At 39.6% G+C, this 144,179-nt stretch overlaps 2 protein-coding genes and 1 long non-coding RNA gene across 4 annotated transcripts; 2 read left to right on the top strand and 1 right to left on the bottom strand.

Moving 5' to 3' along the window:
* Positions 1–27,899: 27,899 nt before the first annotated feature.
* Positions 27,900–124,439, bottom strand: RYK (receptor like tyrosine kinase). Of its 2 annotated transcripts, none has more exons than XM_047736633.1 (15): positions 124,054–124,439; positions 91,290–91,411; positions 79,237–79,336; positions 77,520–77,654; positions 74,998–75,051; positions 71,967–72,111; positions 68,753–68,853; positions 65,185–65,319; positions 63,830–63,916; positions 59,947–60,016; positions 55,475–55,607; positions 54,156–54,265; positions 53,832–53,991; positions 29,992–30,128; positions 27,900–29,065 (listed from the first exon to the last, which is right to left on the bottom strand). In XM_047736633.1, exons 1-15 carry the CDS (start codon positions 124,280–124,282, stop codon positions 28,954–28,956), a joined length of 1,830 nt encoding a protein of 609 aa, XP_047592589.1. In that variant the 5' UTR covers positions 124,283–124,439; the 3' UTR covers positions 27,900–28,953. The 2 variants fall into 2 exon arrangements, with proteins under 2 accessions (XP_047592589.1, XP_047592598.1); XM_047736642.1 differs by having other exon boundaries at positions 65,185–65,310.
* Positions 95,872–97,856, top strand: LOC125104181 (importin subunit alpha-1-like). Its single transcript, XM_047736651.1, has one exon. The coding sequence runs from the start codon at positions 95,998–96,000 to the stop codon at positions 97,585–97,587; it is 1,590 nt and encodes a 529-aa protein (XP_047592607.1). The 5' UTR covers positions 95,872–95,997; the 3' UTR covers positions 97,588–97,856.
* Positions 124,440–124,540: 101 nt separating the features above from the next.
* LOC125104187 (uncharacterized) lies at positions 124,541–126,766 on the top strand. The gene is made up of 3 exons (XR_007128607.1): positions 124,541–124,919; positions 125,085–125,130; positions 125,590–126,766. It is a non-coding gene; the product is annotated as an uncharacterized LOC125104187 (long non-coding RNA).
* The last annotated feature ends 17,413 nt before the right edge of the window (positions 126,767–144,179 follow it).

Here is a 144,179-nt window from a genome sequence, read left to right as displayed (position 1 = left end):
TACCATAAAAAAGAATAAAATATCTAGTAATAAATTTAACCACGGAGGTGAAAGACTTGTACGTCATAAACTACAAAACACTGGTGAAAAAATTAAACATGATATGAACAAATGGAAAGATATCCCATGCTCATGAATTAGAAAACTTAATCTTGTTAAGATGTTCATATTACTGGGCGCCTGAGTGGCTCAGTTGGTTAAGCAACTGCCTTCGGCTCAGGTCATGATTCTGGAGTCCCAGAATCTAGATCCACATCAGGCCCCCTACTCGGCAGGGGGTCTGCTTCTCCCTTGGACCTCTCCCCTCTCATACTCTCTCCTCTCATTCTATCTCTCAAATAAATAGGTAAAATCTTAAAAAAAAAAAAAAAAAAGATGTTCATATTACCCAAAGCAATCTATAGATTCAATGTATTCCTTATCAAAATCCCAGCAGCATTTTTGAAGAAATAGAAAAATACATCCTAAAACTCATATGTAATCTTAAGAGACCATGAATAACTTACCAATTCTGAAAAAGAAAAAGTTGGAGCATTCACACTTCCTGATTTCAAAACATATAACAAAACTACATTAATCAAAGGTGTGATACTGGCATGAAGTCAGATACATAAAGTAATGAATAGAATAGAGATCCCAGAAATAAATGCTCATATATATAGTCAAGTGATCTTAGACAAGTCTGCCAAGACCAGAGAGTGGGGAAGGGAATAGTTTATTCAAGAAATGGTGGTGGAAAAGCTGAATCTCCACATGCAAATAAAATAAAATTGAACACTTACCTTATGTCAGATAAAAAATTAACTCAAAATGGAGTAAAGACCTAAATGTAATACCTAAAACTATAAAAATTCTAGAAGGAAATATTATGGAAAAGTTTTATGACATTGGACTTGGCAATGATTTCTTAAATATGACATCTAAAGAATAGGTAACAAAAGGAAAAATAGACAAATGGGATTACCTCCAAGTTTAAAATTTTGTGCATCAAAGGACATAATCAACAGAATGAAAAAGACAATCTACAAAATGGAAGAAAATATCTGCAAATCATAATATCTGATAAGGGTCTAGTATCTAGAATATACAAAGAACTCTATAACTCAATACAAAAAAAATCAAATAACTCAATTAAAAAATTGAATAGATATTTCTCTAGAGATAGTGCACAATGGCTAACAAGCATATGAAAAGATGTTCAACATCATTAATCATCAGAGAAATGCAAATCAAAACCACAGTGAGATATCACCTCATAGCCATTAGAATGGTGACTATCAAAAAAAGAGAAAAAAAAAAAAACAAAATAACAAGTATTGGTGAGGATGAAGAACTATAACCTAACACCCCAGAAACAATCTAATCAAAAAATAGGCAGAAGACATGAAAGAACATTTCTCCAAAGAAGACGTATAGATGGCCGACAGACATGAAAAGATGTTCAATATCACTCATCATGAGGGAAATGCAAATCAAAACAACCTAACACCTGTCAGAATGCCTAAAATCAGAAGCGTAAGTGTTGGCAAGGATGAGGAGAAAAAGGAATCCTCATGCACTGTTGGTGGGAATGCAAACTGGTGCAGCCACCATGGATAACAGTATAGTGGTTGTTCAAAAAACTAAAAATTGAATTATCACATGATCCACTAATTCCACTACTGGGTATTTACCCAAAGAATATGAAAACATTAATTCAAAAAGATGTATGCACTCCTGTGTTTATTGCAGCATTGCCAAATTATGGGAATAGCCCAAGTGTCCACTGATGGATGAATAGATAAAGAAGGTGTGGTATATATAGATACAGATCTATCTATATACACTATTGCACACACAATGAAATATTACTCAGCCATTAAAAGAATGAGATCTTGCCATTTCTAACAACATGGATGGATCTAGAGAGTATAATGCTAAGCAAAATAAGTCAATCAGAGAAAAACAAAGACCATATGATTTTACTCATAAGTGAAAATTTAAGAGACAAAACAAATGAACAAAGAAAAAAAGAAACAAAGCAAAACAAAAACAAAAACAGTCTATTAACTATAGAGAACAAACTGATAGTTACCAGAGGGGAGGTGGGTGGGAGGATGGGGTGAAATAGGTGAAGGGGATTAAGAATACACTTCTCAGGGCGCCAGGGTGGCTCAGTTGGTTGGGCGACTGCCTTCGGCTGAGGTCATGATCCCAGAGATCCAGGATCGAGTCCTGCATCTGGCTCCCAGCTCCATGGGGAGTCTGCTTCTCTCTCTGACCTTCTCCCCTCTCATGCTCTCTCACTCTCTCTCTCAAATAAATAAACAAAGTTACAAAAAAAAAAAAGAATACACTTCTCATGATGAGCACTAAGTAATGTATAGAATTGATAAATCACTATATTGTATACCTCAAATGAACATAATACTGTATGTTAACTAAACTGGAATTAAAATTTTTTAAGTAAAATGAATAAAATTTAAAAAATAAAGTAATGGCAAAAAGAAAGATAATAACAAGGATGTGAAGAAACTAGAACCCTCATACATTGCTAGTGGGAAAGTAACATGATGGAGTCACTTTGGAAAATGGTTTGGAAGTTCTCCAAAATGCTGAACAAAGAGTTACCATATAACCCAGCAATTCTACTCCTTGTGTATTTACTCAAGAGAAATAAAATGTCCATAGAAAAACTTGTACAGAAATGGTTGTGGCAACACTATTTACAATATCCAAAAGTGCAAATAACCCAAATGTCTACCAAAAGATGACTGAATAAACCAAATGTGATATATCCATACAATGAAATATTATTCAGTTATAAAAAGGAATGAAATAATGATACTGACACATGATATAACATGTATGAACCTTAAAAATATGTTACGAGACAGAAGCCAGTCACAAAAGACCACATGTTGTATGATCCCATATATATGAAATGTCAAGAAGAGACAAATCCTTAGAGACAAAAGTAAATGAGTGGTTGCTGATATGGGCAGGAAAGAGAATGGGGAATGACTGGTAATATGGGAATATGGTAATGGGACTATGGGATATGTTCTAAAATTAGATTATGGTAATAGCTGCACAAAATCACTGAACTGTTAAAATGTTCATTATTTAAATAGATGGATATTATGTATATAAATATCTCAATAAAGTTTATATTTCTCTATACCAGCAATAGTTAAAAAATTAAATTAAAAAAATTTTTAATCAACATATAATGTATTATTTGCCCCAGGGGTACAGGTCTGTGAATAGTCATGCTTACACACAGAAAATTAAATTTTAAGAGAAGATACATTTACAATAACATGAACAAATATCAAGTGCCTAGGAATAAATCCAACAGAGTATTTGTAAGACCTCTCTATAAAAAAATGACAAAAGTTTGTTAAGAGAATATCAAAAGACCTAAAAAGAAACGTCATGATCACTGGCTAAAAAATTCTATTGAAAGAATGGACTTCCAGTTTCTGGTTTGGCATGCAGGAAGTTTAGAAGTCATCACCCCCATCTTCACACAAGAAAAAGGCTGAACAAGCTGAAAATCAACAATTGGTTTTAGATCCACAGAGAATTGAGGTCATAGGGCAAACGGCTGCCCTGAAAAATGGAGAAACAGATATAGAGAACCATAGCTTACCAGAAGAATTCCAGCAGCAAAAGTCCACTGCTGGAGCCAGTATTGGTAGGAACACTTAAACAATAATTGACCAATTGCTAGAAGCTTAGCATAGACAAGCTGGAGAGTTAAGAACTCTGAAGGGGGCAGTCTCCAGATCCCCACACATCACTTTCATGAGCTTTACTCCTAGAAGCTTATCAGGCTCTCAGTATGAATATTGGAGAAGGGTCCTGCTGTGTTTCTGGCAGTGGGGAGGGGGGGAAAGTAACCATTCTGGAATACGCCCAGAATTCTCTGTTCTTCTTAAAACGGTCTGCACTCAAGGGAAACTATTTTGCTAGAGCCCAATGCTTTGAGTTTTGCCAAAGCCTAACTGACATAAGGAAAGAGAAATACCCAAAGCCAGTCCCTCTACCCTTCCAATCTCACTTCGGGTGTAAGGGAGCTAAGATGCACTTGTGAAGCCCAGGACCACAGACTCACTAAAAGACTGAGAGCTAATCATAGGAGACTACAAAGCGTTCTCCCTTTCCTCACATCTTACTACCACATCAACATACAATAACAGGATTACAGCTAAAATGCTGCAAGCCAGGGCACCTGGGTAGCTCATTTGGTTGAGTGTCTGTCCTTGGCTCAGGTCATGATCTCAGGATCCTAGGATCAAGCCCCACATTGGGCTCCTTGCTCAACGGGGAGTCTGCTTCTCTCTTAGCCTCTGCCCCTCCACCTTGCTTGTGCTTTCTCTCTCAAATAAAATCTTAAAAAAAAAAAAAAAAAAAAAAAAAGACCACAAGCCTCAGATCCTCTCGAAGAAATCTCGAGGGAAACCCAAAGACAACAGAGGAGACAAAAACAAGAACACTAGAAGAAATTTCAGCCTCTGACTCCACGAGTACAGCAGGAAGTAAATACAGCCTAACTCTTGGCCAGATAAACATAACACCTCACGCCCTATCAGTTCCTTTTACACAATGTATCATGTCTGGCTTTCAAAAACAATTCCAAGTCATGGTACAAGGCAAAAAACACAGTCTGAAAAGACAAAGAAAACATCAGAACCAGACTCAGATATGGTAGAGATTTTGAGATTATCAGACTGGAAATTTAAAATAACAATGATTATAATGCCGAAGGCTCTAATGGAAAAAAAGGACAACACATAAGAAAAGATGGGTAATGTAAGCAGAGAGATGGAAACTAAGATAGAATCAAAAGGAAATGCAAGAAATCAAAAACATTCTAACAGAAATGAAGAATGCCTTTGATGGGCTCATCAGTAGACTGGACATGACCAAGGAAAGAATCAGTGAGCTTGAAAATATGTTAATAGGGGCGCCTGGGTGGCTCAGTGGGTTAAAGCCTCTGCCTTCGGCTCAGGTCATGATCCCGGGGTCCTGGGATTGAGTCCCGCACCAGGCTCTCTGTGAAGCAGGGAGCCTGCTTCCCTTCCTCTCTCTCTGCCTGCCTCTCTGCCTACTTGTGATCTCTGTCTGTCAAAGAAATACATAAAATATTAAAAAAAAGAAAATATGTTAATAGACACTTCCTAAACTGAAAAGCAGAAAATAAAAAGAATAAAAAAAAACCACTTAGAATATCCAAGAATTGTGGGGCAATCATGAAGGGTGTAACATACATGTGATGAGAATACCAGAAGGAGAAGAAACGGAAGAAACATCCGAAGTAAAAGGATGTCCATTCTCTCTAATTTGATCCCTAGATTCATTTATTCCCAATCAAAATGTACAGTATGTCTTTCTTTGAATTTTCCTTGTGGAACTTGATAAGCTGGTTCTAAAATATAAAGAGAAATACAAAAGTCTAAGAGCCAAGATCTCTTAAAGTGGGAAAGCTTGCCCCATCAGGTATTAAGACACTGAAAAAGCAATTGTAGTATAGACAGTGTGAACACAGAACTCATTAATGCTTATAAGACAACAGTCGCCCTGAAGAACAATGAGATTGAGTGGCCTTTTAAATAAATTATTGTGGAACTATAAAATACCCATATGAAATTGAACTCCTATATCAAAGCATGCACAAAAGTCAATTCCAGGTGGACTATGGACCTAAATGTTAAACTCGAAACAATGAAGATTTTAGAAGATTATATAGAAGAATATATTTTAACTGAAGGATAAAGATTTTATTTTAAAATAAGGCATAAAGGGGCAACTGAGTGCCTCAGTCAGTTAAGCATCTGCCTTTGGCTCAGGTTGTGACCTCAGGGTCCTGGCATCCAGCCCCACACTGGGCTTCCTGCTCTCTCTCTCTCTCTCTCACACATGTAAATAAACAAAATCTTAAAAAAAAAAAAATAAGGCATAAAACCACTACCACAAAAGCAAAGATTGATACATTTGACTACATTAAGGAAAATCAAAAGAGGCCATCAAGGCAGTGAAGAGGCAAGCACAGAGCACGAGAAACTATTTGTAAGATAGGTAACTCACAAAGAGCTATGTACCTGATATATAAAGAATTCCTAAAATTCATAAAGAAAAAGGCAGGTAAATAATAGAAAAATGAGCAGAAGTGTTCAAAAGGTGTTTAGAAGAGGATACCCAAACGACTGATAGTTAGAAAGCTGTACAAGTAATCACCACCATGAGATACCGCTATACTCCCATCTGGCTGTTGAAATGTGTAAGTTTCACAAGACCAGTGAGAAAGAAAGATCACCAGAGCTCAGCAGAATATGAAAAGGTCAAGCTGCAGAACAGAATACATATTAAACAAATAAACAGTGATAACCTATGATGGGAAATATCGAGGCCATGCCGGAATAACTCACTGGCTTACAGCCAGTCTGCCTGACTGCAGAGAGCCAGTTATCCCACGTGCATGCAAGTTCAAGCATAAACAGCACTTCAAGGAACTGGTCTAGTTCTGGGGAACAACATCTGAAGGCTAAGGTGGAGAGCCTGAACTTCCCTCCCATTGATTCAGCCTCCATGAAGAGTGTCAAAAGTGATCTTGACATGGGATCCAAAGAAGTTTTCCTCCTTTGCTCCAGGCACTGAGATGGGCCTTTTATAGGGGAAGGCAAATAGGACAAGGTAGCCTTTTATGAACTGTGGAAACCAGTTAATAAAGACTACTGCTCAATATGTGTGATGAGGGGCGCCTGGGTGGCTCAGTGGGTTGGGGCCTCTGCCTTCGGCTCGGGTCATGGTCCTGGAGTCATGGGATCGAGCCCTGCGTCAGGCTCTCTGCTCAGCAGGGAGCCTGCTTCTTCCTGTCTCTCTCTCTGCCTGCCTCTCTGCCTACTTGTGATCTCTCTGTCAAATAAATAAATAAAATCTTAAAAAAAAAATGTGTGATGAATTAATGATTGTTGCTAATTGAAATATAAGAGAAGGGCTGGCTATGGTTCTTTTAGTTATGCCAAGGCAATTTGTAAAGAAACTAGTGGAACCAGTTGTTCAGCATTTTAATCCAGTCAGATAAGCAACTTGTCATGCATCTGGAACATTCTTATCTTTTCCTAAAAGTGGGGGAAACAAACACTCTTAGAGGTTTCCTACTTTTGGAAGAGACAAATGCAGGTTTCTTGGCAGGGATTTGGACCAATAGGAGGCCCAGAATTCTAAAACAGGTAAAAGAACAGAGAAATGCCAACTGAGGAGTTGGTTAGAAAGGGCTTCCTACAGCATGGGGTGTAATGAGATGATGGTGCCGTGGTCCTGAGGATGGGGGTGGCATGGTGGTTGGTGGTAGAACTGAAAATGGTGATGGTTAGTGGTGCTAGTGGAGGAGACAACATTGATGACAACGATGGTGGGAGAGTAGAGCAGGTCAGGGGAGAGGAGTCCAGTGAGGGTACGTGGTTGGTGATGGTGATAGTAGTAGCACTGATGGTGATGAAAAGTCCTTGATCCTCTATGGAAAGAATGTAGCTGGGCCCATCAAGGCTATGACAGCTGGGACAAAGAAGCCCAGAAAGACCTATAATACCCCGCCACAGCCAGGAAACCAAGCATAGGATAGGAAGTTTGGTTCCAAGTAAAGGCACAAATTGTATACTGCAAGGTTAATTATTCTCATTAAAGAACATGAAAGTGGATTAATGTGCAATGTCCTCAGAATTACTATGAAAACCCTCTGGGCAAGAGTGGCTGAATAAGGGGCGCCTGGGTGGCAGTGGGTTAAAGCTCTGCCTTCGGCTCAGGTCATGATCCCAGGGTCCTGGGATCGAGCCCCGCATCAGGCTCTCTGCTCAGCAGGGAGCCTGCTTCCTCCTCTCTCTCTCTGCCTGCCTCTCTACTTGTGAACTCTGTCAAATAAATAAATAAAATCTTAAAAAAAAAAAAGAGTGGCTGAATAAGAGAGGTTTTCCAACACTAGCCCTCTTTACTCCCTCATCCAATCTATCCCACACCTCGCAGATGCTCCCTCCTCATGCCAACTCTCTGTCTCACTTAGGCTCCATCATCACCTAAACTGGTACGTGTTCCCTGTGGCACCCTCCACTTACATGGTCTAGTGTCTTCCATCTGCAGTTTTCTGCAGCTAAAAACCCAGCTCTCTTAGCCAGAAGGCTTACAGAAAGATCTGGAGAGGGAAAGGAACTCTTTGCACTGAGATCATTGGTACTGCTTGGGGAAGAAACATGAATACCTCATGCCTCTTCTGTGTCCCACTGCAAGTCACAGACCTCATAATCCACAGTGCTTGGATAGAAGCTGGTGGAGACTCGAGGGTCTGACTAGGCCCTGCCCCATATTGCCATTACTCCTTGGGGCAAATATACTTTATGGTAACTCAAATCAGCCTCCATCCATGGCTTCCAGGAACCTCACTCAGCCTTCCTAGGCCACACAGAGCCAGCCTGCCTTTCTCACATGAGGACACTACTGCAGCTGAAAGGAGCAGCATGAGTTTGGTCCCAGGGCTTGGTGGCTGGCAGATGTGACAACATTCTCATCACCAGAAGTGAAACTGCCAAGTTGCTCTGCAGGCCCAGCACAGGGAGGCCATGTCAGCCCTGGAGGGGCTGAGATTCCTGGGTGGGCAGAAAAGGAGATCTGCCCTATCCCCTAAAGTCTGGGCATACCTCTCTAGGAAGCTTAACTGATCCACCCAAATGGGGCACCCGTTCTACTTTCTCAGGGAACCCTGGTAAGTCTTTCATTCTCACACCTTCTCTCTTCTGGGTTGTAGCAATAAACCAGTTGGCAACATGCATTTAGTGTTTTGTGCCTTACTAAGCAAGGCACTCCCATCACTTGGCTTCCTAGACTGAGCTGCCCACCCCCCAGGGCCCTGTGCCCCTGCTCCATCTCTGTGCCCAAGGCATTCTGACATCAGTTTTTGCTCAAAGATTTGGGAGGAGGCAAAATTAGGTAATATAATATATATTTTTTTTAATGTTAAACACAGATGTAATATAAAGCAAAAGCAAACTTCCTTGAATTTAGATAGAGCAGGGGACTGAGAATTCCCATGCTTTCTAGGTCCCTCGCTCCACCGTACTCGGGTACTCCCATTAAAGAGTACAAGAGTGTTGTTAGACATCATCACACTGAAGCCTATCAAAACCCTAGACCTACTATATAAGCCCACTATACCCACTCTCAGGGAAGACACTTGAGGGTGGCCATGGAATTTGCCCAGGGTCCCAGAGCTATCAGGAATCATGAGTGTGTATGACTCCCAGCCCAGCCAGCCTCCTTCCAGCAGGGCAGGCCCCAGTGCCACCCACAGTCAGGTCCCACAACTTGCTCATGAGCTGACACATCTGCTGGCATCTGCTTTCCCAGTCACGGATGAGCCAAGGCAGTACTGAGGGTACACAGAAGGCCTCAAGTTCCTCACATCTACAAACCATCCCAGTCTACCCCAACAGGGGAGGTTTTCTCAGTATTTTGTATAATAGGACTCCAAATGCCTTTAGAAAACTTGGCTAAGGTGAACCATGAGAGACTATGGACTCTGAAAAACGATCTGAGAATTTTGAAGGGGTGGGGGGTGGGAGGTTGGGGGCACCAGGTGGTGGGTATTGTAGAGGGCACGGATTGCATGGAGCACTGGGTGTGGTGCAAAAATAATGAATACTGTTATGCTGAAAAAATAAAAAATTAATTAAAAAAACAACAACAACAAAAAAAAACCAAAAACAAACAAACAAAAAAAAACTTGGCTATTTTGTGGACCTGTGAGATCAAAGAAAAGAGCACCTATGTGAACCCAGCTTCACAGCAAGTGCCTCGGTGCCCTCCACCCAGAATGTAGCCCCCAGCCATTCTGGCACTGACACAGGTGGATCATTCCATTTTTTATCCTCAGAACGTTGTATACATTTCAGTGGATTTTTTTAAAAAAAGATTTTATTTATTTATTTGACAGAGAGATAGAGAAAGAGCACAAGTAGGCAGAGCGACAGGCAGAGGGAGAGGGAGAAGCAGGCTGTCTGCTGAGTGGGGAGCCCGACACGGGGCTCAATCCCAGGACCTGAGGATCGTGACCTAAGCCGAAGGTAGACGTTTAACCTCACTGGATATTTTTTTATCCACTGTAATGAATTTCTCCTTTACTTTTAACAAATGGGACTACAGAGTATTCAAGCAGGAAACGCCTTATTCCTGCCCCTCCATGAAACTTCAAACAGGCCCTATGGCTTTCTGACCACTCTTGGAGAGCAGAAAACTTCTAGTCTCAAGAATCCTATAATCAGTATGACCAATCTAGTGCAATAATCCCATCCTTCTCTTTACTGTCAGCTTCTCCTGCACAGTGTGGCTGACAATGGTGTTCTAAAAGTGCTCCTGGAATGGATTATCTGAGCCTTGATGTACTGATCTTAAAACAGAGGTATTTTACACTGCAGTGCTCATCTCACGGGGTTGAGATTTAAAATAAGGGGGACAAAGTGACAGAGCTTGTCACTCCCGAACGTGTGGCCCTGTAGTGTGTCTCTAAACTTTGCATATGATGCTCTCTCTGGCCTGAAAACTCCTCCCAAATCCCCTTCCCCTGACCAACTCTGCTCTTCCTCACAACTTAGCTCCTGGGAAGCCCTCCGGGCACCTCTGTGCTAAATCTGGAGTCCATCCTTCACGCCGTTCCTTCTGGCCGCTTGACCACACTGTTTGTGCTTATGTGTTCTTACTGTCCCCTGAGATCCACCATCACATTCTGCAGTGCTGTTTGTTGAAAAAAGTGGGAAGAGAAAGGAATGTAACGGTCCTTTATAAATGGCCATGAGAATTTACCAACGTGAGGTTGGCATTATCTGCAGTAATTAAGAGAGGGGAAAGGCAAGGAATGCAAGTGGGAAATGGAAGAGGTGGAGTGGGAAAGAGAGGGAGAGTGGAGACCAGAGACAGAGCAGGTGTGGAGGATAGAAGGTAAAGGGCAAGCTCCCCAGATCCATAACCATCCCAAGAGCAAATACAAAGCAGAGTGGCTGAGGGGCAGCTGCTTCCTGGGCTCCTACTGACAGTAGGAAGAAAAAAGAGGGAGTAGGGTTAGAAGGCTGCTCAGTTTCTCTTTCTCCACTCCTCACTCTTCCTCTTGGACACTGTGGCCCCAGTCTTTCTAGTGCTGGCCTGTAGGCAAGTGGGTTAGGATTCTGAATAAGATTATCTCCAAAGAAACTCTCTCAAATGCTTTCTTCCTTTTTCTTCCCTCACATTCTTGAAATGGAACACTCCCTACACATTTTCTTTATAAACTCCTCATTCCTAGTTTTGCTAGAAATCTGTCTACCACAGCAATGATTTGTTCAACTGAGCAAGAGAAGCCTCATTTTAACACTGACCACACTAGTTTAAAAATGGCAAAAGGAAATAAAAATCACAGCAATAAGCATGGGAGAGGGGGCCACTGGAAGAGTTTGAATAAAATCAGATGGAACTATCCTGATGGGCCAAGAAGAACAGAGGAAGTAGCCATGGAAGTAAATGCCTAGGAGGTGAGAGCCACTGCTCAGGGGGGGGTCTGGGGAGACTTTGTGATCAGAAAATACAGGCACAGAGGGCAAGAGATGGTAGAGAGGAGAAATGAGGGAGAGTCCTAGGTCTTTCTAGAAAGAGCTGTGTCCAAGAGCACAACTACCATATGCTTGCCTGCTTTGTATAGGCAGAACAATAGGCTAAGATGGTTTCTACCCAAGGCTGAATCAGAGGGTACTCTTGAAAAGAAATTAGACAGGATCTCTGGGAAGGCTGAGGCTCCTAGTGCCTTTGTTGGCATCACAAGAAAAGGCTTTCTCATTTTACCGGGGCAAGGGGTAGACGGTATCCCGGCCATGACCCCTAAATGGCATCCTGCCTAAGGCTCCCGCCTGTAGGAGAGGGTTGTTGAAGAAACAGAGCCACAAGATGGTACTGAAGACTAGCACCAAACACTTCTGTTAAACTACAAATCCTTCACAGATATAAACGGGTAGCCAATGATTCCTAGATCTTTAAATAAAACACCACACAAAGGAATCAAGATAAACAGAACAATAAACCCAGGAGAGAGAGTTTCAAGAGTAGGAAATAACTTTAAAAAAAAAATCTACTTAGTATCCTCAGAGAGATTCTAGGAAGTTTTTCTTCTATAGACAATAAAAGAAAAAAAGTCACTGGAAAAGAGAAAATAGAAAATATTCTTGGAAATTAAGAAATGTAAATGTCAAACAAAAAAGATGCATACAAATGAAAGAAGTAGCTGAGAACTCAAAATGTAATCCCCAACCAGCAACATTAGCATTCCTGGGAACTTTTTTTTTTTATAGTTTTTTTTTTCTTTTCTTTTTTTTTTTTTTAAAGATTCTACCTATCCACCTGACAGAGAGAGATCACAAGCAGGCAGAGAGGCAGGCAGAGAGAGAGGAGGAAGCAGGCTCCCTGCTGAGCAGAGAGCCCGATGCGGGGCTCGATCCCAGGACCCCGAGACCATGACCTGAGCCAAAGGCAGCGGCTTAACCCACTGAGCCACCCAGGCGCCCCCCTGGGAACTTTTTAAAGTGAGAATTTCTGGGTTCCAGCCTGAAATTACTAAATCTTAAATTGGGGGTGGGGCCCAGCAACCTGCATTTTCAGGAACCTTTGATTTGGATGCACCTCAAGTGTGAGAACCACTGACTTAAACTAAAACAGAAATACAAAGAGGTAACAAACATGAGAGAAAAATTTAAGGACCTAGAGAACCAGTTGAGGAAGAGCTATGAAAAAGGAAGGCAGAGACTTCTGGGGAGTACACAATCAAATATGTCATTTCAGAAAAATGTCCTTCAACTTAAGAAACTTTTAGACTGAGGAGCCTGTTTTACCGCCTCGGAAGTGCCAGGCAGATTCAAGTTAATAGATGTAAAAAATCTGTAACCTCTCATAGCCCAAGGCAAATACACAGTAACTGTTATTACCCTCATTACTGTTCTGTGTTTGGCATGTATCCTTCCAGACCTTTCTCTACACCTGGATAAACATAGTCTTGTGGTTTTCTTTTTTTTCATAAAGTTCATCTAACTGTACACAGTATTATGCAACTTAGTTTTTGTATTTAACAGGAAGTTCTCATCATTTCCTCTAGATTTGCTTTAATTACTACATAGTATCTGTACGTCACCTGCCTCTTGTTCATAGCTTTTTTAAAGTTATAAATAATGCTATACTAAGTTGCAGTCCTACCAACAATGTGTGAAGATACCAATTTCCCTCATCAACACTTGATATTGTAATGAGTTTAATTCTCGATAAATGTTAATAAAAATAAAAGAGACTTTTTGCTACATTTCACTGCATCTGACTTCAGACAGGGCGACTTCTTTTTTGTTTGTTGACCATTTATATGTTCTCTTCTGTAAGTTTTCTGTTTATATCTTTGGACATTTTGGTTATTATTAGCTTATTGGAAGGCTAGTGATTTTGGTGTTTTCCTATACTAGGCCTCTTTCCTTTCTTTTTAGTTGTTTTTGCTTTTTAATTAATTCTAAGTTTGTCTATGAGTTTTATTAATTATGTCATTGAATCTCCTGTACTTTCTAGGTACATTATGATATCATCTGTAAACAATTATAATCTTGACCCCCCAATATTATTTCTTGTTCATGTCTTACTATCCCATGGGATTTTGACAAAGAAGGCCAAGCAGAACATGAGGTCACAACCCAAACTTACAGACCATATGAAAATAGAAGACATGGTAAATGAGTCAGTAAAGGACCAGCAGCTTTAGACTGCCAAGAACTTCAAGAAATGGAACTAATAGTCTAGATTACTAAAAAGACATGTGTACAATGGCTAAAGAAACAAAAGATACAATAAAAATATAAGCAACTACTTAAGTTAAAAGAGATATATTATTTTTATAAGAAAAAAGATTTTAGAAATAAAAAAAATATATCCATTTAACTTTAAAACCCAAATCCATTAAACAACAGAACCACAACTAAAAAAAGGGTTAGTGAATCAGAAGGGAGGTTAAAAAATTACCCGGAATGCAGTACAGAAAATTAAAATAAGTGAAAAAAGTAAAAGAGATTGAGACATGGAAGATGGAATAGGAAGAGGCAACATTAGCCTTCAAAAAGACCATTTTTCAGCGTGCCTGGTGGTGCAGTTGGCTAAGTGTCTGACTCTTGATTTTGGCTCAGGTCATGATCTCAGGGTCATGAGATCAAGTTCCCTGTCAGGCTTCATGCTCAGTAGAGTCTGCTTAGGACTCTCTCCCTTTCCCTCTGTGCTCCCTCACCTCACACACTCTCTCTCAAATAAATAAATAAATCTCCCCCCCCAAAAAAGGACTTTTTCTCCCTCTTATCTTAGGGTTTAATTAATCCAACTACAAACCCTAGTCCTACACCTATCACTTGGCATTTCTCTCCCAGACAACAGGAAGCTAATCAAATGCTTACTATATAGCAAGTATACTTTTTATAAAAAATACATTTTTCCTTAGATTTCCAAAAATAATTTCAAGGCCACGTGCTAGTATCCTGTGCCTAAATGAGAAAGTATATTTGTAACAAAAGTACTGTGTACTTTCTAATTCCACTGCATAATAATGAAAAAACAGACCAAGGAACTGAATTCCTGGGGCAGGAGGGAGTGAGGGAAGGTCATTTGTCATGAAGTCACCTGGGCAGTTGCCAGGGCCTCCCTTTCATGGTAGGTTGGCCAACGGTGTCAGCTCTTCAGAATGAGATTCTAGGTGATGTTTGTGCTGGTGAATTAGAGCAGAGAGTTGGTGATGTCTAGGTCATAGGTCATTTACTTAGTGGCTCGTAGGCACAGATTGCAGCTCAACCCCAGGAGGCACCCTATGGTCTCAGGTCTGGGTCTAGCGGTCAGGTCCATTGGGCCAAAGTTGTTACCACTGCTGAAAGCAACTCTAGGGACTTTAGCTGAATCATGTACATGCATAAATGTAGGCTGACTATATAGAGGAACATATGAGCTAGACACCAAATAATATCATAGGGACATAGCTGTGGAAAAGGCAGCCCATCAGTGAGGTCCATGTAAAAACTCCCTACACATGGCCATTTTACCCTAAAGACCGACATGAAAACAATTAAGTCCACCTCTCTCTGTTTCTTTCAGGAATGTGTCTTAGAAAGTAACCTTGTCTATGACATAACTTTCTCCAAGCCTTTTTCTGAATATATTTAGGTTTTTTCTGCCAGGAGGAACTCTTAGAATAATGAATTCCATATGTGTACATTTTTCAGTGGGATATGGAAGGATTACCTTTTTCAGTAAAATTATTCTTTGCCCTAAGAAATCAATATATTTAATAAACCCTAAGTGCTATAAGAAGTTGCAAAAGAAGGGGTAGAAGGTCCTTCTTTGCTTGGGGGGCTTAAAATGGAACAGATTAAAAAAAATATGCATCTTTCATAGTCACATGATTCTGTGCTTCCAAACATGTTGAAGGAAAGCATTTCTCCTAACAATTCTTCAGTGTCTGGCAATAAAAACTTGAGTGATTTTCAAAAAACGTATCTCTGGCAGTCAGGGTTATCACTAGGAAGAAAACTGGGGCAGGAGGCCCAAATAGGATGTTATTGCCAAAGTCTGCGGGACAGCATAGAGGGGATAGAAGTCTGGTCCAGCCTACCCTGCAGACACTCTCAGGATGGGGGACTGGAGAAGACTTATCAGACAACTAAATTTCTTCCCCTAGATAACTCAGTAAGAATCACAACAGGAGGAGTGAAGGTGGCTCCCTGGGGAGGCCCTGGAAGAAGGCTGAGAAGTGATGAGTTTTGTGTTGGCTATGTTGGGGTTGAGATGGCTATATGTTGGTGGGGATATCCAGAAATTATTCAAAAAGGCCTGGACCAGAGATCTAGGTGTGTGGGTGCCGGGCACAGATCAGTTATCTGAGCATAGTTTGAATCACTGAGGGGCAAGATGGAGAAAAAAGACTGGGACAGGAACCTTAGGAGCCCCCCCCATATTTGGGGGAATGGGAGATAGATGTACGCCTGTGTACAAGGTAAGAGCAAGAAAAGGCCCAGGAGAGAAGTGTTGGTAGAAGAGCCTTTCAAGCAGGGTGATGTGACTGGTATGGTCAGGAGAATAAGGACTCAGAAAAGGCCACTGAATCTGGCTGCCATGGGAGTCTTAGAACCTGCAGAGGGAGCAGCCCCAGAAAGTAAACACATTAAGTACAGAAAGAACACTGGTCCAAGGCTGGGGGCTGCTAACACCCTGGGCAAGCCAAGAGATGGACCAGGGAAGGTCGAACCATCAGCTCTTCTGGACAGTATGATGGCACCAGGCAGGGGAGAAAGTGAATGGAGAGAAAGTCCAGGTCACATAGACAGAGGAGGAAGCCACCAAAGATGGGAAAATCAGGGGGAGGGCCATAAATAGAACACAGCCTAGGGGATCCAGGGTGGGAAGGGACAGTAGTGTTGGCAAGAGGGCAAGTAGGATGAGAAAGCTCCTCTGAAAGAGGGGAGGATTGTTCCAAGAGCCCAGAATGCACTTGAGAAAGAAAGAAGAGCTGCTGAATAGGGCTGAATCAGGAGAGGGCTAAAGACAAAGACGAAGGGGACAGGCAGGTCAGAGTGAGAGCAAGGACAATGAAGACAGTCTGTGGGATACCAACTGGCCAGGCCACAGCACAGAGTCAACCTGGGACAAGCAAACAGTATTGCTTCTGAGAGGGTCCCTGGCCTAGTCTGCTGCAGAAAAAATAAGCCCAAGGTTATGTTGGGGTCGGCCCTCCTTTTTCCTGAGCCCCAGGGATCTCAAGGTCTATAGGTGACCACCCCACAGTGATGGCTTCTCTTCTGGGAACATTTTCCACACCCCTAGCCTAGGAAGTCCTTCTGTCTGGTATAACCACCATGGCCTTGGTCTGTTTCTAGAGGTCCTTCCCCTCACCCACATCTTCCATGGGAGGAAAGTGATGTTTCCAGCGCAATTCCTTCTGAAATTCCTGTCCAGGATTATAGGGTTTCCAGCTGTTCTGGAGAATCAATTCGTGCCATACTTGCCACTATGAGGATGCAGACAGGCCCTTGGTTGGGAGGATTTCCCCGTCACAGGATGGCTCAGGCAGCTGTAAGAATGGACTGGGAAGGCTAGAAGGCAGCCCCATTAGGAAGGGGTCACAGTTATCCAGGAGGAATCATGGGGGCCTGGACCAGAGGGGCAGTGATGGGAGGAAAGTGAAGTTGGGGGTGGGGTGCAGGGACACATTTAGAAGGAGTGGGTGGAATATGGGGGTGAGAACAGAGAAACCAAGGATGGTCTCATATTGAGCAGCACTGAATGTTCTCATCTGAACAGCAGGTTTCCAAGTATACCATTTCCTGAGAAGAAGTGTACCCCATTTTCCTGAGAGGGGGTGGAGGGTGGGCAGAGCCTCTGGATGGGAGCATGAGAGGGCCACTTCTCATGGCCTGCATCTACAGTGACTTTCCTGAAAGATCCAGGGCCGAAGACTCTGAGCCAGCTCTGGGAAGGAGTGGGAGGTCCAGTCTGGTAGGACCACCTCAGATCTGAACCCCCAACCTCTCTCACCTCCTAGCCTGGGTACAATCATGGCAGTCTGGGCTGGTACAATCATGGCAGTCTCTGGCCAGACTCTTCAAAAACCTGAGAAGAGGAACTGGTACTTGGATATATAATGATGTAGCTTTCCACAAGATGGGCACTTTTGTTTTTTACCTCTGGGAAATGGAGTATTTGTTTTACAAAAAACAGATTATTGGGTAGAAAGAAGGTGTGTGGGGGAGAGAGACCTAGGGTCCAGATGGTGAAGGGTACCATGTGCTAAGATGGGAAGTCTGAGTACTGTGCAGGGACATACTCTGTGAACCCTCCATCTCACCCTGTCAATCTCCCAAACCCCTGGCCTTTAGACCCAAACCCAGATCCCATTCTAACCAGACCACGAACTCCTATTTTTTAGTTTCACTCTTTTAGTTTCACATCTATCCTGCAACCTCCTAGACTCAAGGACTCCAGGTCCTCGATATACTGGTCTAACTACAACCTCGTCAGTTAGAGCTCAAATGACCACCCAAACTACATCTCATCAACACCCTAAAGTCTCTTGCACTGCTGTTTTCCCGCCTATCCAGAAAAACTCCAATCTCTTATCAAACTCCCATTCAGCCATCTCTTATCTAGGGCCCTAAATCTGTCCTCTTCTTCCATAGTAACTGAGTTTTAGTTGGGAACATGGCTACCCAGCTAGACCCACTTCCCAGACTTCCTTGCAGTGCCTAAGTTCTCACCAATAAAATGAGAGCAAAAGTAATGTGTACAACTTCTCTTTCACTTACCTAAAAAGAAATTACTGCTTTCCACTTCTGCTCTTCAGGAGCTGGAACACTGAAGTGACAAAGACCTAGCCTTGGCCATGCAGCCATATGAGCACAGCCTACTGAATGGCAGAACAAGGGCGCCTGGGTGGCTCAGTTGGTGAAGTGACTGCCTTCGGCTCACTGGGATCAAGTCCTGCATCAGGCTCCCAGCTTTGCAGGGAGTCTGCTTCTCCTTCTGACCTTCTCCCTCTCATGCGCTCTCTCAAATAAATAAATAAAATCTTAAAAAGAAAAGAAAAAGAAAAAAAAAGGAATGTCAGAACAAGGGGCACCTGGGTGACTCAGCCAGTTAAGCATCTGCCTTCTGCTTAGGTCATGATCCTAAGATCCTGGGATCAAGTCCCGCATCCGGCTCCTTGCTCAGCAGGGAGACTGCTTCTCCCTTTGCCTGCTGCTCCTCCTGCTTGTGCTCTCTCTCTCTCTCTGATTTAAAAAAAAAAAAAAAAAAAGAATGGCAGAACAAGATAGAAGGGATCTAGAACACTGAGTGGATCTAGAAAATGAGCCACCACTCCACTAGCCTAGGCCACTTCCTTCCCTTTGGACTGTAATGTAAGAGAGAAACAAACATTTATTTAATCCATTCCTTGTTACAGCAGATTCTATTACAGTCAAATATGTGAAGAAAAATGCCATCACCAATCACGACAGTACCACCATAAATCCTTTGTCTCCCAACCTCAGCGGAATTCTACTTTCACTTGTTATTGGTCAGCAAACTTGCAAATTCACCCAGTGAAGGCTACAAACTCTCATGATATTTACCAGGGCTCTGGCCAACCTCTCACTTTCAATCAATAATACTGTCTCTTAGGGCATTATAGACACTAAGACCACCAAACAGGGTCTCCCACCATCTCCCAGCCAACCCTGCAATCCTCTACTGTTACCCAAAGGTAGAGGTGTCCTCTCTGTGCTCTGGTCAGACTCCCTGGATTAAAATCACAGCTCCATTATATACTATCTGTGCAACCTAGCTCAGTTTCCCTTTCCTCAGCAGTAAAATGGAGATGATGACAACACTACCTGACAGGATGGTGAAGAGCAAATTAAATAATGCATATAAAGGAACTAGTACAATACCTGGTATACAGTAAGCAATGGCCACCTGCTACTAATACTGCTAAAAAAAGGTGATCACATCACTACCTCAGGGAAGCCATTCACTCAAAACAAAATCCAAACCTCTCAATGTGAGGCCCTTCCTGCAACATCAGCCATCTACCCCTTGAATATTCCCTCTTGCCTCTCTCTTTTTTGTATTTCAGAGAGTGAGCGAGCAGGGGGTGGGGAAACGGCGGAAAGAGAGAATCTCAAGCAGATGTCACATCCAGCATGAAGCCCAATGCAGGGTTCGATCTCAAGACCCAGAGATCATGACCTGAGCTGAAATCAAGAGCCAGACACTCAACCAACTGAGCCACCCAGGTGCCCCTACTCTCTCTTGAACACTGTGCTACAGTACCAAACTGCCCACAGGTCTAAAAAATAAATAAAATAAAATAAAATAAATGTTTACTCTTTGACAGATATCTATATTAAAATGCCCACCTTTGCAGTATTAATGACTACTCTAATAAAGTAAATCCCCTTCCTGAAAAAGAACATTCACATCCCTAAAAATCACCAACATGAAAAAGAGTCTATTTTTCCATCTTGTGGCTGGGAAATGATACTGAATTCAGTTTTCTTCCTTGTAAAATAATATAGTTAGGTTACCTCTTTTTAGCTCTAAAATGTGATGCTATCCTAAAATGGCTGTGGGGAAAAAAGCAATCTTTGTATCTATTTTTAAATCTTATATTGTTTAAAGGCACTTGAAATGTTGCATCCTGTGGAAAGGGAATGAGGCTCTTTTGAGAGGGACAAATGGTACATGAGCCAGATGGTGAGGCTGGCAACAAAGGGATGCTGAAAATGGAAAAGGTCCAAACTGTCCAGAAAGGACAGTGGAGACAGGGGAAGGTCCTCAGGGAGGAGCCAGTCCCAGGTTTGCACAAAGCCTGGCAGCACCAGGTTGCAGCCTCCTGTCTTTTCCTTTTCCTGCCTTCCCAGAAGAACAAGAAGAACTCTAGGGAATACTTATCACAAGGCAGGAGTCTGCTTAGCTGACCAAGAATGCTTGTGAGGTCAAATAAAGCTGCCCTTCCTTCAGCTAACTCATCTGTAGGTATTTCTGGGGGAATAGAAAGAGCAAAGGCCAGAGGGGCACTGCCTAGAGATTCCAACACAAAACCTAAAACACAGCTCTATCAAGACACTGCATTTCCTTGTGAAGAGATTATGGTCAAGTCAAGCCCATTCCGAGCAAAGTCAGAGTTAAAGGAACTTTATTCAAAATACTAATTCTGGAGCTCTTCTGCAGCCAAGACCCAAGACCAATTTCTTAAGTCCATCAGAGTATCCAGAGTATCCTGTTCCCGGACTTATACAGACAACTTCTAAGGCATTCTTTAGGTGTACTAAGTAATGCCGTGGACAAGTAGTTTAACTTCAAAAATTAACAAGCCTTATATGGATGCAAATACGCTAAATAAAGGCATATATAATACAGTTCAATAGATTCAGGTGATATAGCATTAAATAAATAAATGCTTATTTAAGCTCTTATAGTAATAATTTTTTGGAAACATATAGCCAATCTCTGGCTTATTTCCAAAGGTCCTAGGTAATCAGACCACGAAACTAGAGGAAAGGCACTTGGTAGGAGATACTGCAGGCCAAATACTGAGAAGAAATAAATATCCTTGCAAGCTCAAATCTGTAAAGCGGTGGCAGAATTATGGACTAGTGGAAAACAGCAGGGTCAGAGACCAAAGTAACAGCAAACACCAGGGAACAGTAGGTTTTCGGGACAAAGACTTACAGGCTGAAAGTTTAGGTATTAAGTCCTATGAGGCTTTCTCCTCAAACATGGCAGTCCTCGCCAATCTTAAAAGAAGCTGACTGGGCATTCCCTCCATTCATTAAAACTTCACAATCACTGCACTTCCTCTCATACTTGAAAACTTCTGAAGCATTAACTATATTGCTACTGGAGACCAGATTCCAGTCCATTACTCCATTTCTGTGCAGAGAGAGACATTGCTAGCTGCCCATCAACAAACAGCTAGATGATACTTCCTTAGTAACCTTAAACCCAGTTTTACTCAGGGTAAGAAAATGCTCAACTAAAAAAACAATGCCCTCAAATGTGCATATACTCACAAATGAATAGTATATATCCATACAATGATGAATAGAAAATATCCATACAATGGAATATTATTTGGCAATAAAAAGGATACATGCTGAGACATAAATCTCAAAAACACTATGTTAAGTAAAAGCTGCTACACACAAAAGGCCACATATTTTAAGATTCCATTTGGATAAGAGGTTGAGAATAGGCAAATGTAGAGACAAAAGTAAATTAGTAGTTGCCTAGGGCTGAGAGTGGGAAATGCTAATAGAATCGGGGTTTCTGTTTGGAATGGTAAAAAATAGGTGACATGTGAATTTTATCTCAATAAAGCTGTTGATAAAAAAACCAATAAAATCTAATTTCCCACAATGCCTAACAGCTGTCCATGTGCTCTGGCCAGTAAGATGTTGGTGGAAATACACTATGGGAAAGTTAAGAGTCTCATAAAAAGGACTCAGCTAACTCATGCCTTTTGTCTTTCATCCTTTTCCCCTATTCCTAGGTCTAGGCCTTGGGGTCAGGGATGAGGGGAGGGGGGTAACAGTCGCTGAGAGCAAAAAGGTGCTAAAAATGGCAGAGCAGCAAAAATGGAGGAAGCCAGGTAATGGATGATACCCTGGAATCACTGTATCAACCCCAGTTTACCTCTCTCTGGATTTGTAATGGGAAAGAAAGAAACCTGTTATTCGGTTAAGTGATTAAAGCTAGATTTCTATCAGTTCTAGCCAAATGCTATCCCTCATGATGCATGCCCATCTAATATTAGCCTGTGCTTATCTTGAAGCCAAGAAGGCAAAAGGCAAAAAAGTAGACTCAGAAAGATGCAAAAAAGTTGATTCTAAATATAACATTCAGGCACCAGGAAGTCAGCTTGCTTTCTTTCTTATTTTTAAAGGTAAATAGTTACTTATTTTAGAACTATACATGTTTTCCTCAAGCTTGATATATCCCCGCAGGAGTACTTATCCCTCTCTAAAAAGAAATCATTAAGAAATGCTTTAGTTTTGAAATGTGGGATAAACCAAGTATGAACAAATGGCATACTATTATTTGTTCAAAGAATAATTTCAAATATCAATTCTCATTTCTTTTTTTGAAAAATAAGTAACAAGAGGTGTTGGTGAGGATGCAGAGAAAGGGGAAACCTCCTACATTGTTGGTGGGAATGCAAGCTGGTGCAGCCATTCTGGAAAAACAGTATGGAGGCTCCTCAAAAAGATGAAAATAGAGCTACCCTCTGACCCACCTAGTAATTGCACTACTGGGTATTTACCCCAAAAATACAAATGTAGTGATCTGAAGGGGCACGTGCACACAAATGTTATAGCACCAATGTCCACAATAGCCAAACTATGGAAAGAGCCTAGATATCCATCAATAGATGAATGGATAAAGAAGATGTGGTAAATATATACAAAGGAATACTCGGCAGCCATCAAAAAAACCCAAGAAAACCCCAAAAACGAAATCTTGCCATTTGCAACGACATGGATGGAACAAGAGGGTATTATGCTAAGCAAAATAAGTCAATCAGAGAAAGACAATTATCATATGATCTCACTGTTACGAGGAATTTGAGAAACAAGACAGAAGATCATAGGAGAAGGGAGGGAAAAAAGAAACAAGATGTAACTGGTGAGGGAGACAGACTATAAGAGACTCTTTTTTTTTTTTTTAAAGATTTTATTTATTTATTTCACAGAGAGAGATCACAAGTAGGCAGAGAGGCAGGCAGAGAGATAGATAGAGGAGGAAGCAGGTTCTCCGCTGAGCAGAGAGCCCGATGCGGGACTCGATCCCAGGACCCTTCCGCTGAGCCGAAGGCAGAGGCTTAACCCACTGAGCCACCCAGGTGCCCCGACTATAAGAGACTCTTAATCTCAGGACACAAACTGAGGGTTGCTGGAGGGGAGGGGGGTGAGGAATGGTGTGGTTGGGTGATGGACATTGGGGAAGGTATGTGCTATGGCGAGTGCTGTAAATTGTGTAACACTGATGATTCACAGACCTGTACCCCTGAAGCAAATAATACATTGTATGTTAATAAAAATAAGAGTATTTGGGGAAAAATTTTTTTTCTAACATCTGTTCTTTGAAGGGTTAAGAGACATTTCCCATTAGGCCCTTAAAGAATAGCACTCAGAGAGCAAAGGGGTCTGTAGATTTGGTTTACTTATATATAAAATGTATATATTCAATACATTGATGTAGGATGTTCTCTTGTCCCAAAAAATAAAGTTCAATGTTATTCTAAAATGTTATTCTAAGCATAAAAATGAATGTAGAAAAAAAATATTAACTTAATAAGCAACTGTCTGTATTTTTCCTTTCTAGCCCCATAAATAATATCACCTCCTTTTTATTGTATGAGGTGGTAAGGGGCAGACCTGGAAAACATTCACCCACTAAACTCAATGAATTACTTCATTTGGGGTAATTATTCATATACAACTCCAAATAAAGCTGACCTTGTGGAAGCATGAAACAATATTCCATTGGGCTAATTATCCCTGTAACCAAAGAAAAAGCAGGGAAAATGAAGAGAAAAGGTGGCCAAGGGATTGGGGAGGATGGTGCTTTTAAGACACCACTGGGGTGGGATATAGTCTTCCCTACTAATCTGCTTCTTTATTTTATGCTGTATTGGTTTATATTACACAAAACTTGATCTCTTCAAAGTTGAATATAAACATCACACTGATAACATAACAATATTTTAAATAAGAGATAATGCTTTCCAAGAACTAGCAGACTTTTAAGCCAAATCGCTCTCATGCAAATAGATCATTTTTACTTAATTCATTCAATATTCAACCCTGCCATGTATCAAGCACTAATTAAGCAAATGAGATTCAGATGTGCGTGACATACAAATTGCTATCCTCAAGAATGCACAGCCAAGTGGTAAAAATTAGCCTGCATCTTACCTCTATCAGAGTGCAAACCCGGGAACAAGGCTGAAAAGCAACTACAAAGCCTGAAGAAACAGGGTTAAGGTGTCACAGCCGTCTCCTGGGTGCCTGGGTGATCTGGAATGGAGTGTGGCACTCTAAGAGGAGCAGCATATGCAAAGGAAAGGCCGCATGAAATGACACAATGCATGCAGACTGGAAGCAGTGAGTTGGTGAAGAAGCAAGAGGTGAACTGCAGAGAAGAGTGGTTGACTGTGTACCTGGGACTTGGGAACTCTATCCCAAAGGCTTTGGGAAAGTGCTGAAGGGTTTAAGCAGGGATAGCAGCTCTATGCTAGGAAGCACTACTCTAGCAGAGACTGACCGGCTGGGTGGGTTAAAGGCCAAGGCCAGTCCAGAAGTTATGGAGGCGATGGGGCAAAAGATGATGGCAACAAGCAAGATGACCAAGTTGGGTCTGAAGTCCTAAGGAAGTGAACTCAACAGAAGCTGATTTTCATATAATAGAAACATTTCAAGTTCTGTTTTCAAGTTCATTTCAAGTTCAAGTTTCAAAACATTTCAAGTGCTACTTCCCCACCCCTTCACATTTTTTCCCCAATAAAAACACAGCCTTTACCACAACCAAAGGGACTGGGGGCTGGACTAGTCTTTCAGGCTTATAGACCAAATGACAAGAAAAAAGTGTCCCATACCCCAGAGGGATTTCTTCCCTTTATTGGATCATTCCCATTAGCCTGTGGAACATCTCGCAGTACTGTATCTTCACCTGGAAAAAGACATGCTCTCCTCCCAGTCCTCCAACCTGCACCCCAAACACTTCTTTGGTCTCTTGTAGTTAACTGCTCCATTTCCCTTCACAGCAGAACTCTCCAAGAGTGTTGACTACAGCAGGGTCTCCACTGTATTCTTACTTCAGCTTGCTCTAATCTCTACTGCTTTTGTCAATAACCTCCATAATGCCAAATCCCATAGAGGCTTCTTTCTCCATTTTGAAATACTTACTTTCCTGGGCTTCCATGACACCTCATTTTCCTGTTATTGTTGCTGCTGTTTTCAACTACAGTGGCTTCTGCTTAGTTCTTTTTTTGGTATCTCTTCTTCCCTCACTAAAGTGTTAAATGTTCAGAGAGTGTAAGAGTCAGTCCTAAAACCTCCTTCCATCTAAACTCTCTCCAGAGGTTAAGTTTATCCAGTACCATGACTCTAAATAAAGTCTACATGTCACACTCCTAAATTAGTATGTTCAATGAGAACTCTTCCTTGAGCTGCAGACTCTCATCTGTCTACTTAGATAACCAATTGGCACCTCAAACATGGCCTACAACAGATAACTGATTCATTCCATCTGCCAAAGCAAAATCCTGTTCCTTCTAAAGGTTTTCCATCTCAGTATATAGTCTGGCCACACAACCAGATGCCCAAGCCCCAAACCAACTAGTCATCCCTGATTACTCTCTTTCATTCTCTACCTGACCCTCCAACATCCAAAGGATATAGGTCTTGTTACCTTCAAAACATGTCTCCAATATGCCCCTTCCAAACACCCATACTACCCAAATTGCTCCAAAACCAGTGTCTCTTCTTTCCTGAACTATGCAGCAGTTTCTTAAAGACTCTTATTACTTTCCCCTTTGCCTCCCTACAATTTAATCTTTACAAAAGACCTGGCATAATATTTTTTAAATGACAAGTCAAATCATGTTACTCCCTTATTTAAAAAAAATCCTTGAATGAAAAATTCCATTTTATTTAGAATAAAATATGTGCCCCATGGCTTACAAGGCCCTGCTACTCTCTGTTACTATATCTCCCAGACCTCATCTGGTACCCTCCCATCCCTAACTACATTCTAGTCACATGGGCCTCTGTCCTCTTCTTCCAGCAGCAGCAGGTGGAAGATGAACAGGTAGGGCCAAATCTAGAGGGCAGCTTGTTCCTGCTTTAAGGCTTCTTCAATTATGTCTCTTCAGCCTGGATCTTTTCATAGCTGGTGTTTTGTCATTCAGATCTCAGCTCAAATGCTACCTGCTCAGAGAAGCCTGGCTAAATATTACACCTCAAGTTATTCTCTATGATACTGTTCTTTTTATTTTTCATAAACACTTACCAAAATCTTACTTATTTATGTTCATTATCTGCTTCTCCCAACCAGAATGTAAAATCTAGAAAGGGAGGAACCTCATCCGTCCTATTCCCTGCATAGCTTGAGAGCCAGACATACAGTGGGCACTCAATAAATACACATGTATTGAATGAATAACCCAATCCTCCTTGATTCTACAAGTAAAATTTTCTTACAATGGGGTGTTGTAAGAAAGGAGCTCTAGGTCATTAGAGCCAGCTTATAATATCACATCAGCACTTTGTTAATTTGCTTCTTTCCTAAAAAAAGTGTATTTTCTGCAAAATGTCTTCAATAAATATTCACACCCTAGAACAAAAAACAATTGGAAGATGACCAGCCACAGAAATCTTGTAACTGCTCTTTTCATTGAAGTCAATGACTCCAAGTAGCTCAGCAAGAAAAATCTATTTGAAGTCTTAAACCACTTACCAAAACAAATGCACATACATAAAATAAAATAGCTTACAAACACAAAAAGATAAAGTTAAAGGCATCACACATCCCAGCAAACTGAGAGCACCTCTGAGAGTACCTGCTAATTTGGGATAAAAGTCAGATGTCAGCACTTTTTCTTTTGAGCCAATCTTGTATAAAGAACTGTGATTTCTAACAATGCAATAATCTGAACACAAAACAGAACGCACTGAATGTTGAGAGGGATGCTAAAGTTGAACCATTCTGTGTGCATAATACATATAAGAACTAAAAAAGTATTTGTTGACTGAATGCCCTCTAAGATTACAGGTTGTGAACAAAAACGTTTGTAACTTTTGAAGACTTCAAAGAGCTTTCAGAAAACTGGAAGTTCAGGGGGCTGAGTATTTCATAAACACAAAAGAACCAGTGTTATTAATAAATGGTACTCAGAAAAATCATGCTCTTAGGTTGCTTTTGGCAGAGCATGTGTTGTGCGAGCTATTTTTCCAGATGTGCTGATTCATAAAACTTCAACAATGGCAGAAACCTCCAACTGCTATACATTCTTCCTAATATACCTATGAGGACAGGAGTAGAGGCAGGCACCCATAGGCCTAACTATTTAGAACGCTCATTCAACTCTGCCTTAGATCAACTACAACCAAGCATAAATACATATATATCTCCCATTTAATGGCTCTGGAGAAAAGTGTCCGTTGTAATACTTCCCTGTAATAATGATCCCAGTTTATTAGAACTAGGAGACTGAGTAGAGTCAGCTGTTAGGGCTTAGGAGCCTGATTACGTGGGTGTCTATCTAGCTGGTACATGTTCAAAGACTTACCAAACACAACCAATCATTCATTAGGAACAATATTTTCAATACTATTATAATATAAAACAAATCTTTTAATTTTTCAAGTGTTTTAAGAAACAACTTTATACTTAAACCAGCCTTGAAGCACAAAATTCACCAGTTTACTTTTTTGTTTTTTACACTATCCAGAACAACTGTAACACCCCCTCTGTGCACAGCACTATTCTACGTGCAATAAAAGGGATTCTTAACCTTAGAAACACGATTTCACTTTCTGGAATAGTATCATCTCCTTTTCTAGAGAGTAAAAAATAAATAAAATCACCATCGTTTACTACTGACTGACCTGCCCCCAGCCTACTTCTGGCTGATGGAAATGCTAATTCCTGTCAAATTTAAGTGTTTCAATGAATTCATCTTCTACTTTCCCCAAAATAAGAAAGCAGAAATAATTTTCATTAAAAAAATAAAAAAGTAACAGTTTCCCACAAAAGGACAATTTCTAAGGTTTTTTTTAATTTTTTTTTACCCTAGCTTTTAAGTTTTCTTCCTCCAATATTGCCTTTTCCTATACAAGGCAAACCAGACATCTTTTTGTGTTGTTTTCCTTTTCCTAAGAAAAAGTAATATATCTTGAAGACAAACCATTCCCAGGACTAGTGATAAACTGAAAAAGAAAAACCAAACTTTAAAGGTGAATCACCTACATTACCTTGATGAAGTAAAAAAGTAAAAAAGCAGTTGGCACTAAGATAGCTATTCCAAGTATCTGTGTTTAAACAATTTTAAAAACTGTTTATTTATTTTGTAAGAATGTACCCCTAGTCCAAAGTAACTATGTTTTAAAAAATTGGGGGCCAAAAAATTTATAAAAAACCCTTTCAGTTCAACCTAATAAAAATGATATCTAGAAAATATTCCACATTATTAAGTCTGTCTTTAAAAGTTCCGATCCTAAAGTATTCCTAAGGCACAGTGTTCCGGAAGGCATATGTGCTTCTGCTGGTGGTGCATGACGTACAAAGCATCCATGACTGGTTCCAAGGGAGTCCCAAAAGGCACCATGCTCCTGATGCCCTGGGACTGTGAGAGGAGAGTCAGACATAGGCCCCCAGGGCTGCGTGGAACTCCGTGAGACACTGTACCAGCTGCTGGAACTTGGGCCTCTCCTCTGGATCTAAGGCCCAGCAACAAGCCATCACAGCGAATCTGCAATGACAAAAATGGAAAATCGGGCTAATGATGCAACAGAACTCCTAATCTTTTGGTCAATTCGATGCCAGTTGTTTTCTGTCTAAAGGTGGGCATGGGGAGAATGACATACTAAAAATCAATGAATATTACTCTATGTTAGCAGTTCTAAAATGACAAGAAACTCAAACGAGTTATCTGGATTTTATGTGTGGATTTCAACTCTTCATAACATCATAGCAAAATACATCAGCAAATATAGAGAGTTCATGTAAATCCCTAAAACACAGACAAAATAATAACCTGTATTTTCTGAGAGAAAGAACTTGGAAGAAGAGGAAGATTAAGCTCTAAGCACCCTGGATCTACAGTAAAATCAGTGCAAAAGCTGCCACCTCACCATGGTATAGAAACTTTCAGGGGATTCAGGAAGCAAGACCACAGTCATCTGTGCACTCAGTCACCTCTGAATAGCCTCCTGCCTACCCTACTCCCTTTATATGGGAACATTACCTACATGATGAAGGCAGGAAACAGGAACTATCGCAGCCTGTAACATTTTCCTTATGTATCAGTTGACACCAAATGGCAAGGCAAGATGACAACGAGAGAGGCTTTCTGTAACTAAGGCTGTATAAATAAAACTCGGATACTCACTCTACACAGAATAACTGACACAGTATTTCCTTACCATGTACATTATTGGTCTCTCAGATTAGACTAAGCACTACAAGTAAAAGAACTATAAAATGTTCTAATGTCCAATGCATTAAAGAGTGAATGAATCTGGCTAACTCTGGTTTTCTATGAGTCTAATTCAAGTCCAAAGAGTCATTACTCTCCAGAGGGAAGTCTCTGTATGAATATGGACACCTGCTCTTCTTCTTTTATCCCAGTATCATAAATGGAATGAAACCCACGTCTTCAAGCTCAGAGAAACTCACAGCTCATCAGGACAGTTGATTGGCTGGGCTATTCGATAACCATCTTTCAGGTATGCGGCCATCTCAAAGGGATCAATGTCCACATAGGGCGTCTGGCCCAGAGTCATGAGCTCCCACAATGTCACTCCGAAGGCCCACTGAGGAAAGAAGAAGAAACACAATGAAGGAAAGGTAAAACACTTGTCAAGAGTGCTGTTGCCTGTGACCAGGTATGGACCAAAAATAGCACCTGACTCGTAAGGAAAGCAAAATATTATCTACAAAAAGAAGTCTACCATAGCTAGTTTCTCCTGCTGGGAGAAAAAAGCATTTTAATGACTGCACCCTTTAATAGGAATATCATTATTATATATTATAATATATTATATATTCTAAGGTAATTAGATCCCTTCGAAAGAATGGTTTTTACCGCTGATTACAAGACCAACCACCCCAAACTGCTAATTATGTCTAAAATTTTCTTAATATGAAAAATGTTACATTGAATAAGTATAGTTAATCTATATAATTGAGAAGTGGAAAATAAATTTAACTTTAGCCTAACTGGAGGGAAGAGAATTCTGAATAAGTTAACTATGTAAACTATGTAAAAATATAAGATGTCATGGATTTTTACTATACTTAAATGATTGAAATTAACAGATGAAGGTATCCTGAAAAAAGATTTTCTAAACTTGCTTGAGTAAAAGATCAGATTTATTTAAAATCAGCATGTGAACTACTGGTAGAAACAGAAATCAAAAGCGTGACAAGAGTGTTCATTCATGGTTCAACCAGAGCTCCCCATTTTGGCTCAGCTATGGTTACACTGGCTCATAGGGATTACGCAGAGGGCAGGTAACATTTCTACACAGAGTTACTGCCATGCAGCCAGAAAGGATTCAGAGCAGGGATTCCTGCTATCTACTGCCACCCATGAACCCGGAGATGAGAACAGCTAAACTGGATGAGGAGGAAGATAACATTTTTATGAGTCCCTTCTGTTCTAGACATTTTGAATCCTTTATCTCCATCTAATTTTCACAACAAACCTGTGAGAAGAACTGGTAACCCAATTTTACAGGTAAGAAAACTGAGGTTCAGAGAAGTAATTGGTCCAAAAACCAAAATTTTTTAATGAGTGAAGGGGAAAGAAATAGAGAAAAGGAAAAAACACAAGTTAAAAACAAGTCTATTTGCAAGATCTGAGCATAGTGCATTAAATTTTAAGTAATTATTTTTCAATAGTAACAAAATCCAGAAATACTTCCTAAAATATATAGGTTTTTTAAAAACCTTGTATTAGGGAACAATAATTTTATTTCTTATTATAATCCATGAAAACAAAACAAAAACCCAGTGGAGAGATACCTTTTAGAGTATTTAAAAATAATCAGTGGAGAATTCTATACCAAACCAAAATATACTTCAAAAATGAAGGCAAAAATACACACTTTTTAGACAAACAGAAGCTGAGATGGAAATCTGGATCTACAAAGAAAATGCATAGTATTAAAAACATGAGTAACAATTAGATTTTTTTTCTTATTTTCAAGTTTAATGGATTGTTTAAAGCAAAAACAGTAACAATGTATTGTGCGGTTTATAATGTGTATAGTAGCAAAATGTATGCCCATAGTAGCATAAAGGGTAGAAGAAGATGACAAATGGAAATAAGTGCTTATGTTAAAGACAAATGGTATAATATTATTTGAAAGTAGAGGGGTACATCATAAACTCTGGGACAGGTTTCTCAACCTCAGCACTATGTATACTGTAGGCTGCACAATTCTTTGTTGTGAGAGGCTATCCTGTACCTTGTGGGATGTTTAGCAATATCCCTGATCTCTACTCACTAGATGCCCCAAGTGTGATAACTGAAAATACCTCCAAACGTCCCCTGGTGGGAACGACGAAACCGGCCCCTGGTGAGAACAACAAAATTGTCCCAAGTTAAGAACCACTAAGCTAGACTAAACAAAGAAAATAAAGAACACAAATTACTGATAATCAGAAATGAAAGAAGGACCATCAATACATCAAAAAATACAAACTCGGGGGGAAGGAGTCAAGATGGCGGAGAAGTAGCAGGCTGAGACTACTTCAGGTAGCGGGAGATCAGCTAGATAGCTTATCTAAAGATTACAAACACCTACAAATCCAACGGGAGATCAAAGAGAAGAAGAACAGCAACTCTAGAAACAGAAAATCAACCATTTTCTGCAAGGTAGGACTGGCAGAGAAGTGAATCCAAAGCGACGGGAAGATAGACGGCGGGGGTAGGGGCTGGCTCGCGGCGAGCGGCGGAGCAACAGAGCACAAAATCGGGACTTTTAAAAGTCTGTTCCGCTGAGGGACATCGCTCCAGAGGCTTAACCGGGGTGAAGCCCACGCGGGGTCAGCGTGGCCTCAGGTCCCGCAGGGTCACAGAAGGATCGGGGGTGTCTGAGTGTCCCAGAGCTCACAGGTATTAGAACGGGAAAGCCGGCTACAGAGACAGAGCCAAGGAGTGACTCTCAGCTCGGGGTTACCTTGAACCGGTCGCAGGCTCGGTCAGCTCGGAGCGCGGCCGGAGGCCAGGGTGGCGGGAGTCATTGGGCGCTGTTCTCTGGGGGCTCCTCCGGGCCGGAGACCGGGAGGCCGCCATCTTCATTCCCGCCCTCTGGAACTCTACGGAAAGCGCTCAGGGAACAAAAGCTCCGGAAAGGAAACCCGAGCGTATTACTCAGCCCCGCCCCGGGTAAGGGCGGTGCAACTCCGCCTGGACAAAGACGCTTGAGAATCACTACAACAGGCCCCTCCCCCAGAAGATCAACGAGAAACCCAGCCAGGACCAAGTTCACCTACCAAGGAGTGTAGTTTCAATACCAAGGAGAGTGGGGGAATTCCAGAGGAGGAGAAAGCAAAGCACGGAACTCATGGCTTTCTCCCCATGATTCTTTAGCCTTGCAGTTAAATTAATTTTTTTTTCTTTTCTTTCTCAATGTTTTTTTTCTTCTTCTGCTAAATTTTTTTAACTTTTACCCTTTTCTTTTTTAACATTTTTAACTAGTTTATCTAATATATATATATTTTTTTTCCTTTTTATACTTTTCTTTATTGGATTTCTTTTTTTAATTATTTTTTCTTTCTTTCTGAACCTCTTTTTATCCCCTTTCTCCCCCCTCACGGTTTGGGATCTCTTCTGATTTGGCTAAAGCATATTTTTCCTGGGGTTGTTGCCACCCTTTTAGTATTTTACTTGCTCCTTCATATACTCTTATCTGGACAAAATGACAAGGTGGAAAAATTCACCACAAAAAAAAGAACAAGAGGCAGTACCAAAGGCTAGGGACCTAATCAATACAGACATTGGTAATATGTCAGATCCAGAGTTCAGAATGACGATTCTCAAGGTTCTAGCCGGGCTTGAAAAAGGCATGGAAGATATTAGAGAAACCCTCTCGGGAGATATAAAAGCCCTTTCTGGGGAAATAAAAGAACTAAAATCTAACCAAGTTGAAATAAAAAAAGCTATTAATGAAGTGCAAACAAAAATGGAGGCTCTGATGGCTAGTATAAATGAGGCAGAAGAAAGAATTAGCGATATAGAAGACCAAATGACAGAGAATAAAGAAACTGAGCAAAAGAGGGACAAACAGCTACTGGACCACGAGGGGAGAATTCGAGAGATAAGTGACACCATAAGACGAAACAACATTAGAATAATTGGGATTCCAGAAGAAGAGGAAACAGAGAGGGGAGCAGAAGGTATATTGGAGAGAATTTCCCCAATATGGCAAAGGGAACAAGCATCAAAATCCAGGAGGTTCAGAGAACCCCCCTCAAAATCAATAAGACTAGGTCCACACCCCGTCACCTAATAGTAAAATTTACAAGTCTTAGTGACAAAGAAAAGATCCTGAAAGCAGCCCGGGAAAAGAAGTCTGTAACGTACAATGGTAAAAATATTAGATTGGCAGCAGACTTATCCACAGAGACCTGGCAGGCCAGAAAGAGCTGGCATGATATATTCAGAGTACTAAACGAGAAAAACATGCAGCCAAGAATACTATATCCAGCTAGGCTATCATTGAAAATAGAAGGAGAGATTAAAAGCTTCCAAGACAAACAAAAACTGAAAGAATTGGCAAATACCAAACCAGCTCTACAGGAAATATTGAAAGGGGTCCTCTAAGCAAAGAGAGACCCTAAAAGTAGTAGATCAGAAAGAAACAGAGACAATATACAATCACAGTCACCTTACAGGCAATACAATGGCACTAAATTCATATCTCTCAATACTTACCCTGAATGTTAATGGGCTAAATGCCCCAATCAAAAGACACAGGGTATCAGAATGGATCAAAAAACAAAACCCATCTATATGTTGCCTACAAGAAACTCATCTTAAACCCGAAGACACCTCCAGGTTTAAAGTGAGGGGGTGGAAAAGAATTTACCATGCTAATGGACATCAGAAGAAAGCAGGAGTGGCAATCCTTATATCAGATCAATTAGATTTTAAGCCAAAGACTACAATAAGAGATGAGGAAGGACACTATATCATACTCAAAGGAACTATCCAACAAGAAGATCTAACAATTTTAAATATCTATGCCCCTAACGTGGGAGCAGCCAACTATATAAACCAATTAATAACAAAATCAAAGAAACATATCAACAATAATACAATAATAGTAGGGGACTTTAACACTCCCCTCACTGAAATGGACAGATCATCCAAGCAAAAGATCAACAAGGAAATCAAGGCCTTAAATGACACACTGGACCAGATGGACATCACAGATATATTCAGAACTTTTCATCCCAAAGCAACAGAATACACATTCTTCTCTAGTGCACATGGAACATTCTCCAGAATAGATCACATTCTTGGTCCTAAATCAGGTCTCAACCGTTATCAAAAGATTGGAATCATTCCCTGCATATTTTCAGACCACAATGCTCTGAAGCTAGAACTCAATCACAAGAGGAAATTTGGAAAGAACCCAAATACATGGAGACTAAACAGCATCCTTCTAAAGAATGAATGGGTCAACCAGGAAATTAAAGAAGAATTGAAAAAATTCATGGAAACAAATGATAATGAAAACACAACGGTTCAAAATCTGTGGGACACAACAAAGGCAGTCCTGAGAGGAAAATATATAGCGGTACAAGCCTTTCTCAAGAAACAAGAAAGGTCTCAGGTACACAACCTAACCCTACACCTAAAGGAGCTGGAGAAAGAACAGGAGAGAAACCCTAAACCCAGCAGGAGAAATCATAAAGATCAGAGCAGAAATCAATGAAATGGAAACCAAAAAAACAATAGAACAAATCAACGAAACGAGGAGCTGGTTCTTTGAAAGAATTAATAAGATTGATAAACCCCTGGCCAGACTTATCAAAAAGAAAAGAGAGAGGACCCAAATAAATAAAATCATGAATGAAAGAGGAGAGATCACAACGAACACCAAAGAAATACAGACAATTATAAGAACATACTATGAGCAACTCTACGCCAACAAATTTGACAATCTGGAAGAAATGGATGCATTCCTAGAGACATATAAACTACCACAACTGAACCAGGAAGAAATAGAAAGCCTCAACAGACCCATAAGCAGTAAGGAGATTGAAACAGTCATCAAAAATCTCCAAACAAACAAAAGCCCAGGGCCAGATGGCTTCCCAGGGGAATTCTACCAAACATTTAAAGAAGAACTAATTCCTATTCTCCTGAAACTGTTCCAAAAAATAGAAATGGAAGGAAAACTTCCAAACTCATTTTATGAGGCCAGCATCACCTTGATCCCAAAACCAGACAAGGATCCCATCAAAAAAGAGAACTACAGACCAATATCCTTGATGAACACAGATGCAAAAATTCTCGCCAAAATACTAGCCAATAGGATTCAACAGTACATTAAAAGGATTATTCACCACGACCAAGTGGGATTTATTCCAGGGCTGCAAGGCTGGTTCAACATCCGCAAATCAATCAATGTGATACAACACATTAATAAAAGAAAGAACAAGAACGATATGATACTCTCCATAGATGCTGAAAAAGCATTTGACAAAGTACAGCATCCCTTCCTGATCAAAACTCTTCAAAGTGTAGGGATAGACGGCACATACCTCAATATTATCAAAGCCATCTATGAAAAACCCACCGCAAATATCATTCTCAATGGAGAAAAACTGAAAGCTTTTCCGCTAAGGTCAGGAACACGGCAAGGATGTCCGTTATCACCACTGCTATTCAACATAGTACTAGAAGTCCTAGCCTCAGCAATCAGACAACAAAAGGAAATTAAAGGCATCCAAATCGGCAAAGAAGAAGTCAAACTATCACTCTTTGCAAATGATATGATACTATATGTGGAAAACCCAAAAGACTCCACTCCAAAACTGCTAGAACTTGTACAGGAATTCAGTAAAGTGTCAGGATATAAAATCAATGCACAGAAATCAGTTGCATTTCTCTACACCAACAACAAGACAGAAGAAAGAGAAATTAAGGAGTCCATCCCATTTACAATTGCACCCAAAACTATAAGATACCTAGGAATAAACCTAACCAAAGAGACTAAGAATCTATACACAGAAAACTATAAAGTACTCATGAAAGAAATTGAGGAAGACACAAAGAAATGGAAAAATGTTCCATGCTCCTGGATTAGAAGAATAAATATAGTGAAAATGTCTATGCTACCTAAAGCAATCTACACATTTAATGCAATTCCTATCAAAGTACCATCCATTTTTTTCAAAGAAATGGAACAAATCATCCTAAAATTTATATGGAACCAGAAAAGACCTCGAATAGCCAAAGGAATATTGAAAAAGAAAGCCAAAGTTGGTGGCATCACAATTCCGGACTTCAAGCTCTATTACAAAGCTGTCATCATCAAGACAGCATGGTACTGGCACAAAAACAGACACATAGATCAGTGGAACAGAATAGAGAGCCCAGAAATAGCCCCTCAACTCTATGGTCAACTCATCTTCGACAAAGCAGGAAAGAATGTCCAATGGAAAAAAGACAGCCTCTTCAATAAATGGTGTTGGGAAAACTGTACAGCCACATGCAGAAAAATGAAATTGGATCATTTCCTTACACCACACACGAAAATAGACTCAAAATGGATGAAGGATCTCAATGTGAGAAAGGAATCCATCAAAATCCTTGAGGAGAACACAGGCAACAACCTCTTCGACCTCAGCCGCAGCAACATCTTCCTAGGAACATCGCCAAAAGCAAGGGAAGCAAGGGCAAAAATGAACTATTGGGATTTTATCAAGATCAAAAGCTTTTGCACAGCAAAGGAAACAGTGAACAAAACCAAAAGACAACTGACAGAATGGGAGAAGATATTTGCAAACGACATATCAGATAAAGGGCTAGTGTCCAAAATCTATAAAGAACTTAGCAAACTCAACACCCAAAGAACAAATAATCCAATCAAGAAATGGGCAGAGGACATGAACAGACATTTCTGCAAAGAAGACATCCAGATGGCCAACAGACACATGAAAAAGTGCTCCACATCACTCGGCATCAGGGAAATACAAATCAAAACCACCATGAGATATCACCTCACACCAGTCAGAATGGCTAAAATTAACAAGTCAGGAAATGACAGATGCTGGCGAGGATGCGGAGAAAGGGGAACCCTCCTACACTGTTGGTGGGAATGCAAGCTGGTGCAACCACTCTGGAAAACAGCATGGAGGTTCCTCAAAATGTTGAAAATAGAACTACCCTATGACCCAGCAATTGCACTGCTGGGTATTTACCCTAAAGATACAAACGTAGTGATCTGAAGGGGCACGTGCACCCGAATGTTTATAGCAGCAATGTCGACAATAGCCAAACTATGGAAAGAACCTAGATGTCCATCAACAGACGAATGGATAAAGAAGATGTGGTATATATACACAATGGAATACTATGCAGCCATCAAAAGAAATGAAATCTTGCCATTTGCGACAACGTGGATGGAACTAGAGAGTATCATGCTTAGCGAAATCAGTCAATCGGAGAAAGACAACTATCATATGATCTCCCTGATATGAGGGAGAGGAGATGCAACATGGGGGGTTAAGGGGGTAGGAGAAGAGTAAATAAAACAAGATGGAATTGGGAGGGAGACAAACCATAAGTGACTCTTAATCTCACAAAACAAACTGAGGGTTGATGGGGGGTGGGGGGTTGGGAGGGGGGTGGGATTATGGACACTGGGGAGGGTATGTGCTATGGTGAGTGCTGTGAAGTGTGTAAACCTGGTGATTCACAGACCTGTACCCCTGGGGATAAAAATATATGTTTATAAAAAAATAAAATTAATTAAAAAAAATACAAACTCAACAACAGTTAAGTTCAGTAACTTAGATGAAATGAACAAATTCCTCAAAAGACACAAATTACCAATAGACGTAAGAATAAATAGAAAACTCATGTAGCTTATAACTATTAAAGAAATTGAATTTGGGTTGCCTGGGTGGCTCAGAGGACTGAGCATCTGCCTTTGGTTCAGGTCATGATTTCGGGGTCCCGGGATGGAGCCCTGCTCAGCATGGGAGCCTGCTTTTCCTTTCTCCCTTTTCCTCTGCCCCTCCATGGTTCTCTCTCTCTCAAATTAATAAATAAAATCTTAGGGGAAAAAAAAAGAAAGAAGAAAGAAATTGAACCGTAGTTAAAAATCCTTTCACGAAGAAAACTGCATCTCGTTTCACTGGGTGAATCCCATCAAAGTTGAAAGAAGAAAACAAGACGAATTTATGTTCGTTCCCCACGGATGCCATAATGAAGTACCATAAACTAGATGGCTTAAACAACCGTATGTGTTATCCCACAGTTCTGGAGTCTAGAAGTTTAAAATCAAGATGTACCAGGGCTTTGTTCCCTCTAAAACTCATGGGGAAGAATCTTTCCCTGCTCATGCCCAGCATCTGGTGGTGGCCACAAGTCCTTGGTGCTCCTTGGCTTACAGACACAGCCCTTCACACTCTGCCCTTCATGGACATTGTCCCCTCACATGTTTGTATCTCTTCTTACAAGGATACTAGTCATGCTGGATTAAGGTCCACCCTAATTGGGTAGGACATCATCTTAATTTTATTATCTGCAATGACCTTATTTCCAAATAATGTCACATTCTAAGGTGAATTCAAACTGTTCTACAGCGGAGCACAATTCAACCTACAACACAATCCTATACAAACCCTTTCAAAAAACAGAGGAAGGTGAGTATTTCCCAATTCATTTTTAAGCCAGCATTCCCTTAAATACCATAACCATAAAGTTAAGTCTTTGGAACTTAGTATCATTTTCACTGACAGATCATTAGGGTGGAGCAATGCCCATCCCAGAAGTCTGTGTTCTTGAAGGGGGTAGGGGGAGAGGAAGGGAGGAACAGACGCAAATGCATATGTAGTTTTAAAATCTCTATAGAGGGGTGCCCAAGTTGGTTAAGCGTCTGACTCTTCATTTTGGCTCAGGCGGTGCTGTCGGGGTCATGGGAACCCCACAGTGGCCTCTGCATTCCGCATGGAATCTGCTTAAGGTTCTCTCTCCCTATGCCCCTCCTGCTTATGCTCTCTTTTTCTCTGAAATAAATCAATCTTAAAAAAAAAAAATCTCCATAGAGACAGAACCTACTAGAACTTTCCTTAAAATTACTAGCTTAAGGGGTGCCTGGGTGCCTCAGTCGGTTAAGTGTATGCCTTTAGCTTAGATCATGATCCCAGGGTCCTGGGATGGAGCCCCGTGTTGGGCTCCCTGCTCAGCGGGGTGTCTGCTTCTCCCTTTCCCTCTGCAGCAACACCTGCTTGTGCTCTCTCTGTCAAATAAATTAAAAACAAAAACAAAAAACTAATGGTTTAAAAATGGAAAAATGATTTCAAATTAATAAAAGTTAAAGGAAGGTGCCTACATACATCCAGGTATCTGTCTATCTTAAATCTGTCTATCTTAAAAGTGTACTCTAGGTAAACTTTTAAAAATAATGACGATGATTAGTAATGCTTATTTAGCATTTTAGTAATTTTTAGCAATTAGTAATTAAAATGATTTTAAAAATCATTTCTCATTTCCATATGTAAGGTAGTTGACTACTCTGATGGAACAGAGCCCAAAGAAGTAAAACTGGTTGGGTGTTCCCATCCCTTCATCATGAAATGAGATGGATCTGTTCTTATTCACCAATTGTGGCAGCAGCTGTAGAAAAGGAATAATCAATCCAAACTAGATTTTGGAGGAAGAAACAATGGGAATGAGTAATAAGTGATACTCCCATTTTGTACACAGGGACTAACCCATCCAATGACGAGGGAGGTACACTCTAACAACTTCCGACTGTAAGGGGCCTTCACAGTAATGCTGCTGATATCTGAGGTATGGAAGGTACCCAGGTATGAAAACAGTATAATCTGTATAAGCTGACTTTAAAAAACTACTTCTTTCACATTGTTTTGTCTACATTATTAATACAAAGCATCCACCTAAGGTTCTCATAGTACATATTGCAACACTAAAAAACACCAAAACGAAGAACAATAAAGCCAAAGGGTACACTGCTGTTTCATTTCCTTAAAAGTCAACAAAAGTGATTAATTACATGTTGGCTCACCAACTCTTTAAAAAAAAATCAAGACCAAATAGTATGAGGATGATTTGTGGAAAAATTGCCCTCTAAAGTCTTCTGATAACTAAGCCATTTAAAATTTCGACAGACTTATTCTATAATTTCCTTTTGTTTGACGTTGTTGAAAAGGGGGCAATAAGGTTAAGCTGTTTTTTCCAGAGTTTTATGAAAGGCTGCTGTTACATCCGTTTAAAGAACATTTAGAGAATAACAATGTTCTTTTATTAATCTTACTCTTTTTCTCCCAATTTGTGTTATTTTATAGGTTCTAAATATATAGGATATGAAACTTTTTTCACTAACAACAAACACTGATGTCAGCTGTCAAAGTATATAAATAAGATTCTTTTCTACTCTTTAATGTAATATTAACTAATGCTGGGGCTGTAAGAGATTTCCATTCTGTTTCTTCAGGAATTTATCAGGCAAGGCTGACTTCAGTGTACTACACACTGCTGAGAAAAGAATTTTGTCTATTTCTAAAAGGTCTCATCTGACCACAATGAAAGCAGCACAATCAGATGTTTTATGATTGGCCTTTCTGTTAATACTAGAAAGCTAATACCCCCTACTCACATATGAAATGGGATTCAGATGACCAAAGTGCAATTAATTTAATCTGGGTCAAGTGTTTTCCAAGCTTGAAAAATGAGAAGAATCATCTAGAGTGTCTGTTACAAGTACAGATTCCTCAGTCCTATCCTAGTAATTCTGAAGCCTGGAACTCAATATTTAAACAAGAGTCTTTATTTAGTCTTAAGAGCTAGCAAATTTAGAAATTAATCTTAGATATGTTAGTAGTACTGGTCAGAAAACAAAGATAGTTTTTATTTCTATTTTAGTATGGCTGATATTCAATAAAATGCCATGAAGTACTCAATTTGATAAGACCTGATATATGTATACTCTCCTGCAACCACTGCCACAATCAAGATAATAAACATATCCATCACCTCCAAAAGATTCTTCCTATTCTAGAATAATTTCCTCCAGCTCCTCCCCACTGCCACCTCTACCATTCCCAAGTAACCATTAATCTGCTTTCTGTTACTAGTTGGCATTTTCTAGAATTATATATAACTGGAATCACTCAAACAGTACACTTCTTTGCCTAGCTTCTTTCACTGAGAATAATGATTTTGTCATTCATCTATGACACAGCATGCATTGAGAGTTCGTCCCTTTCATTGCTGAATAGTAGTCCATTATATGAATACAGCAGCTCTTTATCCATTTACCTGTTGATGGACATTTGATTATCTCCAGGTTTAGTTACTGAAAGCTGTTAAAAACACCTGTGTACAAGTATTGGTAAGGGTTTATGCTTTCATTTATCTAGGAGCAAAATAACTGGATATGGCAGATATAACTTCTGGGGGGAGGAAGGGCTGAGGAGAAGGGAGAGAGAGAATCTTAAGTAGGCTCCATGCTGGGCCTCACAACCCTGAGATCATGACCCTAGCAGAAATCAAGAGTTGGATGCTTGACTGTCTGAGCCACCCAGGTGCTCCAGATATGTTTAACTTTTTAAGAAACTATCAAACTGTTTTCCAAAGTGAACATACCGTATATATTAGACTCCCAGAAGCAGCGTAAGAAAGCTACAGTTCCTCCATATCCTTGGGAATGTCAGTCTTTAATTTTAGCCATACAAATGGGCATGTAATGTTTTCTCACTGTGGTTTTACTTTGCATTCTCCTAATGACCAATGAACTTGATATTTTCATGTGCTTATTTGCCATCTGTATATCCTCACTGCTGAAGCATCTCTTCAAATATGTTGTCCGTTTTTGTTACGGAGTTTTAAAAATTCCTTATATATTTTGCATGTATTTCCTTTATCAGATGTATATGATTTGCAGATATTTTCTCTGAATGTGACTTGTCTTTTCATTCTCTGAATACTATATTTCAAAGAGCACAAGTTTTAAATTTTGATAGCCTGATTTGTTCTTCCAGGGATCTTGACTTGATGGCCCAAGAAATCTTTGCTTAACGCAAACTTCCAAAGGATTTTCTTCTTTGTTATCTTCTAAAAGTGCTATAGTTTTAGATTTTACATTCAAATCTCTGATCTATTTTGAGTTAATTTTTGGATATATGGAGCAAGGTTTGGATCAAAGGTCATTTTTTGGTAGCTGGATATTGAAGTGCTCCAGGACTGTTTAAAAGATAATCCTTTCTCCACCAAACTGCCTTTGCACTTTTTTGCAAATTAACTGTCCATACATATGTGGGTCAACTTTTAGGTATTCTGTTTAACTGGTCTACCTTCATACCAACATTACACTGTCTTGATTAGTGGAATTTTAAATCAGACCTCCAACTTTTTTCCTCAAAGCTGTTCTGGCTATTACAGATCCTCTGTATTTCCATATCAATTTTAGAATCAATCTGTCAATCAATTTCTACCCCCAAAATTAAAAGCCTGCAAAAATATTCTTTGGGACTATGTTAAAAACTATTGATCAACTTGGAGAAAACTAACATCTTAATATTGAGATTTCTGATCAATAAATAATGGTATAGCTCTCCATTTATACAGGTCTTTAATTTCTCTCAATAATGCTTTATAGTTTTCTTTGTGTAGATATTTCATATTTTTGTCAGATATATTCCTAAGAAATAGTTTTGAATGCTTTTATGTTTTTAAAAAAATTAGGGAAAGAAAACAATATGGAGAGTCCTCAAAAAATTAAAAATAGATCTACATATGATCTGGTAATTCCACTACTAGGTATACCCAAAAGAAATAAAAATAGTATTTTGAAGAGATAAATGCACCTCTATGTTGACTGCAGCATTAGTCACAACAGCCAAGATATGGAAATAACCTAAATGCCCATCTACTGATGTGGTATATACACAACAGAATATTATTCAGCCATGAGGAAGGATATCCTGCCATTTACAACAGTAAGGATGAACCCTGAATATATTATGCTAAGTGAGATGTCAGACAGAGAAAGACAAGTAATATATGGTATCACTTGCATGTGAAATCTAAAAAAGTCAAACTCATGAAAAATAGAGAGTAAAATGGTTGTTCCTGGGGGATGTGGAATGTGAGGATAAAACTGATGTTGTTTAAGGGTACAAACTTGCAATGAGTAGTAAATAAACCACAGTGATCTAATGCATAATATAATATAGACAAAAATACTGTACTATAATTATAGTGTGTATCACTACAACAAGCATTATAATATTTAAATGTATCCAACATGCTGTAACCTTAAATTTAGTGTTACATATCAAATATATGCAATAAGAATGATCTAAAAAAAAACTTTTAATTTCTGACTTTTCATTATTTGTATATAGAAATAAAACTGATTTTTAAACATTGATCTTGTATCCTATAATCTTTTTAAACCCTATTAGTTTTAGTAACTATTTTGTATATCATACTGGATTTTCTTCATAGATGATCCTGTTGTCCACAAATACTTTTTCCTATCCAATCTTTTCTGTTGGGTTCCCCCCCTCCCCTTTTCTTGCCTTAGCATACTGGCTAGAACTGCAATACAACACTGAAGAGAAGTGATAGAGAGTGGGCATCCTTGTCTTGTTCCTGTTATTAGGTAAAATAATTCAGTCTTTCGGCATTAAGTATAATGTTAGCAATAGGTGTTTTTGGTTTTGGTAGATGCCCTTTATCAGACTGAGAAAGCTCTCTTCTATTCCTACACTGCTGAGAATTTCTATTAGGAATGAACTGAGGATTTTTTCCCAATACTTCTTCTGCATCTCCTGAGATGATCATATAGTTTTTCTTTTTTCGTATATTAATGCGGTAAATGGCACTGCTTGATTTTCAAAAGGTCAAACAAACTTGCATTCTCAGGATAAAGCCTATGTGGCCAAAATACGATTTTTAAAATTAACTTTGGATTCTATTTGCTAAATTTTTGTTTAGAATTTTTGTATCTATGATCATAAGGAATAATGATATATAGTTTTCTTCTTCTGTCTGGTGCTATTTCAAAGTAGTGCTGACCTCACAGAATCAATTAGAAAGTATTCTCTCCTCAGTTTTCTGAAAGAGAGTGTACAGAATTTATATTATTTCTTCCTTAAATGTTTGGAATGCCAGTGCCCTAAGAGTTTTCTCTTTCAGGCAGGTTTTTAACTAAACATTCCATTTCTTTAATAGATAAAGGGCTATTCAGATCATCTACTTCTTAAATGAGCTCTGAAAGTTATTTTCTAAAGAATTTGTCCATTTCAGCTAAGTGTGTGAATTAACTGGGAAAAAGTTGTTCATAATCTTCTATCAAATACCTGTGAAGATCTGTAATGCTATCAACTATCTCATTCACTACATTGTTAATCTGCAATGTATTTCTTTTCTCCTGCTTAGTCTGGTGAGAGATTTATCATAAATAGTACTCTCACAAGCACTGGTTTCACTGATTTTCTCTACTGTTTTTCTATTTCATATTTCACTGACTTCTATCTATATTATTTCTTTTCATCTACCTACTTGTGGTTTAATTTGCTCTTTTTCCAGTTTCTTAAGGTAAAAATTAAGGTCACTGATTTGAGACTTTTCTAATATTGGATGTTTAATAGTATACATATTCCCCTTTGAGCAGCATTCCCCCAAACTTTGAAATATAGTATTTTTTTCATTCAAGTCTAAATACTTGGTAATTTCTCTTTTGATTTCTTCTTTGATACATGGGTTATTTGGAAGTGTATTATTTAGTTTCTAAATATTTGGGTATTTTCTAGATTCCTATTTTTGATTTCTAATTTAATTCCACTGTGTTCACAAAACCCTATTTGTATGAATTGAATCTTTTTATATTCACTGAATAGTTTTATGGCCCAGAATATGATCTTAGTAAATATTCCAAGTACCCTTAAAAGAATACGGATTCCGCTGTTGTTGGGTGGAGTGTTCCGTAGTTGTCATTTAGATTAAGTTGGTTGATACTATCATCCAAATCTAAATCCTTAAGTATTTTCTATTTTATTAATGGGGGGGCACTGAAATGTATTCAATTATCTTTTAAAGAGATTTAAACAATAAGACATATATTTATGCATATAGTTAACATTTCTCATGCTCTCTGTTCCCTTGTGTAGATCTGTATTTCCATCTGGTATCGTTGGTTCCTAAAGGACTTTTTTAACATTTTTTGTAATATGGGTTTGCTGATGACAATTATTTCAGCTTTGGTATTTCTAAAAAAGTCTTTATTTCCCCCTCACTTTTGAAAGATATTTTCACTGGATACAGAATTCTATGTTCACAGGGTTTTTTCTGAAAAGTACTTTTAAAATGTTTAACTGTCTTCTCCCTTGCACTGCTTCCAATTTCCTTGGTTCCTTTGCCATCCTTCTTTTGGTTCCTTTGTGTAGTAACATGATTTGGTTTTTTGGTTTTTTTTCTGGCTGCTTTTAAGATTTTCTCTTTATCACTAGTTTTGAGCAACTTGATTATAATGCACTATGGTTTAGTTTCTTCTCACTTCTTGGATTTGGGGTTTGTTCAGTTCTTAGATTTGTGTGGATTTATAGTTTTCACCAAATGTGGAAACATTTCAGTCTTTCTTACTCTTTCTGTCCCTTCCCTTCACTCTGTGAACTCTAGTGAAGTTACCCCAATGAGAGATCCTTCTTCAAGAATTTCCTGCATCTTTTCTCTCCTTCTATTTCTTGCTTTACTCCCATCCCAGAAGAAAGGTACTCCTCTTCCTATGTCGAGACCTGTATACCTCTAACCGGGGCCTCCTGAGCCCATTCACCAATCATCTCTTGGACCTCTCCCGAAAAACCACATGTCCAATCTCTTTCTCCCTGGCCTAAAATGAACCAAAAAAAGCCTCTCTTAATCCTGCCATTCCGTCAAATCAAGATCATTTCACCCTCTTTCATAGCTGTACTCCTTCAAAGTATAATCTACATATTGCCCCCCCTTTAACATCTCCCACAGAGCCCCCAACAATCATATCTATCTTTAATGATTTACTAAACCCACTCATTCAAATGCCCTCAATGATTTCCTTGAGTTTTAGAGGGAACAAAGCCCTGGTACATCTTGATTTTAAACTTCTAGACTCCAGAACTGTGGGATAACACATACGGTTGTTTAAGCCATCTAGTTTATGGTACTTCATTATGGCATCCGTGGGGAACGAACTGCAGGTATATTTATAAACCAAAGTCTCCCTGAAGCTATTTCTTTCCTTGGCTTCTATGACACAGCATTCAATTTCTGTTTTAATTCTTTGTTCATCTTTCTTTTCTCGCTAACTGAAACTACATATTCCCTATATTCTTCCCTTGGCTTTCTTCTCTCTATATATTCACTACCTCTGGGATCAAACCCTCCTGTTCATTCAATCTTCACTTTAATGAAGCTCATGTCCAATTTCTAATATCCTGCTTTTATGTTTTTCAGAATTCCAGACCCACATCCCATCCATTAGCATCCTGAATTCAACATGACTCATATCAAATCAATCATGTTTTCCCCAAACCAGATATTCTACCTGTCATCTTAACTGTGTTGTATCTTCACACTGACTTAAGATTTATTCCAATAGCAGAACTAAAGAAAAGTACAGATCAAAGACTGCACTGAAGCTTTCAGAAACACGGGCCCCAAGTAGGCAAGGAGAGTAGACATCTATGCAATGTATCTGATAGTTAAGAGCGGAGCCTCAGTGCACAAAGGTCAATTAATAAATGTACTCATAAATAACAACTGTAGTCAAAAGAGATGAAATCTTTGAAGCAAAGTCTGTGAGAGTGAGACAAGGAGAAATGTGAGATTCAGCATGAAAATAAAGACGGTAAGAAGTCTGTATGAGCCATTCAGGATTCTTTTACACATTCAAGTACACAGCTCTCTGGAGATAAAATTAACATAGCCGGCCATGAATGTTCTTAAAATAAGTGACCCAAAAGGTACACATATGTACACCAATTTCAATTCTGTAACTATGGAACACTTGCTAAAGGAAAATAAGTAAAGCAGAATTTCCACTGCCCATTCTGGGAAGAATGACTTATACATAAAAATATAAGGCAGCAGTGGTAGGTGCCATTAGGTAAGTACAAAATTCTCTGGGGATCCAAAGAAGACCACATCAAAGGGCATTAAAGTACCTTATGCCTTTGGACCCGAGAGGAATTCCAGATTGGATGAAATGCAGAATATTAGGAAACGTACAATGGAAAATATAAAACTAAAAAGGGAAGATAAGGCAGGAAACAGAAGGCTCTGAAAACCAGGGGAAGGAGTGTGGATCTTTCTTTACCAATTCCCTGTAATTAAGAGTTGATTTTGGGGCACCTAGGTGGCTCAGTGGGTTAACGCCTCTGCCTTCGGCTCAGGTCATGATCCCAGGGTCCTGGGATCAAGCCCCACATCAGTCTCTCTGCTCAGCAGGGAGCCTGCTCCACCATCCCCCCCCCCCGCCTGTCTCTCTGCCTACTTGTGATAGCTGTCAAACAAATAAATAAAATCTTAAAAAAAAAAAAAAAGAGTTGATTTTGAAAATTAACAACTTAGGAAACAACAGATGTTGGTGAGGATGCAGAGAAAGGGGAACCCTCTTACACTGTTGGTGGGAATGCAAGCTGGTGCAGCCACTCTGGAAAACAGTATGGTGGTTCCTCAAAAAGTTAAAAATAGAGCTACCCTATGACCCAGCAATTAATTGTACTACTAGGTATTTTTATCCAAAGGATACAAACATAGTGATTTGAAGGGGCACATGCACCCAATGTTTATAGCAACAATGTCCACAATAGCAAAATATGGAGAGAACCCAGATGTCCACCTACAGATGAATGGATAAAGAAGATGTGGTGTGTATACACACACACACACACACAATGGGATATTTTTCAGCCATCAAAAGGAATGAAATCTTGCCATTTGCAACAATATGGATGGAACTACAGAGTACTATGCTAAACGAAATAAATCAGCCAGAGAAAGAAAAATATCATATGATTTCACTCTTATGTGAATTTAAGAAACAAAACAGATGAACTAGGAGAAGGGAAGGAAGAATAAAATAAGATGAAAAGAGAGAGAAAGACAAGTCATAACTACAGGAAATAAACTGAGAGTTGCTGGAAGTGGGTAGGTGAGGGGATAGGGTAAGTGGGTGATGGGCATTAAGAAGGGCATGTGATATAATGAGCCCTGGGTATTGTATGTACTTAATGATCACTGAACTCTACCTCTGAACCTAATAATACAGCATATGTTAATTAAATTGAAATTTTTTAAAAGATTTTATTTGAGGGGCGCCTGGGTGGCTCAGTGGGTTAAGCCGCTGCCTTCGGCTCAGGTCATGATCTCGGAGTCCTGGGATCGAGTCCCGCATCGGGCTCTCTGCTCAGCAGGGAGCCTGCTTCCTCCTGTCTCTCTGCCTGCCTCTCTGCCTGCTTGTGATCTCTCTCTGTCAAATAAATAAATAAAATCTTTAAAAAAAAAAAAAAAGATTTTATTTGAGAGAGACAGTGAGCGAGCGAGCGAGTGGGAGCATGCACTTCTGCTATGAATCTGCCCTAGAATCCATGAGCAGGAATACTGGATATCTACCAGGCCATCACACATATCTGCTATTGATGAGACTTTCCTCTAGTGTACTAGATGCTTAGACACTGCTCCATCAGAACACAGGCTATGTGAAGGTAAATGTTAAACTGAACGGTAAGGACAAGGAAGGAAAGGGAAAAGGATGTTCACAAGATCTCTTGAGGAAAATATCTATTCTTAGGTAGAGCCTAATACAGAAAATACATCAAGGGCAATACTTGATCACAAGACAACAACCGGTCACCTCTGAAAACACAACTGTTCCTAAAGTAAATCCATTTATTATTCCTCTTTTCCAGAAAATACCAGGACTATTAATATATTATTAAATACAACTAAAAAATACATTCTTAATGTTAATAATATTAAACTTTAAATCTTTATTTCCTAAAATATGAATGATCCTTTCACCTCTCCAGCTTTTCCTTAATGTCTTTATATCTGTCTTATATCAATTCCACTTAATGCTAATTTTTATTTATTTAGTTATTTTTTACTGAAGTATAGTTGCCACACAAAATTACATTCCTTTCAGGTATACAACACAGTGATTCAACAAGTTTATATGTTATGCTAACAAGTGTTAGCTACAATCTGTCAACCTATAAATGCTATTCCTCTTAAAATGTGAATTTCATGTTTGACTAATATGTCTAAGGTTGTTGATGTGTAAAATCTGCAACCATAATGGAAATGAATAAATACTGGGAATCTAAGCATTATTCTAAAATCAGCAGTAAAAAAACATAAAACAGAAAGTTTTCCATACTTCTAAAAATGGTAAGCATTCTCTGAAAACTGTACCTTCCTCTTTGATACCACAGTAGTTCAGAAGCCCATTCTTCATGGGTATATTATGAATGTGAGTTTCTCCTGCTCAAACCTGCTCAGGGTGTGGAAATGACTTTCCCTTACACTGGGCAAACAAGAGCAGTAAGAAGCACTCTGCTGTAGATACAGTATCTGGATAACTTTGCAGATTTCCCTCCTTCTTCTAGGTCATCTTTAAAGTTTACAAAATAAATATTGTAAAGGCACAGGAACCCATTTCAATTTACTCTACACCCTAAAAACTGTTCAGATACCTTAAAGAGTCTCCTCACTGCTATAAGCCATAATGATAAGATTAGCATGGAAGTCATTTCCTTGACTTGTTTTTCCCCAAGAAAATGTTTTTTAAACACAATGTAATACTGTAAAGACAAAAAAAGCACCAAGAAAGAAACTTAATTGTGCACTTCTGATTGCATTTAGTCTCTTAGTAGGATGTAGTCTCTTAACAACAGAATTATGTTAGCTACTATAATTACCTAAATAATTGAAAGAAGATATAAATCAAGAAATCTACTTTCAAATAAAGGAAAAGAAAGTTACAGAAAAAAAATCTATGGTGGTATCTATATCTGATGAAAACAGAATAAAAACAATATCCAGAAATTCTTAAGAATGCCTAAGATGATGTCATATCTTGAAAATAATAAAAGAGATTTATAACTAGTCAAAATCTAGTTGTGCATATTTCCTAAGTTTAACAGTTAAAAGCTGACATTAACATTATAAGAATCTTGACATACTGAAGTATTGAATCCTTCCAGTAAAAACTGTGAAAACACAAGCAAGAGATGCAATGTATTATTTTTAAGATAGAAAACATTAATGTATTTCCAAACAAATCACATAGAACTTTAAGCTATAAGAAAAATGCAAAAATATTAAGGATCTTTTAAAGGACAAAGAGAATGCCCTCTCCAAGGCAGAAATAGGTGTTACATTTATACCTGAAATATGTATTTTACATGTACAGAGACTCTGGTGAGAGTGGGGTTACATTACTTATTCTGTATATGACTATGTATAAAGTTTCTCAGCCCCAAAGTACCATATTAAATGTAGCTTTTGAACCCCCAACTCCATCTATAAAGGAAAAACAGGAACAGAGAATGATTATATCTACATATTTTCAATACAAACATTAAAAAGCAATCTTTAACGTTTGTGTTTTAATATAAGAATTAAAAAAGTAGGGGCGCCCCTATAATGTATAAATACATTAAATTAAGCAAAGTGTGTTTTGGGGGCTTCCATGTGCAAGCAAACAGCACTACTGGCCATCTTGTACAACCCCTTGAATTATTACCTGTCAATTAATTCATAGCTATCAATCAATACTCCTTCTTCTAAGAGAATAATCAAACAGTCCCCAATCTCTTGAAGTTACATGGCCTGTCATTTAAGAAACATCCATTTCCTGCCCATTAGACTAGTTTTGAGTCACCACCACTGCCCCTTCATTTCTGCTAAGGCAATTATGCTATATTTCAATGAGTAACAAAATCATAAATTCCAAAATCAACCACTGGAAAAATAAAAAGATCTCAAAGAGATGGGTGACTTAATATTTCAAATCAACAACAGAGTAAGATTTTTATTTTTTAAAATTTTTTTATTATTATTATTTTTTAAGATTTTATTTATTTATTTGACAGACAGAGATCATAAGTAGGCAGAAAGGCAGGCAGAGAAAGAGGAGAAAGCAGGCTCCCCGCCGAGCAGAGAGCCCGACGTGGGGCTTGATCCCAGGACCCCGGGATCATGATCCGAGCCGAACGCAGAGGCTTTAACCCACTGAGCCACCCAGGCGCCTGCAGAGTAAAATTTTTAAAGAAAATATTCAACAAAGTTTCTTTTACTTTTTTGCTTTCAAAAATGTTCAAATACAAGCTTTTCTATTAAAGGGGTAGATTTGAAAACCATATAGTACTAAGTTTAACTGATACTATGTTTTAAAGCTATGCACTAAAACCAAAGTTAAACTCATCTGCACCCCTGTGAAAACAATTTTGCTTAATGTAAAAGCTGTTAAAGAATTCCAGCTATAATTCAGAACTTCTAAATAAATATCTAGCAACCCCCCAAAACTAATGCCATATCAATAAGAATATAATTGGTCCCTAATGATACTATATATATATATATATATATATATATATATATAGCAGCAGTATGCTAGCTTAAAATCAAACTCTGCTTTCTCTTTTCATATTATTTGAGAAAAATCAAAATCAAAAACAAAAATGCAACCCTTCCCAACCCTCAAAAAAAAGTCTATCCTGAATTATATGGGCAGGTCCTAAATGCAAGCATATGTATCTCTGTAAGAGAGAGGCAGGAGTTTTAAGAGACAGACATATACAGAAGAGATGATACGAACATGAAGCAGAGTGATCCAGCCAAGACAGATGCCAACAGCCACCTGAAGCCGAAGAGGCAAGGAAGGTTTCCCCTTTAGTGCCTCTGGAGGGAGCATGGTCTGTCTATACCTTGACATCAGACATTTGGCCTCCAGAACTCAAATGTGAGAATAAATCTCTGTTGTTTTATCACCAAGGCTGCAATAATTTGTTATAGCATCGAGAGGATACTAATACACTGAGGAAATGACTGTACTAAGAGAGTGATCCTTAGAGCATCCAAACTTAGAAGGAAAAGGGTAACCCCATACTGTAAGTAAAATATATTGATGAGACACAAAATACAATGACACAGTAAGCCCAATTTTTAACAGTTGAAACTTTGAAGCAGACAATTCTATAAGATTTTATGTGATGACGTTAACATTGTTGAGTGGCCACAGAGGGGGACCGTAGAAGTTTTTTTTCTTTCTTTTCTTCGTATTTTTTTTTTTAATTTTTAATTTTTTAAAAATTTCTTTTCAGTGTACCAGAATTCATTGTTTATGCACCACACCCAGTGCTCCATGCAAAATACGTGCCCTCCATAATACCCACCATAAGGCTCACCCAACCTCCCACCCCCCGCCCCTTCAAAGCCCTCAGATTGTTTTTCAGAGTCCGTAGTCTCTCATGGTTCACCTCCTCCTCCAATTTCCTCAACTCCCTTCTCCTCTCCATCTCCCCATGTCCTCCATGCTATTTGTTATGCTCCACAAATAAGTGAAACCATATGATAATTGACTCTCTCTGATAAGCAGAAATTTTACCTAATCTCTACCTGTTCAGCTACAATAATAAACTGCAATAAGCAAGAGAAAGGAAAATAATTCATCTTTCAAATCAGACTAAAAAGTGAGAAGTTAAAAGAAACTTAAAATATCTGCAAATTACCTACAAGTAAACATTGCTTCTGAAAATATTCATCACTAAGTATAAAGGATCCAGCCTATGATCTGCTTTGGTGGGCAGAACTACTCAGAAACTGACAAAAGGGAAGAGAGTGACATCTGGGGAATTATAAATAACACAGGTCATAATGTTGAAAAAGGCTGTTTGAAAAGAAGAAAACAATAAATCTTCATCATCTGGCAACAAGTTGGTCATTCTGAGATTTAAATAAGAAAAGAAAAATAATCAGCTCTGGAAACCTCTCTAAGCCTTAATAGCCACCTTACAAAGTGGGGTATTAGTACCCAGCTACTTCTTAGTGTTCACAGCTCCTCACAGGGCCATTCTGAGGATGAACTGTGATTACACACAGTGAAAGATCATGGTATGGGTCACAGCTTCTTTCCATAAACTGGCTGAATGGAGCTAATGACACTAGCTTTCTCAATGAAACATGTCAGGGAACAATTACCAGATAAAAAAAAAAAATTAAAACATAAAACCTGTTGATGTCCAGGAGTCCCAGCACTTACCACATCACTAGCACTGGAGAACTCATTATTAACCAGACTTTCCAGAGCCATCCACCGAACTGGCCTATTTTCATTGTCCCCCAGACAGTGATAATCCATGGGAAACAAGTCTCTGGAGAGGGCATTGTCTGTGATCTTAACTTGGAGTGTGTCATCAATGCTGAAAAATAAAGACATGAACATTAAATCCAATTGGTGTATTTAAAACATATGGATCACAGTTACTCTAAAATACCATATAATGCCCACTGTGACTCCTGGACAGGACCCCAAATCCAGAGAAAACTAAACATGAAATGACAGTGACAAGCTCATGGCACCCACACACAGTTCCTGGCAGCCAGGTCTTTGTGGATAACTTCCCGTCTGGCCAGATAGCTCATTCCACAGGCAATCTGAATAGCCATGTGTACCAGGTCTTGTTGAGAAATTGCCTGTTGGGGGGGGAAAAAAAAGATGTTTGGAGGTAGCACAAAAATGATGATGGCAGTCAGCTACTTATTTTATCCCACAATCCTTCTTTATCCCAAAAGACACAATACTTCTTAATCCCAAAATACTTCTTTACGTCTACACTGTAGTTTTAAAAAGCTATTTCTTGACCAAGAATATGTTCCCATAGCTCTCTAATATCTGTATCTACTACAGTCTTACCATTCTGTAATGTAACTTACCATTTACTTCACTGCCCCTCTCATCTGTCAGGTATAGCTCCCCAACATCTAGCACATAAAAAACTGCTCAATAAATACCTGTTTCATGAATGCCGGATTCTCAAGGTAAAATTTCAAATGCTTATTATTCAATAGCCTGTTCTTTTCTTAAAAACTAAAAAAAATAGTTTTTATTAGATGATCTCTGAGGACTATTTTCAAGCTAATAGAAGTCTACAGCTCTTGCTACTGACGTGCTCCTGTAGAGCCAGGATGCCAGTCTTGTGGGCTGAGGAATGAAATTCTTCCTCAGGTGATACTGATGGGCTACGGCCTCCAACAACTTGTTGGAACCCTGGCTTTAATCCTGACATATTAAGTCAAACACCCAATGCAGCCTTTGAATCCACTTTCTCCTGGCAACTGTAGTAAGTACATTATTATAAACCCTAAAACAAACTTAATGTGGCTACCATCATGTGTCTGGGATGTAGCCAAATGCTCCACAGCTATGTACACAAGCAGTGAAGAGAAGGAAACTCTTAGGTGACTGACATCTTAAGCCAAGCATATTAAAAATAAGTGGATTATCTCCAAAATCCAGACTTCCAGTCACCACCAGGTTTTGATACAATATGTACCAAATGACTCAGTCAAATGTGTTTCCATTCCTAGAAGGGAGATCTAGTACTAGTACCTTCAAAGAGTTATCAGGAAAATGACTGAGATGGTGTTAGAGTTGAGGTGATTATAAATAAACACACAATGGATAAAAAGGAAAAACTTTAGCATCAGTAAAGTGCAATCTTCAAGACTGGAATTATAAACCATCTTCCTCTAAATCAACAGGTTATAAATATCTTCTGGCACATTTTGAGTTTCTTTTTGCAGGCTTTTACACAGTTTATATTAAGAAGGTTAACATCTACTTTCAAAGATACAATCAGAAGTTCCTGGTAAATAATTGGTATATGGGCAAATTTTTCTCACCTGTGGATTATTGGCCTCTACTAATTTGCACTGCCGTAAAAACAATTTAAGATTCCCCCAATTCATGTAAGGCAATATCACCATGGGCTTTTCTCCTTCTTCTATACACACATGCGTAATAGGAAGAAGATTTCTACAAAATAGTAAGAAATCAGAACAAGTGAAATCTAAATCCTCAAGGGCTTATTTTTAATAAAAAGTAATAAAGATAACCTAAAACAAAACAAGAAAATTTCAAACATACTTAAAAACATGATTACCATTAAAAATGTAGTAAAATTAACAAATGCCCTTTGAAACTAGACGTCAGTATTTTCCACATACGCACTTTCTTGATAGGGAAAAGCAGTAAATTCTAAGTTGCTTCTTGTGAACTGGATTCTCTGAAGACACACTCTAACATTACATACATACACTAAATCTTTACTCTTAAGGGGTAATCAGAGACATTTAAAAAATGACTTGACACATCATGAGTGTATTATGAGATCCCCTTAAGTCCTTCAAAACATTAAAGAAAAAAAAAGGCAGACTATGAATCAGAACATGATAATCAAGAAGACCTCAGAGAGGCTGGAACTGCCACAACAGCCAAGATGTCCTTAGCTGGTCACATGGGACTTAGAATCTGATTTCTAAATACTAAATTTACCATTTATGGATAGTCTGTGCGACTCTCTCTCCTGACCTTAGTTTCCATATCACTAACATGGCATCACGCCAACCATAAAATGCTGTTATGAATAAAGCCAAAGCACGTAGTAACAGCCTTGTTTCTCTTTAAATTTCCATGGCACACATAAATACCTTTATCCTATTGCCTAATGACACCTCTTTCCACTGGTATCTGGAAATTATTTTTCTTCAAGGTTACGTAACTTCTTACTTAATTATCTCATTGATAAAATCATTAAAATCCCTCCAGAAGAGGTAACAATCTGCATGAACATGCTTTAAAGTACAAATGGCTGGTTTTCATTCTGCTCTTTTATAAAGGAAAGGATAAAGAGGAAGATCTGGGACCTAGAGGAAGAGTGGATGAGAGAAGAAACTGGTTCTGCAGACAAGAACAAGGCAGACGAAGGGAAGGTTTTGTGGGGACCTAAGACAAGAACTGCATCCAATTCTCAGTCTTGCCCAGTGTGCTTGCAGAGTGAGAGCTCGGAGGTACTCAGTGTTTAGAAGGTCGCCAACAGGCAACTTGGGCCAATGGAAAGCCAAACTACAAGCAGAAAAAGAATTCAAGAGTACTCTGTCAGGAAGTACTTCTGATGTAATTAAAATAAGTTGTTATTAAAATAAATAAATTTTATTTCTACAGCTATTTTAACCTACAGTAAAAATTATTCTCACAAAGTCCAGTGGAAAAAAGAATAAAAAGACTTTCAAAATGTTTTAAAATATTTCAATGCTTTACAATTCTTACTCAAGGAATGTTAAGACACAAAGTAAACATGTTTTGCATGTGGAATTATACACCACAACCAGTTCTAAAAAGTTAAATTCTAAACAAGGCATCATTTCTTACTGAGTGTATGTTGTTTGCTTGAAAAGTTCTGTAATATGAACACTGAAACTCATTAGTTCATTTTTATTCCTCAGGCCTAGCAGAGTTGCAAATGCAAAACTGGCACTTCATGAATGAGAATAAGAGAATGAACAAAGAAACGCACAGACACCCATGACACCAGGGATCAAAAAGAAAGCATGGTAGGCCCTAATCCCCTTAAAAATGAAACAAACTGCGACGCCGGGTTGGCTCAGTTGCTTAAGCTGCTGCCTTTGGCTCAGGTCATGATCCCAGGGTCCTGGGATCAAATCCCACATAGGGCTCCTTGCTCAGCAGGGAGTCTGCTTCTCCCTCTACCTCTGTCTGCCACTCGACCTGGTTGTGCTCTCTCTCTCTCTCTGACAAATAAATAAATAAAATAAAATAAAAAATCTTAAAAAAAAAACCAAACTGCGATAATGAGTGGAAAGAACAATAATGTACTTTCTACATATTAACAATGTGTTTTGCTCATTAAAAATTAGGAGTCCTGGGGCTCCTAGGTGGCTCATCAGTTAAGCATACAACTCTTGATTTCAGTCCTGTCTTGATCTCAGGGCTGTTGAGTTCAAGCCCAGCACTGGGCTCCATGCTGGCTGTGGCACCTACCTAAAAGCAAACAAACAAACAAAAACCACAAAAACACAAAAAACCTAGGAGTCCTAGTATTACTGTATAGCCAGAAAAAACAATTAACTATGACTAAACTGTACAATCTGCTTCTAGAAGACTTTCCCCAAACACTGAGTGTCCAGTATCGACCTTATTCAGCATGTGGAATTCTATCACTTAAGGGTGTCCTGGGGCTGCTAATTCATCCTGACAGGATGCTTGCTGGAAAACCCTATAGCTGAAAGCCACATGAGAAATGCTGCAAATACTTGCTCTAAACATTTTTCTGCAAAAGCTTATTTGGGCTACACAGGATATAAAACTGCTTCTTAGAAAATCCTAGCTTTGTCTTCCACTTCTGAAGTGGTGTGGATCTTCTACTTAAGAATACAAGGTAGGCACCAAAGTACTAGATTAACATTACATACTAGTATTAAACACTTTTGACTCTTCCCTCTAGAGTCAGTGTGAGAGAACATCGAGCACTTCTAATACTGCCAAGAAGGACATTTCCCAAATGACCATTACCCAATTCTTGTTTTGTTACTCAGAGGAAACAAAATGTGTTTTTTAGAAAATAGAGTCTCAGGAATGAGTTATCCATCCATTCCTCTGTAAGTTTTACACTTGGACTGAATCAGGCCAATGGAAAATAACATTCTTCAACCACTTGACTTTAACCCTTAAGTCCCTCAGTATTGTACGTTCTTTTTTTTTCAAAGGCCCCTGGGATTTTTTTATACTCAGTGAAACTAAAAAGTTTATCTGTTCACTGTATTAATCAATGCCCCAAGTATATGATAAGCTTAATGAGGCAGCTGCCTCAGAATTTGAAACTAGAAAATCTTTTTTCTTCCCCAAGGAATATTTATGTTTCTTTCTCTTCTAATATTGAGATTTATGATCTTTTAATGGTTCCTCAGCTTGGCTGCCCAGAAGCTAAGACATGTTTTATGTTCATTCACAGCAAAAATATTTGTATCTTTATTGTTGGATTATTTGTTTTTTCTTCCACCATTACAATGCCATAAAACTCAGTTTGATTTTCATCACCATTTTCTTGATCTTACTACTGCTGCCTTCTTTTTAGGTTCTCAAATTTTTTCCAATATGAACCGAAGTATAAATGATATTCAAAACCAAAACTATGCACAGTCATCTTATTTTTTGGCAGAACCCAAGTAAGTGCTTAAAGTACCCAGAAATTAAAATGCATGCTGCCTTTTGCATGCATCACTGTCATGTGTTTTTTCCCTAGAAGTCCATAAATATCTTCCAACAGGGATGGTCACTGTCCCATTTTTGTAAACATACACAACCAAATCTGCAAGAGGCATACAAATGAAGTTGACCTTACATGCTATTTTTTTAAAAAAAGCCCTTGACCCAATATTGACACTACAGCACAGTGCAATACAATATAGAAGCCCTTTTTGTCTCAGAACGTAGAAGCTTTCCTTATAGCTCTGTGAAAAAGACTGATAATTGGGTTTTTAGGGAAAAGTTCTTTATATAGAACTGTAAGTATTTTTTAAAATCATACTATGACCTAACAACAAGATACTGGTTAAATAAAACACAGTACATCCATTCAATGAACTGTTACATAGCCTTTTAAAATGTGGAAATAAATTCATAGTTACTTATACGAAGAGTTAGGTACATTTTGTTATGTTAAAAAACCTGTTAACCAAAAAAAAAAAAAAAAAAAAACCAAACAAACAATAAAAGCACCTGTTAACCTTATCAAAGATAGTAATAGTGTTACAATTATTTAAGAAAACATCCTCTTGTTGGGGGGGGGGTGGAACTGGAAGTGTTGAGATACCCAGTTTACTTTAAAATATTTCTACACTTGTAAATATCTACTTATCATCTGGATAGATAACAGATATAAACAAAGAAGGCAAAATGTTCACTGGTGTTAATTATGCTTGTCTTTGGTATTTTTTGTTTAAAAACTTCTTAGCAAATATTTTTTAGCATATATATATATATGTATATATACATATGTATCACTATTCTATTTTTTAAAGGAAAATATGCATAAAAGTATGTAAAACCTCTGGAAAGCTTAGCTATGTTTATCCAGATGTGAACTTATATACTCTGCCTTATTTTTTTCTTTATACTTTACTGCATTTTAAAATTTTGTACACTAAGCATGCATTTCACTTTGATATTCTAAAAAAAAATAAGCTATTCCAAAAACCTTTCAGTTCAGAACATATCGCAACATTCTTAAAATAAAAATGTAGCATACAATGTTACTATGCTTAACCTTTAAATGCTGGGTGGTTTCTTCTCTCACCTGTGATGAAGACCTCGTAGCTTACAACTTTCAGTGAGCATCATTGTCACCTGAATTTCAGAAGCTTGATCTATATAAAGAAAAAGACTAATTTGTATATCAACAGTAAAAATAGTCATAATAATTTATAAAGCTTCTAATCAATGCAACAAGAGAGACAAAAAGAAGCCAAGATCCACATCCGAGCTCTACCCAGTAAAATACTGAACCAAGAGCAAAATCCAGAACACTGAAGTCAGGCACTAGGAGTCTGTGTCACATTCGCTCCTTAAAAGTAGAGCTGTCAAGGGACGCCTGGGTGGCTCAGTTGGTTGGACGACTGCCTTCAGCTCAGGTCATGATCCCGGAGTCCCAGGATCGAGTCCCGCATCGGGCTCCCAGCTCCATGGGGAGTCTGCTTCTCCCTCTGACCTTCTCCTCGTTCATGCTCTCTCTCACTGCCTTTCTCTCAAATAAATAAATAAAATATTAAAAAAAAAAAAAAAAAGTAGAGCTGTCGAAGCAAAACCAAGCGGAATCACTCCCTCTTCCACACTTGCTAGTTGTGTCCACATTTCCAGACAGCTTCATTTAGTTTAAAACCTTTGTAGGCATGTAAAATGGGTAGGCAAAGAGCCAAAAACTTGAAACACTTCGTACTTCTTTTGGAAAAAGGTGCTTCACACCAATGGAATAAACTCCTTGTCTAAAAACTGCTCAAAATTTAGGATCATTTAGGAATGGCAGAATGTGCCTTTATTTCTAAATAAATTTTAATTAAATTATGGCCAGGATGATTTGGGGACCAAGAGTGTCTTTTTCAGACTGCAAACTAGTAACAGTTGGAGGTCTGCACCAAGTTAATAACTGTTTACTTTCCTGTCAAGGGTATGAAGATCTAAGTAAAAATATTTTAAGGCATGTCATTTTTTTTTTTTTTAAGATTTTTATTTTTTATTTATCTGACAGAGAGAAATCACAAGTAGGCAGAGAGGCAGGCAGAGAGAGAGGAGGAAGCAGGCTCCCCGCCGAGCAGAGAGCCCGATGCGGGGCTCGATCCCAGGACCCTGAGATCATGACCTGAGCCGAAGGCAGCGGCTTAACCCACTGAGCCACCCAGGCGCCCCAAGGCATGTCATTTTATGCATAATTTTTTTCAAATTCTTAACTTTAATAAGCATACTCTATTAAGCAAGGGACATTTGAACTGGATAATGATTTAAGAAACTTTGAGTTGGGGAAAAAATAATTTTATCCATTTAGTAAGAAAAAATCATTTTCCTGGAAAAAAATCTTTTAAAATACTTACATTCCAAAAAATTACAAGAAAAAAATGATAAAAAATATTTATTTCAAAATTACAAAATATTAGCAGCTATAAAACAAGACCCTAACACCAATAACCTCAAATTAATTAATTCTATGGAATTCAATTTTACAATATTCATTGTGTGAAATTCAGATTCCTAATTTTAATTTCTGTAAATTTATATCAGAATATCCATTAAGTCTCTGTGCACATTTATGGAATTTTTAAGAAGCCAAACTGCAATTTCTTGCTTACACCTAAAGGCAAAGGACAAAATCTTTTAAAAACTTACTTCTTGCATTTTAAGAAGCACTTCTAATTGTGTGGCATGTAACAAAGCATATGGATTTGTGAAAGAATTTGGTCAGCTCTACATATCTTCAATTTAAAAAATCATAACATTCCAAAAGAGTAAATCTCAGAGATACCCAATCGTGTGGAGTCATCTAATAATTTAGAGGCAAGGACTGGGGTCAGTGGATTTCCTCTTCGTTTCTCAAGCAAACCATGACCTCATCTTGGCTAAGGACTCACTGTGCTTTCACTTATTTCCGGCTAGCTCAGAAGGAACGTTATAATTACAGTGGTAAGGCATAGAAACAACCAAGTGCCTACAACTTCAAGTGTGTCCAGAAGGAGAAATCTTATCTTGTGAAACAGCCCCAGTATCCACGTTGTGTTTTCTTATCACTATTATTTTCCCTCCCCCTGCTTCCAACCCTAAATCAATCCAATTCTGTATAGAAAGCTCTTTTGCTAATTCAAGATTCATTCAGAATAAATTAGTAACAGCCCAGTTGTAAACTGCCCACAGATTACGTATAAACTTCAGAAAAATATTAAAATTAGAGAAATATTTCCTTAAAAATGGGGGAAATGGAGGTGGCTGGGTGGCTCAGTGGGTTTAGCCTCTGCCTTTGGCTCAGGTCATGACCTCAGGGTCTTGGGACAGAGCCCCGCATCAGGTTACCTGCTCAGCTGGGGGCCTGCTTACCCGCCCTCTCTCTCTCTGCCTGCCTCTGCCTGCATGTGATCTCTGTCCGTCAAATAAATAAGTAAATCTTTAAAAAAAAAAATGGGGAAAATGTAACAAATATCAATAGTTACCAAACTTAGGGTTCAAATTTTACATTTACAAAGAGTAATATGTAAAATATCCTTCAAAACTAGTCAGGAAATCTAATGGACCTAACTTAAATATTACCCTTTAAAAGTGCTTTGGGGCTAGGAGAGGTAGGCAGTTAAAATACATACTGAACAGTAGAGTAAGTTAAACCACTTTTTTAGAAAACATAAAATGTTTATGTATGTCTGTGTGTGTGCATGTATATGAAGGATCCTTAAGCAAGCAATCTTGCTAAATTAAGAGAAATCAAATTCTACATTTTTTTGTTAGATTAGTACAGCTTTTTAGAAAAATAAACATAAATCCTTCATACTTTCTACAAATTCATTTAAGAAGACTTAGAAACATAAGTTCTTATAACTTCGAAAACTTCGTAAAACTGCTACCTCCTACCTATAAAACTGAATTTAATTTTCCCCTCTATTTCTGCATCAAAATGCTAAATTTGTTTTTTTCAAAATTAACACCCTGTCATCTCAGTCTATATCAGACACTGTCAGATATTAGATACCCTATAAATTACCACTTTTTTCTTTCTCTTAAAATGAGCAAATAGATTTAACATATAAGCTTTTATAAATATGAACTATAAACTGAAAAATTCAGCATTAAATTTCTCCAAAATATTATGTGAATATAGGTATTCTGTTCATGATAACATAAACTAGTGCTACCCTTTAGCAAACAATCAGACAATATCTATCAAAATTTTGAATGTAGGGGCGCCTGGGTGGCTCAGTGGGTTAAAGCCTCTGCCTTCAGCTCAGGTCATGATCCCAGGGTCCTGGGATCGAGCCCCGCATCGGGCTCTCTGCTCGGCGGCAAGCCTGCTTCTTCCTCTCTCTATCTCTCTGCCTGCCTCTCTGCCTACTTGTGATCTCTGTCTGTCAGATAAAATAAATAAAATCTTAAAAAAAAATTTTTTTTGAATGTAAACACTTCTTACAGCAGCAATGTCAACTACAGCTGTACCTATAAAACTAAGCCAAGAAGTAGACATACACACATGGATATTTTCTGCAGCATTATAGCAAGGGGAGTGTGAGGAAAGTGAATAAGGCTATTCACATAAAGTACTCTGAGTCTGGGGGTCAATTTTTTATTCATTATACACTGCAGAACTGGGAGTGGGAAGGAGGAAAGGAGGGAAAACTAGTAACAATGTTTTTAAGAGGAAAAACCCAAAATTTTTATCAAGGAAAAACACAGTATTAGATATAGCAACAATGAAGTCAAATGGATGTAGTTTAACTACAAACCTGGGTAATACCTAGTGTTTTAACATCTTAAACTATTAAACCTCTATTTTCTATACCTTATGAGAACAAAAGAAGTTAGTTTCATATGAGCTAAATTAACATGGACTGACTGAAAGGTCTAGCACAGACTGAGAATTTGAGACAGAATTTCACCGGCATGATCCACCTTAGGAAAGCATTCTGAAAATAGTATGAAAAAAAAAATCCTACCTTTAACTGTTTTTACAAATGCTTGCTTTTCTTTATTTGGGTCTTTTTCATCTACTAAAATCCCATGGAAAATACGCCCAAAAGTACCTAAAAGAAAAACAGTAATTAAGGAGATCACTAATCATCCCCTGCAGTGGGCTCCCTGCTCAGCAGGGAGTCTACTTGTCTCCTTCCCTGTGCTCCTCCCTCCTGATCATGCTTTGCCCTCTCTCTTCTGCTCTCTCTCAAATAAATAAAAACCTTTAAAAAAAATAATATATTTTTAAAAGAAAAGAAATTTTTTGTAATTAAGAAATGTTTTAACAGCTTTTAGAAATGCCATATTTAAAATAAGTATATGAGAATTCTTTCTGAATTATCCTAAATAAGCTAATGATATAGCCTGGAATACTAAACTGCATAATGAGGCATTTATGAATTTCTAGGCTTAGCTCTGGAATAATAACAAAGGAGAAAAATGGACTCCCCTCATACACTCAAAAACAGACCTAAAATACTTGCTTCTTCTCATTACTATTTGTCACTGGAGGCAGTCCAAGCCCCTCTCTTAGCTGTGATTGACTTATAAGCACCTCAACCAAGAGATGAATTCAGAATGACTCATATGTATTTAAAACATTCCAAGCTGGACTGTGGAAAGGGGGAAGAAAAACGTAATTCCTTTTTAACAACTTGAGGGGCTCAATGAAGTACTTTATTATTAATATCTATACTCCTCCATCAGCATTTCCCCAATTAATACCCTATAACTCAAGAAAGAAAATAAGGAACACCAAGTGGGGAAGGCATGGGTAATGACATCTATAAAATATCTATTTTGTGTCAGTTCACTTAATGTACATCATTTTATCTGATCCCCACAGCTAGTTCAAGAACAGACAATGCAGTCCCAATTTACAGAAGAGGCAACTGGACATGGAAGACAGTAAATGACTTCTCCAAGGTCACACAGGTAATAAATCCTGAGACTGGGATTAGAAGTTGGGTGTAACTCCAAAGCCCATGCTTGCTCTGTCTGCTAGAGTCCCTATACTATCTGTCACAGCAAACTGGCTTGCTAGGTGATAATATCACCTTTCAACAAAAACGAAAATATATTTAAAGGTAACAAACGCTTATATAAAATATATGCTTTAGTATATTTGAAAATTAATAATTACACCAGAGCTGTATCAAGGCAAATTAAAGATCTAAAGAAAGAGAAAATAAAAATCAGTTTTATAAAGGAAATAAATTGTGCACTTCTATCTATCCTTAGACACGAAGAGATGAAATTCTTAAAATTTGAATTAAAAAAATTTTTTTATAGTGCTAACACTAAATCTCCTTTGAGAAACTGGTTTTGAGATAAATACCTTCTTGGAGTACATCTTTTAAAGTTATCCTCTCCCTGGATATTGCTATATCCTTCACCTTAGCTTTGGCCTCCAAAAGAGTGACACTTCTCAGGTCGTTCTTCTCTATCCGCAAGGTAGGATAACCTGAGGAGCCAACAAAGCGAAACCAAGAAATATAAATACCCTTATTATGCCATCAGGGTCAACTAATTCAGTCAAAACCTCAGGACTCAAGTCACAGGAATACATAAATGGAAGAATCATACAAGGAAAAAGGCACACACATGAACAGGGAAAATTACTTATAAAAGCCACACTAAATTTGAAAGAAAACACTTTTCATCTACCCCAAAAATCTTAAAATGAGTAATTAAAATAAGAAACACTAAAATGAGTATTACCATTACCACCACTTCAACTGCCTTTCAGCCAAATGAAACAAGCTTTGACTCACAGTGTTTAATTTAATCCCTTCTATGGACTGTTTTTTTTCCCCCAAATTTTCTAATACAGTTTCCTAACAAAAAAACTTTTCAAATGAAGAGATGTCATAAAACTATCTTTTCTAACAAAACATCTAATCAATGTCATTTTATAGAGCCTAGTCTTATCACTGTGAGATACATGTTATTCAGTTCCCACATTTACCATTCTTATGATGGCAGCAAAAACAAAATTTAGCCATAACTTAAACTCTCATTCCAAGAAAAAAAATGTTAGAATAAAAGAAGGATTCGGTGTCAGCAAGTAAAAATTAGAATGGTATCTCTAAGATTTATGCACTTTGGTAAACACATGGGAAGAAAACTCCCTGAAGATCAGTTAGCAGATCTGGATGGCAGTCACCAAAGGCTGCTGCAAGATCTAGATGATAGGCCTGAGAGCTTTGTGACCAATGGATTAGGCTGACATCTGATCCCACTCATCAGCAGTCTGAACAGACAGGATATACGCAGGTGTGTGTCTGTATTTGTATATGCTTAATCCTATCTGGAATTCTTGGGAATTTCTTGGATCTGTTGTGTTTCATTATTTTGGAAAATTCTTGGCCATTATGTCTTCAAATATTTTTTACTCCTCTCTTTGTCTTTTTTTATTTATACTCAAATGAATTTCCATTGTTTTTAAAAGTGTTCGTTTTTGCCATACATAATAAACCATCTATCTCCTTAAGATAATGTCCATAAAAATAAGTACATTTCTTATCGATAGTAACTAAAAATATTTTAATACATAATTTCAATGAACTAAAGTATTTTCCTTTTGACATATAATAATCGAATCTCTACTTCTTCAAGGTTACAATCACAATAAAAAATTGACTAATGAGCAAAGCTTGTCATCTAAACATTAAAAGCTATAATGTGTTTCTTCTGAATAGTCTGAACTACTTTCATAATTGTCATCATATCTTCTGAAGGACATATAATCCTTTCTTTTATTGGTAATGATGATAACTACTGTCATTTCCTTTAAATTTCACTTAATCTTGAGCATTCCCTCTTCCCCCTTTTCTTTCTCTTGCCATTCTTGTTAAAGAAACCAGTGCAGGGGGCGCCTGGGTGGCTGAGTGGGTTAAAGCCACTGCCTTCCGCTCAGGTCATGATCCCAGGCTCCTGGGATCAAGCCCAGGCTCTCTGCTCCACAGGGAGCCTGCTTCCTCCTCTCTCTCTCTCTGCCTGCCTCTTTGCCTACTTGTGATCTCCGTCTGTCAAATAAATAAATACAATCTTTAAAAATAAATAAATAAATAAATAAATAAACTTTAAAAAAAAAAAAAAAAGGGACCAGTTCAGTTATCCTAGAGAATGTCCAGCATCTGCTGCTTCCAGTATCATTTAACTTGTTCCTCTATCCCTGTATTTCTTGTAAACGTCCAGTCAGTTCCACAGCTGTGATTAGATCCAGGTTAACTCTTGGGGTAGGGAGAGGAGACAAAAATACAGCATGGGTGGTGTATCACATGGGAGAGTACAAAATATCTAGCTGTCCTACAGTTAGTGATGTAAAGTTTCATTAATGGAGTCAGGCTGTGACAGTCTGATCCCTCAAATGATCCCATTTCTCTTTGTTCACAACGTTTTATGCACTGATGATCTTTTCCTCAATCAAATATTTTAATTGACGTTGCAAATATGATTTTAATTCCATCACTCCTTTCACATTTATTAGGCAGGATTCTTCTGTAAAGAAGCATTTTCCCTCACCAACCAACACTACCTGGTTACTCTGAAACCGCTGAAATATGAAATATAGTTCATATAGCCAGTGATCAGAATGAGGCATTATTGGTACCTCAGTTACCTCTCATGATGATCAACTTTTTCAAACATATTAAAACCCATGGATTTTTACATATTCAATGTCTCAGTTCACTAAAGTCATTCTTTTTGAAGCTCAATGCCCCATCTCAACCTGTCCATCCTGACAGTCCTGAAATCAGCCACTTCCCTAAAAAATTCTACTTCTTTTGAATGGGAAACAGTACTGAAAGACTGCAGCAAGAATATAAGAACCTAATTAATCAACAGCACTACTGAATTTAACCCTGATTTTGGTCCACTGTTTATGCTGATGATTATGTTGGTTTTTTATTTATGTGGAGACCGATTTTTCATTATGTCTAAATTATATTCTAAGAATGATTATTTTCCCAAACATCAACATGTTACGGTATAAAAACATTCATCAAAATCCTATTTAAAGAAAAAGGAAATCAGATTCTATGTTCTCAATTCTTTTTTTTTTTTTTAATTTTTTATTTTTTCAGCATAACAGTATTCATTATTTTTGCACCACACCCAGTGCTCCATGCAATCCGTGCCCTCTCCAATACCCACCACCTGGTGTCCCCAACCTCCCACCCCCCACCCCTTCAAAATTCTCAGATCGTTTTTCAGAGTCCATAGTCTCTCATGGTTCACCTCCCCTTCCAATTTCCCTCAACTCCCTTCTCCTATATGTTCTCAATTCTAATGGCAGCTAGCTTCCTATTATGATTAAAAAACAATGTGCCTGGCTGGCTCAGCTGGTTAAGCATTGGACTTTTGGTTTCAGCTCAGGTCATGATCTCGGGGTCCTGGGATAGGTTCCACATTCAGCGCAGAGTGGCAGAGTTTGTTTGTCCCTTTCCCACCCCCTCTGCCCCTCCATTCCCGCCGAGTGCTGTCTCTCTTGAAAATAAATAAAATCTTAAAAAAAGAAAAAAGGGTAAAATCTACAGCCCTTAAGATTATCAAACAATTCATTAAAATCTAAGACTCTGTTTTCATACAGCTCAATAGCTTATTCTATCTAACTACCTGAAAATATTCTCTTTGAATTTCTACAGAAGTAATTCAGTATCCCTTTTGATGTAATTAATGTATGGAAATCTCCCCCAAAATTAAATCTAGCAATTAAACCGAAATTTTTTTTTAGAATGTTTCACTCAATGCTCTAGAAAGCAAAAGTTGAAGGTCAAACGCAATTCTGTGCATGTTAGATACTATGTACACAGGATGGTACACAAATAACGAAGCACACAGGTACCACTGGCAGAGACCACAGACAACTTCAGTAAATCATCTTTACAATTAACTCTTACTGGTGATAGGAGTTGCATTGTTGGGTGTGTCGGCTCTCAGATACTGAGTCGTCTGGGTAGATGGCTGAGACAGCCCTTGGGAACTACTGCTGGCACTGATGCTGCAAACAATTTTTAAAAGAGAAATAACTGGTAAGTCAGCTTCAATGATAAATTTCCTTTTTCTATATATACAAAAAAGCATGCAGCCTTTATAACCAGCTCAAAATCCTGATGGCAATCTCAATAATGTATGGATGTCCATCACAAACATTCCATGTTGAAATTTTAATCTCATAATGAAGAGCTATTTCTCTTTTCTATCTCCACAGTCTCAAGCAGGTTCATCTTATCAGTCATTCAGAAATGCATGTATTAATCCTCAGACACCAGACACCACAGTCCTGAACCTCACAGAAAGACATGTTAGGGACCTATGGGTCATCTCTCAGGAAAAGAGCCCATGCTGTTCAGTTAGATTTCTTTTTTTTTTTTTTTTTTAAAGAGTGGAATGAAAGGCCTCTTTCATTAATGGTCCAAAATCAAATGGACTATATCAAATAAGGAATATCAAAGCAAATCAAATATACCAACATGCTCAAGGCTTGGGAAGGGTATCATATCATTTACTGAATCACATACATTTTCCTTCTCCCTCAATCCTACCTTTTTAGAATTTATGGGACTTACCAAAATTTTCTAGTACCTGAAGCATTCCATTACACCATATTATTCTTTAAATAATATGGGAGATCCAGAAGATCGTAGGCTCAAGTAAATGCTAACTCTGTACTCAAGATTACTACAAATTAATACCTCTTAAGCATATATTTCTGCCTTTTCAGTAGGTAACCACAGAACACCTGTTTTTGGAGTTCTAAGTACTACTCAAAGATCAGACTGAAAATCAATGTTGTTAAAAATCCAGAGGAAGGAAGAGAAACATCACCAACCCCAAAAAGGGGAAAATAAAGGACCTCAATTTACTTACCCATAAAATGGAATTAAGAAAACCTACCTCCCAGGATTTTTGTGAGGCTCCAGTTGTATAATATATGTGAAACTACTACTTAAATAATACCAGCAACCAACATACCCTGATGGTTAAATAAAGGGCCAGCCTCAAAATTATTTACTGGTTGTTTCTCTCCAGTAACTGAACAGTAGGTGGCACTCTTGTACCACTTCAGAATTCTTGAAAAGCCTACAAAGATGCTAAGTACATTATTAGCCACAAAGCTAATTAAGTAGAACTGCCAGAATTCAGAGATGCTTTGGCTCCAGAGTCCATGGTCTTAACCACTAGGTTAAACTCTGAAAACAAGAAATAATGTAAGTTGCTTTTATTCAATGTCTGGAAACCTTTGCCTGAAAACAGAAAGAAGCGGAACACCCAAAGCATGAGTGGTAACTGATTATTTTAGCAGACTAATATATAAGCCCTATATAATCTGACAGTTTCTGCCAACTCTGTCCAATGTGTGTTCAAAGCCCTAGTACTCATGTAACCATTCAAGGAAAGTGTGTGGACCAAGACTCTTAAATGCCATGCTCCTCAATGACTCCTTTAACTCCTTTAACTCTACTCAAAGTCTTATCTAAATGTTCCTGTTACTTTACTCCCACTCAGAATCTTCCAAACGCCATTACTTCTTCCTCTGTAAACTAATTCTAACTTCAACATCACCATATACACAAATTCTGAAACACATCACCCATGTATTTCTCTTCGCATTCTTACCTCCTTCCTCTTCCTTTTCTACTCTGATAAAGCAAGTACAACAGAGGGGACAGAGACACCTTAGAGGCAGATATCAAACTCAGCCAGTTCCCTGTCCCCTTGCGTTTTTGTTTATGCCACTAATATGCCTATCCACTGTGCGTATGACAACATGTAGGCCTGCAGATTCAGCAATGAGTGAGACATACTGCTCCCTAATTGGACAAAGCTTACAGTCTAGTGGGAGAGACAAGTACACAAAAAATTATTATAGGAGAAAAAAGTACAGTAACTGCTACCAAAGAGAAAGAGAGGGAAGGAGGGAGAGGAGAGGCACAGGGTAGGAAAGAGAGAGAAACGGAGAAGGGAGAAATGGACAGTTGGGAGGCTTAGAAAAGACTTCATTAAAGAAATGGCAATGGGGAGGTGAGAGCTGAAGAAGGAGCAGGTTTGGACTGGTGGAAAATGCAGGGACCCCTGTGGGCAAAAGGAAAGCAAGAACTAAACTCCCAACGGGCAAAACATAGGGCCAAAGTGCGGAACACATAATCATGTGACTGCAGCATAAGTAGGGGTACAGTAATAAAGCAAGAAAAATTCAATGAATATGGGAGATACCTCTCCACAAAAAGGAGAAAGCCAAGTCACGAACCTGGAAATCTTTCAATCATCAAGTGGGAATCACTAAGGAGGAAAGTGAGAATTATGTACTGAGAAAATAAACCTGTCACTCAATCTTTACCTGTCACCCTATCCTGGCTATCAAGTTCTCCCTGTCATCTCTGATCCACCTAGGCTGGGACAAGCACCTTTTCTATTCTCACAGTATACTACACAAATCATTTTCATCAAATTTATAAACTTTTATAATTACAGGTTAATGTCAAAGATGAATATTTGAAGCTATAAGGTATATCACCAATTTTTTAATATTCCCAGCACTGGGCAATCTAACCCAGCATATCTCCAAGGCTACACATCAGAACCATCCAGGAAGCTTTAAGAAAAATAGTGATGCCCATCACCACCCCAGACCAATTACTTCAGAATCTCTAGAGGGTGGGACCCATGTTTTAAAAGCTTACCCACGACTATAATGTGCAACCATGTTGAGAACCAATGGTTTAAATCACAGCGGGTTCTCAATACATGTTTATTGGATGGATGGATGGGCGGAAGATGGATGGATAATGATGGAGGGATGAACTAAGAGGAAGAAACAGGGCTGTTTTAAAAAGGTACAAGGAATCTGGAATAGAGTCACGTTAAAGGGGACAGGAACAAAAATGTGATCCTCACTTCTTAGAACTGTAATTTCTGTCTTCAAAAAATGTTTTAAATAGACTCAGAAAAACACAATGACAATAATCACAAGGATAACAGTTTTTCTTTTGGCAAGACCTGATCATCCTCCCTCCTTCCCCTGTGCACTGCAACGCATGGGTGTGTGTGGGCTCCCATGTAAATGCAGATAACCACTTTAATTTTTTTCCTTTCCCAAAATAAGTATAATACCTGTCATCCAGTTCAATTCTTTTCATACTGTGAAGGTGCAAAACAGCTAATATTATTGCTACAAGAAATATCACTGCACAGCAAACGCCCACGCTGATATAAAACACACGTGTAGAAGTGGTTGGAGCTGCATGCACAGGATCATCTAAAATAAAAACGAAAGGTATATTAAGCTTTTTAAACCAATATTATCAATTGCTCTATGACTCAATATAAACAATGAGTATCTTGTTCTACGTAAAAAAAAAAAGTATTTTCATTTCATGTGCCCCTCTTTGGTAAGATCAGTCACCATTGGTATGTTGGTATAAGTCCTTAGAATTTTTAAAATTCTTTAAATGATGGGGCGCCTGGGTGGCTCAGTGGGTTAAGCCGCTGCCTTCGGCTCAGGTCATGATCTCAGGGTTCTGGGATCGAGTCCCGCATCGGGCTCTCTGCTCGACGGGGAGCCTGCTTCCCTCTCTCTCTCTCTCTCTGCCTGCCTGCCTCTCTGTCTACTTGTGATCTCTCTCTGTCAAATAAATAATAAATAAAATCTTTAAAAAAAAAAAAATTCTTTAAATGTTGTTTAAGTTTTTAAAACGGGTTTTAAACAAAAATTTTCATTGATGAGTACAGAAGTCCCAAGTTTTACATGTATGTATGGCTGTGCTGTCCAACAGAACTCTCTGCAGTGATGGAAATGTTCTATAGTATGCTGTCCAATACAGTAGCCACTGGTCACCTGTGGCTATGAAGCCCTTGAATATAGCTAGTACTACTGAGGAACTGAAGTTCTAATTCTATTTCATTTTAATTACTTTAAAGTTAAATAGTCACACATGACTAGCAGTTACCACAATGGACAACACAGATCTATATATCCTTCATATTTCTTCAATAGTGACGTCTAGAGTGGAAAGATCAGACATCCTTTTGCCAACCACTGACTCACAGAAAGAATATACAACAGAGTGACCCACATATATATAGTCTTTTTCTCTTGTAAGAGTAACAGATTGTTTTGCTTATTTATTTTCAAAGGTAAGGGCAGGATAACAAGACCCCACTCATAATATAGTGTTCAATTTTGTTTTATTCAAAACACAGAGGGAGAGAGAAAGCAAACCTTGGCAATGGGGGAAATAACTCAAAGACAAAGAGACAGATAGATAGATACACACACACACACACACACACAAACTGAGGAGAAGATGCACAGAGATAGATACATGTGATCTGAGCAAGCACAGGAGAAGACAGAGAAATAGAAGCAGAACTGGTGTAATCAAGGCATCAAGTAAGTTTTGATAATGAGTACTCACATAATTCTATTGAATAAAACCTGAGGAATCTGGGTTTTATCCTACATAAGACAGGAAATCATTATTAAGCAAAGGAATGACACACATGATGAGACTTGAAAAAAAAAAAAAAAAACCAAGCTGACTGCACACTGTGTACAGAATGCTTTGAGGAATGAGCAGGACAGAGGCAGGGAACAAGTTAGAAAGTTACTACTGTAGTCCAAAAAAGAGACAGCAGTGGTGTGGGCAAGAGTGTTGCTGAAGGTAAATTAATGGACTGGAAGCACTGTCAACAGACTCTGCTAATTTTGGCTTAAAGAATTAGGTGGATAAGGGTACCTTTACACAGATTGGGGGAAAAAGGCAGGTTGGGGGAAGAAAGCGAGATGATCAAGAGTTTTGTTGTATCTACGAGTACCCAGCACACAACTACGTGGTTGACAGAAATACAAATGTAGAGTTCTGGGGATAGTTAAGGACAAAAAAGAAAAGCTAAAGCTTTCAAAAACTTTTAAAATTGCTTTCTAAAATTTAAACTGAATCAACAAACAATAAACCAGAACAAATTAAAGCAAAGAGACCAAATAGCTTCTAGGGCAGCTACACTTTACACAGCCTGAATGAAGGCCTGACTTTCCTCAAGGATAACCCGGGCTCAATGTTCAATGTTGGGAGGGACAGAAAAGGGAGGTCCCAAAGGTCATGGCTGGCGGTATCAACCCAAGCAAACACGAGGGCAGAGAAGAGGACACTGCTCTGGCTGGGAAGATCCCCCTAGTTGTATCCTGCTTGTTTACCTCCAACTTCCAGGCCTGTGAATGCACTGTTCCCACTCCTTCACCTGGACACCTCACCTGCCACCGCCTGGTCACCCTTCGAGTCTCAGATGAGATACACTTTTCCTCAGGAAGCTGTCCCTCACTCCCTCAGAGATTATATGGCCCTCTGCAGGGTTCCCAAAGCACCTTGCACTTGCCTTATCTTAGCTTGCCATGCTATGTTATTATCACTGCGTTAGTGCCTTGTCCATCTCATCCACTAGAGTACAAGCCCTTAAGGGCAGGGTCTGTTTGGCTCGTTTAACCCTCTGCTTTAATCTTACCACCTGACACATCTCAGACTCCAAACAGATGTTGGCTGGATGGACAGAAAGGGAGGGAAGGAGAGAGGTACTGAGGAAAAGATAGCCAGAGACCAAGAATACACAGTATTCTAGTCTCTGTGTGAAATAACAACCTACTAGCATAAAAGAAATGGGTAAAATCACCAGAATTTTCAAAGTAAATTTGGGGAGCAGCGATTTTTTTTTTAAATAGTTTTTCTTTCTTCTCAGAGATAAATCCAAATGAAATATTCTAAAAAAGTTGACAATATATAAAATGAGCTGAGGGTTAACCAGTCTAGGTCACAAGTCAGATTTTCTTAACTTCTGCTACTGAAATGAGAATCTGACACGTTTTTATGTTCACACTTTAATTATAACCATTCAAAATGACATAATATAAAGTCTTGCTTCAGATCACTTGTTATAAAATATGTATGAATTTTGCTTCACAAAAATGTCAATATTCTAATCATTTCCCCTGACTATATACCAATCTACAAAACATCAGTGAATAGCAAGGCCTCAGGTATCTTTGACAAACTGGACACAACAAGGCCTCTGAGCCTCATATAATTCCATGCATTTGCAATCAGCCATTTTTCTTCCCTCTGATGGAGAAAGGTAACACAGTAACACTTACAAATAGTTCTGCTAGTGTTTTTGTCCAAGGCTGAAGTTTTTACTTCTTCAAGTTCTGAATTTTAAAAAAAGATAAAAGATGCTTTAGAAATTCTTCCTTTCCCATGAAAACCCTTAAATACTTTAATTACATTTTCTGAGTTTTTCTCTAACGTAGTTTTGTGTTCTACTAGAATACTTCCTGAAGTAAGTCATAAGGTACTTGTTATAAGATAATAAATGCTACATTAACTATTCTGATAATCATCACTATAATCACCAATCTCTAGTCTCTGGGTGTTGCTTATAGATGCTCAATAAAAAAGGGTTTCTGTGGTCAAGAAGTTTGGGGGAAAACATGTATTTTCATCTCTATGGAGGTGCATAATTCACACTAGCAGAGTATAAAGGCTCTAAGGAGTTCTTAAGTTATGAAACTTACCTGATCAAGCAGTCCCACTCTCACATAAAAAAGGAACATTTTTGGGGTGTCTGGGTGGCTCAGTTAAGTGACTGCCTTCGGCTCAGGTCATGATCCTGGAGTCCCAGGATCAAGTCCTGCTTCAGGCTCCCTCTGACCCTCCCCCCACTCATGTGCTCTCTCTCTCTCATTCTCTCCCAAATAAATAAAATCTTTAAAAAAAAAAAAAGGAACATTTTTCTTGCCAGTAACACTCATTAACATTCGATAAAAGTATAGATATATTTTCTGTTGTCACTTTCTAAACATAATGGGATAGAAAACCATTAGGATCACATTCTAAAGTAAGAGTCATGAACTGGATGACTGGGGTGGCCAGAAGTATGACAACCAAATGAAAAGGGGGCACTATATCAAACTTAAGTCTAAAACAGCAGAAAATTACACCAACTGTATTTTAATGTTAATTTTCATGTACACATAAAGAAATGGAGAAAGTATGGGATCATTCTGAATGTCAGCTGATCCTTAACCTCAGTGGCTATCAAGAAGTGGGCTCCATCAATCACACCACCTTTGCCATCATCCTGCCTTAGGCATTAGGCGAAGCACCACAGTACAGTTTTATCCCCTCCCTAGGGATCAGGAACCGGGCCTTCTATAGTCCTCACTGACTGGCTGTGCAAACTTAGGCCCAGTCTCCTCGTATCAATTATATAATGACTAGACTGAACTAGAGAGACTCTAAAGTCCACTTTGGCTTTAAAGTCACATGAAAGTAGGTACATAACTGAATATATTAGAGCTGAAAAATGTATCAAAACACTGAAGCTAGGGGCGCCTGGGTGGCTCAGTAGGTTAAGCGGCTGACTTTGGCTCAGGTCATGATCCCAGGGTCCTGGCATCGAGCCCCACATCGGGTTCCCTGCTCAGTGGGGAACCTGCTTCTTCCTCTCCCTCAGCCTACTGCTCCCCATTTGTGCACGCTCTCTCTAATAAATAAATAAAATCTTAAAAAACAAACAAACAGTGAAGCTAAAAGGTGCCTGCTCAGTTCCCATTTAAAAAAAAATGTCCATTCTAATGCAGTAGAGCTTTTTTATTGGCATGTATCTGAATAGCACCCACTGTAACTCACTTGCTGGCCTTAAGTACTTTGATAATAGTCAGTACTAACTTCAATTAGGAAATGTACTAAGAGAGAGTTTAACAATGGAGCTAAGAGCTCAAGTTTGCATCCAGCTGCACCACTTAGCTGTCTGACCTTGGCAAGTGGCTCAGATGCTCTGAGCCTCAGTTGACTCCTAAGAAAATGAAGGTAATGAGAGAACTACTGCCTAGGGTCATTGTAAGTATTAACTAGGCTTAACAGAAGTAAAGTGCCCATCAGATAGTAGGCTCTCAATAAGTTTAGAGGGCTTTATTTTCCCTATCTTAGATAGTAACCTCAGTGACTGTGCAAACTCAGGTTACTTTACCTGAGTGGGTTGGACTAGATGACCTTTAAGGAGAAACTCTAAAATTCTTTCCCCTACAGCCTATGTGCTGGGAATTCTCATAGCCACTATAATTTCTTGAGTAACTGATCATTCAAACCAAAGCTACTAACATCTATTAAGTATCCACACATGGTATTCTAAGATTTAGGTTTGATTCAATTAATCTAAAACAAAATAAGAAAGAACAACTTCTGAAATAGGTTATTATACCCAGTTTACAAATGCAAAAACTAAGGTTAAGTGACTTGCTCCCCATCTCAGGCCCAGTCCATCTGGCCCCCAAGGAATGCTTCTGCACAAGAGCACCTCTATAAGGAAAACACAGTGAACACTCAGTTATTCAGGGGCCCCTACCACAATTACGTGACCAGCTACTTGAGTACAATTTCATATCCCTAATGGTAAATCAGCAATTCTGGTAAAAGATTCTGAGAATGAGGGGCCCAAGGGAGATTCCTGGCAACAAGCTACCTGGAGATTATCTCAGTATTTCCTGCTAGTGCTCTTTGTTTTCTCACTTGGCAACTAACATAAAGATTTGGTCACAAATCTGTAGAAAGATGATAAACGTATTTTTTACCTCATCACATCTATATAAAACACACTCTGGTAAATATGCCTTACTTTTGTAGCACATTTTCCTTCTTTTGAAGTTTAAGACTGTAAAGTTTTTTGAAGAATTTACTGTCAAGTTGAGCTGCATTAGTATCATAACCTCAGAATCTACTTTGCCAGTACAGGAAAGCTCGACTCGAAACACTGTTTAAAAAACAAAAAAGAAAAGGTAGTTTACTTTTCTAAAAATCAACATTAATACCTATTAAGTATTTTAGAACTCTCTATTTTTGTTGCATAAAACTAAAAATAATTCATTTACATAATACTAAACAGAAATTTTCAGAGAACTTAATTTCAGACTACACAGTTTTAGACATTATTTCTTCATTTATTATAGATATAAAAGTTATCATTAAAGAAGCCAAGACATAAAGGAAGAGATTATTTTCAACTTTTGCTCATGATTTTTAATAGATCACTTTGTCTCATAAGTCCTATTATAATAGAGCAAAGCTACAGAGTAGGGCAAACCCTGCTACCTTACCAGTCACATCAGCAACAGAAACAACAATTACTTAAAAAGGAGAGACAATTTAACACCAAAATGCAATTATGTATTGCTCTTAATTAAGAGATTAAATATAAACCTGTAAACTGATAAAGCTGATAAATTAATCAACTATGAATTTAAAAAAAAAAAAACCACCTCTTTAAACAGAAACTGGCTTTAATAATCTAAACAGAAATTGACCCGTAAATATGAGCAAGGCTCCCTATACTTTCCTAAAGCTTAGTGTATGTCACTAATAACAGATGACAGCTTACACTTTCAAGTTTGAAGAAGTTCGGTTGGCTTTCCTTAAAATCTCACATCTTCAGGAGGCTTTCTCAAAAGGCTAGCTCAACAGTAGTTAAACTGGGGTATATGTGACACTTAAATCGTTTCATCAGACATGTATTACATGACTATCCTGTGCAGAGGCAGTACTGGGCACCAAGAGCAGGTGGCTGAAAAAGACAGCTCCTGCCCTCAGTGTAGCCAATGGCCAGCAAGGAGAGACAAGCACAAAGAATTACAAGATAATGGATCAGTTCAACAACAGTCAAATTACAAGATCCTACAGGGTAGGAAGAACAGAAGAAAGAGTTAAGAACTGGAGGGAGAGAAGGAAGCAAGAAAAGGACAGCACAGATTTTGAGTCTTAAAGAATATTTAGTATGAATGAGAGTTTAATAAGCAGAAAAGAGGAAAGGGTGGTTCCAAATACATAGACCGGCACATGCAAAGGCAAGGATGTCAAAACTGCATGTAGTACAGTGTCCCTGGAATGCTGGGCAAATGCAACAACAGGGCCAGAGGATAAACATACAGCACTGTGGCCGGACAGAGAGTCTGCAATGTACTCAGTTGATGGGGGCAGGGGCCCTGATGGGCCTGATGTCATTAGGTCAGACATGAGTGTTCAGTGATGATCCATGCCATGTGTGGCAATTAGTCAAAGAGGAATAAGACCAGACACAGAGACCCATGTGGAGGCCAAGGCCAGCAATGCAGAAAAGGAGACAAGGAAGAAGTGAGCACAGACAGCTCTGGAAGGGATGGAAAAGACAAAATGGTTTAAAACACACTGCAAATAATCAGGATTTTCAAAAATTACTTTCCAAAGTATTTACACATCTTAAACCTACCAAGTAAGACACACTACACATCAATTATTAAACTGTTATTTTGGGGATATGGGGGATGCAATTGAAGACAGTATGTTAACTCTTACAGACTCACCTGATAAAGTACGTGGAACTTCCCCCTGAGCAGAAATGTTGACCTGGGGCATGTCCATAGCCACAAAATTGTCTACTTGGAATCCCAGCTTATATTCAACCTGTAAAATGTGGAAATAAACAAACTGAATCTGTGATAATAGAAAGGACACTAACAGTTTGACTTCACTTATTAGCTCATGAACTAGTATATGCATGAGTCTTTCATATGTACAAATAATCTAGCTATATCAAAATTCAAATTGTCAGGAGCAGTCCTAGGAATTTTCAACCGGATCAAAACTCAACCCAGTAAGTCACCCTCTATTTCACGTCCAGAACAGTACTATCACTCTCCTGTAGAATCTGCATTCTAGGTAGGATTCAGAAATCTTGTGACAACTACACAGCCACTGACAGAGCGGCCCTGGAGAGACAGATATGAAGAGCCAAGTTGCTGAGATGTGTCATTTAGACCACTGACAAGTCACCAACACGGTCTCTGATTGATAAATGCCAGGCTCTGAGGGCCTCCACGTGGCTGGCAGAAGAAGCTCTACTCTGCAGATCCACCCACTCCACAGATTACAAAGCACAATTTCTCATAGAATATCTCTAGTCTAGCTCTTACCATAAAGAAAGTTTATGTTTGGATACCTATCTTATTTCTGCATCTATTTCTCAAGTTATTCAGAATCCAGAAAGGAAAAGAGGTGATTACAAAGATATAACTGGAACACCAGTATTAACTATCAATACCTGGCCTACGTAGTGGCTGGGTGGCTCAGTCGGTTAAGTGTCTACCTTCAGCTGAGGTCATGATCCCAGGGTCCTGGGATTGGGTCCCACATTGGGCTCCTTGTTCAGTAGAGAGTCTGTTTCTCCCTTTCCTTCTGCCTGCAGCTACCCCTATTTGTGCTCGCTCTCTCTCACTAACTCTCTGTGTCAAATTAATAAATAAAATCTTTAAAAAAAAAAAATAACTAACCAGCATCAACAAATACTGTCCTATTGCTAGACTGATGGTCACAGAAGAAACAGCTCAGACTGTAAAACAAGAGCTGAAATCCGGAACAGCTGCCATCTTCACGGCCTTCAATGAGGACTTTTATTTCACATTACTCTTTGTACAACCTGCTGGGGTCTTGATAAGAACAGTACCCCTCTCCCACTCAGTGGTCACAAGGCTGATTTTGGTGAAGAGCTAGAATTGGCAGAAGCCAAGGAGCAATGAATGGGTTGGGAAAAGAGTGGTAGGAAGGTTTACGAAACCATTCTTTAATAAACTTAACTAGGAAAAACAGAACCAGTTTTGGGGTGGGGGGAGGTGAGGACAGATTCTGAGCCTTTTCTTTCTTTCTTTCTTTAACGGGAGGTATTAAAATGTGTTGGGTGCCTGGGTGGCTCAGTTGGTTTAAGCGACTGCCTTCGGCTCAGGTCATGATCCTGGAGTCCTGGGATCAAGTCCCGCATCGGGCTCCCTGCTCGGCAGGGAGTCTGCTTCTCCCTCTGACCCTCTCCCCTCTCATGCTCTCTTATTCTCTCTCTCTCTCTCTCAAATAAATAAATTTAGTAAATAAATAAATAGGTAAATAAACAAATGTATTTATATGCTAATGAAAAAAGCCAAAGAAATGGGACACAACAACGATAAAAAGAAACAAGAAAAGAGTATCATCCTAGTTTACAGAGAAAGGGATAGGCTGGGGCAAAGGGTGTCCACCCATGGATAAGAAGCATTCATGCCAACGAACTTAACTCCCCCTGAGTGGGTCTCTTTTCACACTTTCATACTTGAATGTCCCTGAACACTGTAGGGGTATACAAATATCATATTACTACTTTGCAGTAAGATACACATACAAACAATTGTTCAAGTGCCACGTTCACAACAAAGAAAAACGTTCTTGGCGCTGCATATCACTGACTTAGTGGTACCTTGAGCTAGAGTGTGTTCACGCTTACCTTAGTACGTCACAACACTGTCACTGCCACCAGGGGGTGCAAGAGAGCTGGCTACACCGAGGTTGAGTTTGGGCCAAGAAGGAGCAGGCTTTCCAGCAATACTCAACGACTAAGAAAATGGACTTGCTATATTCCTAAATCCATGCTATCTTTGAATAGGGCAGCACATGAAGGGCAGGTGCACAAAAGAAATTAGGCAAGAATTGGACTGGATCCATGAGACTGTGTGACCCTTACATAAATGAACTTTTCTGAGCTTCAGTTTTTGTAAAACGGAGCTACTACAATGCATTAGGAGGATCAAGTAGGATTAATTAATACAACACGCCCATCACAGTCTGGCACAGGTCCCTCTGATAACCGCAGACCCCAGTGGCATCAGTCGTTCCAGAGTAGCTACCCTACCGCCCCACTGCATTCCCCATAAGCACCAGCTTACTACTGATCCGACATTCTGACACAAGCCTTCTGTGCTCTGCCAAGAACACTGCTGTAGCCGTTCTGTTCTGTCTTCCATCCCAGGGTCCTCACTATTCTAAAACCACCTCCTACACTCTTAGGCTTTTCAAAATTGTCTTCCCCACCTTCTTCTGCAACCTGGCTTTCCTCAGAAGTCTTCTCTTCCCCTATCATTCAATTCTTACAACACCTGACCCTCAGGGCCCAGACAGTAGGGTCAGCATTCCTTTAGGATCATTAGGTCCAGACAAAATCCCCTCTATCCTGAAGCTCACGAATTCTACTCAAGATGGCTATTTCTCATAGCATCAACATCAACAACAGACAAAAACTTTTTTAGAGGCCTTGGCCCTTGGTTCACTTTGTCTCCTGCCATCTTCCTGGTGGCTTCAATATTAAGTATTCAGTATTACTACATAATAAAGAATTACTCCAGAACCAGAACAAATGCACAAATCCCAATCAAAGATCCTATCACTATTTCTGATCCCTACAAAACCAGTCCTTTGTCTCCACCACTCTGATTCAGCCAACATTTATGAAGCACATCTGTAAGCCAAGGGCTGTGCTCAGAGCTGGAATGCAATGGCTAATTCAGCTATTTCCCTCCTCTCCAGCTCAGCCAGTGACTTGGTTTCACATTCCCAGGGCTAGGGCTCCAAAGGTGCCTATGTTACTGACACACTCATACTGGCACCCTCATACCTCAGAAGGGTGCACTAGCACCCTAACGATCTCTAACTCTACTCCTGCCCAGCACTGCTGGAGGATCATATCTACCATTGCTGAAGGAAACCACTTCCCTGGAGAGAAGGGTGCTTCTACACAAAGATGACCTCCAGGCTCAGGGCTGGCCCTTAAACCTGTCAGCAAGCCCTTCTTCACAGACTACTTTCCCTCCCTAGTCAACTCATTTCAAATATCACAGGACCTCACCACTCCACCACCTGCTGCCCTCACCATTTCCTCACTCTTCAGACAATGTCCTCATCTCCTTTAGCTAGCCCACAGGAACCTCCTTTCTGTCATTCTTTACAGCATCAGAGGTCTGTCAGAGCACTCAACCTCTGTACTCCAGTCCCACGGAAAGCTATAGCCTCCTCTCCAAATGAACTCTCTTCTCTGAGTATACTAGGTTCTAGTCCATTTCATCACTGATGGGATCTCGTATCACCCACTGGTCTCTCACTCTCTTATACCTTCAACTTCTCCAATATGCCCAATTACCTACTAGATGCATATATATTATAATCTTACAGCTCTCAAACTTAACACATTCAAGGCCATATGCATGTTTCCCTATATTTGCTCTTTTATTCTAGGTCTCAGTTATTGTAAGCAGAGATACAGCTAACCAGAGACCAAAACTTCTAGGAAAGCAGAGACTGGCAAACGGGGTCAAAGGCCCTAATGGCAATGCAGAGGGCAGGAGACAAAATTAGCACCCGAGTATCTCGGAGAGGCAAGGGGGAGAGAAATGAGCTTGTGAATGGAGCTGGATAGGAGGACTGAGAAGGCTGACCCTCTGGCTAGAAAAGCAGGCTGGAGGAATAAGGAGTATGAAAGCACGGAAGACTGCCCTTTGCTGGCTCCCTTTCTGAGGGACTACCTAAACATGTAAGGCATTCACAAGGTGATTCTCCTCTCTCTGAAATCCTTAGGATACTAATTTTTAAATTAGTTTCTGGGGGCAGAGAACAAACTGCCAGTTATCACTGTCCAATTTTCTTTATTTTGCCATATATTGATCTGTGTGGAATCTCACTTGCCAGTGATCCTTTGAAGAACAGATCCGTTCTAAAGCTAACATTCATAATCTACTAGAACAAAGGAAATCTGAACAGCAGTTGTTTATCAGAGAAAAGAGTGAGCCAAAATATTTCAGAAAAGAAGCCGGAGAAAATATAAATATTTGAATAAGCTAAAAAATAAACATTTTTGGTAATCTTCCCTTACTTGGAAACAAATGGCAATTGCAAATAGCTGATAAGTAAAGCGATTTCCTTCTGGAACATGGTACAGATTTAAAGTGAATACATTTGCCTATAGCCATATAGCTTTTTAATTTCTCTGAATTCACCAGAAGTGCTACCTTTTTCACAGAAATCCCACTCTGCAGGAGATACTGCTTTCTGGCCCCCGGAGCTGCTGTAGGAACTCTGGACAAGTTCCCTGCAGACCGTCCTGACAAGGATGAAGAATTCCTGAAACCAGAGAACAGCTACAGAGTGGATGTGAGTTGGGGGAATATTCTGCTATATTTTGGTATATTTTTGCCTTCCAGATACCTAAAATATCTACTGACAATTAACAGATACAGTGGCATGCTTCTTTCCCAGATATCAGAGAATGTTCTGGACCATACAAGAAACTAATTATTTGTTAAAACCACCTAGTAGTCTTGGCTTTTTTTGATCATGTGGTCTTGTGAAAGAGAAGAAATACGAGAGTTCTCATTCCACCTGCAAATGCAATTAACCAATAGCATTTAACAACTACTCACTAAGGTTATGTGACACAAATGTCAAGAATAAGATACAGCTTCAGCCTCTCAGAAGACCACAGTCTATTTGGAAAGACAAAACAACCAAGTAAACACTGAAAAACAACACTATTGGCAAAAGCTTTGATGTGTGAAAACTAATATTAAAATATCAACAGTGTGAACAGACATATCAAGGAGAGCCTGGAGATCTTTGGAAGCAAATATTTTACCTCCCAGCATACCTTAAAAAGTAAGAACTGAGAACTTCTGATAACGTGTTAGCCCTTAGGAGCTGTGGCCTTCCTCCAGAAAGTTCATGACTGCATCCCAGAGCCAACAGAATCAGGTGAAGAGCTTTCTGTGTGTTCTCAGGTGAAGAAGCCATGTCTCTCTTGCCCCTTGTGTGACCTTCCCATTTCAAGACACCTCTACCTCCTTTGTCTTTTGCTTCTACTACCTTAAGCAAGTCCCTTCCCAAATCTGGGTCTTATTTTTTTTTCTCATAATAACTGATCGATAAACTAAATTATAACCATATAATGTATTTTTTAGTGATTTGAAAGAAAAAAAAATTCAACTCTATCTGCAGTGACAGAGAAACTTTACCAGGATATGTTGTTCAATGCTCTGCAAACTGCAGAAAGTATACAGTATGTTACTTGTTAAAATACACACACACACACACACACAAAGATGCTTATCTGTGTACAGACTATCTTTAGAATGGGAGACAGGAATCAGGTAACAGTGGTTGCCAATGGAAGGGCAATTCAGTGTCTAGATTGGCTGGGGATGGTACCAGCAAAGTTAAGAGGACTTATTTTTCACTGTATACGCCTTATGCCTTTTGAATTTTGTACCATACGTATACATCATTACCCAAAAGATCAATTTTTAAAACAAACGAAGTCCAATTACCCAACTGTGTTAAAATTACCAAAGAGATTATGACTTAAAGTCAGGATTAGGAGTTGCAATGGTGGCCAAAGCCTGAAACTGGATTAACACAAACATATTCCTTAGATTTTTATTATAAAATATTTTAAGATAGAAGATGATTACTTTCCCATATGTTGTAAATCCTGTTACAGATGAACTTGTGAAATTAGTTTAGCTATATACTCAATCTGTGAACTCCCTTCATGTCTCCAAATTTTTAACTTTATTCACAGTGAAATACCTGACAAATCGCAGCTGGACAACTGGTGTCAAGTACTCAGCCTATGTTTCACACATCTAGAAACGGGAAATTCCCCATTCCTAATACATTCCAACTTTAAAAAGCTCTAACTACTCAGAAGACCCCCATTTGTTGAGCTGTGCCCTGTGGCTTCTATCTATGCATCTCTTCTGTAGTCAGTAGAACACCTGTATCAAAGTGCCAGGTGCTATACACCAGGCACAGGGAACACAGAGACAGAAGAAAAGAAGTTCCTCCCTCTGAAGTGATTTGCATCTAGAAGGGAGATAGAAAAGAAGATCAACCATTACAATACTCTTAATAGAGTATGACAAGGGCCATGAGGGAGGAAAGACAAGGGTGCCGTGGGTACAGAAAGGAGCACCTGACACAGCCAAATGAGAGGTGACACCAGGTCTGAGATTTAGGAGATGAACAGGAGTTCATGAGGTAAAGAATGGGGAAAGGGCATTTCTAGCAGTGCAAACAGCAGCAATGTAACTTCCCGGACATTCAAAAAATTACCAAACAAAATGGCACTAGTCAACTAGCTGAAGAGGAAGTAGAAAAGAAAGGCAGAATCAAGATCATAAAGGCTTCCTAAGAAATCAGAACTTTATTCTGGTGGCAACTGAGAGCCCCAAAGTAGTTTGGGTGGGTAGGGCATATGGGGTAAGATAGAGCAGCAGCACAGCAAGAAGTCAATCCAGAGGCAAGGAGACTGGTTAGAAGACTATTTCCATCTCTTGTTAAGAAACAATGAAGGCCCAAACTACAGATGGGGCATCAGATCCAGAAAGAAGGAGGTGAATTTAAGGTATAATTATCACAGACAGTCAAATGGACTTGGCAGGTATAGCGGAACTGTCTGACCCCTTCTAGGATTCTGGCTAGATGTGTAAATAGGTGGTGATGCCCTCCAGCAAGTCAGGAAACATCTTTCTGCCTTACCAGGAATATCATACCAGCAACAGTAGTTCAATGTGCACTAATGATGATATTTAAAACCTGACACAGAAGTAGTTTAGAAATTATTCGTGAATGGGCGCCTGGGTGGCTCAGTGGGTTAAGCTGCTGCCTTCGGCTCAGGTCATGATCTCAGGGTCCTGGGATCGAGTCCCACATCGGGATCTCTGCTCGGCGGGGAGCCTGCTTCCCTCTCTCTCTCTCTCTCTCTCTCTGCCTGCCTCTCTGTCTACTTGTGATCTCTCTCTGTCAAATAAATAAATAAAATCTTTAAAAAAAAAAAAAAAGAAATTATTCGTGAAGAATTTGGAAAGTCCATAGACTATACCAGGGCACCTCCTGACCCAACCTGTGCCCAGGGCAGTACAAACGTGTGTGTGTGTGTGTGTGTGTGTGTGTGTGTGTGTGTGTGTATACACATCATATATATACACATATACACATGTATGTGTGTGTATATATATGTGTGTATGTATGTGTATATACATATACACATACAGATACATACATGAATATATATATTCATCTGAACCCTTTCCTCTCTCCTCTCCTCCACTCCAACCTCCTCCTGTAACAGGCTCTTAAAACTCCTCAGACATCCACTATCAGCAATATCAGATCCCTGAAACTCACTCCAAATAAAAACATCCAATCTATGTGTATATCTGAAAAAGAATGATTAAGGTTTAAATCTGTTCAATTCTAACTGCCACATGCCACACTGCCTTTTTCTTCACAAGTTACTACCCATATACTTGCCCAGGAACCATTCTCATGATGTATCATTATTTTTCCTTAAGTGGGCCCAGAAATAATCACACCCTAGTCAAGGTTAGTAGAATAGTAGATTTTCTATTTCATTAGATTTTTCACTACTTCAAAATATGTATATCGTTTGTTTTTATATTTATCAACATTATAAGTAGGAAAAGTAACAAAGGATTAAATATCAATTTTTTGGAGACTATAAGAAGCTTCTCTGACTTAAAGATGTTCACAGAACATAGGATCTCAGAGCAGCAAGGGAACTTAAAATTCAAGACCAGCTACTCCACAAATGTTTGAATTTCCATTCCCTCTACCACATTCCCACCAAATATTTACCAAATGTGGATCTGACTCTTCCAGTGAGAAGGAACATACTAATCTCTTCGACAACACTGGCTAAAAAGTGAAAACTAATTCTAAACACAGATGTAGAAACTAGTAGTTGAAAGCATAATAAGGAATGGAATTTTTTAAATATAATATCACAAAATCTCCCTACAATTACTTATTCATTATTAAGGAGAAAACTTTACTGTGGAGAATCCTGTGAATTGAGTGATCAGAGATCACCAATAATGGGGCAAGTTGACATCATGTGCACTGTGAAGGACAGCATTTTTGTGGTGTTACTAATGAAGAGATGTTCCTGAATCTAATCACAAGAAAACCTCAGACAACTCAAACTGAGGGGCATTCTACAAAATAACTGGATTGTGTGTTTCAAAAATGTCAAGGTCAAGGCACACAAAGAAAGGCCAAAGAAATGTTCCAGATTAATAGAGGACTAAAGGTACATCAACTGCCTGCATGATCCTGAATTAGATAGAAAAAAGAACTATGAAGAACATCATCAGGATAACTGATGAAATGTGAATTCTGTACTTTAGATAATAGTACTATATCAATATTAATTAAGTTTCCTGATTTTGATCACTGTCCTCTGGTTATGTAAAGAATGCCCTTATTCCTAGAAAATATACATTGATTATTTAAGGCTAAAGGGACAGGATGCTTGCAATTCATTTTCATACAGATCAAGAAAAAAACTGTGTGCATGAGGGTGGGGAGAAGAATGAATGATAGAGTAAGCAAATGAAGCAAACCAGTAACAATCAGTGAATCTGGATAAAGATATAGGAGAATTCTATTATTCTTGTAATTTTTATGTTGGAAATTATATCAAAATCAAAAGTCACCCCACCCCTAAATAATAAGGTCACATAATGTTGTATAAGAACACTGGAAAATGGGGGCGCCTGGAGGGCTCAGTGGGTTGGGCCGCTGCCTTCGGCTCAGGTCATGATCTCAGGGTCCTGGGATCGAGCCCCACATCGGGCTCTCTGCTCAGCAAGGAGCCTGCTTCCTCCTCTCTCTCTGCCTCCCTCTCTGCCTGCTTGTGATCTCTGTCAAATAAATAAATAAAATCTTAAAAAAAAAAAAAAAAAGAACACTGGAAAATGTGTTAGCACAGTTTCTTTGAAGAGTTCAGGTGCCTACTCATTGAAACCAACGTATCTCAGATTAAAATGTCTCATATGAACTTTTTTTGAATTATCTGTACCTTTTGGCACTTCAGCATATCCAGGTTTCCATTTACTAAATGTTCTTAATTGTTTCACATAAATTTTCACTCTTGACCTCTGTTTTTGCAGTTTTTACCATAAAGAGATAAACCCACCACTAAAAAAGTAGGCCCATATTTGGATACCCCAAAGCAACAATGTTGGATGGTTCAGGTGCTCCAGACGACGAGGCATATATGTTTTACCAAGAATCCAAGCTAAGTCAACTTTAATCGTATTACTGCAGCTATATTTTAATGCCTATATGTATATACATATAATGTTTCTGTAATGTATGCTTCAACCTATATATATATAGTTGATACTTAAGTAACACCAGTTTGAACTGCACAGGTCCATTTACTTGGATTTTTTTTTAAGATTTTATTTATTTATTTGACAGAGAGAAATCACAAGCAGGCAGAGAGGCAGGCAGAGAGAGAGGAGGAAGCAGACTCCCTGCTGAGCAGAAAGCCCCATGCGGGGCTTGAACCCAGGACCTGGGATCATGACCTGAGCCGAAGGCAGCGGCTTAACCCACTGAGCCACCCAGGCGCCCCTACATGGATTTTTTTTTTATACTGTAATACCCTAAATGGATTTTTACTTCCTTATGATTTTCTTAATATTTTCTTTTCTCTAGCTTACTTTATTGCAAGAATTACAAATATATATAACATATAAAATATGTGTTAACTAACCATTAGTAATTAAGTTTGGGGGGAGTCAAAAGTTATATGTGGAGTTTCGACTATGGGGGGGCATCGGTACCCTATCAGTACCCAATATACCCTCATGTTACTCAAGGGTCAACTGTAATAATAATAATAGTTATATAACCATTTTTACTCATCTGATTAGCAAACAACTATACTTAAGATATTTAGTGTTAATAAGTGAATTAAAGAAGTAAGCACCCCTATTCATTTGATAAGGAGTGCTGGTTCACTGGTACCATCTTGAGAGAGGGAAGAGAGAAATATCTTGGCAATGTCTACCAAAATTTTGAACACTCACACTCTGACCCTGTGATTTCACTACTTGGTGACAAATTACTACTCAAAAATAACTACAAGTGCACAAAAATTTCTCAATGTATGTATACATACACACATATATATACATACATACATACACCCAAGTACGCATTCGCACACATATATTTTCTGTTTCTATATTCATCAATAACAAGTAGAAACAGCAACAAAAGACAAACTACCAAGTTTTTTCCCCAACCCCGTACAATGGATTTTGCCTGCCAGATGAAGTGAAGTAAACGATCTCTAACAGTGAAAGGAAGCATTGTTTGAAATAGTGAAATGCTATCAAAAATCTATGTGTCAATGAGGCACTTAAGAAATAATCATATATCCATACAATATCATGCTATCAAGCCATTAAAGACAAGTTAAATAGAGAGAAATGGAAAGATGCTAAAATATAGTGTAAGAGGAAAAATATCATATAATATAGGTATGATAAAATCCCCTTTTTGTTTAAAAAAATTTTTTTAATGAGTGGTGAAGTATACCAAACTATAAACAATGATTACTTTGGGGTGTAGATCTACAAAGTCTCAACAGTTCTAAAAATAATTCTACTAATACTTGAATTTTCCTAATACTCATTACTATTTTCTAAGTAGATAAAAAGATCTATATTAAAGTCATCAAATTTAAACGACTTTGCAACAGATATCAGGACAGACACCACTTTATAATTCTTTAAAAAAATAAAACTCAAAGAGATTTTAGTAGCAAAACTATTTTTATTTCCCAAATAAAATTCTATTGTTTATTATAGTGTTAATAAAAGAAATTAAAGTTGATTAGAGGAGATGGGCTCTACCCTCAGCCCCCACTCTTTGACCTATGAGAAAATTTATCATGTTCAGGGAATCTAGTCAGTCAGAGAAAATGTGAAGAATTTAGCAACAATAAGCCAAGCAGTAAGTCCCTTACCATTAAAGGAGCTTAGCCACAGCTCATATGGGTGCCTGTGTCTGCTATATTCCATTTTTACCATTTCTCCATAGATGGCAGAACTTTAGCCATTACATCAAACAGGTCCAAAGCACCTATCCCATCAATTTCCCCATCCTACACTCCTATTAGTTCACAGTAACAGTAGTCATTAGCAGGTCCAAATGTTCCCTCTTCAAACTAGATCCGCATCCCTGCTTGAAAAGCCTGAAAGGATGTAAATGTTCTATCATTAGCTAGTCACATAAATGATGGCTACCTTCATTTTAAAAGGACTTGAGAAAGTCTAACAGAATAGGATACAGAGGGGTGCCTAGGTAGCTCAGTTGGTTAAGCATCTGTATTCAGCTCAGGTGAAAGGATCCCAGAGTCCTGGGATCAAGTCCCACAATAGGCTCCCTGCTCAAAGAGGAGTCTGTTTCTCCCTCTCCTGCCACTCCCCATGCTGTGCTCTCTCTGTCAAATAAATAAATAAAATCTTAAAAAAAAAAAAAAAAAGAATAAGCTAAAGATTTAAAACATTAATCTGAAAAGACCCAGTGCTGCTGCTATAGCCAACCACCCACAGACCCTTTTATACAGATGGTAGCCCATCCCTAAGATATAGATAGCCCTTAGATGGTAGCCCATCCCTAAGATATAGCCCATACATGGAGCTCTGGGCCTGAGTGGTCCTGTCTTGGCATCTCTGGTTGACCACTCTCTTACCTTGGACTTTGCATGCCAAGTGAAGTGCAGGAAATTTGTCTCACTGGGTACTAACAGGTTAAAGGATAGAGCATAGTGACTAATAAGGTCATTTCTCACATAATAAAGTTCTGCATCAAGACCTAGAAAAAAAGAGAAAAAAGAATTAAACACCTAAAATGCACTCAAAATCATTAACCATCAGTATTTCAAATACTAGTAAGAGTGGAAATAATATGGAAATACAAATGTACATCATAAATGTCTCTCACATATTCTGTCTAATGAAGCAAACTGGGCTATACGGTCATCAATAAAAAAGAAGAACCTGGGACTCAAAACAATTAAGTAGTTATCCAACTAAACACAGGTGTGCTAGATCCAGAACTCTGGGAGTCACTCCGTCTTCTGAGAATCAATGTAACTTTCTTTTGGACACAGTCCTTCTCAGAGTTCTTCCTACAAACAAGAACCCCTTCTCCCCTCAAAATTGATGGAGATTTAGGAAAAGAGATTCAAGGTGCCTGGGTGGCTCAGTGGGTTGAGCCGCTGCCTTCGGCTCAGGTCATGATCTCGGGGTCCTGGGATCGAGTCCCACATCGGGCTCTCTGCTCAGCAGGGAGCCTGCTTCCCTTCCTCTCTCTCTGCCTGCCTCTCTGCCTACTTGTGATCTCTCTCTCTCTCAAATAAATAAATAAAAATCTTAAAAAAAAAAAAAAAAAGGAAAAGAGGTTCAAAATAGAAGGAAGAAAGACATGTAATTTTGTGAAAACATTAGTTTGAGCCACGGCCTCAAGACCCCAGCCAGAGATGACCTCCCCTTCCTCACAGGCAAAGACATCCTGGCCACTCACTCTGACAGCATTTACCATCATACACTCACCCTAGTTGCCACACCAACACATGCCCTCTCCCCTACCTAGACGACAAGGTAGAGAACAGCAGATTTCTCCTCATATTCTCAGGACACTTCTCTGCACAAAGCAGATGCTCAGAAAACACCAGTTAAACAAGTCAGTTCCACAGATAAAGCTGAAATAACCAAGACACCTGAGAAATGCTGGAAAAGCAACTTCCAAATTTCACTCACTCCCATATTATCTTTTCCATCAGGGCCACATCCAACCTCCAACATACACCATGTTCTTCAATTCTTTCATTCCCCTTCATCCTACCTGAACTTAACATTTTCCTTTAACACTGATTCATTTTTTTTTTAAAACAAAAAATTTTATTTTTTTAAAAGATCTTATTTATTTATTTGACAGACAGAGATCACAAGTAGGCAGAGAGGCAGGCAGAGACAGAAGAAGGGAAGCAGGCTCCCTGCTGAGCAGAGAGCCCAATGTGGGGCTAGATCCCAGGACCCTGGGCTCATGACCTGAGCGGAAGGCAGAGGCTTTAACCCACTGAGCCACCCAGGTGCCCCTTAAAACAAAAATTTTAAAGGCAAAGTTTAATTACTATCTTGAGTGGAAAATTAGTAATTATTGTGAAAAAAATAAGGTAGCAAAAAGAATTACTTAAAGGGAAAACAAAATATTACTAAATTTTAGCTAAATACTGGTGCCTAGCAATGCAGTGAGTGGGCTTGAGTCCAGTTCACTATTTACAAAAAGCAAGTATTTGATATATGTAAAGAACCAAATAGAAGCTTTCTCCATGATAATCCAAAAGAACTGAATAAATAAAAACAGGGTTACTTTCTCTCAACCGATCTGCTGTTATATAAAGTTGTGTCTAGGTGTCCCTCTAGTAATGCATGACATATATATTCCACACATTGGAGGGAAAGGGTACAGGGGAGATCAACCAATTAGTGAGTCTATACTGTGAACCTGAAACCTTATGGTATGAAGAGGTCAAGACGGAGATCTCGCAGTCATAGTTGGAGACCAATATTATTTCAGAAAACAAAAGATCAAAAGAGAAATTTAGTGTGGATATTCTGTCACCAGCTGGACTCTGAAACCTGACCTTTACTGCTCACCTACATGTACTCACTGACCTTCTTCCACATTTTTAAGCTCTTCTTTCCAGCTTATCTTTTAACTCAAGCCAAGAACCCACGGGCACAGCATCCCATGATGGAAACCAAAACTACCTCTCAAGCAAAAATGACAGGCCAGCCGAAGCTCTGGCAGGCCCAGACCACCCAGACCAGTTTGAGCTCAAACCCCAACTCACACCTGCACAGACGGAACACTGAATGACAGTTACTTTTACCTCACTAGAATGCTGAAACCTTCCCCCCAGGAGGAGCACAAGCCTCATTAACATAACATGTAATGTAGGTATAGGCCTTTTTCCTTAAGGCGCTTGCACAACTTTATGCTCACCTCTACTTACAGTGACAAAGTTCCCCTTTCTTAATATTCATCCTAACCCTAAATAAAAGGAACCCATTAACCCTTGCTTGGGGAATCAACTTTGGAAGTTATTCCTGGTGATCTCCTTATTTGCTGCAAATAGTTTCCTTTGTGTGACAACTCTACCTAGTATAGTCTCTCCCTCACCAAGGTGCCAACTCAAGTTATTGTGGTTACAATATTCTTTGAACAATGTAATTATGGGACATAAAACAAAGGGGTTGTAGAGGCTCTTTTAAGCAACAGGTTTGGGCAATGGAAACTTGAGCAAGGCAAAAGGGCCCACAGAGACCACTGGGCTGAGAGCAGACAGGCTCATTAAGTGACCCACCTTGAAATAGCCATAAGCCCTAAGTGACCAACTGCAAACAGGCACAGTTCCTCAGATTACCAAAAATGGAAAATTCCATTTGCCCCCACTCTCCCTCACTCTGCCCTCACCACTGTGGCTCCTTACCACTGCCAAGCGGCAGTTTCCCTTCTGCAGTCCTGCCTGGCCATCCCCTTGCAGTGTACTCAATAAACTTCTATCTCTTTTGTTCTGCCTTGGGTGTATTTTTTCACTGCCCCCCCACCGCCAGCCCCCACCCAATTGGGACACCCCACAGTTAGTGCCCCTCATCTGATTAACACTCATGTGGGTGTTAATCATGAGTTAAACCATATATATTTTTAAAAAATGGATTCTAACTAGACATAATATAGGCTACCTTCTTAAATATTATAAAAAGGAAATTAACTAAAGATAAGGATAAAGCCAAAAGATAATTATTTAAGACTGATGAAAGTTAAACCCTTTGCAAAACTGATTAAGAAAAAAAGAAAGAAAACACTATCAATATTAAGAATGAAGAGGAAACATTGCTACAAATCCTACAGATGTTAAAAAAAATAGAATCTTACTATGGACAACTTTATGACAATAAATTCAGTAACTCAGATAAAACAGAAGAATTCTTGTAAAACACAATTTAGTAAAATTGACAAGAAGTTGTTAAAAATCCAAATAATAAAAATATCCCCACCAAGGGGCACCGGGGTGGCTCAGTGGTTAGTTAAAGCCACTCCTTCGGCTCAGGTCATGATCTCAGGGTCCTGGGATCCAGCCCCCGCATCTGGCTCTCTGCTCAGCAGGGAGCCTGCTTCCCTCTCTCGGCCTGCCTCTCTGCCTACTTGTGATCTCTGCCTGTCAAATAAATAAAATCTTAAAAAAAAACAACAACAACAAACCCAAAGCTCTGGGTCCAGATGAATTCTATCAAATACTTAAGGAAGATATAATACCAATCTTGCATAAACTTTCAGAAAATAGTCAAAGAAAACACTTCCTAACTCATTTTATTAGGCCAGCATCACAGATAATAAACCTGACAGAAACATGATAAGAAAACTACAGATTGACATCCCTCATGAACAGAGACATAAAATTCTCCATAAAACATTAGTAAACTGAATCCAGCAATATACAGAAAGGATAATTACATATGATTAAATGTATATGAGAAGTTAACCTTGAAAAATCACTAATTCAAAAAAATTAACTAACTCACCACATTAAAGGAATAAAAGATAAAAACCCAGATCATCCCAGTAGGTGCAGAAAAAGCATCTGGTAAAATTAATGACAAAAACTGTCCACAAACTAAGAACAGACATAAACTTTCTCAGTCTGGTAAAAAGCATCCATAAGAAACCCTACAGCTGACATCATACTCAATGGTAAATTATTAAATTTTTATTTCTAAGATCAGAAACAAGGCAAGGATGTCTACTTCTACAACCTTTATTCAACCTTGAACTGGAGGTCCTAACCAATGTATAAGAACAAGACAAAAGCATAAAAGTTGGAGTGGATGTACTAATAAAACTCACAGATCATGGGATTATGTGTGTAAAAAATACTATAATGTCTACTTATATACTACTAAAACCAATCCGTGAATTTAGCAAAGTCTCAGACTACAAGGCCAATATTAAAAAATGAATTGTATTTCTATATGTTAACTGGAAAATATAATTTAAAATCAATACTGTAACAAAAAAACACCAGAACCTAGAAATAAATCTAACTAAAGATATGTAAGACCTCTACACTAAAAACTACCAAACACGGCTAAGAAAAATTAAAGATTACCTAAGTAAGTAGAGATAATCATTCTTTTAGATAAGCCTCAATAGTCAAGATGTCAAGTTTCTCAAATTGATCTATAGATTTAAAGTAATCCTAGTGAGCCACACCGTCTTTGGGGTGATCCGTGGTGGACGTTTTGAGGGCAGCTGACCTGCAGCCTGCGCGTCCCGGACCGCCTCCCGTGGAAGCCTGAGCCGGCCGTGTAGCTTTCTCCCTTTGTCTCATAACCATGTCCACCAACGAGAATGCTAATTCACCAGCTGCCCGCCTTAACAGATTCAAGAACAAGGGGAAAGACAGTACAGAAATGAGGCGGCGTCGAATAGAAGTTAATGTGGAGCTGAGGAAAGCGAAGAAGGATGACCAGATGCTGAAAAGGAGAAACGTAAGCTCGTTTCCCGATGATGCTACCTCTCCACTGCAGGAAAATCGCAACAACCAGGGCACTGTAAATTGGTCGGTTGATGACATTGTCAAGGGCATAAATAGCAACAATTTGGAAAGCCAGCTCCAGGCTACTCAAGCTGCTAGGAAACTGCTTTCTCGGGAAAAGCAGCCCCCCATAGACAACATAATCTGGGCTGGTTTGATTCCAAAATTTGTGTCCTTCTTGGGCAGAGCTGATTGTAGTCCCATTCAGTTTGAATCCGCTTGGGCTCTCACCAACATTGCTTCCGGGACATCAGAACAGACCAAGGCTGTGGTCGATGGAGGCGCGATCCCAGCGTTCATTTCCCTGTTGGCATCTTCCCACGCCCACATCAGCGAACAGGCTGTGTGGGCTCTAGGAAACATTGCAGGTGACGGTTCCGTTTTTCGAGACTTGGTTATCAAGTATGGTGCAGTTGATCCGCTTCTGGCTCTCCTCGCGGTTCCTGATATGTCATCGTTAGCATGTGGCTACTTACGTAACCTTACTTGGACACTTTCAAACCTTTGTCGCAACAAGAACCCCGCACCCCCGCTAGATGCCGTCGAGCAGATTCTTCCTACCTTAGTTCGTCTCCTGCATCACGATGATCCAGAGGTCTTAGCAGATACCTGCTGGGCCATCTCCTACCTGACGGATGGTCCAAATGAACGGATTGAAATGGTTGTGAAAACAGGAGTTGTGCCCCAGCTTGTGAAGCTTCTAGGAGCTACTGAATTGCCCATTGTGACTCCTGCGCTAAGAGCCATAGGAAATATTGTCACTGGGACAGATGAACAGACTCAGGTTGTAATAGATGCAGGAGCGCTTGCTGTCTTTCCTAGCCTGCTAATGAACCCCAAAACTAATATTCAGAAGGAAGCCACGTGGACAATGTCAAACATCACAGCTGGCCGCCAGGACCAGATCCAGCAAGTTGTGAATCACGGATTAGTCCCATTCCTCATTGGTGTTCTCTCTAAGGCAGACTTTAAGACACAAAAGGAAGCTGTCTGGGCTGTGACCAACTATACAAGTGGTGGGACAGTTGAACAGATTGTATACCTCGTCCATTGTGGCATAATAGAACCATTGATGAACCTCTTAACTGCGAAGGATACCAAAATTATTCTGGTCATTCTGGATGCCATTTCCAACATCTTTCAGGCTGCTGAGAAACTAGGTGAAACCGAGAAACTTAGTATAATGATTGAAGAATGTGGAGGTTTGGACAAAATCGAGGCTCTACAAAACCATGAAAATGAGTCTGTGTACAAAGCTTCATTAAACTTGATTGAGAAGTATTTCTCTGTAGAGGAAGAGGAAGATCAGAATGTTGTGCCAGAAACTACCTCTGAAGGCTATACGTTCCAGGTTCAGGATGGCACTGCTGGGACCTTTAACTTTTAGCTTGTACAGCCGACGCAGAAAGTTGTTTGTGGTGTGCTTTGTTTGGTAGAAGTTTGTCTTACTGTTTCTCTACTAAGAACTCTTTTTAAATGTGTTTTGTTATTGTAGCACTTTTTACAACAAAACTCTACTTGACCAGTTCCAAACTGTAAAAACTGTATGAAGCTCCTCCTCCCAGTGGGTTTCTTATTTCTATGTGGACTCTCTTCTCTTGCAGTGTCCTGTAAATAAAGATTAAATTCCACCCTTTTCTTTAAAAAAAAAAAAAATTAAAAAAAAAAAAAATAAAGTAATCCTAGTGAAAATCCCAATAGACCTTTTTGAAAAAACAAATTAATTCTAAAATGAAATTGAAATGCCAAAACAACCTTGAAAAAGAAAAAACAGTGTTAGAAGACTTGCATGACCTGATTTCATAACATGATTAGAATTATAGTAATCAAGAGATTGTGGTTACTGATAAAAAGACAGACATATCAGTGGAACAGAACAGAATCCAAAAATAAACCTGCAGATATAGGTCCAATGGAATTTCAACAAGTACTATGGCAATTCAATTAAAGTGATGCTAAGGCAACTGATAAAAGTAAAGGGAAAAAAATCTTGACCCTTATTTTACATATCACACAAAAACTGATTTGGGATAGATTATAAACCTAAATATAAAAAATGACACTATAAAGCTTCTAAAAGAAAATGTAGTGGATATCTTACCCACAACCTAGGGTAAATAAAGATTTCTTGGACTGGTCACACAAAACACGAACCAAAAGAGAAAAAAAGATGAATTTCCCATCATCAAAATTAAAAACTTCTGCTCCTCAAAAGACACTGTTAAGAAAATGAAGTTTAAGTAAAAAACTAAGAAAATATTCATAGCAAGACTTTCTTTAAAAAAGGACTTGTTTCTAGAACATATAAAGATCTACAAACCAAAAATAAAGGAATAATACAATTAAATAATTGGGCAAAAGATGTGTACATACATAAGAAAATAAAAGAAAATGGAAAATAAACATATGAAGAAGTGCCAAACATCTTAGTCATCAGAGAAATACAAATTAAAACACAGAGATATTATTTCCACCTATAAGAATTACTAAATGTTGGTAAGCATGTTGGAGCTATTCTATCTCTCATATTCCTGGGAGCATGAAAATGTTAAATTACTTGGTAAAACTGGCACTTTTTTTTTTTTTAAGATTTTATTTTTTTGACAGAGATATAGCAAGAGAGGGAACACAAGCAAGGGGAGAGGGAGAAGCAGGCTTCCGGCAGAGCAGGGAGACAATGTAGGGCTTGATCCCAGGACCCTGGGATCATGACCTGAGCTGAAGGCAAACGCTTCACGGACTGAGCCACCCAAGACCGCCAAACTGGCTGTTTTGTATAAAGTTAATATACATATACCCTATGAACCTGTAATTCCAAAACTAGGTCATTACCCAAAAAAATGAAAACAAACGTCCACAAAAAAATTTATATGTGAATGTTGATAGCACTTTTATTCAGAAGAGCCAACGCTGTAAATTATACAAATGTCCATCACCAGATGAATGAACAACCAACTGTGGTATGTTCATAGGAAAGAATACTATTTGACAATGAAAATAAACTGTTGAGACCTTGTAACAAAAGGGATGAATCTCACAGACTACATGAGCAAAACAAGCTATACGTGAAAGACTACATACTATATAATTTCATTTATACAAAATGCTAAAGCAGGCAAAGCTAATTTATGGTGCTAGAAATCAGATCAGTGTGGTTGCCTGGGAAAGGGGGTGAGAGATAGGCGAATTGATTGCAAAGGGGCACCAGGGAGCTTCCAGGTAATTAAAATGTTCTACATATCTAACTGGGATAGTATTTACATCGGTGTATGCATTTCCCAAAATTCAATCAACTGTACATTTAAAATTTGTGCATTTCATTATGTAAAGTTAGCCTAAAATTTTCAAGAGGAAGAAAAAAATTAATAATAGAAAAATTAGAAAATTAATAAATAATAAAAAATAAATAATAAATTAAATAAATAATATATAATAATAAATAAAATAATAATAAATTAGAAAAAATTATTACTTTTTTCTAATCTCAGAAAGCTTGCATACCACAGTATGTCACTAGCACTAAGGTAAAAAGTTTTTAAAAAATAATTTAAAGTGATCAACAACTTCCGAATTTAAACTTAATACATCTTTCACAGAGAAATAAAGAACTCTGTTTCTAATAAATAACAATTGTAATGCTATTACTGGTGGTGGCGGTAGTAGTAGTAGTAATAATAACAATAGTAATCATCACAATGATAATGTATAAATACTTAAGTTTTCCAGACACAGTTCAAAGTATCAAAAACATCTATGGGTTCTGTAAATTCAACTCCCTATAAAGCCAGATGAAAAAGAGCTATAAAAGCAGAAAAGAAATAAAAAAACAAGAAAGCAAACACATCCTCAAGCCATGCATGCAGTCCTTAATAATTCATGATTTTAGTCCTACTAAAAATTCTCTGAGTTCTTACCTCTCAAAAGTTGAGACAGGGATATGGCCAATTCCCTTTCCAACATCCTAGGGGCATCTGCTCTCCCCCAAATTGCTCAAGGTCTCTCCAATTTTACCAATTGAAACTCTAGACAGAAACCAAGGTTCCTAACTAGAAAACATTTTCTTTGAAGACAACAGAACAATTTTTACACAACACTCCAATAGAAGGTTGAAAAAAGACTACAGTCTACTAACTTTCTCAAGCTTCAGAAAAACCTATTTGGAACTCAACCTGTGCTGGCATGCTTATTACCCTATTCATCCATCCATGACCCTCCCCCCCTCCCCATGACTCTTTTCTATACTGTCATCCCCTAAAACCACTGGGACTTTCACCAACTTCCTCCCCTTGAGGCATAGCTGACCCTGTAGAGCCTTGAAGGACTCATTCTCCCACCCTCAGTGGGCATTGCCCTGAATCTCTAAAACCACTTCAGATGTTTACTTAAGTACCCTTATCAAAAGTCCTGTTACCTTTCAGATACATACCACCAAACTATGCCACCTTCTAGTCTTCCTAGTATTTTAGCGATCTCATTCATTGAGGACTCCGGAACCAGTTTATAAAATTTCTATGCATCCTTATTCTCTTACTTGTTATGGCAGGTTCCCACTGTCCTTGAGACCAAGGCACTCTTCAACCTGTCCTTCAATGTTCCTTTTGTTCCTCAACTCCCAACAACCTTCTCCTGTAACAAAGCAATCCGTTTCTATATAGGGGCAGTAGCAATATGTAAATTGCTCTACCTCTAAAATCTTGAACCATAACATCTCAATAACTAGTAGCTCTTCAGCTCTTTCCCTTCATTGTCACACCTGCTGTTTCCTGGGCTCCTAAGTTCTCCAGTATTCAAAATCCTCTTCTTTCTCTCATTTTATTATACCAATCGTTTCTTCATTTTCTTCTTAATGGCCTCAACCCCAATTACCTCAATTACTTCCTTACTAATATTCTCAATTTTCCCCCACCAACCTATGTAAGACATGCATACCCAACCCTAAAAAACTGCCATTCTTGAACTGACCTGACTTCCCTACCCTCTGTCTTCTCTGTTGCTATAACTGAGTGCTGCAGAATCCCAGATGAAGCCATTCCCACACATGAGAGTCACCACAAAACCGTATCTTCTCCCCTCAACAAACAATATCCATAAGCTGCTGACAGTCTGGAGTCCTGGGATCCATATCTATAAACACTTAATGGCCACCAAAATAAATTGGAAATTTTGAAATTTACTACTCTAGATTAAGGTATTTAAATTCTAATGTGATCGTTAAACAGAGCTGATGTTTTCCGACTACAGATTTTGAAAACATTTATCAAATTAACAAAAATAGTGTTTTGTCATAAGATAGGTTCCTATAACACCAATTAGCTTGTAAGTAGTTATTAAATACAATAACAACGCCAGTATAATACAAAAATTATGATGGTTCACATTTGAATTTTCCCAGGCAAGGGGAACAGAGTTAGGAGGTAAAAATTTTAACTTCCTGTGGAAAACTAAAAGACCCTCAATCAGGCTCAGCTACTGCCAAGCAGGAGCCCTCTCTGCCCTATTTTAAGATAACTAAAAATGAGCACCTGCACCCAGGGCTTCCTGCTCAGAGGAGCACAGCCAGCCTACACAGTTCCTGGAACACAGCAAGCTGTACTTCCTCTTGTGCCCACCTCTATGGCAGCTCCACTGGCTTAGAAATCTACTTACATCTGCACTATCTCAAGACCATACAGACCAGCGATTTCCAACCTATTACATTTTAATATCTTTTAACTCTCCTCTGAGGCAGCCTCAGCTGTGCGAAGTGGTTTGACTGGGCTGTCCAAGTTATCTCATAAGGTACCAATTATACTTTTGTTAGTACTTGGTTTGAAAATTGCAGAGGTCTTGAATGGTCTGCCTTTAACCTTATTTTTCCCATAAGTCCTATTATTTTTAGTGAACAGGCAATCCTGAAGGGTTTTTTTTTTTTTTTTAGGAATGCATTTGATGTTGTAACAGAAACGTTTATATTCTTTAACTATAATTCTGAATGTTAGCATAAAGCAAGCAATTTGTGAATATATATCAAAGTTTCATAAATATTTATGCTCTTTGACCCAGTCATTCCACTTCTAAGAATCCACCCTAAGGAAACCAAATATAGATACAATTTTTATGTATGAAGATATTAATCAAAACAATATTTAAAATTGAAGAAAAGATGGGGCGCCTGGGTGGCTCAGTGGGTTAAGCCTCTGCCTTCGGCTCAGGTCATGATCTCAGGGTCCTGGGATTGAGCCCCACATCGGGCTCTCTGCTCAGAAGGGAGCCTGTCTCCCCGCTCAGCAGGGAGCCTGTCTCCCCACACCCTGCCTGCCTCTCTGCTACTTGTGATCTCTGTCTTTCAAATAAATAAAATCTAAAAAAATAAATAAAAAGAATAAAATAAAATTGAACAAAAATAAATGACCAGCAACAGAGCAGCAATCAATAAACTATAATGCTATACATCCATAACAGAAAATAGTTTTCAAGAGTTTCTCTTTCTTTTTTTTTTAAGTTTTTTTTTTTTTAAGATTTTATTTATTTATTTATTTGTCAGAGAGAGAGAGAGAGAGAGAGAGAGAGAGAGCGCACAGGCAGGCAGAGTGGCAGCAGAGGTAGAAGGAGAAGCAGGCTCCCGGCTGAGCAAGGAGCCCGATGCAGGACTCGATCCCAGGATGCTAGGATCACGACCCAAACCAAAGGCAGCCGCCCAACCAACTAAGCCACTCAGGCATCCCAAGTTTCTCTTTCTTTGGAGAAGGAAAGAGGTGGTACCCCAAGCCATCACACCCCTTCAATCAAATCTCTCCCTGTTCATCTATGTGATATATTAGGCTTCCCCTTTAAAGACAGATTTTAGTGGCTAAAAAACACTAAGAAGTCATGAACAGGACTGTTACAAATAATAAATTGGGTTTTGCTTAGACTGCAACATAAAATAAAAACAGGAAAGATACAAACCATATACAGCACATTTTTAACAATCTGGCACCTAGAATACATCATCCATATAATAAGCGTTAAATAAATGTTCAGTGAACTAAAGTTAAATGTACATGTATACAAATGATGTGTGCACTCCATTTCTCAAAGAAGAAGGGAAATATCAATAAATATTAATAGTGATTGATTATAAATGGTGGATTATGGATTATTTTTTATTGTATGCTTTCATTCTTTTTCTTTTCTTAAATTTCCTATGAAAGTTAAAATGGGAAAAAAATGGTTTTTAAAAACATGTTTAAAGAAATACACATATATCTGTAGCAATTCACTGAACAAAAATCCAGTTACTGCCTAAAGTAATCCATGAAGGTCAGTAAGAACTAGAGAGAAAGCCTTCAAGAAATGAAATTCAACAAAAACCACATTGGCAAAGATAGTATCTTTGATATAGTAATGTTAACACTAGTAATGATAAATTATTAGTTACTAAAACACCTTCCTCTTTCCCTTAAAATACCCAGATATACCAAAAGGTAAAATCTGGTAAAGCACTAAGAACTGGAAAGAGAAGATCAAAGAATTTTCACATGCAACACTAACAATGGGCTGAAATGAGAAGAAAATCCTTGGAATACCCATGCTCACTACCTGAGTGACAATAATACGGGAAACTCTGAACATGACAGGGAACGCAATAAAGCATTATCTTTCAGGGGAATAACAAGCAGGCGGGAAATTCTATTCCAAGACAAATTTTCATCAGATGTAAAGGCAACAGATTATGAGAAGCCCTCAGAAAGTAGACCAAATACATTCTTTCACCGCCCCCCAAAAGTGACTCTAAAACATTAAGATATTAATAACAGTTTTATTTTAAACAGGAGATAAAGAAGCATTGTATACTGAGAAGAGGTATAATTCATGGCAAAAGTATTATAATCCTGAATCTTTACAGCTCTAAACCACAATGTCAAGCATCCAAAAATCCTGGGGCACCTGAGTGGCTCAGCTGTTAAGCATCTGCCTTCAGCTCAGGTCATGATCCCTGGGTCCTGGGATCCAGCCCTGCATCAGGCTCCCTTTTCAGCAGGAAGCCTGATTCTCCCTCTCACACTCCCCCTGCTTGTGTTCCCTCTCTCACCGTCTCTCTATTGCTGTCAATTAAATAAATAAATAAAATCTTAAAAAAGGAAAAAAGAAGCGTCCCCAAATCCCCAAATATTAGAAAGACAAAGAGAACCCAATGGAAGTAAAACCTTCCCCAAATATTAGAAATATGGAGAGAACCCAATTTAAGTATAATCATGGTACAAAACTATTAGTCTATGACTGATACTAGCATATAGGGTATATAATTTATTATATATATATATATATATATATATATATATATACACACACACACTCACACATATATATACACATATATATATACAGCTATAATTAATATGATAGATATATAGACACACCAAGAAAGCACTTTATAGGAAATTCAATTCTTTCTTTCTTTTTTTTTTTTAAAGATTTTATTTATTTATTTGACAGACAGAGATCACAAGTAGGCAGAGAAGCAGGCAGAGAGAGAGAGAGAGAGAGGGAAGCAGGCTCCCTGCGGAGCAGAGAGCCCGATGCAGAACTCGATTCCAGGACCCTGAGATCATGACCTGAGCCGAAGGCAGCGGCTTAACCCACTGAGCCACCCAGGCGCCCCGGAAATTCAATTCTTTCAAAGGATCTGTAAGATACTCAGAAAAAGTGATCAGCCATAAGGAAAGCACAATCAGTTTTTTAAAGCAGAAAAAGTACAGGCCACAATCTGGCCACAGGGCATTAAGAAGGAGGCAGGGAGGAAGGGAAAACTTAACACTACAAATTTTGAAGTATTCTCTACCTCAAAAAGTTACCTATATTCTTAACCATTACATAAAAGTTCAACTACATTAAAAAAAATGAGAACATGGAAAAAATATTTAAAAGATATTTACCAAAGATTACCAAGGCATGGTAAAATAATGTGTATTTTTCTTCTTTATGGTTTTATACACTTTCCAAATAACAAAGTATGTTTTTACCTTGATAATCAGAAAATATAATTAATGAAATAGAAGAATTTTCAACAAGCTGATTTTTGGAAAAGATAAAATCTGTGGAGAACATCATGCTTTGTTTTTTAATATACTCTTTCTCTTTCCTTCCCCATCATATGTTCTCAAATTTTTTTAATATTTTAATTTTTTTATTTGAGAAGAGCAAGAATAGAGAGAGAGGGATAAGCAGACTCTCCACAGAGCAGAGAACCTGATGCAGGGTCCATCCCAGGACCCTGAGATCACGACCAGAAACGAAGGTAGATGCTTAACTGACTGAGCCACCCAGGCACCCCTTACAAAAAATTTTTTTAAAGAAAAAGTGAAAGAGGGTGGAGCCTAGGTGGCTCAATTGGTTAAGGGGCTGCCTTTAGCTCCGGTCATGTCCCAGGATCCTGGGATTGAGCACAGCATCTGGCTCCCTGCTCCATGGGCAACCTGTTTCTCTCTCTTTACTGCTTGTGCTCTCTCTTGTGCACACTCTCTCTCTCTCAAATAAGTAAATAAAATCTTAAAAAAAAAAAAAAGAAAGAAAAAGTAAAAGACAAATGAAGATGGGATCTAGATAATTAACTCTTTTCTAACTGCTACCAATTATTAGTTTGTCAAATATGACAAAAGCAATTAAATTCAGTCTCAAATCAAAAGTAGCAGATGACAGGAGTTATAATTGTCTGCAAGTGATGTGGTAGGCTCCAGAGGTGAAGTGGGCAATGGGGAATAGTTAGATAGGCAACAAGGGAAACAATCTATTCAGTAATGCTTTATTGAGCCAGTCTGCAGCAAGCCAGGAAATATGTAACTCTAACAGACCAGGACACAGAGCCTGGTTTCAGTAGAAGGGAGCGATTGAGAAAGAAGGTTGGTGTGCCCTGGTGAGAAAAAGGAAGTTCCAAGGGCTAAGAAGTGGACCTGGACCAAATGTAAAGTGGCCATATTTCAGTGTCTTATTTGGAAAATAGATCTGGGAATTACAACACCAACATGGTCAAAGGAATAATAGCTGAGAAAAAAATCTGGGCGGGTTTTAATATCCTTTGGGATAAAGAGAGAGAAATAAGAACAACTCAGGGTATGAAGTTATGAAGGATCATCTTATAGAAGTCAGGTGATTCCAACAAACCTAACAGGTCAAAGATCATATAAGTAAATATCACTGACCTCAAAAAGGAAGAGTATGCGGAGTCACGTCATGGTCTTTGGGCAAAACAATCAAAATAGTAAAGGAAGGATGTAATGCATGATAAAAACTGGTCCCTTAATAACAATCCAAAAAGGAAATTAAGAAAACAATTCCATTTACAATAGCATCCAAAAGAATGAAGTTCCTTACAATAAATATGAACAAAGGTTTAACAAAGAAAACTACGAAACACTGCTGAAAGAAATTAGACCTAAATAAATGAAAAGTCATCCCATCTTCATGGATTGGAAGACTCGCTATTGTTAAGGTGGCAATACTACCTTAAGGGATCTATCTACTGGTACAAATTCTATCAAAATTCTAATTATCTTTTTTTTTTCTTCAGAAACGGAAAAGCAGATTCTCAAATTAATACGGAATTGCACATAGCTCCCAAGAGCCAAAACAATCTTGAAAAAGAACATAGCTGAAGAATTCACGATTCCTGATTTCAAAACTCACCACAAAGCCACAGAAACCGAAACAGTATGGTATCAACATAACAACAGACATGTAGACCCATGCGGTAGAACTGAGAATCCAAAAATAAACCTACATATTTCTAATTTACTGATTTTTGACAAGGATGCCAAAACCACTTAATGAGGAAAGAATAGCCTCTTCAATAAATTATGCTGGTACAACTAGATAACCACACACAACAGAATGAAATTAGACCCCTACCTCATACCATATATAAAAACAATTCAAAATAGATCAGCAACCTAAAAACAAACAGTTTATGATCTTGAATTTGTCAATGGGTATGTCACTAAAAGCATGAGCAACAGAAGTAGATAAACTAGACTTCATAAAAATTTAGAACTTCTGTACATCAAAAGACATTATCAAGAAGGTGAAGATAGGGGCACCTGGGTGGCTCAGGGGTTGAGCCTCTGCCTTCGGCTCAGGTCATGATCTCAGGGTCCTGGGATCGAGCCCCGCATTGGGCTCTCTGCTCAGTGGGGAACCTGCTTACCCCCCTTCTCTCTCTCTGCCTGCTTCTCTGCCTACTTGTGATCTCTGTCTCTGCCAAATAAATAAATAAAATCTTAAAAAAAAAAAAAAAAAGAAGGTGAAGATAATTTACAGAATGGAGGAAAATACTGCAAATTATGTGTCTGATAAAGGTCAGGTATCTACAATATACAAAGGACTTACTCATCAACAACAACAACAAAAAAAAACCTCAAAAAATAGGCAAGGAACTTGAGTAAACATTTCTTCAAAGATACACAAATGGCCAACAAACATATAAAAAGATGCTCAACATCATTAGTCATTAGGAAAATGCAAATCAAAGCCACCACATGGTATCATTTCAGAACCACTAGGACAGCTTTAATTAAAACAAACAAACAAAAAACCAGAAATAGGAAGTGTTAGCAAAGATGTGGAGAACTGAAACCTTTATACACTGCTGGTGGAAAAGCAAAATGGTTCAGTCACTGAAAAACAGCTTGATGGTTCTTCAAAAAGTTAAACATAGGGTCACTGGGCTGACTCAGTCAGCAGAGTATGCAACTCTTGATCTCAGGGTTGTTAGTTCAAGACCCAGGTTGGGTGTAGAGTTTACTTAAAAAAAAAAAAGAAAAGAAAAGAAAAGAAAGGTTAAACATAGAACTACCATATAGCCCACAATACCACTTCTAGGTATATATCCAAAATTGAAGACAGTCAAGTACATTTATACACATTCACACCAGCATTATTCATAATAGTAAAAATGTGAAAACAGCCCAAAAGTCCATCAACAGACAAATGGATAAACGAATTTTGATATATATATATATAGAATGGGGTATTATTCAGCCACATAAAGAATGAAGTACTGGTACATGCTATATGTGGATGAAACTCCAAACCATTAGGCTACTAAATAAAAGAAGCCAGACACAAAACTCTCACATTGTATGAGATACAATATATAAAATACCCAGAATAAATAAATCCATAGATACAAAATGCAAATTGGTGGTTGCCAGGGGCTAGGGGAAGGGGGAGGAAAAGAGTGCTTTATGGGTAAGGAGTTTTTACTTTGGAGTAATGGAAATGTTTTGGAATAAGAAGTGGTGGCTGTACATGGTACATGTACTAAATGTCACTGAATTGTTCGCTTTAAAATGGTTAGTTTTATGTTACGTGAATTTCACCTCAATAAACGAAGAAGAGCTGGCCTCTTCCTGCACAAATGGGGAGGGAGTATAATAAAATTGGCTTTCAGTGACTGGAAAGAATTATGAGGAAACTATCACTTACAAGAGAAAATCAGGTCTCAGTTAAGCTGAAGAGATAAGAGAGATTATGAAAAGAATCAGAAAGGACCTCAAAACTGAACTAGAGCTCTGCAAGATAAAGTGAAAGGGCCAGCAGAAAAGAGAACAGAGCAGGCAAAGGAGAGTGGGTTGAAGGATATAGGGGCTGCTGGAAGATGGACAGGAGTAAAAATGGACAGCCACAGACTGAAGAGGTAGCATTTTGTTATTTTAGTAAGTATAATTTTTCTGTTCTAATAAAGAACAAAGAACATTTCAGCTGCTCGATTACACTAACCAGACTTAAATTTTTCACTGCCAATTCCAGCAAAGTAGAAACGTTGCTCTTATTGGAAATGATGGCATTTGTTCATAATTTTATTTTTAAACAACCCAAATTCCAAGCAAAGAAACCAAAGTTGTTACCCAAAACTCTCAACTCTCATTAAGAAAATTTCATTTTTCCCTATACAATCTTAAGTCCAAACTGTTGTTTTGTTTTGTTTTGTTTTAAAGATTTTACATATTTGTCAGAGAGACAGAACAGGCAGGGGGAGCAGCAGGCAGAGGGAGAAACAGGCTCCCCGCTGAGCAAGGAGCCCAGTGCAGGACTGGATCCCAGAACCCTGGAATCATGACCTGAGCCAAAGCAGGTGTTTAAGTGACTGAGCCACCCAGGTGTCCCTTAAGTCCAAACTCTAATTCAAGTCCTGTGTCCTATATGATCTGGCCTGTCTAGCTGAAGTTCAAATAATTCAACAGTTCAAAAAATTTTCCAAATGATTTTAAAAGTTAACTATTGGTTTCTCAAGGCCACAACAACAACTGAATAGTGCCAATGAGGAAACCATCTCCCTTTATAAAAAGAGCTACCTTTAATAGCACTTCATAAAATACATTCCAAGAAGCTGTTCATGCATCTGTCTTCCCTATTACCCTGTACACCTCACAAGCAGGGCTGGGGTCTTAGAATATTTGTAGCTATTCAAATGTTAGATGCACAAATGGCAGCCTGCTGATAAACAACTACATCAAAGATGAACTTTAAGGGAAATGATATTTTAAAGAAAACACCCGGAATCAGTTAAGGCAGGAAAACAAAAATGATGTAGTGGAAACAGAGCTAAAGCAGAGATTTTACAAATAAGTAACTGAGTGAACTTTGGCAATCAATTATTTAACCACTTTCTCTAGGCATCAATTTTCTCAACTATAAAACAAGAGAGTTAAACCAGATGAGGTTAATGTCCCTCTCCAGCCACAAAATTCTATTATTCTATGATATCATCTATGATTTCCAAATGTCAGCAAAACTTCTATTAAATTCTATGATATCATCCAGTTTCTAAATGCTAGTCAAAACTCAAGTAAAAAATTTATTTAGTCAAGTTAATCTAAGTTCTGAGTATAGTGTAGAACATGAGCCAGAGGAAAAAAAGCCAACATTACTTACTATGTATGAAACCGCTAAATACTCTGTATTTTAATCAATGCTGGAAGAAAATAAATAAGGCGATCTTATTTCAAATATTCCTGGTTTATGGAAACTAATAAGCTGAAATAGATACAATAAAATAATTTGCCCATTAGAATCTAATAAATCTGGCTATAGTCAAATTATAACTAGGAAATTGGCTGAGACCTAATGTTTAACTATACCATAAGACAAGGAATTTACAAATATTAGACTAAAGGAAAAGGGCATCCTTTCCTCATAATTTAAAAAGAAAAAGCACATAAATCTTCAATCTCTGTAACTGTTTATACCATAATCTCTTATAAATAAGATTTTTCGTGTAATCCTCTACCATTTCATCATTTTCCTCCAATCTTTCTCCTACAACCTTAAGTATCTCCACAGAACTCAACTGAGAGCATATACATGTACACAGAGAGAGTAGAAAAAGAATAAAAGTGAGCTTTGAAGAGAAAAAACGGTATGCCCGATTAACAATAGAAGCCAATAGTAAATATGCTCCCCCCTTCCCTTTCTCCAGACTACCTCCTCATCTCCTGCCTAAAACTGGCCTCCTGGGAAGAAAGGCAAGCAGGCCCGCCCTCTTGGTCCCTGAGGTATCGCTAAGGAGTAAACTTCACAAAAGGGAATCTCTTGGTCCTCCCAAGGAAAAGCCAAGCATCTGCAATCACAGAGCACCTTTCCTTACTTTGCCGCTTCAGAAAATAAACATGATAACACGGTCAAAATCAACAGTCTACTTAAAAACAATCCACTGAGGTGGCTATTTGTTGCCACTGATTTAACAGATCAGGAAGCTACAGGATGCAAAGATGTATTTTACTAAGCACCTCTCCTCCCCTCTCCTCCACAGATTTCGTTTCAGAAAGAAGCTTTCGATATAATTCCATGATCCCTGAAAATGGAAGCCCACAGCTATCCATCATAAATATGTGCTCAGGTTTATTTCTCCCGTACCTGTGATGATATCACCTGTGTGGAATCAAAGGTAGAGTAAGATCGCTTTTGATTTCAAATGGATGACTCAAATGATGAATGTCACCTTCCCCATCTGAAAATACTACAGTAGATGAAAATACTATAAGAAATTATAAAAAGAGGTAGACACTAAAATAGAAGATAAAGGACAAGATTTTGGGTCTAATCAACATATTTGTCATCTAAAAAAAAAAAAAAAATCCATAAAAGAATGCCTCCAAAGATGTGATCTGGAGAGGTGATAAAAGTGCTTCCCAAATCCTTTCCAAATCCTATCCCAGGAAAACAAGAGATAAAAACAACCCGTAATCTCTAGCACTATAGCATAACATATGAAGCATGCCCTGCCATAACACTGCAATGTTCCAGTATCTGGTCAAAAGATACTCTAGAAAATAATTTATCATTGGTTCCTGTCTTATTTGAAAAAGAAAATAATCTGACCAGCTCAAACATGCACTGCAGGTACAGCTCTGTAATAGAGATGGAATAAATTACCGTTTGATGTGACCATCAAACTTACTTCAACTTACTTCATAACCAACTCCTATTAATAACTCAGAGTCAAAGGGCTCAAAGCACAATGGAGAACTCACAAACGTCACTTCTCCATGCCAGCAACTTGCATTGCAAAGTGCTAACTTGAAGTCCAGTTACAAAGCTACACAAATTCTCTTCTCAGGCAAGTCACTTAGCTCTCTGCTAGAAGTCAGTTCCATGAGGGATATTTATCTGTTTTATTAAAATATTATCTATTTATTAAAATATATTAAGCCCCTAAAATAAGGCCTAGTAAATTGACATCAGTAAATAATTGTTTGGAGCTTGAGTTTTAAGTGTTGCTAATAAAGATAATCAATCACCCAAGTTAATGTCTATGTGACCTCTCTTTCAAACACTCTATGATTTTAGTTTTCAGCCAAAACCATGCAAATCTCTCACCAATAACTAAATTTTCACATACATTATACCAACTGTGATAAAAGACATCCTGTTGTAGTTGAAAAGCATCTTGTCTTATATATAAAGAAACCAACACTCACATTAATTAAATACATATGCCACAAAATGAAATTAAAACTTAAAAATGCAGAATTCAGTATTGTTCCACACCACATTATCTACTATATTCCCATATTTGTGCACATGTGCATACACACATATACAAACCATAAAATGTTTTTCTTTAATTTGGACTAAATTCTCTTTTGACAAATAATTTGTTAGAAAAGATGTAAACAGTCATAAAGATAATCCTTGACTACTTCCACTTCTAGATAAGATAGAATATTAGGACCAGACTAACTCCCTTTCTGAGATAACCAAGAACCATAGAAAATATGAGAGTTCAGAAAGACAAAGACAGCTGGAGAAGGCAGGATGAAGTACCACAGAAGAGAAAGCAGCACAGAATACTTTAATAAAGATCTGCAGACGGTTGACCTCCAGTCTTCAGCTAAGTACTGATCAGAGGATGGATAAGGAAGCTATACAAGGTCAGAGAAAGGATAAAATGTACAAACCTACTTACATAGGATCTGGAATATCACTTGTTCCCAGCAGGGAGACTGGAAAACCTCATGATTCACACAGGTCACCAGAGAAAGTACACAAAGGGGTCTTAACTGAGTAGTGGGGAACAACTAGCCTACACAGCATTGCTCCTGTCCTACCTAACAAGTCCAAAAATCAAGGTCAGAAGGACCACACTGCTGCCAAGTAACTCAACTGAGTTCCGGAACAAAACCCAAGAATATTTATAGGAATACAAAAATATTCAGCACCTACCAGACTAATAATCACAATGCCTGTCCTTTGCTCAAAAGCTACCAGGCATGCCCCTTCTCCCAAAGGAAAATACATAAATGAATAGATAGATAATAGATAAATTAATTGAAACTAATCCAGAACTGGCACAGACATTAGAATTCACAGACAAGAACATTTAAACACTATTGCAACTGTACTTCAAGTGGTCAAAAGCAGAGACATGAAAGATCTAAAAGGATACAAATTAATCTTCTACAGGTAAAAACTGCAATGTGTCTGATGAAAAAATGCACTGGACAGAATTAAGAGTAGCTTAAGCATTTCAGAAGAGAAGATGAGAAACTACACTTCCCAGCTTTTAATAACTGGAAAAGGCTTTCGCCAGAATCTCCCTTGAATACTTTCCATCCTTCAAATGTCCTGCAGACCAGAAGCCTGCTGGGAGTTGCTAGTCAAGCTTTGGGGTGGCCTTAAGTGCAGTATATGGTAAAGACAGAACGTGGTAGGTATAGTGATACTGATTTGTTTATACAGAGTGTAGAGCTATGGAAGGCAAGATGGGGGACACCGTACCCAGAGAGAGGGCTACAAAGAACAGAGATGGGAAGATTAGGCAACCTCAAAGAAAATAAGGCATTAAAAACTGACTTACTTAAACTCCCATTCATAAATACGAGTAAGTCCAGCCCAATTTCCCTTTGGATAATAACTCAGAAGGCATTGGAAAATGATAAAGAGAATGAAGACCCCATAAGGCATAAGACAGTGAATCTCCCCTAAAAGAAGTATGATTTATTCATTCACTGAACTTTTACTGAACATCTACTACATGCCAGGTATTGTTTTAAGTGGTGGGGATATACAGTAGAACAATATAAAAGGTCTTTACGCAAACAGAACTAACTTTTGTATAGGGAGAGACAGAAACAACAAAAGTATGACATGCTTAAAATAAAACAGGGTGATAAGAACACAGTGGCACTGGGGGTCAACCCTAGGAAGGTAGGGCTCTCTGAGGCAGTGACATTTCAAGTTGAGATCTGTAAGGCTCCAGGACTGTAAAGATCAGGAGAAAGTGTGTGAGGCAAAGCAACCAACAAATGCAGAACCTAGGGTGAGAAAGAGCTTGGCACCAGAGGAATTAAACACACAGGAGGTGAAGGGGGATAAAAGAGGAAAGAGGTGGCAGATAAGAGTCTCCATATAAACATTTATCTATAAATCAGAAAGATCTGGGGGCACCTGGGTGGCTCAGTGGGTTAAGCCTCTGCCTTTGGCTCAGGTCATGATCTCAGGGTCCTGGGATCGAGGCCCCGCATTGGGCTCTCTGCTCAGTGGGGAGCCTGCTTTCCCCCCTCTCTCTGCCTGCCTCTCTGCCTACTTGTGATCTCTCTCTCTGTCAAATAAATGAATAAAATTTTAAAAAATCTTTAATCAGAAAGATCTGAAACAGCATAGATACTTGATATTTATGAACTGTTAATTTCTTAGGTGTGATAATGGTTATTATAAATTTTTAAGTCCCTATCTTCTAGAGATACACACTAAAAAGTATTTACAAAATTATGTGTCTGAGTTTGCTTCAAATAATCCAAGTGAGGAATCAGGGCAGTGAGGGCAAAGGAGTAGATTAGGAAGTGGAGAGATACAGGCCCCCCAAAAAAAAATTGGCCATTAGTTGATAATTGTTGAAGCTGGATGATGGGTGCACATAGGTTCATTCTATTACTCTATTTTTGAATATTTGAACTTTTCCATAATAAATACATTTTTAAAAGCAAATTTATTTCAAATAAATCGGGATTTGGGGGTGGTAAATTTATTCTATATGATACAATGGTGGGTACATGATACTATACATCTGTTAAAACTCATGCAACACAATTAAGTGAATTTTAATGTATGCAAATCTTTAAAATTTTGTGGAGGACGTCAAGGAATACCAGGATGAAATACAGAATGTAGTGTGCCCACTTCCAGAATCAGCTTTTGTGGGACACAAGATACAACCATAAGCTTTCATCAGAGGTCCCTATAAAGCCCCCAAAGTCTAAGTCAGCACAGTACACAAAACTTAATACAGCTGGGTATCCATGCCTTTGTCTAGAGAAAGGCCAGAAAACTTTGACAAAATGAGGTTGAGAACCACTGATACTTCTTTTGCCAGCAACTTCCTAGCTGATAACTGAGTTACTATTGCTTGTAAACTAAATGGTAGTATTTCACTGCCATCATCTGCTTTCCTCCAAGGACATTATTACACAGCCATTAGCACAAGCAAGTAATAAATACCCTCAGTGAATTTTACAACTCTGAAAGAGTTCTGAGAGGTATCTCCCCCACGCCCCCCAAAACAGGAAGGTGGCAATCCTTTTACAATACCATTTTCATTTAATCGAAACTGCACCATTATTTTTTGTGCCACTAAGAAAGATAAAAAAGAACTGTCAATTAACTGATGACTCACCATTGATTGGAAAATGGTTCCAATTTCAGAGATGTTCAAACATGGGAAAACTGGACACCTTATAATCAGTGAAACATGACATTCAAAAAAGGTCATGAGTTGGGCCCCATCTTTGATCACCTAAATAAATTGCTCAGGAAAGGTCTAGGAATCCATATTTTATTTAAGCCCCTTAGATGATTCCAGAGATAAGGACTAAGTAAACTGTTAACCTTCAGAGGCAGCACAGAGAGAAAGTATGCACTTTGGAGTCACAAAGCCCCAGACATCTCTGTGACCTCCTGTGAATTCTATAATTTCCCAGAACCTCAGCTTTATCTATTAAAAAAAAAAAAAAAAAAAAAGTCAATGCCACCTACTTTGTATGGTTGATATAACAAAAAGAGAACACATATGAAGTACTTGGCATATAGCAAGAGGTATACTAAAACACAAGAGGTATACTAAAACTAAAACATATTTATATAAGAATGTATTTCTTTATAAACAAGACATAACATATTTATCTCATGAACAAGCATGAGACCTATGAAATTACTTTTCAGAAATATTCTACCACTCAGCAGTAACGCTTGCTGGGCACAGTAAAAGAATTGTTCACTAAGTATTTATTATGTAACTCAGCAATACACACACACTTGTTTTGGCACATCACATCTTAAGAGGTCACACATAAATGAGAGTTATTTAATAACATTTTGATCAGAAAATATTATACCTGATTTGCATCAACAAGGGTGACACCAAAAAAGCACTTTTAAGTATAATATAATTTCAGGGTAGCTAAAGGCTGTGTTTTAAGTCTAAGTATTTGCTTTGTTTTGTTTCGGTAGGTACAGCTGGCAAGTTTTTTCACAATACTGGCATAACTGCATTAGGCCACAAAAGTAATGCCATACAACTTCTCAATTCAGGATGCTCAAAAAATTTCCCTCAGATTTGTTTCTAAAGTGACCCTTAAAATCCAAACAGTGTTTTAGGCAGCACCTTCAGAACTGACTAGTCAACTCAGGATGTGACTCATAGGGGACAGGTTTAGCCATAACTGGACAGAGTTCTCCCACATGTGTAGCATGAAGAAGGGGGAAAAAAAACTCAAAACCCACAATTGCACAATGTCTCAGACTTGCTCTCCCAATGAAGAACACATGGACTCAAATTAATGCTGCATTAATGCCACCAACCCCACCCAAAATGCCCAGGGTTAAGAGTCTGCTGCGGGGTGCTAACCGACTTCACCAGCAAGCACCCCATACCTCTCAGGTTATGCCAGACGCATCAGTAGAGAGAACCCTCTCACTGCCCTCCCCCATCAAGCACTTGGCCTGAGGTTTAAGAGGAAAGAGAGGTGCTGGGAGGAGAAGAACACATGGCTCATTTTATTTTTCTTTTCCTCAACCACCTCCCAAATGGAAAGAGTCCCTCAGTTCAGCAGCCCAAATCTGAACCCTGGCGTTCTCTCTAACTCCTCTCTTTGCTTTAACGTCAGGTCTCCTCCACTAAGTCTTTTCCAAACGCCCTGCACATTCCTCACAAATCCATCCCACTCCTTCACTACCCTAAGTTGATCCCTCTTATCAGCACAAGGCTGACTTTGTCCCATTCCCAAATCCAGCTTGTCTTTCTCCAACCCCCTTTCCACTGGGGCCAAAAGTCATCTTTTCTGAAACCCAGTCCTGTTTGTACACTCTCCTTTCCTAAATTCTTCCAACAGCTCCTCATTACCTACGAGATGAAATTCAAACTCCTAATCCAATCTCAACCTACCTCCCAGCTTTACATTCTGCCACGCCCTGGCTTTGCCAATTTTTCTCATTTTAGCCACATTAGATTTTTCCTACTTCCTGATTTCACACCCATCTACTTTCATACATCTGTAGCTTTTTCATGCTGCTCTCTCACTCGGCGAGAACTGCTCCTCTTTTCTGCTTATCAAACTCATCCTCAAGAGGAGGCTCAAATGTCTCCATTCCTGGAACACTTTCCCTAAACGCTCTATGGCTCTTTCCCCTTTCCCTTTCTAGAGTTGAAAGTCATCACTCCTGCAATAACTTACTTATGTCAGTCAGCAGTATGACTCTTATCTCACTGTTACAGTCCTCATTATAACTGTTAGTCTCCCCTCCGAAATTTTGAGTTCTTCAAGAAAAGGAGTTTAATAATTTTGAGTCACCATTTTCTACGACAAAATATGATTGGGCTTCAAAGATTTTTACTGGACTGATCTGAGAAGCATTGATCTCAACTTGTATTTAACTGATTTTAAATAAGATGTGAACAATGCTTAACTCTTGCAGAGGGTACTTACTTTAATAGAAAAGCAAGTTACCCCAAGTGAGTATCTAATGGGCAGGAGGCATAGTCTATTCTTAGAAGACCCCTGATCCTTACAGAGTCCCTATCACTACCACCACTGCTGCCATTTCCAGTTTATACAATAGCCCTCACCCTTCAGCATCTCGCTAGGAGCAAACTCCTAGCACTGCCCCAGCCACATACAAGTTTCACAAGCCCTGGATTCCAGGGAACTCAATACTATTAGAACTATTATTAGGATACATGGAATTACGTATTATTATCTAATACAATTAGAGCAGGAACATGGGAAGATGCAGATTATGGTCAAGAGCACGAACATGTGGCCACCCGCTTTCAGATTCTACTTCTTGAATGTTTTGGTTAATCACGGCTCCTCCAGAGCTGACAAAGAGGCAAGATGGATTCTGGATTCAAGCAGGACTGAGTCAAGAGGGGACCATTTACTCACTGCCCAAAGGCTCCCAAATCAACATCCTCACCAGTAAAAATGGGGAAATACATGACTACATTGCAGCCTGTTAAGAAGAGTAAATGAGAGCAGTGAAACTGGGCTTGGGGACACAGTAATGCCACATGGAGAGTAAAAGTCCCTGTGGCTTTTGGAGCCTCTGTACAGATAGACTTCCATCAGGACTATATGTCCCACAACCAAGGAACTGGATTAGCTACATACTTCCTCCAAGTCTGTTTCCTCATCTATAAAATGAAAATAACAGTATATACTTAAAACAGGAATTACCTTTGTGCCTGACAAAGAAAGGCAAAAGACTGCTACCTGCCAGCAGCATTCTAAAAAGTTATCAACTACTACTCCTAAATATTATTACAAAAAAACAAAAAACCTATTACACATCAAAAGCTCTTCAATACTCAAAGCCCAGGGGCGCCTGGGTGGCTCCGTGGGTTGAGCGTCTGCCTTCAGCTCAGGTCATGATCCCAGGGTCCTGGGATGGAGCCCCGCACCAGGCTTTCTGCTCAGCAAGAAGCTTACTTCCGCCTCCTCTCTGCCTGCCTCTCTGCCTACTTGTGGTCTCTCTCTGTGTTAAATAAATAAATAAAATATTTAAAAAAAAAAAAATACTCAAAGCCCTACCTAAACTGTCATTTATATACTGCAGAATGACCACTGACCTTTATCCCCATTTCATCCCCAAACTCCTCTGAATGATACTAATGAAATCACAAAGACATTAAACCACAAAGAGAAACAGAAAGGGAAAGAAGACAACATAATATACACTTCAACAAACTTTTCCAAGAGGGGAGTCACTGCACCTCAGGACCCCTGAGGCACCAAAGGCCAGCCTGAGGCTCAGGCTTGACAAAGGGGAGCATCTAAAAGGGTGGGCCACCAGATCCAACAGAAGACCCTAAGTTTTTTCTGAAGAAACTGAACCACAGAGGCAGGAGAACTGTAAAGGGAAGTCAAAGTCTACAGCTCGAATGGTGGCATTCCTCCTCAACCAGATAACCCAAACCCAGGCAGCCAGTGTATTACCAAACACATCAGAGGCAGGCTATTCAAAGTATCTTCTCTGCAGACGCTGACTGTTCTCAGGTAAGATGTGAAGGCGCGGATCTGTGGGGTAGAAGCGCAATGAAAAGTCTACCTGTACTTGAAAGGAAGTCACTAGACCACCACCAGCACACAGTCTCTCTCCTGATCAACTTAATTGCAGACAGCCAAGGATGATCAGATGTTTGTGATCTAAACAACCATAACAAGAACCCTGAAATGAACAAGCACACTGGAGGAAGCAGAAGAAATATTAAGAACATATTAAGCACACAGAAAAAATGAAAAATACTTACACACACACCTCAAAGACAATACATCCATAAATAAAATGGAAACAGAAAATGAAATTAAGTGGAAATGAAAACAGAGAAAAAGAGCTCCTGAAACTTAAAAACATCATCATTAAACTTTAAAAATAAAAGTTTAGAAGACAAAATTGAGACAATTCTTACCCACATACTTTCTACCTCCAAATACAAAGATATAAACAAGAGGCAACATAGGTTAAGAGTATTTGAAGATCAATTCCAGGAGATTCAGTAATCAAACCAATAGATGTCTCAGAAAGAAACAACAAAAAATGAAGGGTAGGAAATTATCAAAGTAAGAGACATTTTGGAAAACTGAAGAATATGAGTCTCTAGATCCAAAGGGCCTACTAAAACAAGATAGACAACAAGCGAACAGAAGGAAGGACCCACACAAAAGTTTATAAAATTTCAGAATGCCAGGGGTGCCTGGGTGGCTCAGTCAGTTAAGCGTCTGCCTTCAGCTCAGGTCATGACCTTAGGATCCTGAGATTGAGCTCTATCGCTTTCTCTGATGAGTGGGGAGTCTGCTACTCCCTCTCCCTCTGTGCTCTCTCTCTCTCTCTCTCTCTCAAATAAATAAATAAAATCTTTTAAAGAATAAATTTCAGAATGCCAAAGAAAAAGACCCTGAGCCTTAATAAAAACAGAAAAATAAAAACAATCAGATGGCTTTGAGTTTCTCTTCAAAAACCCTTAAATCCAAAAACAGTGTGAAAATGCCATCAAAACTATGGGAAAAAATACACTTTTTGCCTACTATTCTAAATGTAGCCAAATTATCTATAAAGGACCTATAAATCATCTATAAAGCATCTAGGGTAGATACCTTCAGACATGCAAAGCCTCAAATAATTTACCTCCCATGCATCCCTTCTTAGGAAGCTACTGAGGATACCTGTTAACAAAATGAAGCAAACCAAGAAAAAGAAAACAAATGATTCAGGAAACAGGCTCCAAGGCAGGAGAGAAGGGAACAGACACCACAAGAAAAACAATCCTACTGTCCAGACTGGAATAAGAGGATGGAAGGCTCCCAAGCAGGGAGTCTCTAAGATGAAACCAAGGAGAACTGAGAGATGATTTGTGCTACCTGGAAAAAAAAAACATCAAAAGGCACTGAACGTATTTCTTGGGGTATTTGAGGAATGTAGCCATAGATATATGAAAAACTAATCAAAAAGTTGGAGTCAATTATTTGCTCCAGGGAAAACATAAAAGTATAGGGGAAAAAAAAAAACCCATAACCTGGTATCACTATTTAACTCAGAAGTGAGAAATAAGGATATACGCAACAATGTAAATACTGATTGTTGGTTTTACCAAAAATTGTTATGTAGCTATACCGAGAGGACCAGAGAACAGGGCAAGTACTCAATTATGATATTAGACAATCAAATGCTTATTCTACATTAATTTCAAAATATGAAAGTAAAAAACAGGAAAATAAATAAATAAATAGAACTAGTATGAGATGGTCACTTCCACTGGAGAGTAGCACCTGAAGGATAAAAGGGCCAAGGGTAGGATACTGCTGTGTTTTATGCTAAGCCTTTTAGCACTATCTGATTTTTAAACTGTGTACACGTATTAATTGGATTAAAACAACTTATTCTCATATCAAGGGCAATTAGTGCAATTTATGAAGCTGTCACTATCAAGTTCATTTATAAGTTTCTTTTATTTTTTTAAAGATTATTTATTTATTATTTATTCGACAGAGAGAGATCACAAGTAGGCAGAGAGGCAGGCAGAGAGAGACGGGGAAGCAGGCTCCCTGCTGAGCAGAGAGCCCAATGCGGGCCTCCATCCCAGGAACCCCAGACCATGACCAGACCTGAAGGCAGAGGCTTAACCACTGAACCACCCAGGAGCCCCTATTTATAAGTTTCTTACTTGGAATTCCAAACTCATCGTCTTAGAAATGTTATAAAATGATGATTAGTTTCCCAGACCAGCTTTCAGAGGCATTTAACCTATAATGATGCAAACACACAGTACAAACTATTCTATCAAGTAGTCTTAAACATTTTATTAGAAACGGCAGTCTGAGAACTCAAGATGCCTGGTACAGGGGCACCTGGGTGGCTCAGTGGGTTAAGCATCTGCCTTCAGCTCAGGTCATGATCCCAGGGTCCTGGGATCCAGCCCAGCATCGGGCTCCCTGCTCAGTGGGAAGCCTGATTCTCTCTCTCCCACTCCTCCTTCTTGTGTTCCCTCTCTCACTGTGTGTCTCTCTCTGTAAAATTAATAAATAAATAAAATCTAAAAAAAAAAAAAAAAGATGCCTGGTACATATCTGAGTCTTACCCACTTGTTCTTCCCCACCTAGGATCAGCCAAGGAATACTACAAAGGTAGAGTGGATGAAGAAGATGGGCCTAGATCTGGCAAGGAGAATCAAAATTTAACAGGTCAACTCTATCTGTATTAGAAAAAATACCACTGGAAGTCCCTCATGTCCCAGAAGTTGATGGTGAAGGGGTCATCCCTCCCTGCCTCCCAATTGCCCATTCCTGGGCAAAAGGTGGATGCTCATCAGTCAGGTGACAAATACATATACATTATTTCAAGTATTAATTAGCAATGACAAAACTTCTATATAAACAAAGTCTTCATTAGATTTAATAAAACTTTGTGGCCTATGTCAACACTATGTTTAATTTTTTTAATGATTATAAATTGTGTGACCTTGAAAAGGCTAAAGCCTCACTTTCTTCAACTCTAAAATGGGAGTAATGGTATCTACTTAACGGGGTCACAAGAAAATTAGAGGAAATGATGTGTACAAAACATGCAGGGGCCAGTAAATGGCAGGCACTCAATCACTGTCAGCCTCTGGTTGTTCCCTATCCCCTACTCCCACCTGGCTGGTTTCTAACATACACTCTTTTATGTAAACAAAGTCACAAATTATATACAAGCTTTTAACCAAAAAACCTTTAAAAACCATGCAGAATGCATTAATATTTTTAAAATAATTATGTGACAGGAGTCTATTTGTAAGCATTATTTTTCCTTAACTTTAGTCTTGTGCTCCAAGTATTAACATAATTTTCAGTTTTAATTCATCTCAACTAAATTTAGCTAATTCAACTAGACTAAAAAGAGGATTAAGAAGGGCAGAACGTTACAAAAACACAGCATTCTTCTTTGATTAAAGACTACAAACCATACATGTAACAATGTCTAAACAAGACTGCTAAAAGCAATACCATTCCAACATTGAGTCGACTTCAAAAAAATCTTATAAACTTAAAAAATAAAACTAAAACTGACAGATAATGGATGATTAAAAAAAAAAAAAAACAAAAAACGGGCGCCTGGTTGGCTCAGTGGGTTAAAGCCTCTGCCTTCGGCTCAGGTCATGATCCCAGGGTCCTGGGATCGAGGCCCGCATCGGGCTCTCTGCTCAGTGGGGAGCCTGCTTCCTCCTCTCTCTCTGACTGCCTCTCTGCCTACTTGTGATCTATCTCTCTGTCAAATAAATAAATAAAATCTTTAAAAAAAAAAAAAACCATCACTCAGATGTACCACAAACCTGAGATTAAATAAATGCTATTTTGTGCCACAACACACAAAAGAAAGCCTAACGCACAAAGAATATCTAGGTATCCTTAACACCAAAGACTTTCCCATTTGGGGCCATTTTTATCAGACCTTTCTCTAAGGGCTCATTTCCAGAATCCACAGTCTCAGCACAAAAACACCATTATTTTTCAAATTAATTCCCCAAACGACAAAGCTAATTAGGTGGAACCGAACAACCAACTGACCCAAAGCTAGTTCTCCTTTCCTTACAAGGTATTCAGAGCAGGAGAGTGGCCCTGAAATACAAATCGGTCCACAGTCCTGCACATCCAAGACAAGAACCGAAAAGATACTGAAGAAGTTAGCAGATCTGCTACCCGGAGATTCATTCTCCATTTAAAAATATGCTTATCCGTCACAAGACTTGGAGACTGCCATGAACATGCAGTGCCCCTCTAACTTCTCCCCTCCCCTCACCTCAATTTTAAAAACAAGTATGATAACCAGAAAGTGAGAGCACAGTATTGTGGCCTCTACTGGGGCATCAAAACCACAGCCAAGGATTAGCAGGCTAGGTCTAATTAAAACGTGGACTTCAGAGATATCCAAAATCCAGGGCCCTACAATGACACGCCTAGGAAAGGTCAAAGGAACTTGATGCATCACCGAAGAAAAGTTTGGGCGCTTTGAATAGGGAATAGAGCGAAAAGCCTAAGAGGCTGCGGGGAAGACGGAACCGGGTGGATTCCCGGTTTGTCTCGGCGGGACAGCAAGGACGTAGGGGGTAGGCCGGAAGGCTGACCCCGTCCGGGGACCGGGCAGGGACCACACCTCCTGGCCAGCAAGGCAGGCAAAGGCCGGGGCCCCAAGACAACCCCGGGTGCTGGGACGGGGCAAGGCACGGGGCAAAGGCCGGGGCCCCGAGACGACCACGGGTGCTGGGACGCTACCTGGCCGCGGTGCCCGCTCTCGGGCCGGGCCGCGGACGGCCGGAAACAGCCGTGATCGGGCCCGACTTGCCTACCCCGACGCAGACGGTCCCACTCACCGATGAGCCGGCGCACCTCGTCCTCGCTCAGGTAGAGGCTTACGCTGGGCCCCGCGGCCGCGGGCGACAGCGCGGGAGGCCGCGGGGCCGGGGCGGCGGCGGCGCCCGGCGCGGGCAGCAGCGGCAACAGTGCGAACAGGAGCAGTAGCGGCGGCGGCGGGGCCCTGAGGCCGCGGGTCCCAGGGAGGCGGCCCCGGCCCCGCGGCCCCAGCCGCGCCGCCCCGCGCATGGCCGCCGCCGCCGCCGCCGAGGAGGAGCGTTGGCCGCCCGCCGCGCCGCCGCCACCCACCCCCGGCCCCGAGCCCCTCACAGCCCCGAGCCGGGGGCGGCCGTCCAGGTCATCGCGCCGCCGGCCCGTGGCAGCCGGACGCCGCTTCAGACCGCCGGAGCGCGCCGCCGCCGCCTCGGCGGCATCGTCTAGGGCCGGGGGCTGGCCGCGGAGGCGCGCCCGTGCGCGTCGCCGCCGCCCCGAGACCGCGCACGCACGCACCGTCAGCTCCTTGCTGGCGGCGGCCAGGCTGGGAGTGCTTTGGGTTTCAAGTGCTGCGGTCGGCCGTGGGCTCCCTGGGCACCCTTTAAAAGGAGCCCGTCTTCGTCCCATGCTGTCACCAGCCTGATGTTTGCTCGCCTGTTGTCTGTAACACACGCCTCTCCCCGCGCGCGACACAAAGTCCAGGCAGTTAGGCCCGGGCCGCGGCTGCCACTGAGTGGGATCCCCAGATCCAGAATAATGCCTGGATGCAGCCGCTCTGGTAGCAACAGAGAAACCTGATTTTTCTTAGTGAGAAAATGGTGAAAAATAGAAAGCACCTTTTATCCCCCCCCATCGGAGGTCACCATTAAGATTTCTGTGTCACTTCCCATGGGTAAATACTGCGCATTTATTCTCCAAAAAGATCCTGTTCAGCGAACTTTAGTTTACCCTTACACGTTATGAATTCTTACTTTTTACGGTCGTTCTGAGTCCCCATTATCAACCCTCATCTGGGGTTGTTAACCTGTGGTGTGCAGTAGTGTGTGTGTTTCTCTAGGTACGTTTCATCATTTGTTCTACCGAGTCCTGGCCCCCTAAAGAGGGTAAGAATCGCGGATACACCTCGGCTTTTCTAAACGCTGCCGAATGAGCGAGCCCATGCGCGGACCTCCAGGTCTCGGGGTGCACTTTTGTGAGCACCCACCGTCGCGCTCACACTTGCTCCAGGGAGCTCCAGGTGCTCCCCCTCTTGGTTGGGACTGTGGAGTGTCCCTTCCTGGCCGGCTCACCTCGCCCCTGCGGGCAGGTCCGCGCCCTGACCCCCCCCCCCGCCCCCGCCACCAACAGGCCCCGCGCCTCACTGCGCAGCTAATCCCGGAGCAGGCCCAGTTTCCCAGCGCAGTTGCTGCTCCCGCAGGCAGGCCCTGGGAGGCGGTTTTTTTTGTTTGTTTGTTTTTTGTTTTTTGTTTTTTGAGGTGGCTATTTTTATCCTCCCGGGAGGGTGGGGGATGAGAGACTGATGAGGCGGGAAAGTCCTGGAACTTTATTTTCTCCTTCTCTAGTGAGAACGATGGATTCCATTTAGAGATCGGCAAGCCTTGATTTGCCAAGCTTCAGCCCCGGAGTTGTGTCCATCATCCTACAGGAGGAGGCTGAGAGGAAAGTAAGAGCTGAGGAAACGTGCTGCCCCAGAGAACGGGAAAAAATCACAAAGGTCAGGAAAAAGCCTTATGTTGGGGCAGCCGCTGCTACCTATTGGGGGACCAGCGCTGTTAAGAAGAGCTTGGGGCTGGAAATGTGCTGTGTGAACAAGGATGTCAATTCAGACAGGAGGCATTTTTTTAAAGGATGGCATATTCCCTGCATTTTTCAAAATGGCTCACAGTCCGCAAGGGAGGAAGCTCCTGTCTTGAAGGCAATCTTCTCGTATCAGTGACTTCTTGACTGTAGTCTGCGTTGCAAACACAGCAGAGTGGTCAGTCAGGCCTGGCTGGGCTGTGGTACTTGTTAATCCTGTGACCTTGGGAAAACTAAACCCCAAGCCTTGGTCTCTTCATTCATAAAAGAGGGGTGATAATGCCAGACTCACAGGGCTTTCCATAGGATTTAATTGGAGAAGATGTGAGTAAAACCCCCAGGCAAAGTGTCACACCCATTGTTATTGTTATTATAATGAATCTCTTCCCTATAATGACCGTTTCCTGAAAAGTTTAATCACCAGTTACCAACAAACCTTTGAAACCGGAGATGCTGAAGAACTTCATTTCATACCTCACCATGCCTGGCCTAGAGCTGAGCTCAGTGTATCACGCTTGGTACCTGGATACAGGGGTAAGGAAGATGCTTCCTTGAGGACGTGTGATAAACACATGTTCATTGCACATTTTCGTCAGGGCTGTGAAGAAAAAGTTGATGGTTCTCAAAGTATGGTTCCCAGACCAGAGGTACTATCACAGGGCAACATGTAGAAATGCAAATTCCTTGGCTGCACCCCTGACTAATAAAAGTATCAATCTCAGGGGGTAGAAACACAGAGAGGTGGTATATAAATTTCATTATTTGTTCTAAAGAGTCCCTGTCCCCCAGAGAGTATCCCAGGCCCTTCAGGTGATACTAGCCACTGTCAAGAAAATCTCAACTCTACGGGCTCTCCTTTGGGTTGTTGTAGGCCTCACTGGCCTCCCTGCTTTCCCCTTACTCCTTGACTCATCTAGTCCATTCTCAACATAGCAACCACAACTATCCTATTATACACAACCAAATCATTTTGCTACTTGGCTCGTAAGACTGCTAAGGGCTCCCTAATTCATCTAGAATAAATGGCAAAGTCCTTACAAGCTGTCAAGGCAGTTCTCATTCTCCATCTTCCTCCCTTCCCTTCTGATCTATCTCTTACTGTCCCTCCTCCCACAAGGACTTTGTTGTGCAACGCAACAGACTTCAGGGCCTTTGCCCTGCTGGCTCTGTACCTGGAGTACTAGTCCTTCTGACTTTCACAAGGCTGTATCTCTTACCTCTTCAAAATTGTATTCAGATGTTAACTTCTAAATAAGTTTAAAATTGTAAACGTCCCAACACTTTTAACTTCCCCAGAGAACAAACCAATTCCCAGTCTCTCCTGTCTCTACAGTGTATTTGGTCTCACACAAAGTTCTCCCTACAATCCCCATCCCATCCCTGGATAAGGAATCATCTGCCCCCAACTGTCCCCTACCAAGGTGTGGGGCTAAACTTTGGAAATTTCCCAGTAAGTCTCAGGGTAAAAATGCTGGGAAGCCCTGACTTCAGCCTCCTGAGGTTTCTCTCTCTAGAGGAAATGAAAACCACAATCATCACCATACTCTACACACTGCCTCGTTCTTGGTTTTTTTTGTCACTGCGGTTGACCTTATTCTACCCCACGAGACAAATTTGAGAGGGCTAGAAAACACTATCATCAGGGCTTCTTTCGCTGTTCCTAAAAAAAGGGTTGGCTTGGCCTTGAAATGCAGCAGGGTGGGTGAGTGGGAGCCCTGGGCCAGTGCTGGGAGGATGGGGCATGCTGGGATGAGGCCTCCCAGGTAATGGAAATGACTGGGCTGTTCCACACATGGAGACTGATGCTCCACTCAGAGTCCCAGCTCATGTCCAAGAGGATAGATGCCTGCTCACAGAACCCTGAGAACAATACTTCTCCCTGTGCCTTGAGTTCACTCAGCTAGGGAAGGGCTCCAGAAAGGGATGGCTCTAAGTTTTGAAGACATCCCCTTTCTTTGCAAGGAGCTGTTGGGAATGCTGCTCTGTCTACTTTAGAGCAGTTTACTTTTAAATGTTCTCCATCCACAAGTAATATATTAACCCGTTGTGTTGTGAAAGACTCAAGCATCACAGAAGTACATGAAGTTGGGGCGCCTGGGTGGCTCAGTGGGTTAAAGCCTCTGCCTTCGGCTCAGGTCATGATCCCAGGATCCTGGGATCGAGCCCCACATCGGGCTCTCTGCTCAGCAGGGAGCCTGCTTCCTCCTCTCTCTCTGCCTGCCTCTCTGCCTACTTGTGAACTATATGAAGTAAGATAACATCCTCCTTGATACAAATCATCATGTCTCTTCCCCACCTCCCAGTCTGGTGTATGTTCTTATAGGCCTTTCTCTCGGTATTTACACACACACACACACGTGTATCTGTATATGTGTTTAGACATACAACTATGTGTTTATGCGTGCTTTCAGTTTTATTGAAATGAAATTGCACAAAAGGTAATGGTCTGTATGATTTGCTATTTTCACTGATCAAAATAAGTTGAGGTCTTAAGGATGCTTGCATAATAGTATAGAGAGGTATATCCACGGTATTCTTTTGGTTGGGATGGACCGTGATAGATTTCATGGTTCTGGAGATGGACCACACATCCTTGCACAGGCATCTTTGTGCATATTGTATATATTTGGAAGGGTAGTTCTCAGAAGTGGAATTGCTGAATCAAAGGGAGTTACTTTATAATGTTGATAGATTCTTGAATTGCCCTCCTAAAGGCCAATATACACTTTTCACAACTGGTCCTAGTTCTCTACCTGGTGGGCGTGACCCAAATCTTCTTTCCTAAAGGGTCTGGCCATTACTGATCCTACCTGGATTGAATTGTCATAGTTTGCCATTAACCTTAATTAACATGATAAACTAAGAGACCCCTTAAGGGATCTCATGTCATCCAGACATACTCTTCCTTACCTGTCTTCTGGTTTCCATTATTTCAGTTGGAAAGTCAATTGTAAGGCTACCTGCCACTTTGACACATTATCTCTCTGCTTATTCTCTGTGGCTATTTTAAGCTTTTTTTTTAATACTGCTCTGCAGTTTTATCAGGATATATATGAATGTGGCTATCTTTCCATTTACTTGCTTGAAATTTATTGAGATTCCTGGATCTGGTGTCTTTTGAAAATTCCAGGAAATTCTCAGTTCCATTTCCTTTATCATTAATAGTTAGTTAGATGGATAGATAGACAGATACGGAATTTTCTGAGCCATTTGAGAATAGGTTGGAGACCCCTACCTACCCCTAATAGGTTAATGCCCCCTTCCCCCAAATGCTTCACTGTGCATTTTCTAAGAAAAAAAGACTTTCTTTTTCATAACCACAGTGCAACTTTTAAAATACAGACATTTCACATTGATACAATACTATTTTCTAATCCATGGTCCATATTCAAATTTCATCAGTTGTCTCAATAAAGTCTTTTATAACTATTTTTTCCTGGCCCAGGATCCAATCTAGAATCAGACATCGCATTTATTTGTCATGTCTTTTTAGGTATTTTTTTCCATCCCTTTTTGGGGGGCGGGTAATTAACATATAATGTATTATTTGCCCCAGGGGGACAGGTCTGTGAATCATCAGTCTTACACATTTCACAGCATTCACCCTCTCCAATATGCAGCACCCAGCCACCCTATCCCCCCCACCCACCCTCCAGCAACCTTAAGTTTTTTGTGTGAAATAAAGAGTCTCTTATGGTTTGTCTCCCTCCCCAGTCTCATCTTGTTTCATTTTTTTCCCTCCCTACCCCCACGATCCCCCACCCTGCCTTTCAAATTTCTCATATCAGTGAGATCATATGACAATTGTCTTTCTCTGATTAACTTATTTCGCTTAGCATAATACCCTCTAGTTCTATCCAGTCATTGCAAATGGCAAGATTTCGTTTTTGATGGCTGCATAGTATTCCATTGTGTGTGTGTGCGCGTGTGTGTATAAGTGCGCACGTGCGTGTGTATATAAGTGCGCACGCACGTGCTCATATATACACCACATCTTCTTTACCTATTCATCTGTCAATGGACATCTAGTTTCTTTCCACAGTTTTCTTTTTTCCCCCATCTCTTTTAAAAGTTCCTCAACCTTTCTTTTGCTGAAGTTCTTGACTTTAACGAGTTATTTTGTAAAATGTCCCTTAGTTGATGTTGCCAAATGTTTCCTCATGATTAGATTCAGGTTATGCATTTTCAACAGGAATATCACTGAAATGATGTATTCTCAGTATATCATGTCAGAACATGATGTTGGGGTATGTGGGTAGTGTAGCTGGTTAAGCCTCTGACTCTTGTTTTCAGCTCAGGTCCTGATCTCAGGGGCATGATCTCAGGTTCATGAGATTGAACCCTGTGTTGGGCTCCATACTTGGCGTGGAGTTTTCTTAAGACTATATCTCCCTCTCCCTCTGCCCCTCATTCCCATATTCTCTCTCTCAAATAAATAAATAAAATCTTAAAAAAAAAAAAAAAAAAAAGAAGGCAGCACATGATTTCACTCTGGCCCTTACCGGTGATATTATCTTTGACCACTTCATTAATATGTTGTCTGATACATTTCTTGCTGTAAAGTTACTATTTTTCCCTTTATAATTAATAAGAAATTTGGGGGGAGATACTTTGAGATTATGTACATTTCTGCTTCCTCCTCAAACTTTTATCCACTAGTTTGATCACCCACTGATGATTTCCTAACTAACTATTCCTTTCATATTTATTTGGCATTTAACCATAGGGAGACCTTTTTCTTTTCTCTTATTTATTTTTTCATTTATTTATATCAGTATGGATTCTTATTTTATTCAGTGGATTATAAACTGTTACTATCATTATATGTGTTCATCCTCAAAATGTATTTGGGGATATTTCAGATTTGGCCAGTGAGAACTCCTTCAGCTCATTCCTGTGTTCTTTGGCCAGGTCTCTAGCATTCATTGAACATTTTTCCTTTCTCTACAAAACAATAAAATATTCCTGTCTTCTCTTATACATTTCTGTCCCAGCCTGGAATCATTGCTTTTTCTTAGGTGCCCCAGGTCCCTTTAGTGGAGAATGGTATTTAGAAACCAAGATTTGGGAGGTAGGTGTGATTAAATTGCTACTGTGATATAATTGATTCTAAGCCCTCTCAGGAGACAGAGTATGGAAATAAACAAATTTATGCATGTATATTCTGTGTGCTTATATGCCTACATACACATATAGATCTATAAAATCCACGAGTTCATATCAGTACTCCTCTGATTCCAATCCCACACCATTCCTTCCTCATTACCTATTTGTAACTCTTCTCCGACAGTAAGAAACCTGACTCCCATTATCCGCACATATCTGCTTATTTGCTCAATCCTTCCATTGTTAATTAAACTCTTGGCCCTGGTTGCTGAAAACTCAGCCCCAGACACACCAATCTCCACCCCAACTCCCCATTCCCAGGCATTCCAGCCAAAACTTTGCCTCCAGCAGACTAAAGGGCAGTGGGGTTGAGGGCAGAATGGGAGGGGTTCTAGAGCAGCACAGAACCGTCCGTATCTTGAGAGGATATATTCAACACCTCTAATCTTTATGTGGCAGCCCCACTTCAGCACAGCCCAGTTCTCTCCAGTTACTGAGTTAGTGAGCTGGGATCTCCCCATCCCCAAGGCTTTCCTCAACTTTCTTTCCCTTCTAGTTGCCTTCCAAATCCCTAATTCCAGTCTATTTCCTCTGAAGAGTTCAGCTATCTCTTTGTGTTACATTCTCAACTGTTCACCTTCTGCATCCACTCAGGTGTTTTACCAGAGCCCCGTGCTCAGGAGAAATGCATGCCTTAGGAGACGATGCAGGTATGGTCAGTTATGATTTTAAAATATTTAGCTTCCCTCCCTCTTTGCTATGATTATAAGTATTACTAAAACATGCTTGGGAGAGATGTGACAGGCAGGCAGTCATGTTAGGTGTATAATTTTGGTGAAGATTTAGAAGATGGACTGGAGGGAAAATGGTTAAGATCAGAGGCTGGGGAACTAGGCAGCATGACTTTTCAATACATAGGTGAGAGAGGATTGGGACTGAACAGGGAGGGCAGGACAGTGAGGATGGGAACAAGGCACCTGGTATGAGAGATATTTATGGGATAGCATCAGTAGTCTTGATGATAGATTGAGTAAGGTTGGCAGGAGGCAGTGAGGTGGAGGTGTGGGTGAGGGGTAGGGGCCAGGGGTGAATCCCAGGTGTTTGGACTGGGAACAGGTAATGGCGGGTGCCTAACCCTCCTCACCATCTCCTTCTCCTTCTGCTACTACTAATGATGGGGCCATTTGGTGAGCAAGAACAGTATGTCAATGATTCTCACAACTGCTAGACATACGTCATAGACATAATGAGACCATTTAATCCTATAGGGAATATATTATCATCCAGTTTCCCAGATGAGAATGCAGTAACTTCCTCCAAGATTTCACAGATTGCAAAAAGCACTTCATGCAAGTTTAGATTCTGAAATAGTGGTTTTGTCTTGGGGTATGCTGAGTTTGGGGTTCCCATGGACTATCCTGGCACAAATGTCCTGTCCGCAGATGGAAATCCATGTCTGAGCTCAGCAGAAAAACTAAGGTAGAGAGACAGCCATCCACACAGAGGTGCTAAGAGAGACCAGGTGGTTAGTGTGGGATGAATGCAGGAATCTTATGGAGAAGGAGAGGGAAAGAGGACTGAGATGGAACACTGGGCACATGAACATCAAGCACAGGAGAGAAAGAGAAACTACAGCAGAGAAGGAGTGGCCAGAGAGTGAGGAGAACCAGGAGAGAAGTAGTGCAGTCTAGGAAACCTGGTGGGTCAGGGAGGCATTGGCCCAGCCTACTAAATAGTGCCAAGTAAGCCAAGAACTGCGGGATGCCCAACACATGTGTCCACCAAGGGGGCATCGGTGAGGGAGACTGACAGGCGGAAGGCTGAGTGCAAAGGTCTAAGCAGTAGGGAAAGATAAGGAAATGGAGATAATGAGCACCAATGTTTCCAAGAAACCCAGTGAAAGGTTAAGGAGAGAAAGAGAGCGAAGTATCTAAATGGGGATTTACAGAGATTCTTCTAAAGTGGAAACATTTAAGTTGTTTCTAAGCTGAAAGGAATGTGCCAAAACAGGGAGAGAAGTCAAAGATGCAAAGAACAGGAGGCAGTAAGTCCCAAAGACGCAGACGGAGCTGGTTTTTGAAAGCCACAGTGTGGTCTACGTGGTGGGAGGAGCACCTCGAGTAGTTTCAGAAGCAGAGCCTGTTAAGTACTGGCCCTAAGTGTATTGAAGAGAGGGTTGTGGATGGGTTCAGACACAGATTCCTTCATAGAGTAGACAAATAAGGGAAAGAAGTTAAGGAAATCGACATTTGGTTGCTTCCATTTTTTCCTGAAATATGAAGAAAAGTCATTTTTGGATTAAAGCACAGAGGAGGAATACCTGGGTGGCTCAGTCATTAAAGTGTCTGCCTTCAGCTCACGTCATGATCCCAGGGTCCTGGGACCAAGTTCCACACCTAGCTCCTTGATTAGTGGGAAGCTTGTTTTTCCCTCTGCCTGCCGCTCTCCCTGCTTGTGCTCTCTCGCTCTCTTTCTTTCTCTCTCTCTCTGACAAATAAATAAAATCTTTAAAAAAAAATAAAGCACAGAGAAGTAGGATAGAATTGGGGGGTTGGTAAAAGGGTTGAATGTCTGCAATTGCTGTTAAGGTGGATGGAAGATGGTACTGACCAGGGATCTTTAAGCTCTTCTGGGCAACTGTTGAGAGTGAGGCTGAAACTGACAAGTGTGGTGTCTGAGGTCATACTGATCTGTGTGTTGAGCAGTCTGTTTGTAAGAGGAAAGAAGATGGCCTGTGGGATAATCCCCATTTGGGTCCAGATCCAGAGCAGTGGAAGGAAAAAGGAGTTGGGTTATAGAGGATGTTTAAAATGCTACATCATAGCATCTAGCTTGGATGGTTCCCAAGTGAAAGCAGAAAGGACTAAAATAGAATGAGACACTTCTGCTTAAAGATGGCAGATTGTACACAGTTTTTATCTTTCCACTCTCCCCAAACCCTACTAAAATGGCAGGAAAGGGATTTTTTCTTAAGGGTATAAACAAATGACAAAGGAAAGCGGGGGTAGGGACAACACTCACTACATTCTGGAAGCTGACAGCAGATGATCAGTGACAATTGACTTCACTAAAACCTAAGTCAGGAGTTAAGGCATCAGGTAGCTCAGGAAGGGGGAAATGCAGGGTGGGCCGAGAACAGGAGGACTGATGGAGGAGCATATAGATCCTGGGGTCTTAGCCCCAGTCTGAGCACAAAACTAAAAGTTTGTATCTGGGAAGGATAAAATAGAGGCCTTTGAACTAGAAGACGTGAGGCACTGATGAGAGCTGAGATACAGTACTAAAAACGGTATAAAGTCCAAGTCTGTATACTGACCAGAAAAGATGGCCCCCTCCCCACTCTGCTCTCTTCTCCAGCCCTCTTCCTACACTCAGCTCCCTCAATGTTGACTGGAGATTGGAGATCATTCCACAGGGAATCTGAGCAGTCCAGGAAAAACCAACAAAAGATACTGACACCTACTGCTCCCTCTACCTTTATTACTACAGGTCAAGACCACCAGTCAACAATCAGATTTTTAGAACGGCAGTCCCAAACATGAAAGGTTAAGGTGAGGACCACTAGACATTTGAGGTAGTCCTTCAACATGAAAGGCAAAGACCAAAACAAACAGGAAAAAAAAAAAAAGGACTCTGTATTAATAGAGACAATGCCAAGAATAAATATTTTAAATATGATAATTAATCATATTCCAGAGAAATTAAAGATAACATAGAATCTGTGAAATAGGAATGGTTGCTTTAAAAAAAAAAAAAAGTCAAAAAGCAAAGAGCACTCAGAAAATAAACCATGACGGTAAAAAAACTTACAGGCCAAAAGCGAAGTTGAAATAAAAGGCCAAAGAAATATCCCAGAAAGTAGAACAAACATGTAGAGGTAGCCAATAAGAGAAGATGAGAGAATAAATAAGAGATGGGAGCTGTGCTATAGGCCAAGAAGGCTGTGGTCCAGAGGGTTAGGTGGGAGTATCTGGGAGCCAAGTCCTCAAGGAGAGGACAGGAATTTAGATGTAAGAAAACTACACAGAAAACTAAGCAGAGGAGGAAAAGGGCATTTATGAGCTCCAGGGAAAACAAACCGTTGTTTGAGAAGGGAAAGGCAATTAAACTCTACCATCTGGCTCACCAGTGACTAGCATTTATATCATCAAAACAAAGTAAACCTTAAGTATTGATAGAAGGAGGGTAAATTAGTATGTGTGGGAGTCTTTAAACGAAGTGCTATCTTCATCTCCCTACTTTGAAATCCGTAAATAATGCCTTTAAGTCGAGCAGCAGCCATATGATCCCAATTTTAGGAACATAGAGGCAAATATCAAAAGAACCAGCTAAAGGACTAAAGGGAGAATGGGATGGAGGACAGGAGAGGGGCCCAGAAGACTGCCGCTTTTCTAATGGTCTAGAAGATTATTTGACTGCTAAAATTATATGTATAATGTCGATTTGATAAAAGTTAAATGAAAAGATTGGAATGGGAAATAGAAGGGTCAAGGGCCGCACCATGAAGGGGCTTCAGCCCGCTCCGAGAACTGAGCAGGCTGGTAGCGCTCCTTTGCAACTGCAGTAACATGGTAAAAACCCGTGTAACTCACGAGACAGGATAAGACATGAAGTACTAATTTGTGACAGACTGATAGCTGAGACATCAAATGGCATGTTCATTCCTCCCAGCCACCACAAAAAAAAACCCTGCTAACAGGAATGGCAGACTCCTTTGCTCATCATTTCAAAGAACTTCTGTTCTCTGGTGGACGGGAGACAGTCTGGAAAGTATGCACAAACTCAGAGAACTGGTTTCTACTGTGTGTGTGTGTGTGTGTGTGTGTGTGTGTGTGTGTGTGTGTGTGTGTGTGTGTGTGTTTGTGCGCGTGTACAAGTCCCTTCCACCTATGTAGAAGGAGCTTTGTGCTGGGGAGGACAGAGATGGAGAAGCAGAGCTATGTAGGAAGAACAAGATTATAAGAGGTGAGACCCTCCTCTCAGCATGAGTTTTCATGAGAGGAGAAAGAGAAGGGAAAGAGGAGCACTGTCCTCAAGGGCAGCGGGATAGAACAGGAAGGAAGATGTAGGGGTTCAGGTTCCCAGCTGCAGTTGCTCGAATGGGTCTTGCACCTCTGATTAGAGGAAGCAAGAGGGATAATGGCATTGTCCGTCTGGACAATGAGGGGGACCTGGTTTTTCATAGGACCAAGTTTGGCTTAGAGAGCTTCTATGAGTTTCCGATGAGCCACAAGTTAGCTAGGAATGAGAGACAGCTAACCTGGCAGGGTGTGGGGAGTGAACTCAGCTTGTCCCAGGAGGTAAGAGGGACAGGCCTGGTCCATGGGATGAAACCAAATGTGCCAATGACTAGAGCTGCCACCTCTCTCAGAGTATCATCTCTGAGGGAGCACCACAACCACAGGACATCAGTAGCATGGGTCAACAAAAAGCATGGGTCCCAGAAGCATAGAAGACCAAAAAGAGTTCCCAGTTCTCCCTTTACATGGTGACTATGCTAAGGAGTAAGGCTATTAGATTATGCTGCACCAGGGAGAAGTGTAAAATGTAAAATATAAAAATAAAAATGGAACTCTGAGCTCCAATTTGATAATCATCCCAAATGTGGCCAAGAAATCTTGGGTTGGGACAGCATGCCCCAGGATCAGATTGTCCTGTAGAGGCTAGGACAGAGCCACAGGGTCAGAAATTAGGGCTGGGTCAAGAAATTACTAAGGTTCCAATTTGCACTCTTGAGTTTTGTGCACAGCCATAACCAGCTATTATTTTTGTTACACCTGTTTATAGCCTTTGATGTGAGAAGCCACGGAGGCCTGAAGACCTACTTGTCATACTAGTGGAAGAGCTATTGTTTATTGAGTGCAATACTAAGGACCAAGTGCTTTATACCCAGAACCCTATTAAATCCTCAAACACCCAGTGACGTGGCCCCATTCCAATCCCCATTTTACAGGTGAAGGAGCTGGGATTTAAACAGATGAAGTAACTTGAACCTACTACCAATGTTAAGTAGTAAAGGGCAGAGCCAGAATTCAGACACAGTCTGTACTGGTTCCAAGACCTGGGGCTGACATTGAAGAATAACATGTTTAGACTGCCCTCAGCCACAGAGCCTGGGTTTCTAGAAAGGAGAAAGTGTCCGGACATCCATGAATGAGCACACACATTCACTTTCTGGGAGTCTGTGAGCACCCCAGAGAGGTGGTGTCGGAGCAGGAAGGTAGGGTCGATGGCATGGAAAGGTTGCCAGGTAAAAACCCTGCTGTGTGGTTAGACACTCGAACCCAGTCACTGTAACAGAAGCTAGTATTGAGAAAGAACCCTAAAAGTCTTGAAGCTCGAGGCACACTTCTTCCTAAAGGGATTTTGAAACAGTTGAGGAATTTCTTAAATTTGGAATGGGTTCAATAAATGTCTGTTAAGTGAGGTATTCAGTTCAAGCTCTTTAAACCTGTGCCAAGAGCTGTCAACTCAGATCACAAAAGATCATAACATTAAAAGCTCTCTGTGCTGGCAAGCTCCATCAGGCCCTGTACATTTCCCTATTAAATACTTCCACATCTGTCTTCTCTTTCTCAGGTCCCCATGCCGCCTGCACCTCTATCACATCCAGCCAAGGCCATTCACAGTGATAGCTTTATCCTTTCAGCAGGTATGGATTGAGTACTACTGTGGGTTAGCCAGGAGGCTCAGCGAGGGGACCAGAGATGAGGATAGTGTGGCTTCTGTCCTCAAAGAGCTCCTAGACTCAGAGAAAGAGGAGCACCTGTGGCACAGACTGCTACTGCCCACCCCGAATCCCTTCCTTCCCTAGTGATAGAATTACTGTCCCATGTGGCTGTCCAGCTGGACCCCACTTCCCCAGCCTCCCTTGGGCTTAGGTGAGGCCATGTGACCAAGTTCTTGACAAAAGCATGTGAAGGAAGTAATATACACCAGTAGTGGGTTAGGAATGTCAGGCCTACCGCCTCTCTACCTCTCTTCCCACTTCCAGACTGTCCGGAGCCTGGATGTGCTGGTGACCAAGTCTTGACCGTGCAAGCTAGTGACATTGCCCAAGGGAATAGCAGAGCAATGACTTAGAAGGGCTGTGTCCTTGAATGACTACGAGGGGCAGGTCTATCCTCTGAAAATTGTTATATGGGAGAGAAAAAGAACTATCCTCATGACTTAAGCCACTGTATTGGGGAACTCTGTTATAGACACTTAACTTTTAGCCTAATCATAATAGGAGTGTTAAAAAAAAAAAAAAGTGGAGCCCAGAGTATTCCTGGTGCTATGACAAAAGCAGAAAAATCAGTTCAAGTGAGGCCGAAGGCAGGAAAGTTAGAGGAAGCAGAGGAGGATGCCTGGGAGGGAGCACCCTTGCCCTGAATCTTGAAAGACGAATGTTTTTAGCAAATCTTGGGTTTCTCATCTACTCTTAATTCTTTTGATTGGCCATTTTTGTCCACATTACTTCTTTCAGGAATATATTCTCTCTTATCCCTACTCTCTACCTGTTAAAGCCTACCCAGGATTCAAGACTTAGATTAAATCCCATTTTCTCCAGGGAACCTTCCTTGATCAGCTCTCCGCAAGTGTTATCTTCCTCTTCCAAAATCCTATGGCACTTTGTCTTTATTATTTATTGACCACACATTTTATATCTTCTCTATAAGTATCTGGCATTTTTCAACAGCTTCCCCAGCATCACACTACCTAGATTTGTTCTGGGTTCCCCCAAGTGTATACATGTACCCTAAATGTCTATTGCCTTGTAACAAACCCACCTCAAAACTTAGTGGATTACGATAACTATTTTTTATTGCTCGCAGTGGTAAGAGTTGGCTGGTCTCAGTTGGATGGTTCACACTGAAGGCCTTGAACGCTCTTGCATTCAGACAAGTGAGGCTGGAGTCAGCTGAAGGCCTGACTGGGCTAGATGCTCAAGACTGCTCACTCCTGTGGCTTGTGGTTGAGGCTGCTCTCAGCTAGGAGGTCAGCAGGTCCTATTAACCAGAGAGCCTACATTTGCCGTCTCCACGTGACATGGGCTCTCACATAATTATAGCTTGATTCCAAGACAATCGAGCGAAGCCCGTGTAACTTAGCCACGAGAGACCCAGAACATCACTCTCATCACATTCTATTGGTCAAGGAAGTCACTAAGGCCAGCCCAGGGAGGGGAATTAGACTCCACATCTTGTTGTGAGAAGCAGCAGGTGAATTCAGGGAGATAATTAATGACAGCCGTCCTCGGAGACTATCTTCTCATACTGTGTAAACCTGGAATCTGGAGTGATGATAACTCCCAGATCAGAACATGTGGCCATCCTGTATTTCATCTGCAAATCAGAGCCCCAGGGAAACATTGCTTCCCCTCCTCCCTGAGACAATAAGAAGAATTTAATGTTAGTCTGTCATTAACCTGGGATGGGCTAGATGTTCAAATGCCAGGATGTCCACCAAAATCTGGATGATTCAGTGTTTGTGAGCCAAGAGATTTCCAGGAGAGAATGGAAGCTGTCATGGAGAGAAAATGTCTCTGGACTAGAGCTCAAGTATTTGCTTATCTGTGTTTCTTCTAAAGATCACTTACCACCCATTGTTGCCCAACCACCCTTAACATGGGGGTAAAGGACAAGGATTGCAGCAGAGCTAAAACTGAGAAAGGGTTACATGATGCTCAACTTGGAGGAAGACTTTAGCTAAGCCCTTAGCCACTCACTTGAGTTGAGTTTAGGGCCCAGCACAACATCTCACCTGTGTAGCCTTTGGCTATAGGAAAGGAGACCATTCCCCCACAAACCACCACCAGCCACACTGGCCTTTGAACTTTGTGGTAGACAAATAATGGCTTCCCCAAAGTGTCCATATCATTAATCCCCCAAAACTATGAATATGTTCTGTTATAGGGCAAAGGGGAAATAAGTTTGCAGATGGTATTAAGTCTGCTCATCAGCTGAAGATAGGGGGAATATCCAGGATTATAAGGGCAGGGCCAAAGTTCTTGGAAGCTTCCTTTAAATGTGAAAAAGGGAGATAGCAGAACAACCAGAGTCAGATAAGGAGATGTAGGGAAGAAAGCAGAGATCGGAGCGATGTGGTTGCTGGCTCTGAAGATGGCAGGGGGCCAAGAACCAAGAATGTGGCAGCCTCTAGAAGCTGGAAAAGGCAAAAACCCAGATTCTGCTCTAGAGCCTCTAGAAAGGGTCACGGCCTTGCTGACACCTTGAGATCCATTTGGGAGTGATGAATTATGGAACTGAAGATCATAAATTTGTGTTGTTTCAAGCCACTAAATTTGTGGTAAGTTGTTACAGCAACAATAGGAAAGTAATCCGAACTCCAAGGGCCTGGGTGATTAAAATGAGAGTCCTATCACAAGGGACGGTGTACCCATACACCTGTTTTGACTGATAATATTCAAGAGCAGGAAATCTCTGGTCAGGAACCATCAGGACTGCTGGGGTTAGGGGTGGAGAGGAAGGTGGCAGAAGCTGACAGCAGGCCTTCCTGAGAAAGCGAGGAAGAAGAGAGGGCAGTGAGGAGCCAGTGGCCAGAGGAAGAAGTGAGGGCATTTTATGGAAGAGATAACTTCTCTTCTCAAGAGGAGGGACTGGGACAGATTGCTGTGTTGGGTGACATAATTCTCCTTTCACTGCCCCTTTGGGGAGAACATTCAGTAAAAGCTGTCTTGTTCTATAAAATTTATTTATTTTTAAAGATTTTATTTATTTGACAGAGAGAGACAGTGAGAGAAGGAACACAAGCAGTGGGAGAGGGAGAGGAAGAGGGAGAAGCAGGCTCTCCGGGCAGGGAGCTCAATGTGGGGCTCGATCTCAGGACCCCGGGATCATGACCTGAGCTGAAGCCAAACGCTTAATGACTGAGCCACCCAGGCAACCCTCTATAAGCTTTTAGAGATGGATTTGTGTATTTCTGGATGTCCCTCTGGGCAAAGTGTGGCCACAGAGCGCCAAAGTTGCTGACTACATGAATGTTGCATTTCCTTGGCTAAAATACAGAAATGTATGACCGTTTGAGCAATTGCCCCAAGTCTGAGAAGGAAATGTAAAAAGAGCCACAGACAGAGGCACGACAAACAGGACTCAGAGAGGTTGTCATATTTTATAGTTCAGTTTGCTTGAAACGAGGTGTGGCTATATCAAGGAGAGCACACTACCTGGTGTCTTGGGTTTAGAATTCAAAACCCACAATAAGTTTCTTTACCTCTCAAAGCAGGCAATTTCTCCCTCTGAGCTTAATGAAAAAGAAGTGGATCAGAGAGATAAGGTCTGTGGCTTGTGTACTGTTCTCCTCTCTCTGCCTGTCTTCCCTGGAGAACAAGGGAATTGTGGGGAGGGAGAGAAGACATGCCACCTTTGGTGCTTCTGTTGGTGAGGTAAGGACCCCCCCCCACCATAGGTGACTGGAACCATCAGGGATAGTTCTGGCTTTACTCTTGTGGGAAAGACAAGGGACAACGGCACACTGCTTACAAATTCTGATGTCCAAAGTGTCACTGAGGCTACTCCCTCTTGAGGCTACTTTAAGGGTTTGTCCACTCAATTAGGGCACTCACTTATGTAGGTGGTGGTAGGCAGACCCCAATCTCAGCCATCAGATGCACTGCTCAGAAATGGGGCTCAATTTCCCTCATCCCTCTCTTACCTGTACCCTAGATCCCTGCCTTGATCTCACGACCCTGAAATCATGACCTGAGCCCAAAGCAAGAGTCAGACACTTAACTGACGGAGCCACCGGGAGCCCCAAGAAATGATTCTTGCTTTTAAAAACTCAGCCCCTGATTTAGACCTAACATTTTTAGCTAATGTCCTTCTCTGCCATTGTCATAGCTGGATAAAGGCCATATATAAAAAATACGTGCAAAATGTAAAACAAATTACTTCCTTTTGATAATCTTCTCACAAAGTACTCCATACTCATGAAATCAATCTCCACAGCCTCCTGAACCAGAGCTGTACTCAATACAAAATACTGTAGGTAGGGAGTAGAGCTGAGGGTTGTGGATTATGCCCCAACTTGATTCTTCCAAGCTGCCTGTCTGTTCTCTCCTTGAAGAATTGCTTAAATGCATTATCAGGTTCGCCGTCTTCATTTCCTTGCCTCTCTCAAATTCATTTGTCAGTTCATTCTGATTCCATCTCCCTATTCAATGGAAACTGTCCACATCTTGGTGGCCTGTTACCACACCCAATGGTCAGTTCTTTTTTCAGTTTATTTCACTCCTCAGCAGTATCTCACACCATTCTTTAGGAAATCTTTTCCTTGGTTGCTTCCTACCTCAGTGACGGCTCCTTCTCAGCCTCATTTCCTGACTCCCGCTTCTTACCTGACCATTAAGTGTGGGTGGCCCCAGAGCTCAGCTGTCTGCCTGGTCCATTTTTCTTTTTCCCATAAGTGATCTCATCTAAATTTGTATCTCTTGCTCACCTCTTCTTACCTGTCTTTGTGAGTGGCTTTTCCAGCTCTATGTGTGTCTTTATATAAGCAGCTCGTACTTAATATGGTTCAAAATCAAACCTGGTTTCCCTTGAATGCTGTTCCTCCCCAGTATCGCTCACCTCAGTTAAAGGTATCCCTCCTGTTCACCATTACTGAAGCTGAATCCAATCTTCTACCTTTCGCTCCCCTCCTCTTTCTAAGTCATTAGCACGTCACATCTTTTCCATCCTGAAAACATATCCTGAATTCCCTCTACTTCTCTCTAGTTTCAACCACTCCTTGAAAAGCTCCCTATTTCCCCACCCTGCCTCCACCATCTACCGCTATCCACATGCTCACACACACATACACGCGTTCTCCCAGTCTTTCTCTCTTCATTCCCCAGAGATTCTCTACCACAGTTGCCTCTGTAGTGTTCATCCCATTCTGCTATTCCGTTGCTTACCTCTTGACCTTTGTGTTTACATTTGGTGTCTTCAGGCCCAGGTCTAGCGCGAGTTGAGTGAGACACTTGCCTTGGGCCCAAAACTAAAGGAAAACTCCATAATCAAGATAAGTAATATTTAATATTAATTATTAAACATTACTATAATATTAATTATAATATAATAAATTAATATTATATTATCTTAATATTTAATGTTAATATTGTATTATAAATAAAATATAAATTATAAATTTATATTATAAATTTAAATAGTTTATAACTGATTATTATATTATTATATATTATATTATTATGTTAAATTATAAATTTAAATATACATTATAAATAAAATATAATAATATAAAATATTAATATGATATTTAATATTACTTATAAAATATTAATATAATATTTTAGAAAGTTAAAATACAAAAAAATCATGATGAGCAAAGCAAATTCCAGCATCATACAGCTTAATTTTATCCATAAATTCTTCAAATGTATCCTTATAGATAAGGACGATGAAAAAAACAACAGAATTCCATTATCACACCTTATGAAATCTAATAATTCCTTAATATCCTTTTATATCTAGTTCATGTTCTCTTTTCCTTGATTGTCTCACAATGTCTTTTACAGATGGCTTGTTTGAATTGATTTCCGAAGTGTTCATGTGATGGTTAATGTTGGGTATCAACTTGGCTGGGTTAGTGGATGCCCAGATGGCTGGTGAAACGTTTTTTTTGGGTGTGTTTGCGAGGTTGTTTCCAGAAGAGATTAGCATTTAAATCAGTAGACTGAGTAAGACGGTCACCCTCACCAGTTCAGAGTAGGAATCATCCAATCCACTGAGGACCTGCACTAAACAAAAATATAGAGGAAAGGCAAATTTGCTCTCTCTGCTTGGACGGAGATGTCCCTCTCCTGCCGTCAGATGTTGTCACTCATGACTCCAGAGCATTCATACTCAGACTGGGACTTATGCTATTGACATCCCCAATTCTTAGGCCTCTAGACTCAGACTGAATTATACCACCAGTTCTCCTGGGTCTGTAGATGTTAGACACAGATCATGGGACTTGTCTGTCTCTATAACTGTGTGAACTGATACCTATAATAAAGCTCCTCTTATATACATCCTATTGGTTCTGTTTCTCTGAAGAACCCTGACTAATATAGTCCACACATCACAGGGGAAGATATATCTCCGAATTTTATTTTTGCACTTTTTCAAGCCATTTGTGTTTTGAAGAAATTAGTTGACTTATATGTAGAGTTTCCTACATATCCTTTGTATTTCTGGTAAATTTGTAGCTGGTGCTTGATTTCAAGTTCAGGTCTTTTCCTTTCCTTTCCCTTTCCTTCCTTCCT

Source organism: Lutra lutra, chromosome 1, assembly GCF_902655055.1.
Source record: "Lutra lutra chromosome 1, mLutLut1.2, whole genome shotgun sequence".
NCBI classification, from domain to species: Eukaryota; Metazoa; Chordata; class Mammalia; order Carnivora; family Mustelidae; genus Lutra; species Lutra lutra.
The sequence above is the reverse complement of the archived record's forward strand: the minus strand, read 5'-3'. Positions and strand labels throughout refer to the sequence as shown.

Excerpts from the sequence above, each read along its gene's own strand:
- LOC125104181 (XM_047736651.1), top strand. The coding sequence starts at position 95,998 with ATGTCCACCAACGAGAATGCTAATTCACCAGCTGCCCGCCTTAACAGA.
- RYK (XM_047736633.1), bottom strand. The coding sequence starts at position 124,282 with ATGCGCGGGGCGGCGCGGCTGGGGCCGCGGGGCCGGGGCCGCCTCCCT. Across the intron at positions 79,337-91,289 it reads CTTGGCATGCAAAGTCCAAG|GTTGAATATAAGCTGGGATT; the intron begins GTAAGAGAGTGG and ends CACATTTTACAG. Across the intron at positions 53,992-54,155 it reads CTGGCTGCCAGGAACTGTGT|CATTGATGACACACTCCAAG; the intron begins GTGGGTGCCATG and ends TTTATTTTTCAG.